Below are 144179 nucleotides of genomic sequence, written 5' to 3' on the forward strand. Positions count from 1 at the left end.
TATACAATTAAGTGTGACTATCACACTGGTATGTGCAGATAATTAGGACTTTGTGGGATGGGGTGTATGTAAATTCTTTGCTGTGGTCGATGACACTTTACCCATAGGATACTTCACACTTTCATGAACTCAGTACATAAAGCAGGGATATTCCTTGTAGCAAATTTTATTATGAAATAAGTGCACTGTTAATCAAGATGATTCCTTAGTAACACAGATATTATTCTGCAAATCTGCTATTCTCTTGACACATTTTAACACATTTCTCTAACTTCTAAGGCAACATGCAAATGGTACATGAAGCAATAAAATAAAGGGATTACAGAGCTTTTGGCACATTTTATTGTACATATAAATATATACCACTCATGTGTACATAAATTTTGTGTAACAACACATATCTGACTAGATCACAAGTGAATTAACATTCAAGAAAATCGATCACAAAATACAAGTCACCATCAAAAACAGACTTAATAACAGTTACATAGTACAAAAGGCAATTTCAATCAATAACCACATATCTCAAATACAGCAAGTCACAAAAATAATTTTTCTAGTGAAACTTTGTTCAGTCCCCTTCCCTGAAAGAGATTCAAACAGATTCCATACAACACCAACAATCATAAACTCTTTTCTAAAACTGTGTTATGAATAGATTTTTGTGAAACAATGACAAATATAATAACTGTACTTTATCTCAATTGTGCAAATGAAAGCACACACAAAAAATTTTAATCTGTTTTCTTGGCACTTGCATAGCTCCATTTTTGTTCCTTAAAATTGATTACAACAACTGTTATATTATCCAAGGAACCTCTGTAATATGATTGCAAAGTAATGCTCTTTGCACCATAATGGGGTTCATTTAGTCTCTCCTTAATGAAGGCAACTGCCTCCTCATTTGTGAAAGTGTCCCATAATCCATCTGAAGCTAATATTAAAAATTGTGGTTTATGGTCTGATAAATCAAATGTCAGAATGTCTGGATCAGCAATTACCAGCTTTTTATCTTTCAAAGGGTAATCACCAAGAGCTCGGGATGTAGCTAATATACCAGCCACACGCCACACTCCATTAAAAGTGACAAAACCACCAGCCTCTTTTATTCGTTTCTTTTCGCGCACCTGGGAAAATAAAGAGGAAAGCATATATGATTGAGGAATGTATGTCAATGGCAGTTGATGTGAACAGTCGAAAGAAAATGATACCAACGCTTACATTAATGATAATTTCTAACACCTTTTTAATAAATTCCCATTCATAGCAATTAAAGTTCAAGATAAATGTTTCAAAACAACATGTCAGGTCTGTGAAAAAACCCTAAGTATTAGACCTATTGCACAGAAAAGCTGCAACATGACTGCTTTCTAAATGGTTACAAAATTAACAGCTTTCTGCAGCTACCAGTGTGCAAAATGGATTCAGTTTAAATTCTGCTCTCAGTAAGAATTAAAATACAGCACATGGCATATAAATTATGTTTTGCATAGACTGGTAGTGGCTATCTTCTATGCCAAGCAACAACATTAATCAACTTTTCAAATTAAAAGTCAAATGTATATGAATTCCTAAGGGACCAAACTGCTGAGGTCATCAGTCCCTAGACTTACACACTACTTAAACTAACTTATGCTGAGAACACCACACACACACACACACACACACACACACACACACACACACACACACACACGAGGGAAATTAAAAGTCTCATCATGCAGAAAGATTACTCTTTTACAAAGTAACACTATCATTACCATTATTTTCTAGTTCGGAATGTTAGTGTCATAGCAAATTTTCCCTTCATTTTCTAATCATCTAGAAGTAGCCTGAGTGCTGAAGCAATTTATCTACAGCAAGCATATAAGGGTGATCTGCTACAACATTTTGGCTCATTTTCTGTCTGTCTTTGTCATTTTCTTTGTGCACTTGTATCCAAGCCACAATTATAATTAAGTGGTGCTCATTTTAAAGTCGTAGCAATTCAATGTTGTCAGCTCCACATGTTTGTCAGATACTTTGAACTAGAATAAAATTAGCATTTTTATGATTCCAATTTGAATGAAACCGGATTTCAAAGATATTAATCCTTTAAGAGAGTTTTAAATTGTAAAATATTGCTGAGGAAGTAATGAATTATTTGCTGAGTGAAGGACAGGTATAGCACCCATTTCAAGAAGAATCTCAACAGCCATATAAAAGCAAGAGTAAAGAAGTAACTAAAGACATAATACCCACTTTTGTAATTTTTAATTAGTTTAGCTCAAAGAGGTGGTGAGGAACTATAATCTTTTATAACACAATACATCCCAAATGTACCTGTTGCTTAAGACAAGACACCATTAAACATGTGGAATCATAACTGTATTAGTACTCCAGCGGACAGGTCATATGCATAAAGGATACTGGCAAAAATGTATTGGTGGTGAGAAGACTAGTGTTAGATGACAATTGGGTAGATATAGGTTTCAAACACATTGAGATTGTATCAAAGTGTATCTGAACGACAGATAACAACACAGCAAACATCTATCCCTCTCTCTCGCTCTTTTTAAGGATTCCGTGCCTCAGTTGTCCATCTGTCTGTCTGCTCACCATTAAGAACCCTTTTTCTCAGGAACAGCCCCATATATCAAGTTCAAATCTGTCACATATTAAGGTCTATGGGTCCTTTGGGGATGTAAAAATTTTAAGCTTTTAAGTCACTTCAATTGAAAAATAAGGCCATTTACGTCAAATATTTTGATACTTGAAAACTCACTGATCATAACCTATAGCGTGTTTCCAATTGACTGAGAATTATGAAATTTCGCAGCAAGCAAGGCTTCACAGCACAAGTAAAGGAAAAAGTCCGAAAATCGTTAATTTTTAATTATATCACACAATTTGTTTTCTTTTTCATCCTGTGTCTCTCTGTATGTCTTTTATGATCCCTTTTTCTCTCGAATATGTTGGCGTATCAAGTTCATATTTATGTTACATAATGAAGTCTATCATTCCTTGGCAGTGTAAAAAACTTAAGCTTCTACATCAATGGGAAAGGTTTGGTCATTTACGTCACACATTTTAAACAAACTCACTCTTTAAACACCTATAAGGTACTTCCTGTTTACATAGAATCCTGAAATTCAGCATGAAGCAAGATTACACAGCACAAGTAAAAAAAAAAGAAGAAGAAGAGAGAGAGAGAGAGAGAGAGAGAGAGAGAGAGAGAGAGAGAGAGAGAGAGAGAGATCTGAAGCTTTTTAAATTACATCACATAAAAAAATCTTTTGCCATGTGAACACACACTACATTCATCATCCGTCAAAAGAATAACAGACGAACATTACTGTATGTAAACACAAAATGAAAGTTGTAGTCCTGTTGCAGTAAGTAAATAAAAATGTTTTATTTAAGTCCTCTTTTTCTACAAATATAAACCCAATTACTCTACTCGCTTCTGTCTGTATATCCAGGTTAGCCTAAGGAACTGCTGTAGAGGTTTTGATATGCTCTTGGAATTCCCAGGACCAATATCTTGCCAGTATCGATACTGATAACAGACAAAGATCATTGATATTCTTGAGTCCCAGGATGGATGAACTATACATATACATATTAAGTTTGTATGGAACACTCAGTGTGCGAGTCCTACTCACACTTGGCCAATTTTTATACAACACAATGGGAATTGCAGGTTTGATTGTAAAACTGTTGTTTTAAATATGCTGATGTTTTCTTTACCTTAAGTCATTTAATAGCATTTTATTGTTAAACTTTTAAGATCTGTACAGTCACATCAATTCATTCACACTTTAAAGAAGTGTCCAAATGCTGCCTTTAAATTTTTACAAGTGATCATACTGAGGTGCAACATTAACCATTTATTTTTTAAATCTATCATTTGGCCAAGTAGTTTGTTTACTGTGACAATATAAAGAAATAGCATTGTAAAAAAAAAATTTCAAATTAAGTTTTTGATCAGATGATTTTTTTATGATTTTTATAAATATCTAACTCAATGTCAATGCCTCAAATTGCTTGGTCCAACCATATAGTGCAGACACTGAGTTGCAGATAGGCACAACAAAAAGACTGTTATGAATAAGACTGTAGTCCCTGGCAACTGAAGTCTGGGTGAAATTTAAACTTTTTCAGCATACGGGAGAACTACCTGATGTCTGCAACTTGCTGTCGCGATATTTCAGCACAGAGTCTTTAGGTCATCTTCAGGCGAATACTGATGAAAATTAACTGAAGGAAGGAAGATTGAGTTTAACGTCCTGTTGACATCGAGGTCTTTAGAGACAGAGTACCAGCTTGGATTGAGGCAAGGATGGGGAAGGAAATCTGCTGTGCCCTTCTGGTGTATGCCTGAAGCATCTCAAGAAAATCGTGGAAAACCTGAATCTGGATAGCTGGATGCAGGTTTGAACTGAGGTCCTCCCAAATGTAGGTCCAGTGTGCTAACAACTGCATCACCTTGCTCGGTGAAAATGCACCGAGCTCATATATTTAAGACCCTCACTGGCACATGGTGGCTGTATCAAGTTGGTATAGGTCATGTGTTGTTTGAGTGCATATGCTTCTGCTCCAAGTCTGTACAATGTGCTGCGCAGCTCACCCTCTGTGGTGAAAGCTTACCTCACCAATATCAAATCAATTGTCTTTGTACAGATAATCACACAATGACCTTGGCTAGGCACAGCATGAAGTTTTTCTGTCATGGGATTCCGTGCAAAATGTAACTGGAAACTGCCATCTCAATTTTAAATGCAGCAAGACCATCTTCATTGTCTTGGGAGTGGGTAGATGGTGTGACATGAACCAAAGCAAACTCGATTCACAACAATGCTATGAGGAGGCAGACTGCAAAGATTCTCAGACTGTCGACACAGATGTCACAGTAAGTTCCTACTCAACAATCCATTATCAACATGATGGAGAAATCTAGAGATGACGCAACTGTATCCATTTTGGCAAGAGGTCTTAATTTTGCTCCTACACTTGCTTCACCACCACTAGTGGACTTTGTCAGTACCAACAAAGAGGCTGTATGGCATCTTGCAACAGAGGCAGCTGAGGACACTCTTTATGAGTCATACCATATGTTGACAAGAGCCGCACCACCGAACAGCAATATCTCACCTGCAGCAAGGGCAGCCCTCCTTAACTTATGAGCAGAAGTGGATATGGTAATCTGCAGGTCTGATACAGGTAATGCTACTGTGGTCATGCCACAGGAGAATATATTAATAAGAGCAATGTTTTTATTGTGTGACTCCATGTATCGCAAGATCAATAACGATTCTACTGACTGACTGATGCGAAAAACAGCAGAACTTCTATAGAAAAGTTCTCTACCAAAGGTGGACATTAAGAGACTGAGGCCAATCAGTTCAGTTCAATCTAGGCTTTATAGACCGCCCAATGTCCAAAAAGAAGAGGTGCAGTTGCATCCTACAGTGAGCAATATGACTTGGAAGTATTTGGTGTCTTTATTCAAACCCATCGTACACAGATGCCCACATCATATAAGAAATTCCAGCTATTTTATCAGATGACTTCAGTGACTTAAGCTGGAAAGAAATGACTTGGTCAGTTTTGATGTTATTTCACTTTTTACATACGTGCCTCTGGTGGACACTCTACATCTCATCAGCAATAGATTTGGGGCTGAATTAAATGTTGTTCGAGCATACTCCTCCCTGACATACTTTTTATTTAACAATGAGTTTTCCTGAACAGTCTAATGAAATCGCCATGGGGTGTCCTTCATATTCCCTGGTGGCCAATCTTTTTATGGAAGATGTTGAGGAGCAAGCTGTCACCTCAGCTATTTTAGAACCAACACTATTTTGGCAACACATTGATGACACTTTTATAGTTTGGTCTCATGGTTTGGACAGTCTCTAAGAGTTCCTTCAATGTCTGAACTCCACGCATGGAAACATAAAATTTGCTATGGAGATGGAGAAAGATGGTTGCTTGTCATTTTTATACATCTTCGCATGACGTATGGGCAACTGCGCACTTGGGCATTCGATGTTTCAAAAGCCCACTCATATAGATCTGTATTTACAAGCTACTAATTGCCACCATCTGGCAGAAATGATGGGCATTCTAAAGACCATCTTGGATACCGATAAACTATAACTGGAACACCGGCAAACTATGTTCCTGAACAGTAGATAGTCACATATCAGCAGGTACAGTGAGCACTACAGACATATAAACAACAGAACAAAGAAGAGACTGGGGCCTCCAAAACAACTGCTTACCTACCACATATTGGAAATGTTTCAGTGAAAATACGCAGGATATTAAAAAGACAAAGCTGAAGTAATCTTTCATCCTCCTTCCAAAATCTTGGCACTATTGGGCCCTGTGAAGTGAAGGATGACTTAGAGCTGCACAAGGCAGATGCCCATTGTAAAGCATTAGCGGCTTATTCGCCTCCTCCAAGCCAATAAGTCAGCTATCGCCAAACACTGTATCTCCACTGGTTATTTGATGAAATACAATGAAACAAAAATTGTGGTCCACACATCAAACTTTTGGAGCTCCATCATCAATGAATCAGTGGGAAATACCACTGTTTGTATATCTTATTAATCAAGACAGTTGCTTGCAGTTAAATTCTGCAATGTGTCCTGTCACAAAAAAGCTTCATGCTCTGCATAGCTGGCATCGTTCTGCAATTTTACCAAATGAGGACAATTGATTTGATATTGCTGAGATGAGCTTTCACCATGGAGGGTGTGCAGCACAAGCGCATGTGCGACACCAACTGGACACACCACATGTGGCGGTGGCATCTTAAATACAGGAGCTCAGTGCATTTTCACCAGCATTCACTTGAAGATGGCCAAATGACTGCAGTGAAATATAATGGCAGCAAGGTGCAGACATCTTGCAACTCTCCTGAAGTTTTATGGAACAACTGTCTGGGTATTCTAACACTGACCGAAACCAACAAAAGTGGTTCATTACTGAAGAAAATAGTCCCTTGTTTCTTTGGTTACAATGGACATGTCAAAATCATTGTTTTGTAGGATATAAAAACACTTAATGCTGAATGGTGTACAACTACTTGTTTGCCCCAGGTTATTAACGAAATTGGAAAACACGACAAAAAATAATGGCATCTTTCTTCATCGTGTCAATGCCAGCTGTCACGCAGAACATCAAACAGTTCATTATTTGACAGAGAAAGCTAGCTAGCTCGCTCTCTCTCTCTCTCTCTCTCTCTCTCTCTCTCTCTCTCTCTCTCTCACACACACACACACACACACACACACACACAAACGCGCGCAGCACAGGCACGCACCTGTGCGTGAGCAAAGTAGTAATTGACATCGACGCAACCATTACTTGTCAACGAACTGTTGAGGTAATTAATTAACTCAGTACATAATGAAAACAGCATGATGGCGGATAAAACTGCCTGATACTTGCAGTTGTATAGTCAGATATCGGGCGCTACTTTTATTGCGAGTTTAATATATCTGCGAATACTATACCCTGCAGTCTCTCCAGAGTGCAATTCAGTTCCACGAATCTGCTTTTAACCTTTCTGCCAAACTGGATCACTCTATAAAGTTGTTGTTGTTGTGGTCTTCAGTCCTGAGACTGGTTTGATGCAGCTCTCCATGCTACTCTATCCTGTGCAAGCTTTTTCATCTCCCAGTACCTACTGCAACCTACATCCTTCTGAATCTGCGTAGTGTATTCATCTCTTGGTCTCCCTCTACGATTTTTACCCTCCACGCTGCCCTCCAATACTAGATTGGTGATCCCTTGATGCCTCAGAACATGTCCTACCAATGTCTATAAAGACATTATCAAAACTGATCATTTTAAGCTGGATTGTAATTAATATTCACTGTACGCACTCACCTGAATTATCACCTAACAACGTCTTTTTGTTCCCTCTTGTTAAATAAGGAATACACAGACAGCAATTTCCATCATTGTGAGAAGAGTTATCAAACCCTTCCAAAATAATATTTTTGAGGTAACATCAGAGTGGGAAAATATTTCCAGAATTAGTTAAAAATCCATATGAGAGTGTACAAATTTTAAATGTGAATATTTTGAGAAACAATAAAATAACCTGTGTCAAATGTTTTCCTCTAATTGTTCTTGGTAAAAGTTTAAAAAGTGGCCATCACAGACAAGAAAAATGTCAAAGTTTGTCGTGGTTCAGTGTGTGCCAAGCCTAATAGTATAACTGTTGTGCTCAAACCAACCTTCAAGTTGTGGACAACTTTACTATTGTTCAAATTTTCACAGCATCACTTTTTTACCAATCACTTCTTATTTTTATTGCAGTAAGTTTCCTTTGGTGGCAGGATAACTCAGGTGCTAATGTTCCTTGTGCTCGCAATTAAAAAAAGTAGACAACAGGTTTGAAAATGCTTTTATACTTCAATGTAATGTGCACATGACAGCGGTAGTACAATTTGCCTGAAAACAGGCAGTATAAAAATGGATTGCCATTGTTGGAACCCAAGCCCAAGATCCAACATCTGTGGTAATTATGGTTCATATATCATGGTAGTCATTGGAACACTGTAATGAAAGATCCGTTCTTTACATGTAGCGTTGTGGGTTCATCACTTACACCACCACAAGCACTGTATTTTTTGGTGATATATCCTCCATGTGGTACACTGAGACAGCTCGTACCAGTGGTAACAGTGTGCTTGGAATATAGTGACTGTACAACTGCCTCCGAGGCAATCTTCAGTTGCCAGGCCTATACAGTGTTATCATGATTTCAATTGCCAGAAAATTGTTGACTGCAATTGTATACATGATAAATGAAAGTCCTGGGTGGAATACAAATAATGGAAATAATTTATTGAACCTTACTCAGCTTTCAGACAATGTGCTTCCTCAGAGCACATACACAACTACCTTGTAACAGCAAATTAAATAGTCTTGATGCTACAGTTTGACTGGGCCAAAGAGCAGCCAAGTGGATTGGGAGAGGTAAACAAAGAGGCCAGGAGGTGAAAAGATAGTGATGGCTAGGAAGGAGATACAGTATGGGATGAGGTGGCAATGTGGCAGTGATGAGCCAAATCTGGCACAGGCAAGGCAAAGTTGCATGTGGTTCTCTATAAGGTGTAGGGATAGAACAGACCACAAAGGAGATTGCAGAGCCAAAGAAATGAAGTAAAGTAAATGACACAAGGACAGGGATACAGGTGGACAAAATCCACTTCCTTTCTCACCTCTCAATCATCCCCACCCCATTACAGCCTGGATCTACTGTTAATGTCAATGCCACGACCCTATATGCCATCATCCTATACCACAACATCCTAATGCCCTGCATTGGAAGTCTGCACAGAGTGAATATCTGCTATTAGAACTACTTGGCAGGTAGAAGACTGCAGAAAATGTGGATACATATACCAGTAAATCTGTGGATATATGCAACAATAATTACTTTTGGATAGAAGTTAAAGGACAGTATCAGTATTATAACTTTGGTCTATTTGCGCTGTAAGTAATCATAATACAAGGGTGTGCTGGAAAACGATTCCTCCGAATTTTTCATGTGAAAACTCTTAAAGCTTTATCTTCATTCTTCATATCTACATATTTGCAGCCCTCTAGTGCAGTGTGTAATGTAACTATGTTGGTGCATGAGAAACAGTGTGTTGTAGCCAAGTTTTGAATTCGAAGAATTCATCCACACATGGAGTACGCTCTTCTTCAGCATGACAATACCAGACCACTTATGAGAGCTTAGACATCTGCAAAGCACTCTGACACATTGTGTTCACTGTTATTGATCATCCTCCGTACAGTCCCTATCTGGCTCCATCCAATTTTCATCTGTTTCCAAAACTTAAAGAACATCTTTAGGACTTCACTTTGATAGTCATACAGTTGTGCAAGCAGAGGTGAGGTTGCGGCTCCAATAACAAAGTCAAACATAATACAGTGAGGACATCAACAAACTGGTTTCTCATTGGTACAAACATGTTCATCACGAGGCTTACTACGTAGAGAAATACAAGCAAATATGCAGACATAAAGAATAAGGATGTAGAAAGTTAACGTTCATTTTATTTAAAAACCTTTAAAAGTTCTCACATAAGAAAATCTGGATGTGTTACTTTTCAGCACCTCCTCATAATACTTGGAGTGACACTATATTTGTTTCAATGCACAGTGTCATAGAAAGGTTTGATGTGTTGTTGATGTATGCAAAGGCTAAGGAATGCAACATGGTCTTCTTCCCAGTATTATGTACAATTACACAAGCACCCTGTTCCCACTGAACCAATAATTGCCTTACGTCTGGTGAAAATTAGCTTTATGTGCCTAACCCTCCTACTTCCCTTCTCTCTCCTCAACACTCTCCAGCTACAGTTTGGTGCAATGCCTATTTGGGTGCCTTCCTGGCAGTGGTAGCTGGTGATATTTGAAACTGAGAGTTGCGCCAAAGTTTTCTGCATTACATTTTCTTAAGAGAAACTTAGAGGGAAACAACTGTTTAACCCGAAACCTCACTTCACGATACATCATCCCAATAAATTATACTTCAAAATACACCTTTCTGTGACCTTGTGCAGATTATCACACATAGAAACTCTAAAAATCTGACACCAAAATATAAGAAAGCAAAATGTGTGACTTCAGTTAATTCCAATATGTTGGACATGCAAAAGTCTGCCATCAGCTAGTAAGAATGCAGGAATGTTTTAACTCGTACCCTGGCCTCCATGCGAGTTCCCCACCAAGCAGGCACAGAACGCAGAATAGCACATTTTTAATGGCACAGTCACATAATCTCTATTTTTATAAATATTCATTATAAATGTTGTCTCAAACTGTTGATTTCCAGTATTAAAATTTTGCACAATATTTAAATCCAGTACTTGTGTTCCAAGAGTTTTTACTGTAAGTGTTACTCTCATAAGAAATCTGGGAAAGCTCTCTAACTTGTAACTTACACTATTCATTTTCACTCACACTCTATTACACTGAGAAAGTAAGGAATCTATCTGATATTGCAATACCTAGAACATTGTCTGTAACCAACACTTACAAATCATCTCCAAACACCACCAAATGCATAATTGACAAAAATATGAAAAGACGTTAAGCTGATGAGAAAACACTTCCTTTATCTGTGTATGAACCACATGTTTATGATTGTGATAAAATACATGTTGGTAATGTTGTGGGCGGACAGTAAAGCATATCCTAGCAGCATGGAAAGAAACTGCCATTATGAGAGTGGAGAAAGGAAGAATGAAATCATCTCTGCAGAGTTTTTCGATGCAATGATGACATTTGAAACTTGTTTTCTCAAAGGGGTTATGTGGTGTACTACTGTATACATGGACAAGTAAGTGCAAGCATTCTACCTGCTGCTAACTACAGGATCGGGTTAGGTGGTGTACTATTGTATACATGGACAAGTAAGTGCAAGCACTCTGCTTGCTGCTAACTACAGGATCAGACTCAGGATCATCCCCGATGAAACTACACTGCAGCATTCTGTCCATTGCTGAACAGCAGTAGGAAAGTTTGATCTGAAGCTGAAAGTTTTTATTGGTCCACTATGAACGACTGGGATACTGAGTGGTCAAAGATGATTGATTTTAACATAGGAGGGTGGTTTGAAAAGTTCTCGGAATCACCACGAGAGGTCAGCACTAGCACAAGTTGATCACGTGATATTCATTGGACTGTTGCCTGTAAACACATGCTACACCAGTGCTCTTGGAAGAGAGCTATGGCAGTGACAGGGCTCTGCTGTTGTTCCCACATAGTGATTTGTGAAGAGAGGGGGGCAAAAAAAAAAAAAGAAACGAGATTCGAGCAGTGATTAAGTACTTCGTAAAGAAAGGTATGAAAGCAAAGGACATTCATGCTGATTTCCAGAATATACTTGGGGACTCTACTCTTTCATACTCAACTGTTGCCAAGTGGACAAATGAAGTTAAATTTGGCTAGGAGAGCTTAGATGATGATCTGCGCAGTGGTCAGCCAAGATGTGTCACTACTCCAGGAATCATTGCAAAAATTCACAAAATGGTCATGGAGGATCGCCAACTGAAAGTGCATGACATTGCTCACGCTTGCCAGATATCATTTGAAAGGGAATATCAGATTTTAACTGAAGAATTAAAAATGAAAAAATTATCTGCGATATGGGTGCCGCGACTCTTGACACTGGATCAAAAACGCATGAGAATGGACATATCGGAACAATGTTTGACCCATTTTAGGGGAAACAAACAAGATTTTTTTGCACCGGTTTTTGACCACAGATGGAACTTCGGTGAACTAGTGTACCCCAGAGACAAAACAACAGTCAAAGCAGTGGAAATATGCTGATTCTCTGCCACCACTAAAAGCAACGACAATTTCTTCAGCGGGAAAGGTCATGGCATCACTGTTCTGGGATGAGAAGGGGATTCTGTTTGTAGATTATCTCCCCACTGGGCAAACAATTATCGGAGAATACTATTCCAACCTTCTGGACAAACTGCAACAAAAAATATGCAAAAAAAGGCCAGGTTTAGCAAGGAAGAAAGTTACCTTCCATCAAGACAATATGTCCATACACGTGCTGTCGCCATGGCCAAATTACGCAAACAAAGGTATGAAATGTCACCACACCCAACTTATTCATCTGATATGGCTCCGTCAGACTTCTACCTCTTCCCAAAACTGAAAATTTTTCTTGGTGGACGAAGATTCACTTCAAATGACAACTATTTCGCAAGCCTGGAGGAAACTCATTTTCAAGATGCGATCAAGGCACTGGAAAACCACTGGACCAAGTGCATTAATCTACAAGAAGACTACACTGAAAAATAAAAAAGTTTCAGTGATGCAAGTTTTTTTTTTTTTTTTTTTTTTTTTTTCCTATTCTGTTCCGAGAACTTTTCAAACCACCCTCATATTTTAGAGGATATGTTGAGTTTATTAAATTAAAACATTAGAAGAAAAGGCAGCAAGTGACTGGACAATTTTAAGAGTTGTGCAATGCTGCAATAACTCATCAGTCTCTCCATTTCCATTCTCCTTTCATCAAAATCTATTGGAAAATAAAAGCTATCTTTTCTTATTGCTCCACAACAATGTTGTTCCACTTCTTTCATGAGGGTTGAAAGTAAAATAGTCAATCTGAAAGCTGATTTCAACATCTCAGCTGCGCCCTTTGCTAAGTAAGATCCTATCAGAGGTACACAATTTCCTTTCCACCAACATGTTCCACCAACCACTAATACAAGGTCCTGTAGCTTAATATGGAATCTTAACAGTGGTGTAACTTTAATTTCATACACTCAAAACAATGCTTGAGGTAAGAGTCAAATTAGCTGTCTGAATAAATCCTAGGACCTACTAGGCAACGAATCCAGCACCAATAGTTTGAAACTTGACACCTACCAGTGGGTAATTATTATTTTAAAAAATGCCTAACTATAGCTCATCAGTGCTATTTTCTGCCCACTGTTTAATTTTCCCCATGTAAATTTCACACTGTTATAATCATTCAATTTTATTTGCCGTATAAACATTGCGTCCCTATTTTACTGATTTGTTTGGGGTATTTAGAAACACAATGTAGTGCTTTACTTGAAATGATGTGTCTGAATGCTACACTTGACCATTTAACTTAGTGTCATATACACTGACGAGTCAAAATATAACTAGTGGCCACTGTGAGATTGAATGCAACCTGATGGCACTACAGGCACATATGCAGTAGGAAAAGTATATAAGCAATGCAGAGATGAACAAGAAATCACTCTAGTGACAATATAGGTTGCAAATAATTTTAGTGATGTAAGCTACTCTGACAAAAGGAAGATCGTTATGGCTTGGCATCTCAGAATGAATGTCTTGAAAATGGTGAAGCTGGTCTACTGTTCAGGCACTACTGTCATGAGCATCCATAGAAAGTGACTGAAGTATCGTGAAACCACAGGTAGGGGACTGTGACTGGGACATTCATGCCTCACCACAGAACATTGAGGTCAAAAGCTTGCCTGCTCTGTAAAGCAGGGAAGGCAGTGATCTGTGGCAGATCTGAACACTAAAATACAATGCTGGTGCAGGCACAAGTGTTTCAGAGCTCACATTGCTGATGACCCCTGCGTGTTCCCATGCTGATCTGAGAACATCATTGATTAAAACTGCATTGCTGACAGGATTGTCGAGATTGTACAGTGCACCAATGGAAATGTGTTGTCTGATTAGATGATTAAAATTCCTAGTTACACCAGGTTGAGAGTCATGTTCGTCCAGATACACCACCATCCAGACCAAAAGTACTCGAGACATATAGCAGGCCATGGACACATGCCATTATAGACAGTACTTAGCTATGGAGGCCATGCATATGAACTTCTATGGGTAATTGAAGACACCATAACAGATGGAACACATTTGTATGCACAAACAGTTCGCCCATAATTTACGGGACTGAGTGACCTATGGTTAGACATATGGGGCTACATATCTCTTGAAACTACCAAGGAATGTCAAATCCATGCCATACAGATATGCAGCTCCACTGAATTCCAAAGGTCACTGAATACGGTATTGGTAAGTTTGTTGTAAAGTTTTGGCTCATCAGTGTGTATTCCATGGTCTACCACAATTCGATGTATATAAGTTACATATGTTACATACCATCTTTTGTGACTGTAATAAAAGTCTTATTATGGCCAAACATGTTTTGCTTTATTTTAAAACAACTTCAGTGGTCACTGTAACAATATGGTTTTTCCTCATAATTTTGTTTTCTAGGATCAGAACAGTTCTCGAGCTTTAACTTTCTACTATAAGCAGTACTAATTATTAACGTTACTAACTTGTTTGCTTCATACATCATTCTTCCTCTTCTTCTAAATATATGTGAAACAATGCCAGCTTGCCATTTAACATATATAAACAAAGATGATGTAACTTACCAAACGAAAGCACTGGCCTGGAAGGAGGGAAGGAGAGGGAAAGACGAAAGGATGTGGGTTTTAAGGGAGAGGGTAAGGAGTCATTTCAATCCCGGGAATGGAAAGAGTTACCTTATGGGGAAAAAGGACAGGTATACACTCGCACACACACCCATATCCAGCCGCACATACACAGACACAAGCAGACATTGAAAATGTCAAGGTAATCCCATTCCTGATGTCCAGGCGGAGCTACAAGGAATCCTCAGAACCTTAGGCCCCCTACAAAACCTTTCACCTGACTCCATCAACCTCCTGACCCCACCAACACCCTGCACCCCTACCTTCTACCTTCTTCCTAAAATTCACAAACCCAATCATCCCGGCCGTCCCATTGTAGCCCCCACAGAACGTATTTCTGCCTACGTAGATCAACACCTTCAACCCATTACACGCAGTCTCCCATCCTTCATCAAGGACACCAACCACTTTCTCGAACGCCTGGAATCCTTACCCAGTCTGTTACCCCCGGAAACCATCCTTGTAACCATTGATGCCACTTCTTTATACACAAATATTCCGCACGTCCAGGGCCTCGCTGCGATGGAGCACTTCCTTTCACGCCGATCACCTGCCACCCTACCTAAAACCTCTTTCCTCATCACCTTAGCCAGCTTCATCCTGACCCACAACTTCTTCACTTTTGAAGGCCGGACATAACAACAATTAAAGGGAACAGCCATGGGTACCAGGATGGCCCCCCTCGTACGCCAACCTATTCATGGGTCGCTTAGAGGAAGCCTTCTTGGTTACCCAGGCCTGCCAACCCAAAGTTTGGTACAGATTTATTGATGACATCTTCATGATCTGGACTCACAGTGAAGAAGAACTCCAGAATTTCCTCTCCAACCTCAACTCCTTTGGTTCCATCAGATTCACCTGGTCCTACTCCAAATCCCATGCCACTTTCCTTGACATTGACCTCCATCTGTCCAATGGCCAGCTTCACACGTCCGTCCACATCAAACGCACCAACAAGCAACAGTACCTCAATTATGACAGCTGCCACCCATTCCACATCAAACAGTCCCTTCCCTACAGCCTAGGTCTTCCTGGCAAACGAATCTGCTCCAGTCCGGAATCCCTGAACCATTACACCAACAACCTGAAAACAGCTTTCGCATCCCTCAACTACCCTCCCGACCTGGTACAGAAGCAAATAACCAGAGCCACTTCCTCATCCCTTCAAACCCAGAACCTCCCACAGAAGAACCACAAAAGTGCCCCACTTGTAACAGGATAATTTCCGAAGCTGGATCAGACTCTGACCGGGGCTCTCCAGCAGGGATACGACTTCCTCAAATCCTGCCCTGAAATTAGATCCAGCCTTCATGAAATCCTCCCCACTCCACCAAGAGTGTCTTTCCGTCGTCCACCTAACCTTCGTAACCTCTTAGTTCATCCCTATGAAATCCCCAAACCACCTTCCCTACCCTCTGGCTCCTACCCTTGTAACTGCCCCCGGTGTAAAACCTGTCCCATGCACCCTCCCACCACCACCTACTCCAGTCCTGTAACCCGGAAGGTGTACACGATCAAAGGCAGAGCCACGTGTGAAAGCACCCACGTGATTTACCAACTAACCTGCCTACACTGTGAAGCTTTCTATATGGGAATGACCAGCAACAAACTGTCCATTCGCATGAATGGACACAGGCAGACAGTGTATGTTGGTAATGAGGATCACCCTGTGGCTAAACATGCCTTGGTGCACGGCCAGCACATCTTGGCACAGTGTTACACCGTCCGGGTTATCTGGATACTTCCCACTAACACCAACCTGTCAGAACTCCGGAGATGGGAACTTGCCCTTCAGTATATCCTCTCTTCTCGTTATCCGCCAGGCCTCAACCTCCGCTAATTTCAAGTTGCCGCCGCTCATACCTCACCTGTCTTTCAACAACATCTTTGCCTCTTTACTTCCGCCTCGACTGACATCTCTGCCCAAACTCTTTGCCTTTACAAATGTCTGCTTGTGTCTGTGTGTGTGTGTGTGTGTGTGTGTGTGTGTGTGTATACCCGTCCTTTTTACCCCCTAAGGTAAGTATTTCCACTCCCGGGATTGGGATGACTCCTTACCCTCTCCCTTAAAACCCACATCCTTTCGTCTTTCCCTCTCCTTCCCTCTTTCCTGATGAAGCAACCGTTGGTTGCGAAAGCTAGAATTTTGTGTGTATGTTTGTGTGTCTATCGACCTGCCAGCACTTTTGTTTGGTAAGTCTTATCATCTTTGTTTTTAGATATATTTTTCCCACGTGGAATGTTTCCCTCTATTATATATATATAATGTCCGAACTTTTATTATACATGTAAATTATTGCTTTACAATGGTACAGTGGGGGTGCTCTACGGCTCGGTATTGCCTAATTTATGACATTTTGTGGTGCCATGGGTTTTGTTCTTTATCTACTGTATGTTTTATTATTTTAAATTTTTGTTTGGTCATTTATTATATGTTTCTTCTCTATTGTTGCCTTTTGGATTTGGGAATTCTCTTGTAGGGTTACGAGATGTTTCTCATTACTGAATATTACTGTTTTCATGACTTTTTCTATTGTGATAGGGTGTTCTGCAAATGTTGAATGGCTAGTACCATATTTCCATACTCTTTTATATTATTTAAATCTTGTTTCAAAAGTTTGGTGGTCTGTGCTAAGTATAGAGCATCACAACTGTTACACTGGAGTTGGTAAATACCAGATTTTCTTTTTATATTCCGAGTAATATAATACCTGTGTACACTAAGACACTTGCGGGCACACTCAAATAACTTCTGCAAACCATTCAAATAAAAGGTCTTTGATTTTGAGTCCAACCAAGCATTCACAGCAATCAATCACTGCATCATCATTGTCAAATCATCATCCTTTGAGGTCTCTTTTTAAGTTTGGGAAAAGAAAACTGTCGGAAAAGAAAACACTCTGATGGAACCAATTCTGAAGAACATGGCAGATGACAATTCGAACCCACAGTCACACAAGAGTTTCCAGTGTTGTGAGGGCTTTGTGCGCCGGTGTGTTGTCCTGACGCAAAAGAACTCTGCGCGCCAATTTTCCTCACCTTTTCCTCTTCATCTCTTCTCTCAAATGGCACAGGAGGGTGCAATAGTATGATGCATTGATAGTTATCCCCTTTTGCAAGTAATCCGCCAGAAGGGGCTTCTGCATCCCAGAAGACTGATGCCATCACCTTGCCAGCTGATTTTTGCACCCAGAATTGTTTTGGGTTAGGATATGAAAATGTTTCCATTGCTGCGACTGTTGTTTTGTTACAGGTTCAAAGTGGTGAATCTACATTTCATACAGTGTCACACACCTTGCAAGAAAGGTACCTTCATCTGCTTTAAATTGGCGGACTATTTCTTCACAACACCGCACATGCTCCCAAATCTGATCTGTATTCAAGTCTTTTGGGATTAACTTAAGTGAAACTTTAAGTTTTGAACATGGCTGTGTTATCAGCGACTGTTTACAAAGTAAAATTAAAGCAACAACAGCCCTCAGTCGCAAAAATGAAGTTTTTTGACCTAGGTTTCAGCAACTATAAAGAGTGCCTTCATCAAAAGTAAAAAGTTCAAACTGGCATGTCACGTATAAAATAAGTACCAAGCAATAAAGCTTTATTGATATGAAACTTTCCACATTCCCAAAATACCCACAATAATGTCATGAATATGCCCATGGGAGATTCCAAATGTAATTTCAATGTGCTGCAACATTATTCAACAATCCTGCAAAATCTTATCATGAATTGCAGTCACTGCTTCATCAGTGGCGATGGTGACATGCCTTCCGATCCTTGGTGCATCTTCCAAATTTTTTCTTCCACATTTGGAGTCGGACAACCAGTTTCTGTGTCTCTAGATATCTGTGGTATTTTGGTTTTTTTTTTATTTTATTTTTATTCTTATAGTTCTTCTGGATTTTCTTGTTCAGAAAGAGCAAGCAGGTCAAATACACTTCCTAGATATATCCATTACAAAGAAAAATAACTGATATTCATTCAGCATTTACAGGAAAAACACCACAACACACTACATCAATCATCTAATCACTCACAGGCCCTAAAAGCAGCAGCTCTCAGATATATGCTCCACATATTAAACACAGTACCACTTGACAAAAACAACTACAATAATGAGCTGGATATTACAATTCAGAATACAAAAAAAGATACCACGAATCTCAAGCTACAAAACTGAACAAAAAATCCACAGAAACATAAATATTAAAAAAATCAAGTAGAAATAAAAAATGACACCACTCAAATCCACAGATTCACAACACCCAACAACCCAACACTATACAACAAGGGCACAACACAGATACTCAGAAGACAAGCTGGTACACATACAGAAATAAACTGAAACACAGAATTGTGAATATTCTACATCTACATCTACATCCATACTCAGCAAGCCACCTGACGGTGTGTGGCGGAGGGTACCTTGAGTACCTCTATCGGTTCTCCCTTCTATTCCAGTCTCGTATTGTTCGTGGAAAGAAGGATTGTCGGTATGCCTCTGTGTGGGCTCTAATCTCTCTGATTTTATCCTCATGGTCTCTTCGCGAGATATACGTAGGAGGGAGCAATATACTGCTTGACTCTTCGGTGAAGGTATGTTCTCGAAACTTTGACAAAAGCCCGTACCGAGCTACTGAGCGTCTCTCCTGCAGAGTCTTCCACTGGTTTATCTATCATCTCCGTAACGCTTTCGCGATTACTAAATGATCCTGTAACGAAGCGCGCTGCTCTCCGTTGGATCTTCTCTATATCTTCTATCAACCCTTTCTGGTACGGATCCCACACTGCTGAGCAGTATTCAAGCAGTGGGCGAACAAGCGTACTGTAACCTACTTCCTTTGTTTTGGGATTGCATTTCCTTAGGATTCTTCCAATGAATCTCAGTCTGGCGTCTGCTTTACCGACGATGAACATTATATGATCATTCCATTTTAAATCACTCCTAATGCGTACTCCCAGATAATTTATGGTATTAACTGCTTTCAGTTGCTGACCTGCTATTTTGTAGCTAAATGATAAAGGATCTATCTTTCTGTGTATTCGCAGCACATTACACTTGTCTACATTGAGATTCAATTGCCACTTCCTGCACCATGCGTCAATTCGCTGCAGATCCTCCTGCATACCAGTACAATTTTCCATTGTTACAACCTCTCGATACACCACAGCATCATCTGCAAAAAGCCTCAGTGAACTTCCGATGTCATCCACAAGGTCATTTATGTATATTGTGAATAGCAACGGTCCTATGACACTCCCCTGCGGCACACCTGAAATCACTCTTACTTCAGAAGACTTCTCTCCATTGAGAATGACATGCTGCGTCCTGTTATTTAGGAACTCCTCAATCCAATCACACAATTGGTCTGATAGTCCATATGCTCTTACTTTGTTCATTAAACGACTGTGGGGAACTGTATCGAACGCCTTGCGGAAGTCAAGAAACACGGCATCTACGTGTGAACCCGTGTCTATGGCCCTTTGAGTCTCGTGGACGAATAGCGCGAGCTGGGTTTCACATGACCGTCTTTTTCGAAACCCATGCTGATTCCTACAGAGTAGATTTCTAGTCTCCAGAAAAGTCATTATACTCGAACACAATACGTGTTCCAAAATTCTACAACTGATCGACGTTAGAGATATAGGTCTATAGTTCTGCACATCTGCTCGATGTCCCTTCTTGAAAACGGGGATGACCTGTGCCCTTTTCCAATCCTTTGGAACGCTACGCTCTTCTAGAGACCTACGGTACACCGCTGCAAGAAGGGGGGCAAGACCCTTCGCGTACTCTGTATAAATTGAACTGGTATCCCATCAGGTCCAGAGGCCTTTCCTCTTTTGAGTGATTTTAATTGTTTCTCTATCCCTCTGTCGTCTATTTCGATATCTACCATTTTGTCATCTGTGCGACAATCTAGAGAAGGAATTACAGTGCAATCTTCCTCTGTGAAACAACTTTGGAAAAAGACATTTAGTATTTCGGCCTTTAGTCTGTCATCCTCTGTTTCAGTACCACTTTGGTCACAGAGTGTCTGGACCTTTTGTTTTGATCCACCTACCGCTTTGACATAAGACCAAAATTTCTTAGGATTTTCTGCCAAGTCAGTACATAGAACTTTACTTTCGAATTCATTGAACGCCTCTCGCATAGCCCTCCTCACACTACATTTCGTTTCGCCTAATTTTTGTTTGTCTGCAAGGCTTTGGCTATGTTTATGTTTGCTGTGAAGTTCCCTTTGCTTCCGCAGCGGTTTTCTAACTCGGTTGTTGTACCACGGTGGCTCTTTTCCATCTCTTACAATCTTCTCAAGGAAGAAGAAATAAAAATAGCATACTAAAGCACTGACACAATACAGAAATGTCTAAAGAAGGAAGATGATATAAATATGGCATTTATCAACCCCAGTGTAACATTGTGATGCTCTATACTTAGGGCATACCAGCAGAACTTTTGAAACATGATTTAAATAAGATAAAAGAGGATGGAAATATGGTACCAGCCATTTGCAGAACACCTCTGACAAGAAAACCACCACCCTACCACAATAGAAAAAGATGTGAAAATAGTCATATTCAGTAATAAAGAGAAACATCTCTTAACCCTACAAGAGAACTTCCAAATTCAAAATGCAATAATAGAGAAGAAACACTTAATAAATGACCAAACAAATGTCAGCAATCAAATGTTACTTAAACTGATAACATATATAGTAGATAAAGAACAACCCCCTAGACACCACAAAATATCAAGCTAGGCAATATCCCCATCCTAGATCACCCCCACTGTACCATTGTAAAGCAATAACTGACACACATAGAAGTTAGGCAAATGCTCCTGCTACCATCAAAACAAGCAAAAGAACATATCTCGTAATAGCAAAACAAAGTACACTAAATGGTGAGATGGCAATGTTTCTTCACACAAAAACATGAATATATTTAGTCAAACAATGAAAAATCCAGGGTGGGGTGTTATTTAGTGTTAGCAAAAGGGCTGTATGTTAAAATCTACCACATATGTTTATAAGAACAGGAAGGATTATGTATGAAACAACCAAACTATAACGATAATACAGGGTGTACATAAAGTCCGGGAACACTTTCAATTATTTATTGGATAAGAACCAAACATTGTACAGATATCATAAATATGTCATTTTGAAGAGAAACCCTGAAAGTTTTTTTTCCACGTATACCACCACAGCATAGTTTGGTAATTTGCCAATAGTCAGCGCTAGTCACAAACATGACCGTGATACAGAAGGGGACAGCTGTTTCATGAAATGGCCTCCCCAACCACCAGATCTCACTCCGTGTGACTTTTTTCTGTGAGGACACATTAAAGATCTGGTGCATGTACTGCCTCTACCAAGTGATGTAGCAGAGCCCCAGGAGAGAATACGGGAAGCGACTGCCACAGTCAACAATGCCATTCTGGGACAGGTATGGCAAGAATTCGATTACCGTATTGACATCTGCCAGGTCACTCATGGTTCACAAAACGAAGTTTGTAAAAAAAAAACTTTCAGAGTTTCTCTTCAAAATGCAATATGTATGACATCTGTACAATGTTTAGTTCTTGTGCAATAAATAATTGAAAGTGTTCCCAGACTTTATGTAGACTCTGTACATTTACATCTACATGGATAATCTGCAAATCACATTTAAGTGACTGACAGAGGGTTCTAACCACCTTCACAATTCTCTATTATTACAATCTCGTACAGTGCACGGAAAGAACGAACACCTATATCTTTTCGTACGAACTCTGATTTCCCTTATTTTATCGTGGTGATCTTTCTCCATATGTAGGTCGGTGTCAACAAAATATTTTCGAATTCGGAGGAGAAAGTTGGAGATCGGAATTTTGTGAGAAGATTCCGTCGCAACGAAAAACGATTTTCTTTTAATAATGTCCAGCCCAAATCCTGTATCATTTCAGTAACACTCTCTCCCGTATATCACGATAATACAAAATGTGCTGCCTTTCTTTGAACTTTTCAATGTACTCTGTCAGTCCTATCTGGTAAGGAACCCACACTGTGCAGCAATATTCTAAAAGAGGATGGACAAGCTTAGGGTAGCCAGTCTCCTTAGTAGTTCTGTTACATTTTCTAAGTGTCCTGCCAATAAAACACAGTCTTTGGATTGCCTACATTTTCTATGTGTTCCTTCCAATTTAAGTTGTTCGTAATTATAATACCTAGGCATTTAGTTGAATTTATGGCTTTTAAATTAGACTGATTTATCGTGTAACCAAAGTTTAACGAATTCCTTTCAGCATTCATGCACATGGCCTCACACTTTTCATCATTTAGGGTCAACTGCCAATTTTAGCACCATTCAGATGTTTTTTTCTAAATCATTTTGCAATTTGTATTGATCTTCTGATGACTTTATTAGTCGATAAACGACAGCATCATCTGTAAACAACCTAAGACAGCTGCTCAGATTGTCTCCCAAATTGTTTATATAGATAAGGAACAGCAAAGGGCCTGTAACACTGCCTTGGGGAATGCCAGAAATCATTTCTATTTTACTCGATGACTTTCCGTCAATTACTACAAACTGTGACCTCTCCGACAGGAAATCACAAATCCAGTCACATAACTGAGATGATATTCCATAAGCACACAATTTCACTGCAAACCGCTTATGTGGTACAGTGTCAAAAGCCATCCAGAAATACAGAATCTATCTGAAATCCCTTGTCAATAGCATCCAACATTTCATGTGAACGACGTTTTCTAAACTCATGTTGACTGTGTGTCAATAGACTTTTCTTCAAGGGAATTCATAATGTTTGAACACAATATATGCTCCATAATCCTGCTGCATATCGATGTTAACGATACGCTCCTGTAATTTAGTGGATTACTCCTGCTACCTTTCTTGAATATTGGTGTGACCTGTGCAACTTTCCAGTCTTTAGGTACGTATCTTTCATCAAGCACACAGTTGTATATGATTGTTAAGTCTGGAGCTAATGCAACAGCATACTCCGAAAGGAACCTAATTGGTATACAGTCTGGAATGAAGACTTCCTTTTATTACATGATTCAAGTTACTTCACTACTCCAAGGATATTTACTTCTATGTTACTCATGTTGGCAGCTGTTCTCAATTCGAATTCTGAAATATTTACTTCGTCTTCTTTTGTGAAGGCATTTCGGAAAGCTGTGTTTAGTAACTCTGCTTTGGCAGCACTGTCTTCGATAGTATTTCCATCGCTATTGTGCAGAGAAGGCATTGATCGTTTTTGCCACTGACATACGACCGGAATCTCTTTGGATTTTCTGTCAAGTTTCGAGACAAAGTTTCATTGCAGAAACTGTTGTAAGCATCTTGCATTGAAGTCTGCACTAAATTAATAATATATCAATATTGTTTAGAGTAGTAAGTTAAAGTTGAGAACTATTCACGATCCTAGAAAACAAAACTGTAAAAAAATAAAATAAAAGCCATATGTAAAACAAAGCAAAACTAATTTGTTATAAGACTTTCGTTAGTCGCACAAGATGGTACTTAAGGGGGCAAACCACATTAGGAGGTTAAAAAAAAATCTGATTTTTTAAAATTATATGTAACTTTAGTTTCACTATCCAAGAATACATTGTCAAAATTTCAAAGCAAAATTCGTGTTTGTTTACATTTTATGAGCACAGAACCGAGTGAACATTGGGTACAAGCTATAACTACATACTATTGTACGATTTACATGGATGAAAATCCTCGATACGAGTACTGCCCAGTGGTAGAAGACGCTGGTGCGAGTGGCAGAAATGAACAGCATCCTACTCCATTGCACCCCGACACACAGAAGGAAATTTTTCCAATATATGAAGATTTATCAAGGGATGAATTACTGGAGAGATGTTTAGGTGATCACACACAAAATTCGAATGAAAATTTTAATTCCACTATTTGGCAATTAGCTCCTAAACACTTGCACTACGGACTAAAAGTCGTTGAATTGGCATCATATTTAGCAGCGGGCTTATTCAATGAAGGAAATTCATCCCTTCTGATGGTCATGAATGAGGTAGGAATTGTAGTAGACACGCAAAGCTTTGATTATGCCGAACAAATGACTAACCAGCGTGTGAGCCAGCAGAATCAATGTAGTTCATTGGAATCAAAGGAAGGTCAGAAAGCTTGGAAAGCGCTGTTGCAAAAAGAAGGATTACTATATGGTGCTGGAATCGCAGATTAATCAGTAAGCATTTTACATTATTGTTAACTTTGTTGAATTTCTAGTTTCCGATAATTTATTTTTGAAACGCAATTATCTCCAAATGACTTTTTTCACGTTTGTGTGCAATCTAATTCAAAAACTATATAACTGATCATTACAAAAATTGATAGTGCGATTCTTTATAAAATTACGAATTATATGAACCAACTTCTGGGATGATATAATGATTTTAAGGGTATTTTTCTATGCATAATTAGAGAAAAAAATCGTGAAAATCAAAGTAAATTGTTCCAAAGCTTGCAAAATGTTTCATTTTCAATTATTTTCACCTGCATTGAGGTTCACATTCTTAGAAAGTAAGTTATTATTGTAAAATCAAAACCTTTTTGGTTTTAGATGAAAATTGGAATGGCTACATGGCACACAATTTGAGAACTATGCTCACAACCTTCAGTGGACGTCACAGTGTAAATTTGTAATTTTTGGCTGAAATTATTCCAAAAAATTCACAGAAACTGTTAGAAATATGAAAGAAATTATGTCAAAATTTGATTAAATTCTAATTAATTCTTCCCAGGAAAAAAAAATCACAAAAATCAGTGTCAAACAGCCTCATAATGTTGTTTCCCCCCTTAACCTATATAAGATGTACGACTGCAACTGTGGAAAAATAGGCCACAAAACAAAGAAGACAACATTAATATATATGTTTCAAATATTTAGTAAATTATTGTGTCACGGTTACACAATGTGGCTTGTAGGGCTCCAAATGGTTTATGGGATACTAGGGGTTCCTTTATATCCGCCAAAGGCAGCAGGTACTGCTTTTCAAGTGGCACTTTGTTGGCCTAGTGGCAGGTATTGAACTATTTTGAAAGTACATCAGATGATTTAAATACTTGATACTGTGTGTGTCAGCAACCAAGGACTTTGTGCCTCTTGATGATTGTTGCCTTTCAACATCTCATCTTAAGGGAGAGAAAATAATTTTTCTTGTTCCTCCCATACACATGGTGCAGAAGGAAGCCGAGTCTTGAGGTCGGCGATTTTCAAATAGAAAATTCAGTTGTGAACCTTCCGATTTACAAGAAACACCTGTGTAACAGAAGCTGTTCAGCCTTTTTTAACAAATTTATTAGTATTACTCATCACAGACAAGTGTAATAGGCTTGCAACAACACTATTCAGATTATTAATCTTTCCAGGCATTTAAATGACTTTGGTTTCCTAATAAAGATGTACACACAGCACCAATATATTGTTTTGCAATTGTAACTCTCTTTATGAGAAGAACTAATAAAGTGAGCTATTCTGAATACTGGTAAAAGGATTCTCTTCTTTGAAATGACATTATTTGTCAAACAATGTCCCATGATGATTACTTATTGTTGCTTTGGGTGCTACATTTTTACAATAACAATATTCCAGTTAAAGATTAAAACTTATACAAAATAAGGTCACTTGTTTGGTGTCCAAGAAGGATGTTCTGTATGGTTCTCATGCCATTCCAAAAAGTCTGTACTGGCCGAAGTTCCTTGTTGTTCAAATAACACTTGGTGTTCAAACAACACAAGCTATCTGAAAGAAGTGTTTATGCAAGATAGCCTGCACTGGTTTATACAAGATAGCCTACACTGGTGCAAACTGTGACACAGATACCAGTAATGACTATTTGGGAAAGACAGGAAATACTGTGACAAATTTTGGAAGCATATTTGTGAAGAGGACAGTCATATGCAAGCCCTAATCCCTCCAGTCCTTGCAGGAAAGAGTATCAAAAGCATTTGGTACAGTTCACATGATCAGGAAAGCCAAGTCAAAACTTGAAGGCAACCTACAAATGGGAGAAATGGAGTTTAGCTCAACAAACACTATGGTGAATATTGAATGGAATGACAAAAGAAATATAAATTTTGGACATGTGCGATACAGCCAAAATTATTTCAACTGGGGAATTGGACTAGCATATTTAATTCAATGGAATGTGCTCCCAAATTACAAAATGATACAAGAAAACTCTGTTATCCATACCTTGATACATGTGTTCTAAATTTTCAAGTCCTTTACAAGATACATAAGAGAAATATTACCAAGAAAGAATGGCATTAACACGTCTCAAATCAGATGAGAAAAATCGCATGTGACTTTCAGAAACGCACTTTCCAAGAGCTGCTGAATTTTCACTAAAACAAAATCACGCAGTAAAAAACATGCCAGATGCAACAAGAATAAAAAAAAAACAATAAGAATTGCCTTAGTTCTGTAAACAAAGTGACGTTGGACAGTATGACGATACTTTTTTTGAAATATGTCACTAAAGAATTGAAATGTGCTTTTTTAAAAGTTATCCAGTTCTTGGTCAGAATAACTACATAAGAACCAGGGAAAGTAACTACCTAGTGCAGAAGATGATGCAGTCTGTAGCACGTGAATGCACTCAGAACAGTAGGCAATTACACGCGGAGTGCCAAGTTACACACAACAGTGAAATTATCAAGCATCATAGTGAACAACAAATAACAACACCAAATATACAGAGTTTAAAAATGAATAATATTTTGTGTGTGCAATAGAGCTATAAATGAAAGTGATATTTTACTAAGTAAGTTCATAGTTCCACCAAGGCAACAGCCACAATAAGTTCAAATAATGCATCAAAATGCATGTGCCACAAAATGCCACACATTTAGAAATGAAATTAAAGGTGTACTACTATGCCTACTATGCCTACACAGTTGATTATTTGCACACTAGAGGGTGTAAAACCTGTAACTGATATTGTGACGCAACTCAGTTCTGAGAATACCATACAATAACAGTTTCACAACAACACTGTTGGGTCACAGAGTGTTAAAGAAAGTGTCCAAGAGAATACCCATAGGAGCAATGACATAACAATATTGTAAATAGAAGATTCCATTCATAAATGATAATTTTATAACTGATACTATAGTCCTAGAGCTTAACTATCCAAAGAACATCAGAATGTCACACTACTCCAATATGTGAGGGTAAGTCAAAAAAATCTGTACAACATTTTTCTTGTTTATTATGATGTCAGAACAACAGGGAAACATTCCACGTGGGAAAAATATATCTAAAAACAAAGATGATGTGACTTACCAAACGAAAGTGCTGGCAGGTCGTTGAACCCAACAATTACGTTTGTTATTGTCACTGTTGCATTTCGAAATCTTTCCTGTCATCTTATTTTCTCTTTCTGTTTTGCAAGTAGTTTCACTTTGTATTCACCTTCTCCTCTTTACCGAATCTACCATACAATTTTATCCCGCCTCTCCTTCCCTCTTTCCTGATGAAGCAGCCGTTTGTTGCGAAAGCTTGAATTTTGTGTGTATGTTTGTGTGTCTATCGACCTGCCAGCACTTTCGTTTGGTAAGTCACATCATCTTAGTTTTATATATAATAGAGGGAAACATTCCATGTGGGAAAAATATATCTAAAAACAAAGATGATGAGACTTACCAAACAAAAGTGCTGGCAGGTCGATAGACACACAAACATACACACAAAATTCTAGCTTTCGCAACCAATGGTTGCTTCATCAGGAAAAAGGGAAGGCGAGGGAAAGACGAAAGGATGTGGGTTTTAAGGGAGATGGTAAGGAGTCATCCCAATCCCGGGAGTGGAAAGACTTACCTTAGGGGGTAAAAAGGACGGGTATACACACACACACACATCCATCCACACATCCACAGACACAAGCAGACATGTGTAAAGGCAAAGAGTTTGGGCAGAGATGTCAGTCGAAGCGGAAGTAAAGAGGCAAAGATGTTGTTGAAAGACAGGTGAGGTATGAGCGGCGGCAACTTGAAATTAGCAGAGGTTGAGGCCTGGCAGATTACGAGAAGAGAGGATATACTGAAGGGCAAGTTCCCATCTCCGGAGTTCTGACAGGTTGGTGTTAGTGGAAAGTATCCAGATAACCCGGATGGTGTAACACTGTGCCAAGATGTGCTGGCCGTGCACCAAGGCATGTTTAGCCACAGGGTGATCCTCATTACTAACAAACACTGTCTGCCTGTGTCCATTCATGCGAATGGACAGTTTGTTGCTGGCCATTCCCACATAGAATGCATCACAGTGTAGGCAGGTCAGTTGGTAAATCACGTGGATGCTTTCACACGTGGCTCTGCCTTTGATCGTGTACACCTTCCGGGTTACAGGACTGGAGTAGGTGGTGGTGGGAGGGTGCATGGGACAGGTTTTACACCGGGGGCGGTTACAAGGGTAGGAGCCAGAGAGTAGGGAAGGTGGTTTGGGGATTTCATAGGGATGAACTAAGAGGTTACGAAGGTTAGGTGGACGGCAGAAAGACACTCTTGGTGGAGTGGGGAGGATTTCATGAAGGATGGATCTCATTTCAGGGCAGGATTTGAGGAAGTCGTATCCCTGCTTTGAATGTGGCTTTTCAATGCACTTGGTCCATTGTTTCCAACACGCTCAGAAAAAAAGATGTTCTGCTGAGCACCAAACGACACATGCACTGCTTCCTTCACTGTTCCCTCAGAGGTGAATCAATGGGCTCTTCAACCACCTTTAAGTGAACCGAACAAATGCAAAACATCTGATAACTGATCTCAGTTACCAAGCACATCACACTAACTCTCCAGAACTGCCCCCTGTGTATTCCAAAAAACAGTTAGCATCAATTTCCTGCAGATGGTTGATTCTTTAATTTCTTTTCAGCTGCAGATTTAAGTGTTTCCATTCCATTTTTTGGCATTTGCTCTCTGGTTCAAAGAGTTGAACCCATTTTTCATCTCCAGCAATGATTGATTCATAAAACATTTCAACTTCTTTAACATGGCTATTCAAGTAGCTGCCAACAGGTTCTCACAAGACTGTGCTTGTTCTCTTTATCGAGTTGTTCATTTTACCCATTTTGCACAGACATTATGACAGTTGAGCCTTTTATGAATGATGTTTGCACAACCATGACTAATGTGTATTTGGTCTACAGCTTCATCAGCAGACACTTGTTGGTTATTCAAAAGTAGGCTCCACACTTGCTCAATGTTGGCCATCCTGCTCTTTCCTTGTTCTTCACATTTGTTCAGTCACTTACCAATTGTTCAATCCACTGGGAAACACTACAACATAGTAAAATATTGTTCTTTTATTGTGTTGAGAGTCTTATATCAATTCCAGTTCCTGGTACACTTTCAGACCGCAAAACTGATCAGATAATGCTGTTCTTCATCGATGCAAAAGGAGAATAGCACAGCAATGTTTACTTCACAATAGCACAAAATGAACTGGAGTGACAATGTTGGAAACTGCCACAAGGAAACAGAATGGTGCCACCTAGCAGCTGGTGAGAGCACTAAGTCATGCTGCCAATTTGAAGACGATTAGAATGAAATTGCAGATATTTACTGACTTAACCTCATACTATTACGAAGACAATTTTTTTCTGTATATTACATTATCAAATTAGTAATGCTTTTCAGTATAAATACACATACGTACCTGCTGTGGTTTGTGATCAAAAGACAGTGGTATAGCATTGCCGCGGCTGTCACACATCACTCCCCTTGAATCTCCAACATTTGCTACTACCAACTGATTGCCTTCCAACAAAGCAATCAGAGCGGTAGTACCTGTACACAAAATTTCACTTCAGTAAGGAAAGAAAAGGAACAGGTATGGTCCAACATACATTTTATTTTACCAAAATGACTTCTTACCACTTTGAACGCAGACAAAAGCACAAGCAATAAAATGTTTTACACAAATACATAATCATTTTAGAGATATACATAGAACTTCAATAAACTCTTCTCAGTTTACAAGTTGCGTCACTTCGAACACAAGCTCAAGCTTTTGACAGCTGTCTCCCCCATCACCATCAGGGATTGAATCACTCATAGTCAGGGATGGTATGATGTTATGATTTTATAGATGAAAAAGCAGCATCTTGAAATTTCCCGAGAGCCAAAGTGATGCACATACAGAAGGCAAGTTTGGCAGCTGTCCCTTCGGCCCTCCCCGATAGGTTCCAGACACTGCTTTTGTATCTGTGTAACCAGAACAGCTTGCCAGCCCCAACAGCCAATGATTTTAACTCCTGATGATAATGGTGGAGACAGTTATTGAAAGCTTGTGTGTTTCATTCGATGTGACACAGCTTGTAAACTGAGAAGATTTTATTGAAACATGCCACCATGAAAGACTCGGAGGATACATACATAGAACAGTTTTGTCTAATCATTAGTTCATCCTCTTGCATGGAGAGCACTGCATCGCGTAGTACTGTACCACACTGCTTAGTACACAGAGTGCACTTCACCCAGGACAACAATACCTGAATACTAATCATTTAATTCTATTAATGCATTTTACTATTGACAGCAGCAGTTTCAGTGATGAAGATTGGTTACTTTAATTTCATTTGTACACAGCACAGTAAGAATGATACAGGCTGTTCTAAATAATTTTTTGTTATTGGATTATGACCATGTAATTGAATTTGGCATTGAATACTCATCAGTGGCACTTGGTGGTTCCTAAATATGCTTTCTTCAAATACATACTGGTAAGTGGAAACTATGATTTAAGTGTTGACATGAACTGTTTCCTTGTTCACAACAGATTGACATGCAAGACAGAAGTCTAAATCTTAAGATGACTGGCACAAAAAAAGCAATATGGCTCCGCCTCAAATGTTATATATGCTCTTTGATCTTCGGGCGTATATTTTTTTTTTAAAGAATTAGGATCTGTGCCAATTCCAAGTATATCAATGGATACCTCAGCACAGTATGGCAAGGAAATATATCTGTTAAATACTAACATGAGACTCAGTGACAACGAGTCCATGACAAGAGAAATTATTTTTGAAATACCTTAAGTATACTTTTCTCTATTACCTTCAGGAGTAGACAGGAGTGGGATCACATGTAGCAAGACAAGAGGAGGAGAAGAGTGACTGACAAACCTGTGCTACAAAGCGGTGCTTCAAAAATAAGGGAGACAAAGCCTAAATACCCATTAAGTACAAGATTTAAAAGGAATAAACAAAAGTTAGGAAAAGAAATCACTCACATGCATGTGACTCATACACAGATCTCAGAAACACTCAACAATACAGAAATGTTACTAAATTCCAGGTAAATCCTTCTGCATTCCACAAAATATTTCTTGCTCACACACTTTGGTTAATTTTTTTTACTGCACTGCGTCACCTCAGGGTTTATTACAGACCCATGGTGCCACATTTCACGACAACAAAGAAATAAAACCAGAAAGGAGTAACTGACTCTGTGGAGCTGTAATAGGAGAATATGTCAAATACAACTTTCTTAGGCATGTGTTCTGGCTGGTATAATGCAACCTGCTACAAATTCCTCTCTCACATCAATCTCTTCATTTTAGAGTGGCACTTGCACTATACATACTCAATTATTTGTTGGATGTAATCCAATCCATTTCGGCCTCTACAGTTTTTACTCTCTGCAGCTCCCTCTTGTAGCATGGACGTTATTCCCTCATGTCTTTAACATATGTCCTGTCATCCAGTCCCTTCTTGTTGTCAGCATTTTCCTAATGTTCTGTGGAGAACCTCCTCATTCCTTACCTTATCGCTCCACTTAATTTTAAACATCCATTTACAGCACCACATCTCAATCACTGCCACACGGCAGTGCTCCAAATGCAGTACAGTCTCAGAAATTTATTCATCAAATTAAAATCTATTCTTGATACTAGTACACTCCTTTTGGCCAATAATGCCCTGTTTGCCTGTGCTAGTCTGCTTTTTATGTTCTATTTGCTTCACCCATCTTGTATTATATCAAAATATGGCAAGATTTGTTCAATGAACATACTGGAGGCCAGCACTTTCTTTATCTTCTAATCATTAAATCATCTACATTTATTGAAATTTCAGACATTTCCTGTACAATTTAAGTGGTAATCAACTATTAAACAACTTCTACAATAATAAGCAACAGCTTATTTAAAGACATTCAAGGTCAACTGGTTACTTTAAATCATCTTGAGCTGTATCGGCTCATTTTCTGAGCTGTTACTTGCTTACTGGCATAGTCCGTTTTCCTATTACACCACTGGGTGGCGTTTCAGTCTTCTTGTAGTTGGCTCTCTGTTTACAAGGAGTCGGAGGCCGGTTGTTGATGGGTGGGGGCGGGGCAATGAGACAGAGAAGTCTGTTATGAACAGTGAGCATGCAATCATGGGACCTGATCAGCAGTTGCTTGTCCAAGTGAGTGGCTATTTGTACAGGGCCATGTTCGAGTGGATTGTTGAGCTCCATGCTGTTGTGCCCGACTGGATTTGGGAGTGACCATCTGTTGATGTGGGGCGTCTTGATGATGCTGATTTTCTCTGGTAGCCCTACCTTATTTTTGGGTAAGGCACTTCCATTTATGGATTTCGGCACATGTGCTCCGGTGTTGAACTTGCTCCCATTAGGCTAGTTTGCCCACTTTTCTTCGTCACTCCGTACCATTTGTTTAGTGATCCTTGTGAGTATTGCTTGGGTGTGAAATCTTGTTGTAATATGTTCTAGGGCATCACATATACTACTGACCACTGACATTGTATATTGACCCTGACCCTTAAGCTGGCAATGCCCGACTTATGTATGAATTGTAACATTGGGCATGGTCATGGTGAGCAAAAGCCAGTGGCCCGATGAATGTTGGCTTGTTTTCTGTACTCATGTTGGAAGGTCTTGTTGAGAGCCAGCACTTTTCTTAAAAGAAGGAATTTATTGTTTATTGTTGTATATTTTATTACTACTGTGATCTCGTGCTTAGGTATTAGTGCTCAAGCATTTCTTGCTACTTCTTAAGTTCACAGGTCTTGTGAACAGTTGGCTACTAAATCAAATTGTTATGTTTGGTCATTACTGTTAAATGATTAACTGGTTAATCACCTTTGTTCTAGTTGTGCAGTCACTGTAACACTTAGATTTTGGTTAGTGTCCGGGATAGGGTTTGCATTTGGTATTTTTGTGTTCGGTCTTGAGAATTTTCATACTTTTTATGCTCAGTCCTGGATGAATTATATGCCTGTTTGTTTGCCCTCTGCTTCCCAGGCTGTTTGTAGTGTTGCAACCGTTGGCCCCAGCTTGTTATCCACTACCCGCCGATTCATCAGGTGTGGCTAGTCCACGTCAGCCGTGTGCTTTTGTGCAGTGTGTGTTCTGCCTCCTATTTTGCAGTAGGTACTTGCTACGTCACCTTTCTATAAGTTAAGTGCTTAATCTTTATGGCATTTGGACTTAAGTTTAAATCAAACTGTCTGCTGCCCTAAGTCATCCCAGCCAAGCCTTGGCTCCACCAGCCTTGATTTAAAGATCTTTCAATCCTTTAATTGTAAATTGCTGAATCTGTAAATTTTCAAATCTTTGTTACCTTTCTGTTCCAAAATTGCTCATGACCAAAGGGCACTCCAGATCTTTTTATTGTAGCCCTGAACCTGTAAATTTTAAAATATTGTTGCCTTTCCTGTTTGCAAAACTGCTTATGGCAAAGAGACTCTCCAGATTCATAAAACGCTGAAATTTTGTATCTTAAAAATTTTGTAACTGTTCCTGTTTGAGAAAGCGGTAATGTCCAAATGACTTCAATTGTCAAACGCTGAACTTGTAAAATTTTGAATATTGTTACCTTCCTGTTTGAAAGGTTCCTAATGTCAAAGAGTTCCTCCACTTCTGTTTCTAAATTGCTAGCGTCTTCAAGTTATTTTTAATTGTAATCCTCAACTTGTAATTTTTTTTTAAATAAGGGTCACCTTTCTTGTTTGAAGTTCACTACCTACTGAGTGGTTCTGAAATTGTTATGGTAGTGCTCCTTCCATAATCTGCCTGGTCGAAATTTTATGAGTGCACAAAGAGCTCTTGAGTTGTATTTTTATGAATGTTGGACTTGTTATTATAAAGAGGCATTACTTGTTCTATTAAAAAAAAAAAAAAACTACAACTCCTAAAAGAGGTATATAAACCACCTTGTGTAACTTTTGATAACTTGCCTTAAACTTCCTATTCTTTGAAGTTTTCAGTATATCTTGTCAAATAAAGGTCACCCACTATTGTAAAGCAACAAATGGCATTCCATAAACTCAACCTGCACCTTCCTCCCACCGATTAAGTTATTGTCGTATCCTGGGGCATCTGCCGAGATCTCCCATCTCTTCACAAATTAATCAAGTCAAACACACAGACCTGTACAGCAGACAAATGTTCAATAACTCACAAAGAAGTAAAATATTTCAAATTAAATTTTTTAAGCAGAATTATGTGGAAACTTAGCTACAGATCAACAAGAAAAACAATGACCATCTACATCTACATCACTGTTTTGCAATTCACACTTAAGTGTCTGGTAGAGTGTTCTTCAAACCACCTTCAAACTATTTTTCTACCGTACCACGCATCTTAACAGCATGTGGGAAAAATGAACACTTAAATCTTTCTGCACAAGCTCTGATTTTTCTTATTTTATTATGATAATCATTTCTCTCTATGTAGGGTGGTGACAGTTAAACATTTTCACATTCAGTCACATTCACAGAAGAAATCTGGTAACTGAAATTTCATGAAAAGATCTCTCTACAACGAAGAATGCCATTTATTTATTTATTTATTTATTTATTTTTAATAAATCCCACTCCAACTCGCTCATCATATCCGTGACACTCTCTCCCCTATTTCACAATAGCACAAAACGAACTAGTGTCCTCTGGACTTTTTTGATGTTCTCCATCAATCCTATCTGATAAGGACCTCATACCACAAAGCAGTACTCTAGCAGAGGAGGGACAGGTGTAGTGTAGGCAGTCTCTTTAGAAAACTTGTTGCATCTTCTAAGTATTCTGCCTATAAATGGAGTATTGGGTTTGCCTTCGCCACAACATTATCTATGACACTGATCCAATATAAGCTGTACATAATTGTAATTCCTACGTGTTTAGTCGTATGGTTTAGCGTGTAACTGAAATTTAACAGCTCTCTTTTCGTACTCATGTGGATGACTCCACACTTTTCCTTATTAGGGAGCAATGTGCTCAGCAGTTTGGTCCCATAAGAACTTACCACAAATTTCCAAAGAAATTTTCCTTATTCAGAGAGAGACAACTGCCACTTTTTGTACATAGAGGTATCACGTCCAAGTCATTTTGCAACTGATTTTGATGTTCTGACAACTTTACAAGAGGCTAAATGACAGTATCATCTGAATCGTTAACACTCCCTTGGGAACGCTCGATAACACTTCTGTTCTAATCAGTGACTTTTCATCAATTACTATGTACTGTGACCTTTCTGACAGGAAATCATGAATCCAGTCACACAACTGAAGCAATACTCCATAGGCACCAAATTTGGTTAGGTGTATCCTGCGAGGAACAATGTCAAAAACGTTCTGGAAATCTAAAAATATGGGATCAATTTTAGATCCCCTGTTGATAGCACCCATTACTTCATCCAAATAAAGAGCTAGTTATGATTCGCACGAAATATATTTTCTGAAACCATGCTGACTATGTATCAATACACCATTACCTTCAAGGTATTTCATAGTGTTCGAACACAGTGTATGTTCCAAAATCCTAATGAAAATTGATGTCACTTATACAGGTCCAAATTCACAAGATTACTCCTATCTCCTTTCTTGAATACTGGTGTGACATGTGCAGCTTTCCAGTCTTTTGCTATGGATCTTTTGTCGAGTGAGTGGTCGTATATGATTGCTAAGTCTGGGGCTGTTGTGTCAGTATACTCAGAAAGAAAGCTAACTGGTATGCAATCTGGACCAGAAGACTTACTCTTATTAAGTGCTTTAAGCTGATTCGCTACACCAAAGATATCAATGTCTAAGATAGTCATGTAAGCTCTTGTTCTTGATTCTAATTCTGGAATATTCACTTTATATTCTTTGGTGAAGGAATTTCAGAAAAATATATATATATATATGTGTGTGTGTGTGTGTGTGTGTGTGTGTGTGTGTGTGTGTGTGTGTGTGTGTGTGTGTGTGTGTGGAGGGGGGGGGGCAGGGGTGGTTAAAGTTATCAGTGCCCTTATGAACTTAGTAAAAACAGATGTGGTTAAAGCACTGGAAATGTGAGAAAAGATTTAAGAGCCTATCTGAGATAAAATCGCATTCACTCTCACCCATGATCACATGCACAATCATACTAGCTCACAGAAAGGAAGATGGCGTTTAAAGTGTTCAGAAGTTCTAAAATCATCAAGTAAAACCAAGGACGACAATAGGAAACTAAAATACACATATATTCACAGGAAACTTACAAAGAACATGGATGAACCAGCCATCCTGATAACACATTTAAAACATTGCCCTAAAATTTTAGGGGACAAGTTGAACAATTCACAAAATTTTACATCATAGCACATTCTTTTGACTGTCAGCTAAAATAGAGGGCAATCTAAATGATTAATGGAAAATCTCATACAAATATGTGAAACAAATTCTAACAAACTATGCCTCCATCTTTGCTACCCTCCCTGGTTACCTTTCCCCTGTTGCTTCATAACCTGGGTTGTGAGTAATTGAATCCACTTTCCCTTCTTCCCCCTTTTTCCCCTCTATCCTCCCTGACGAAGAAACAAAGTTCCAAAAGCTAGGAACATAAATTTTCTGCTCTGTTTTGTGTATCTATTGGCTATACTGAGCTGAGGTGAGTACTGGACAGCCCGTTTGTTAAAACAGACGGCAAGTTTGTCAGCAAATGAGCTGCCACCCTTTAGTCTCAAAATAAAACGCAGTGTAGTAAAATGTGGTACACTGTGATATGTACATCACAAGCATCTCACACTGGAGGGTCATCTTGCTGGACAAAGAAGCCTTGCATCATAGGGCAGTGGCCTATGAAAAGATGAGTAAGGAGGGCCTCATTCCACCTGTGTGGCTGGAAGGAGGTATGCCATGGTCGCATTGTAGACTTTACAAGACTCCGCTTATTGTCTGTCACTTCCAGTCAATCTTCTTCACATCAATGCATGACTCTGTGCTTCAGCAGTTAGGTGAGAGTGTGCAAGAGGTTAGTACACTGAACTAACTGAGGATTATGACTTGTCTTCTTGGCTGCTACATCTGCCCTTTCATTTCCTGCAGTACCCATGTGCCATGTCACCCAGCAGAAGACACTTCCTTTCCCAGGTTTTGTAGTTCAAGGAAGTTGTCCTGGATATTCTTGACTACTTTATCTGCTTCGTACACATGTTGTAGAAAGTGAAGAGCACTCAGAGAATCAGGACAGACAAGGAATTTAGAAACTGAAACATTTCTCCTCAGCTCCAGAGCCTGCAAGATTGCATATCATTGCATGTCAAAGATAATACGGTCTTGAGGCAGTGGGATCTTGAAGACACAATCAGGAGAAAACAACAGAGCAACTAACAGATCCATCCATAAATACTACTACTGGGTAGTGATGCTCAGATAAAATGTCACAAAACTATCTATTAAAAACATATGCAGGAGTGCAATCTGTCCTGCACTGCACTATATCTAAAATCACTCTGGGCCTCTCCAGTAACCAGGGTGGCAGGTGGTTAAAAATGTAGGTTTTGGACTGTATTTGCTCCACATCAACTGACTCCAGCACGTGCTGCATGCAGAGCCCTGATGCACCACGAGGAGCTGCCACCAGACAGTGAAAGGCGATTCCCCAGCTTAAGTACAGAGACTGGATAAAGGGCTGGTCCTGTAAGCACCTGTGACTAGTCTAACCCTCTCATGGCGAATAGCTCCAGTAATCTTCAGATAAGAGGGCCTCACATACCTAAATACCGTGCTCCAGTCCAGCCATGATCACACAAAAGTGCCATAAAACTGGAGCAGATGCATCCTGTCCACTCCCCAAGACCTGTGGCTACAACACTTCAAGATGTTCCGTGACTTCTGTCTTCTGGCTTTCAGTTCTTTCAGGTATGATAATCACAACAATTTGGAGTCAAAAATAAGGCCTAGAAACCTCACTGAGTCTATAAACTGAGAATGGTGTCCCTCATATGCAAATCAGGTAAATTAACAATATGACAAAAATGATTACAATGAACACATACAAGTTTTTCTTCAGAAAACTGAAAACCCATCTTAGAAGCTCAGTCCTCTAACCTCTGCACTGTAAGTTGCAACTGATGAAGTGCAGTGACAACACTGGAGGTGGAACAAAAAACTGCACAATCGTTCACAAATAGAGAGAACTGAATGGGGCTCTTCACCGTAGATGTGGTACTGTTTATGGCTATGGCAAGGAGAGTGACACTTAACACACTGCCCTGTGGAACACCATTCTCCTGCTCAAAACGATCCGACACCATGTCAACAACTCAGGACTAAAAAAAGGAAGGACCATAAGAAGATGGAACTATGGCCATAAAATCCCCATTGGTGGAGCTGCTCTAGAATTGTGTGTCTCCAAGTACTGTCATACGCTTTCCTGATGCCAAAGATCATACTGATGGTTATGTAGCCTGATACATAGCTCACTCTAGCGGGGTCAGGTGTTGGCAGTGGCCTGAAACCTCCTGAACACACACTGAGAGCTATGAAGGAGTTGCCTGGTCTCTAACATCCAGATGAGATGATGGTTAACCATTCACTGTAGGGTCTTTCCTACACAGCTCGTTAAGGTGATGTTCCAGTAACTACTGCGATAAATTCAGTCCTCTCTTGGCTTGTGGAAAGGTATCAAAATGGCCTCTCTCCACTAGCTGGGAATGTGAGCTTTCTGCCAACAAATTAAAACATTCAAGGAGTATTTCCTTTGAAAATGCCTGCAATTGTTGAAGTGTGCTGGATTTGGTTGTGACCGGTTGCAGTATCGCGAGCCTGAGGCAGTGCCGTATGCAATTCCACGTGAATAAAGGGCAGTTGTAAGACTCAGAATTGTTGGATCTGAAGTCCAACTGGATCCTCTCTACAGTCGCATGGTAGCAATGGAATGCCAGTTCTTGGTTGGTATTTGCTGTAGTCGTTGAAAATGCTCTGCTGTTATCTGAGTGATGTATCTGGGCATCATTTGGAGACAACCTTCTCTCAGCACTGCTGCTACTGGTAAGAGGGGCGTTTGAAAAGTCCGTGAAAAATCCGAGAGATAGCACCACTGGTGCGAATCAAGGAAATAATGCACACCAAGTTTCAGCCATATTGGTCTATTTCTTTGTGTTTGGCATGTGTGTGAATCAAGGAAGTCGAGTGATTGTCAAAAAATGGACGAAAACGAATTTCGTGTGGTGATGAAACATTACTTTGTGAAAGGCAAAACGACTCAGGAGATTAAACACAAGCTGACTCTGCACCTTTGATTAGAACAGTTTATAAGTGGTTTCAAAATTTTCGGAGTGGCCATATGGGCACAAGTGATGCTGAACGTTCTGAACTCCCTGTGGGAGGTTACGACTCGAGAAATCATTGATAAATCCATGATATGGTGATGGATGACAGAAGAGTTAAGGTGCGTGAGACTGCTAATGCTGTGGGCATCTCAAATGAACGAGTACTTTACATTTTGCATTACTGGAAAGCTATCTGCAAGATGGGTTCTGCGATTGCTCACGCTTGATCAAAAACAGAATCGTGTGAAGTGTTGCAAGGATGGTTTGCAGCTGTTCAGGACCTTAAGCATCGTTTCATCACTATGGATGAAACATGGATACATTACTATACTGTTGAAACCAAAGAACAATCTAAACAATGGGTTAGCAAGAGAGAATCTACACCAAAAAAGGCGAAGACCATTCCTTCGGCCGGAGAGGTTATGGCGATTGTCTCTTGGGATTCGCAAGAGATAATCCTCATTGATTATCTGGAAAAGGGTAAAACTATTACAGGTGCATATTATTCATTGTTACTGGACTGTTCGAAAACCGAGCTACAAGAAAAACACAGGCGTTTGGACTGCAAAAAGTCCTTTTCCATCACGACAGTGCACCAGCACACCCCTCAGCAGTTGTTGTCACGAAATTAATGGAAATAGGATTCCTACTCATATCACATCCCCCCTATTCTCCAGACTTGGCTCCCTCAGACTACTATTTGTTTCCAAATTTGAAGAAAAGGCCGGCAGGACAAAGATTTTATTCAAACGAGGAGGTGATTGCAGCAACTAATAGCTATTTTTCAGACTTGGACAATTCCTATTATTCGGAAGGGATCAATAAATTAGAACAGCTTTGGGTGATGTGTATAAGTCTAAAAGGAGACTATGTCGAAGAATAAAAAAGGTTTACCCTAAACACGTAAGTAGTTTTTGTTTTTGCACGGACTTTTCAAATGCCCCTGATGACCTCCCATACTATTGTAGAAAAAGTGGAATGGTTGAGAGAGTCCAGGAACGCTTTCCATGACTTTTATTGCTTTCCTTAATAACACGTTGAGCTTGGCTCTTGTGACTCTAAAGGATGCAAGATGGTCTGCTATTGGGCAGCATTTTAGACCTTCTGGTGACAGACAGACCCGAACTATTTGAAACAGTTAACGCAGAACAGGGAATCAGCGAGCATAAAGCGGTTACTGCATCAATGATTTCAGCCATAAATAGAAATAATAAAAAAGGTAGGAAGATTTTTCTGTTTAGCAAAAGTGACAAAAAGTGACAGAGTACCTGATAGCTCAACACAAAAGTTTTGTCTCAAGTACAGATAGTGTTGAGGATCAATGGACAAAGTTCAAAACCATTGTACAATATGCGTTAGATGAGTATGTGCCAAGCAAGATCGTAAGAGATGGAAAAGCAAGATCGTAAGAGATGGAAAAGAGCCACCGTGGTACAACAACCGAGTTAGGAAACTGCTGCGGAAGCAAAGGGAACTTCACAGCACACATAAACATAGCCAAAGCCTTGCAGACAAACAAAAATTACGCGAAGCGAAATGTAGTGTGAGGAGGGCTACGCAAGAGACGTTCAATGAATTCGAAAGTAAAGTTCTATGTACTGACTTGGCAGAAAATCCTAAGAAATTTTGGTCTTATGTCAAAGCGGTAGGTGGATCAAAACAAAATGTGCAGACACTTTGTAACCAAAATGGTACTGAAACAGAAGATGACAGACTAAAGGCCGAAATACTAAATGCCTTTTTCCAAAGCTGTTTCACAGAGGAAGACTGCACTGTAGTCCCTTCTCTAGATTGTCGCACAGATGACAAAATGGTAGATATCGAAATAGACGACAGAGGTATAGAGAAACAATTAACATCGCTCAAAAGAGGAAAGGCCGCTGGACCTGATGGGATACCAGTTCGATTTTACACAGAGTACGCAAAGGAACTTGCCCCCCTTCTTGCAGCGGTGTACCGTAGGTCTCTAGAAGAGCATAGTGTTCCAAAGGATTGGAAAAGGGCACAGGTCATACCCGTTTTCAAGAAGGGACGTCGAACAGATGTGCAGAAGTATAGACCTATATCTCTAACGTCGATCAGTTGTAGAATTTTGGAACACATATTATGTTCGAGTATAATGACTTTTCTGGAGACTAGAAATCTACTCTGTAGGAATCAGCATGGGTTTCGAAAAAGACGGTTGTGTGAAACCCAGCTCGCGCTATTCGTCCACAAGACTCAAAGGGCCATAGACACGGGTTCACAGGTAGATGCCGTGTTTCTTGACTTCCGCAAGGCATTCGATACAGTTCCCCACAGTCGTTTAATGAACAAAGTAAGAGCATATGGACTATCAGACCAATTGTGTGATTGGATGGAAGAGTTCCTATATAACAGAACGCAGCATGTCATTCTCAATGGAGAGAAGTCTTCCAAAGTAAGAGTGATTTCAGGTGAGCCGCAGGGGAGTGTCATAGGATCGTTGCTATTCACAATATACATAAATGACCTTGCGGATGACATCGGAAGTTCACTGAGGCTTTTTGCAGATGATGCTGTGGTGTATCAAGAGGTTGTAACAATGGAAAATTGTACTGAAATGCAGGAGGATCTGCAGCGAATTGACGCATGGTGCAGGGAATGGCAATTGAATCTCAATGTAGACAAGTGTAATGTGCTGCAAATACATACAGGGTTACTACAAGTGATTGAAGCGATTTCACAGCTCTACAATAACTTTATTATTTGAGATATTTTCACAATGCTTTGGACACACATACAAAAACTCAAAAAGTTTTTTTAGGCATTCACAAATGTTCGATATGTGCTCCTTTAGTGATTCGGCAGACATCAAGCCGATAATCAAGTTCCTCCCACACTCGGCGCAGCATGTCCCCATCAATGAGTTCGAAAGCATCGTTGATGCGAGCTCGCAGTCCTGGCACGTTTCTTGGTAGAGGAGGTTTAAACACTGAATCTTTCACATAATCCCACAGAAAGAAATCGCATGGGGTTAAGTCGGGAGAGCGTGGAGGCCATGACATGAATTGCTGATCATGATCTCCACCACGACCAATCCATCGGTTTTCCAATCTCCTGTTTAAGAAATGCCGAACATCATGATGGAAGTGCGGTGGAGCAGCATCCTGTTGAAAGATGAAGTCGGCGCTGTCGGTCTCCAGTTGTGGCATGAGCCAATTTTCCAGCATGTCCAGATACACGTGTCCTGTAACGTTTTTTTCGCAGAAGAAAAAGGGGCCGTAAACTTTAAACCGTAAGATTGCACAAAACACATTAACTTTTGGTGAATTGCGAATTTGCTGGACGAATGCGTGAGGATTCTCTACCGCCCAGATTCGCACATTGTGTCTGTTCACTTCGCCATTAAGAAAAAATGTTGCTTCATCACTAAAAACAAGTTTCACACTGAACACATCCTCTTCCATGAGCTGTTGCAACCGCGCCGAAAATTCAAAGCATTTGACTTTGTCATCGGGTGTCAGGGCTTGTAGCAATTGTAAACGGTAAGGCTTCTGCTTTAGCCTTTTCCGTAAGATTTTCCAAACTGTCGGCTGTGGTACGTTTAGCTCCCTGCTTGCTTTATTCGTCGACTTCCGCGGGCTACGCGTGAAATTTGCCCGCACGCGTTCAACCGTTTCTTCGCTCACTGCAGGCCGACCCGTTGATTTCTCCTTACAGAGGCATCCAGAAGCTTTAAACTGCGCATACTATCGCCGAATGGAGTTAGCAGTTGGTGGATCTTTGTTGAACTTCGTCCTGAAGTGTCGTTGCACTGTTATGACTGGCTGATGTGAGTGCATTTCAAGCACGACATACGCTTTCTCGGCTCCTGTTGCCATTTTGTCTCACTGCACTCTCGAGCGCTCTGGCGGCAGAAACCTGAAGTGCGGCTTCAGCCGAACAAAACTTTATGAGTTTTTCTACGTATTTGTAATGTGTCATGACCATATGTCAATGAATGGAGCTACAGTGAATTTATGAAATCGCTTCAATCATTTGTAATAGCCCTGTAGAAAGATAGTTCCCTTATTTAGCTACAAAATAGCAGGTCAGCAACTGGAAGCAGTTAATTCCATAAATTATCTGGGAGTACGCATTAGGAGTGATTTAAAATGGAATGATCATATAAAGTTGATCGTCGGTAAAGCAGATGCCAGACTGAGATTCATTGGAAGAATCCTAAGGAAATGCAATCCGAAAACAGAGGAAGTAGGTTACAGTACGCTTGTTCGCCCACTGCTTGAATACTGCTCAGCAGTGTGGGATCCGTACCAGATAGAAGAGATAGAGAAGATCCAACGGAGAGCAGCGCGCTTCGTTACAGGATCATTTAGTAATCGCGAAAGCGTTACGGAGATGATAGATAAACTCCAGTGGAAGACTCTACAGAAGAGACGCTCAGTAGCTCGGTACGGGCTTTTGTTAAAGTTTAGAGAACATACCTTTACCGAAGAGTCAAGCAGTATATTGCTCCATCCTACGTATATCTCGCGAAGAGACCATGAGGATAAAATCAGAGATTAGAGCCCACACAGAAGCATACAGACAATCCTTCTTTCCACAAACAATACGAGACTGGAATAGAAGGGAGAACCGATAGAGGTACTCAGGGTACCCTCCGCCACACACTGTCAGGTGGCTTGCGGAGTGTAGATGTAGATTTAAACTGTCATTGTGCCGCACACCTGACCCAGATTGCTGAGAAGCATTCATTGGTCCACCAAGATACAGATTGCCTCCTCAGATGATCTGAGGACTTTGGGATGGATAAATCTGCAGCATGACAGGTCACTCATATGATGTGGTCCACCCACTGGACACTGCCTTAGTGTTCGCAGCCAGCTGGCTGAACAGCGTCCAGTTAGTTCCACTGACCACCCATTTTGGTGACTTCCTGTGTAGTAATACTCCATATGGTTGGGGAATTGACAGTGGGAAGTGGTCACTGGAATGAAAGTCATCAGTTGCTTCACACTCAGCAGAATCTGCAAGTGCTGGAAAGCAGCAAGAGGGGTCGATAGGTGAGGATGATCTTGTAGCCGCTAAGAAATGAGTAGGATTGCACATTTTGAGAATGCACAGCTCCTAAAACAGCTCTCCAAAACCTCCCCCAGGGCGAGTTGAGTCTGAGCTCCATAACACACTACAGACACTAAAAACTCATCAAGCAGGAGAAATAGGTTGAGAGAGGGGGGGGAAGCAGTTTTTCTATAAGACCTGTGACAGCTTCGGAGTTTATTGCATCTTGTGAAGGTAAATACAGTGAGCAAACAGTGATCCTCTGACACATACGAATTTCAACTGCAACTGCTTGCAGGTCAGTAGCCAGGGGGAGGCAGAAGAGAGGTGGGAATTACTGACAAACACAGCAACCCCTCCCTTGGCTCTTCCCTGAGCAAGATCATCCTTGTGATGGAGGGTATAGCCCCATAGTAATGAGTGCATCAGACACTTTAAAATTCATTTCCTGCAAACTCAAGTACAGGGGGTGTTCCTGTGCTACGAGTTTCAGTTCCTCCACATGTCTCCTGAACCGATTAATGTTACACTGTAGTATGAGAGCTATTATCATGGTGGTTGAACTTTCACCATTTCTTTTTGCTGGCAAGTAGAGCCCACAATAGGTGGAGGCTCGGTCTTGGTGAGATAAATGCTCTCCGCCAACAACAAGGTCCATCAGCTTGAAAGACAAACAATAAGAGACGTCAGGTAGAAAGAAGTTAATATTGTTGGACTGTTACTTTCCATCTTAGTCAGTGACTGATGCTTTGCCTTTTATTTTTTGGCCGGGGAGGTTTAGGAGCCACAACTGAGGCAGTAGTAGTGGCACCACTGGATGGTGGATCAGACTGAACCTTTGGAGGGGCAGGGAGCTCAGTGACGTTTGCAACCACACCCTTTCTGATATTTTATATTCTTCGAAGTAACTGCAGCAGCACAAGTGCACTGACATAGGCAGGTACCAGTGCTGACACTAGCAACCTCTGTTTGTGCAACAGAATTTCTTTTCTAAACAGGTTTTTAAAGAGCTGAAGTAAATGAGATAGCGATCACAGGGGGAGGGGGGGGGGGGGGGGGCGGCATGACCTTATACATCTCTTTGGCCTCAACATACAGGATGCACTTTGTAGTTTTAAGCTCTTGTATCTTCTGTTCTTCAAAATATACGCTGCAGTCCCTACTCCACACAGGGTCACCTCCAGAGAAATTCACACATTTCAAAGCAGATGAATGAACATCTCCTTCGTGGGCGGCCTTATTACATTTGCCACAAGTGGCTTTTCGCTTACAGCCTAAAGTGGTGGGTTTGGGACATAGGGCCTCATGTGTAAGTGAAGCAAACCTGCCTTGGCATTATCTAGGAGTTTTGTGCTACTGAACATAAAGATGGAGAAGTTGGATATTACCAGATCCCCATCCATCCTCTTCATGATATCTTGAGCACCATGCGTCTTCCAATTCTGCTTTGGGAATGTTCACTAGATCTCTGCAAGTAACAACTCATTTGCTGCAATTCAAGGTAGTGTGTAGCCCAGTTTCAATGGCATACTCTTCAAGGCTTTTCACTTTCTGCAGGTTTGTCACTTGTTGGGAACTAGAGGTTTTGACCAACCGTGTCCCACTGTGTGACCACTTAACAGATTTTAATTTACCTGCTATACCCTCTAAACCCTTCTGAATACAGAAAGGGGAGACTTTCTTAAAACTTGCCTCTTTTTGTTTTAACTCTAAAAAACACATTCTGACCCACAGCACGCATTCTGTTACTAAAACCTGAAGTATTCAGAATCTGGAGGACTCATTACACAAGGCCTCTTGAGAGATTGTGTGCCGACACCTACCAGTGACCCATCCATTTCGCTGGAAGGTAGAGAGAAAATTTCGAAGGTTCCATCTTGGTCCTACAAACAACTAGGAAAATTAGTCCAATCGGACTGAACCCCGTTTGCTTGAGCAACCCCTATACAATGAAGGTGCAGCAGATTCCCCAACAGTTGCCCGCTAACAAACGTTTCACCTAAACAACCATGCATCTCATTAAAACACAGATACCTTAGGACTGGTTTATTTTTATTTTTAAAGAGGTTTTTACCATCCTTGCGATCAAGCCCCAATCCTTGTGGCACACAACATTCCACCACTGCGCCATATAGTTGTTGCTGAAGCATGCCCAGAGCTTACTTTGACAGAGGACTGGCAATGCTTACCAGTCTCAGCTCAGTAATCCTAGGTTTGCCAAGCCTGAACCCAGAAAATGAATTCTGAGCCCCTGAGGGTCTGTGTTTAACAACTCTGCTTCAGTGGCGCTGTCATTACACCTAGTAGTCATTGGTATCATGCGGTGAAAGTATTGATGTGACTTGTAGTTTACAAATGACCAGAATCTCTATGGATTTTCTGTCAGATTTCAAGACAGATTTTCCTTGTGGAAGCTTTTAAAAGCATCTCCCACTGAAGTCCACACTAAGGTTCAAGCATTAGTGAAATTTGCCCATCTTGGTGATTTTGTGTTTTTTTAGCATGTTTTTTCGTTACTTCTGCAACAGTGTTCTGTCCTTTTTTGTGAAGCATAGGCGATCAGTACCATCATTTATTAATGTATTCAGTTTAATTCTCTCAACTGCCTAATATATTATTTCTTTAAAGTCAAGCCACATATGGTCTACACCTACATACTTAGCTGAGAGAAGTGGAGACTGTCTCTTAGGAAGGAGTCAAGCAAATTTTATCTGATTTTTTTAAATAGCTATATCTTACATTTACTTTTGGTGGATTTAAATGTTGTGGTTATAAGTCTCATTACAACGAACTTGTGGTCACTAACCCCTGTACCTGTCATGATGCTCACTATTTGTTCAGGATTATTTGTCACTAAGAGGTCAGTATGTCTTCATAACTATTCACACTTCAAGCAGGCTCCTTAACTAAATGCTCACAATAATTTTCAAAGAAAGCATTTAGTAGAATTTCTGATGATGTTTACTTAACACCAGCTTGGAACATGTATTTTGGCCACCACCAACTGTAATTATACGAGAGCCGTTCAGAAAGTAACCTCCAGTTGATTTAAAAAAATACACCAAGTTAAATAAAAATATTTTAATATATACATCTTACAACTACATCTTTGCACTATTTTTCTACATAGTCTCCATAGCGATTGAGGCACTTATCGTATCTCTTCACAAGCTTTGAAATTTCTTCTGCATAAAAATCACCCGCTTGTGCCTGGAGCCAGCTTGTGACCGCATCTTTGAGCTCTTCGTCGTCATCAAACCGCTGTGACCCGAGCCATTTCTTCAAATGCATGAAGAGGTGATAATCACTTGGCGCCAGGTCTGGGCTGTAAGGTGGATGGTTGATAACGTCCCACTTGAAGGACTCAAGAAGGGCCGTTGTTCTGCGAGCAGAGTGAGGACGGGCGTTATCGTGCAAAAAAACGATACCGGAAGTCAGCATACCACGGCGTTTGTTCTGTATAGCCCGTCGTAACTTTTTTATTGTTTCACAGTACACGTCTTGATTAATGGTCGTACCACGTTCCATGAATTCAACCAACAACACCCCTTTGGCATCCCAAAACACCGTTGCCATCAGTTTTCTGGCAGAAAAATCTAGGCTTTTCTTGGTTTGGTAGGCGAATTTGAATGTGCCCACATCTTTGATTGTTCTTTTGTCTCAGGGTTCACGTACTTAATCCCGGTTTCGTCACCGGTCACGATTCTGTTTAACAATGGTTCTCCTTCGTCCTCATAACGTGGCAGAAAGTCTAATGCAGAGGTCATTCTTTGAGTTTTGTGGTGGTCGGTAAGAATTTTGGGCACCCATCGTGCACAGAACTTACGGTAACCCAATCTTGCTGTCACTATCTCGGACAAGAGAGTCTTAGAAATCTGTGGAAAACCAGTAGACAACTCCGACATTGAGAAACGTCGATTTTCACGAACTTTTGCATCAACTGTCTGAACGAGTTCGTCAGTCACCAATGATGGTCTACCACTCCTCTCTTCATCATGAACGTTTTCTCGTCCACTTTTAAATAAACGTACCCATTCATGGACAACTCTTTCACTCATAACTCTTGGTCCGTACACGGCACAAAGCTCACAATGAATAGCTGCTGCAGAATATCCTTTGGCTGTAAAAAACCTTATGACAGCACGCACTTCACATTTGGCGGGGTTTTCTATTGCAGCACATATTTCAAACTGCCACAAAAACTAAACTAGCGCAGGTACGACGTTCACTCGACCACGGCTTGATGCCGACTGACCTGTTGAGTGCGTGAACGCACAGATGGCGTCGCTACTCCCCCCACAACCCGCACTGTGACCAATCGGAGGTTACTTTCTGAACCGCCCTCGTACAAGTGGGGGTACCTATTTGAGATGACACTCAAGTTTTCTTTGAACTGTTCAGAAAACTGAATCATATGAGTTGTTATTAATTTATTCCAGTTGTCAATATAACCATTACCCATACTAACCCACAGGAATTAGCGACTTTAATTTCACAAGGTAAATGACCTCTAACAGCAACAAATACACTGCCTCCAATTGTATATAATCTATTCTTTCTGAACACCATTAGGTCATTTGTGAAAATTTCAACTGAACTTATTTTTGGCTTTAGCAAGCTTTTGGTACCTATAAGAATATTAGCTTCAGTGCTTTCTGTTAGCACCTAGACTTCTGGTATTTATAAGCACTACTTTGCATCAAACACAACACATCATCTCATTGTGGCATTATTAATTATGTCATCCAATAATGTAGTTTTAATCTGATTGATTGGTGCAGATAACATATATACGATGTCTGCCTTTCAGACAGACTGTATACCATTTGTCATACTTCTCTTCATTATTGGTCTCCATAATTCTGAACTGGAGGTAGTTGGCTTTGGCCAATCGTGTTTTTTGTCCAGCCATTGTCAACCTTCCAGAACTAGCAATACCAATTTTGTATGTAGTGCTTACAGATACTTTGTTTCAAAACAAGTGATGAAACAATTCCAGGCGCAACATGGGCTTTTCTTGAAACTCCTCAGGGAAGAGATTTACAACACAAAGCACACCAGGGGTGCAGGGGTGTCCTTGTGATCCTTATAATAGTCTAGGGGGGGGGGGGCTGAGGGGGGGGGGAGGGGGGGGGAAGGTACAGAATATTTTGGAAGACGAATGGTGACTTGGTAAGTAGCCATAAAAAATTAGATTCTGTCCCTATTAACAACCTGCATAATACTAACTTTTAAATCTTTTCATGAAATAAAAACACAGACTAAACTATATAAACTATAGTTTTTCCTTTCCTTCAGACTGCAGGGAGGGGGATGTGCAGCCCCCTCTCCCCTTTCTTGCTCCTGGGTATGGACACCCTCGCAAAGCACAGTGTGTGTAACTTCTACATTCATATGTGCTCAGTACAAAGGTCAATGCAGATGTGTAGACCCAACCCATTATGAGAAGGGCAGCACTTAATCCCTTCCAATGCTCACCTCTCTGCAGCATCTATTTGCTTGGCTGAGCTTCTCGAAGTTCGAGAAATAGTAATTCAAGTTTATGACAGACTTTGAACCTCCTTACAACTATATTTTCATAATTTAAATCACTGCAACAGGAGACAAAAAATGCAGTAGAAAATAGTCTGTTTGAAATGACATTATTCACAGATTATGCCACCTATATCAAAAGCATGATAAGAACAGTATCTTACAGTGCTAAGTAGATCAGTACTACTTATCAACCTAGGAAATTTGTAAAAGTTACCTGCAACATCCAGACTCTTTTTTGCAGCTTCAACTAACAGATGATCAGCAGCAAGTACTTCATCTGTAAGCAGTCGTCCATAATCAATTGTACCTGAGGCATCCAGGTATCGAATTGGAGGGTTCGTAGGAGGTGGAGGAACAGTTGAGGGTCGTGCCTCCCGTGTTATCGTTCTTGTACTGAGAGAACCGAGCCGCTGTAGCAGCTCGGGATCCGTTACCCCAGGAATGCCTCCAGCACGTTTTTTCACACAATCATCTGTTTGTGAAGCTGCTTTCCTGAAACTTTTCTTTCTGTCTACTGCTGGTGACCCCCCTGTTTTATTTGATTCTTGTGGCTTCTCTGCTTGTGTTGTGACATTTTCACATTCTCTGTATTTACCCTCTGCCTTCAATCTTTTGAGTTCAATGACTTTGTTGTACAAATTTTGAATCAGTTTGTCACGAGCATAGTTGGCAGCAAACTGAAAGAAAATAAAAGTAACTTTATTGAAAACTGTCATAGAGAATTTCACAAATCTGTACAAAATGATTTTAAAGTATATTACATTTTTTAAAAAAATATCATGTCTCGAAATTACAGAACACTTCTTTCAAATTATCGCCGATTTAATAAATGGAATGAATCTGTAAGGAGTAAGGGCTTTATTCAAGTGGGTTGAGGCGTAGACATCATTACGCAAAAGAAACATTATGCCTATAGGTGCACTGTTTACACTAGCATTGTGTTACAATGACTGCTCCAAATATTTGCAAAGGCGCTTCTCAGATATTATTACACGATTCTCCATCAGTACTTGGCAGCATGTGATATGATAATTATAATTATAATAAAATAAACAAAACTGAAGTTCCACGGCAATTTTATTTATCCAGAATGATATATTCACACTGCAGTGGAGCGTGCGCTGATATGAAACTTCCTGGCAGATTAAAACTGCGTGCCGGACCAAGACTCAAACTGGGGACCTTTGCCTTTCATAGACAAGTGCTCTACCGACTGAGCTACCCAAGCAGTACCTTGTCTCCTACCTTCCAAACTTCACAGACGATCTTCTGCAGTTTGAAAGGTAGAAGACTAGGTACTGGTAGAATTGAACCTGTGAGGACGGGTTGTGAGTCGTGCTTGGGTAGCTCAGTCCGTAGAGCACTTGCCTGCGAAAGGCAAAGGTCCCCAGTTTGAGTCTCAGCTGCACACAGTTTTAATCTGCCAGGAAGTTACAATTCTATTTATTTACAAACTGGTATTCAGATTTGTACCAAGGATACACGATAGTTTTACTACCAAAAAGCTTAACAGGAAACAAAACAAAAGTATCACAAATGAACTTACATCTTTTATCTACTTTTCTACATAGTCACCAAAGTTCTCAATACACTTCTCCCATTGTGGTACCAGTTTCAATGTGCCCGGTTCATAGTAGTCCATTTTGTAGGAGTAAAGTTATCTGTGGATTGTTGACTTCATTTCTGCATCTGGTGCAAAGCATTGGCAAGCAAGGATTTTTTTCATGGGACCAAATAGATGAAAGTCTGATGGTGCAAGGTCCGTACCGTTTGGTGAATGCTGAAGCACTTTCCACCCAAATTTGATGATTTTCTCATAGACAGAAGCAGCAACACAGAGGTAAGTATTGTCTTGAATAACTTTGACACCATCAGCATTAATGTTGTGGTATTTGTCATGAAAGGTGCAATGCAGCTTAACCAAAGTTTTAATGTAGGCTGCAGCATTCACTGTGGTCCCTGTTCAGCAAAGTATGCCAATAACACACCTTGTACATCCAATAACACAGCCACAGGCACATTCCTCACAGACTGAGTCACTTTGACTTTTTTTGTACTTGGGAACAAGCATGTTCCCATTTCTTGGTTTCAGGTGTGTAGTGGTAAGCCCACACTTCATCACCAGTGATGAGCCCTTTCAGAAAGCCATGCCTTTCTGTGACGTAAGATGTCATCATTCACTGGCCTTGTGGTTGCCTGTCAAGTTCTTAGTCACAAAGTGAGTATTAACTTTAAAAAATTTCTCAACATCTCATGAATAATATCATACACCCCTACCACAGCAAATGTTTAACTGCTCTGGTAAGGTTCGCAGCTGCACAGACTGGTCATTCAAAATAACTGCCTCAGTGGCTCTGACATTCTGTGGGTTGCAGCTGTTACCAGACACCCAGAGCATGGCAAATCACTCTGGTTCACGTACCCTCTTGGAAGAATGTACACCCCCGGAGACATTGCTACTGTCCATACAGTCGTCCTCATATATGCATGTTCCTGTGAATATCATTCAGTTTATGACCTTTGGCCCACAAATGTCAAACTACACCTCACGCCCACCACAAGTTGATGATAGTAACATGCCTAGAAGTTGGTTGAGGGGGAGGGGGGTAATTTGGGGGGGGGGGGGGGGGGTTGGTGGAGTGGAATATCACTTAAGAAAAGGAGAGTTGGGGCCTGCCACCGACAAATTAGTAAAATTTGGTGTTGCTTAAAGCAGTTTTGGAGTTCAGGGTAAAAAAATGTGTATTAATAAACAATAAGATACCCATTTTAAGTTAAACGATATTTATTGGTTCACATAGTACAGAGTGTGGTAGATAAGTAATGAGACTGGCCGCCGCGCGGTGCCCCAGTCGCTCGCAGGGCAGTCTCCACCTGTACATCACGTGGTGGGGGATCTGAGCTAATAATAGAACCGGTTCGCAGTCGCGTCGGAGCTCTGGTGCAGTGAGGGTCGAGCTTCGCGTATTACGTTGTTTGTGTGCCCGCGACACTTGTGAAAACGCTGAAAATGGATCGCTCGATAGAACAGCGGTATGCAATCAAATTTTGCTTTCGCTTGGGCAAAACTGCTTCGGAAACTTTTGCTATGATTACGGAGGCCTACAAAGAAGACTCCCTATCAAGAGCTCAAGTGTTCTGGTGGTTTAATGAATTTAAAAACGGGAGGGAATCCGTTGAAGACATGGAACGATCTGGACGCCCTTCAACGAGTCGTGTGGATGAAACGGTGGCCAAAGTGAAAGAACTCCTGGACTCCGACTGTCGTTTAAGTCTCAAAATGATCGCCGATGAGGTCTCCGTGAATAAATTTACGGTTCACCAAATTGTTACGCAAGATTTGATGATGGGGAAAGTTTGCACAAAATTGGTTCCCCGAGTGCTCACCGCCGAACAAAAGCAACAACGAGTGGACGTTTGACATGAGATGTTGAATGATTTGGAAAATAATCCACACTTTTTAGACAACGTAGTAACAGGCGACGAATCGTGGACATTCCAGTACGACCCGGAGATGAAAGCCCAGAGCTCGTAGTGGCACACACCGGCATCCCCGCGGCCGAAGAAAGCAAGAATGTCAATGTCCCGCATCAAGACAATGCTGATTGTGTTTTTCGACAAGTGGGGGTTAATTCACAAAGAGTTTGTCCCTCAGGGGAAGACTGTCAATGCCGAATTCTACAAAGAAGTCCTTCAGTGATTGCACAGAGCCGTCAAACGGAAGCGACAGGACCTTGCTCAACGCTGGCGTCTCCACCACGACAACGCTCCGGCGCACACAGCGTTCCTCGTGACCTCCTACTTGATGCGAATTGAAGTTGAAGTTTTGCCACAGCCACCATACAGCCCTGACTTGAGTCCTCCTGATTTCTTCCTATTTCCGAAGGTCAAAAGGTGCCTGAAGGGTCATCATTTCGACGATATTCCGAACATCCAACGTGCTGTCACGAAGGCACTAACTGGGATAACTCAAACGGACTACAGTGGGGCCTATGAAGCTTGGAAAACGCGCTGGCAACGTTGTGTCGACGCCCAAGGCGAGTACTTTGAAGAATATTAACGTTTTGTACAAATTGGATCAATAAATTTGTTTTTCTAGACTGAGTCTCATTACTTATCTACCACACCCTGTAAGCTATTTGCCGCTCTTATTCTTTTGTTAAAACGTGTTTTAAATACACTGCAACCTATATTGCTACATAATTATTATAAAAATTATTTACTCTTTTGGACTAATATATTTGCTGATTTCTGAAGTCATTTTATCCAGTGTAATACGATACCCCATTGGGGGGGGGGAGGGGGAGGAGGGGGGGCTATAGCCCCCATACCCCCTCCCCTTGCCACCACCTGTGTGTGTGTGTGTGTGTGTGTGTGTGTGTGTGTGTGTGTGTGTGTGTAAAAATCAAGGAGGTGGTCTAAGACAACCCCCACCCCTCTGAGGTGTCAGAATCAGTATCTAGATGACTTGTGACTGTTGAAAGTCTCCAGCCCTGATACACTCTCCACTTTAGCAACACGTACTAGAGCCACACTAACCCAACCATTACACTGTGCACTAACATTCGCATTAGTGAGTGTAAAATTCAGTATGGATCCACAAAACACTGAAGGTCCGTGCAGAATAAGTTGTGCACCTACTCCATTCTTCGTACTGATAGAAATATTATCAATGTTTATATACTGTAAGGCGCAAATGCCTTCTCCTCCTAAAATAATGCGGAGTAACAAATATATATATTTTTGTGTCATAATTATGACCTATCTTGCTAGAGCTCTCCGTAGCACAAACTTCACATTACATCGGCATGAAATTTCAACATTCTAGCTGCAATACCAGGGGAGAAAAAAATTATTGTGCATTACTTTCCAATCCTCCTTTGTATGTTATCTTTCAGTGACAACTACCTGCTGCAATAGCAAATAAAATAACCATGTAACAGAGGTACAAAGTAATACATGTTGTTGTTGTTGTTGTTGTTGTGGTCTTCAGTCCTGAGACTGGTTTGATGCAGCTCTCCATGCTACTCTATCCTGTGCAAGCCTCTTCATCTCCCAGTACCTACTGCAGCCTACATCCTTCTGAATCTGCTTAGTGTATTCATCTCTTGGTCTCCCTCTACGATTTTTACCCTCACGCTGCCCTCCAATACTAAATGGTGATCCCTCGATGTCTCAGAACATGTCCTACCAACCGATCTCTTCTTCTAGTCAAGTTGTGCCACAAGCTCCTCTTCTCCCCAATTCTATTCAAACCTCCTCATTAGTTATGTGATCTACCCATCTAATCTTCAGCATTCTTCTGTAGCACCACATTTCGAAAGCTTCTATTCTCTTCTTGTCTAAACTATTTATCGTCCACGTTTCACTTCCAAACATGGCTACACTCCATACAAATACTTTCAGAAAGGACTTCCTGACATTTAAATATATACTCAATGTTAACAAATTTTTCTTCTTCAGAAACGCTTTCCTTGCCATTGCCAGTCTACATTTTATATCCTCTCTACTTCGACCATCATCAGTTATTTTGCCCCCCAAATAGCAAAACTCCTTTACTACTTTAAGTGTCTCATTTCCTAATCTAATTCCCTCAGCATCACCCGACTTAATTTGGCTACATTCCATTATCCTCGTTTTGCTTTTGTTGATGTTCATCTTATATCACCCTTTCAAGACACAGTCCATTCCGTTCAACTGCTCTTCCAAGTCCTTTGCTGTCTCTGACAGAATTACAATGTCATCGGCGAACCTCAAAGTTTTTATTTCTTCTCCATCGATTTTAATACCTACTCCGAATTTTTCTTTTGTTTCCTTTACTGCTTGCTCAATATACAGATTGAATAACATTGGGGAGAGGCTACAACCCTGTCTTACTCCCTTCCCAACCACTGCTTCCCTTTCATGTCCCTCAACTCATATAACTGCCATCTGGTTTCTGTACAAATTGTAAATAGCCTTTCGCTCCCTGTATTTTACCCCTGCCACCTTTAGAATTTGAAAGAGAGTATTCCAGTCAACACTGTCAAAAGCTTTCTCTAAGTCTACAAATGCTAGAAACGTAGGTTTGCCTTTCCTTAATCTTTCTTCTAAGACAAGTCGTAAGGTCAGTATTGCCTCACGTGTTCCAGTGTTTCTACGGAATCCAAACTGATCTTCACCGAGGTCGGCTTCTACTAGTTTTTCCATTTGTCTGTAAAGAATTCGCGTTAGTATTTTGCAGCTGTGGCTTATTAAACTGATAGTTCGGTAATTTTCACATCTGTCAACACCTCCTTTCTTTGGGATTGGAATTATTATATTCTTCTTGAAGTCTGAGGGTATTTCGCCTGTTTCATACATCTTGCTCACCAGATGATAGAGTTTTGTCAGGACTGGCTCTCCCAAGGCTGTCAGTAGTTCCAATGGAATGTTGTCTACTCCCGGGGCCTTGTTTCGACTCAGGTCTTTCAGTGCTCTGTCAAACTCTTCACGCAGTATCGTATCTCCCATTTCATCTTCATCTACATCCTCTTCCATTTCCATAATATTGTCCTCAAGTACATCACCCTTGTATAGACCCTCTATATACTCCTTCCACCTTTCTGCCTTCCCTTCTTTGCTTAGAACTGGTTTCCATCTGAGCTCTTTATATTCATACAAGTGGTTCTCTTATCTCCAAAGGTCTCTTTAATTTTCCTGTAGGCAGTATCTATCTTACCCCTACTGAGATAAGCCTCTACATCCTTACATTTGTCCTCTAGCCATCCCTGCTTAGCTATTTTGCACTTCCTGTCGATATCATTTTTGAGACGTTTGTATTCCTTTTTGCCTGCTTCATTTACTGCATTTTTATATTTTCTCCTTTCATCAATTAAATTCAATATTTCTTCTGTTACCCAAGGATTTCTACTAGCCCTCGTCTTTTTACCTACTTGATCCTCTGCTGCCTTCACTACTTCATCCCTCAAAGCTACCCATTCTTCTTCTACTATATTTCTTTCCCCCATTCCTGTCAATTGTTCCCTTATGCTCTCCCTGAAACTCTGTACAACCTCTGGTTCTTTCAGTTTATCCAAGTCCCATCTCCTTAAATTCCCACCTTTTTGCACTTTCTTCAGTTTTAATCTACAGGTCATAATCAATAGATTGTGGTGAGAGTCCACATCTGCCCCTGGAAATGTCTTACAATTTAAAACCTGGTTCCTAAATCTCTGTCTTACCACTATATAATCTATCTGATACCTTTTAGTATCTCCAGGGTTCTTCCATGTATACAACCTTCTATCATGATTCTTAAACCAAGTGTTAGCTATGATTATGTTGTGCTCTGTGCAAAATTCTACCAGGCGGCTTCCTCTTTCATTTCTTAGCCCCAATCCACATTCACCTACTACATTTCCTTCTCTCCCTTTTCCTACACTTGAATTCCAGTCACCCATGACTATTAAATTTTCGTCTCCCTTCACTATCTGAATAATTTCTTTTATTTCATCATACATTTCTTCAATTTCTTCGTCATCTGCAGAGCTAGTTGGCATATAAACTTGTACTGCTGTAGTAGGTGTGGGCTTCGTATCTATCTTGGCCACAATAATGCGTTCACTATGCTGTTTGTAGTAGCTTACCCGCATTCCTATTTTCCTATTCATTATTAAACCTACTCCTGCATTACCCCTATTTGATTTGGTGTTTATAACCCTGTAGTCACCTGACCAGAAGTCTTGTTCCTCCTGCCACCGAACTTCACTAATTCCCACTATATCTAACTTTAACCTCTCCATTTTCCTTTTTAAATTTTCTAACCTACCTGCCCGATTAAGGGATCTGACATTCCACGCTCCGATACATAATTTATGACATTTACAAATGTAAAGTTGATCTCAAATAGGTCTAAAGCAAGTGGCTATATTTTAACACATAAATCTGATCTTATCATTTAATTACATAGTTTTTTCATAAATGCATAAACGAAATTACTGATAAAACTTTCCCTAAAGGAGGAGACTCGAAAACTGATGGTTCTTTTAAAACTATGCTAGTCTTCTATTTTGTCTATTTATTGATTTTTAATATTTACATCTTTCTTTCTTAGTTATATGAAGCATACGATTCATATATTACATGGATGGTTTCCATTACGTCACATTCAGCAAATAGTGAATCAGGTTTCTGCAGTCCCCAGTCTCCCTCTGGTTTGACACCCGAATAGCTATGATTAGCCATTATTGACCTAAACAGAATTTCTCATGGTGTTACTTGATTTGCCACTAAACTACGTGTTTATTAATATAAAACAAGGGTCTGCACTTGTAGTGTTTCAACATGTTTGCAAGAATCAAAGGGTGCAACACTTTTTTATGCTTCTGTGTGGTTCGCAGTGGCCAGCACACACAAATACAATTTTTCATTTTCTTCTTTTAGTGCAGAGTGTTATTAGAAATGTACGAACTGTACCCACTACTGAAAACGATGCGACTGATTTTCTGTAACTCCTTTTGAAAGTCTAATTTGGAGTATGCAACAAGGATGAGATGATGCATCAAAGTCACTGAAGAAATGTAAAAGCAAAGGCACATGAAGATGACTATGTTACATCAAAACTGATTACAGATGGAAGAAAAAGTGATATAAATGGGACTTCACAGAATTCCGTTTCAGTAGAGACAAGCTTCAAAACTGGAATAATACATTCCTTTTCTATTTTACCAGAAAGGAGACAGAACATATAAAAACAACCATACACCTACCAGCTTCCTTTCTGTGAAGAACAAAACTTTCACGCAAAAACCACTGAATTTTAAGCAAGCTCAGGAAACATTTTATGTCTTAATTCCATACATGTATGGAGTGTGGGAAGGCTGACGTCCATATTTCGGCAAACAATGCGAGAACAATACTGCATACCATCCCAACATTCCATTTAAGTTCACTAATAATCTCAGTTAACCTTTTGTATGGGCTATAATATTATTATTTACCGAATTTTTTTCTGGTCGCTGCTAGAGGAAGGAAGTGTAGTTGGGAGGTGGGGGGGGGGGGGGGGGGGGGGGGAAGGACTGGAAGAGGTGACAATAGGTCCCATCCACAGACACAAATTATACAGGTAGAGAAGTGCTGCTAGGAGAGGCAGTGCCCTGCACTTTCAGTGCTGAGCAACATGTACTGAGCATCACAATAAAAATAGAGAATAATTAAACAATGGAAAAGCCAGAATAGAATTTAACAATATTATGAAAAGGAAAGTTGCCACTCACCATACAGTGAAGGTGCTGAGTCGCAGATAGGCACAACAAACAGATTGTCACAAATAAAGCTTTCAGCCATTAAGGCCTTCTGTGTGTGTGTGTGTGTGTGTGTGTGTGTGTGTGTGTGTGTGTTCTATTGTTGACGAAGACCTTAATGGTCAAAAGCTTTATTTGTGACAGTCATTTTGTTGTGCCTATCTGCGACTCAGCACCTCCACTACAAGATGCGTAGCAACTTCCCTTTTCATAATAAAGAATAATTAAATCTTTCATGAAATTTCTTTACTGGCATGTTCATTTTTAATCTTTGTATGTATTACATAAAATTCTGTATCAATTGTCCCCAGCAGCATTCAATTAACTGTTACAATGAGCCAGATTTGTTTCGTCATATAGTTTGAAGCAAACGTATCCAACAGCGCAACGTAACATTACATGCTCTACATACTGTAATGGCTGCTACAAGCAATACTGCTACACACAGTACTGTCTGTTATTGTTAGATATGTGTAAGACTGGCAATAGCTGGGTGGCCCAGTTTTCCGATTACCTCCAACATTGATCTATTATGATGCTACAAACATGTGTCTGAATTTTCCGAGTGTCAGTTGTATTTGATGTAACACAATGCACCACTTGAAAGTCTAGTACAAAATTATAAACTGAGTAAAATCATCAAATTTCATGGAATTCACAGATTTTGAGAACATCTCATATTCAATAAAACCTGTTTTGATAACCCTTGAAGTACAAGGCATGGATTTGATACATGTCAGCAAACAAAAAGCATAAACATCAATCCAACAAGACAGTGAGAAATTTAGAATTTTAAGGAATTCTGTTCTGAGATTCTGGAGTTGGCGGTCATGTGTGCGTGAGGTGTACTTGTTTGTGTGAATGAATGGTGTGTGTTTCTCTTTCTTTTGGTGATGAGGGCCATGGCTGAAAGCTTATGTGTAAGAATCTTTTAATTGTACCTTTCTGAAACTTAATGTGTCATCTTTGTGGTAAGTAGCAATCTATCTTACATTACTGATATTCCAACCCGGAGTTTCCATTGTTTGAACTGTAAGAAATATCAGGTAAGGGGATTCTGTCTCACCAAAATTATTCTTAACAAACCTAGGGGAAGTTTAGGGATCTAAAACTGAGAAGAAGAAAGAATACATGCTGATGAAACATCACAGATGAACCGTCTTATTTTCACTGATAACGCTATACTGTATGCCTGTGGATAAAATAAACTTTGACAACTAATTGAAGAACTTAATACAATGAGTTTGAAAGTTGGCCTGAAAATCTTTTGTATTTACACTAAAATAAGGGACACTTAACACATTAATACAAAGAATATTACACATTAATAATCAAGTCACTGAATCAGTGGGTGAGATTTTATATTTAGGGCAGTTTATGACAACTAAAGGGACAGCTGAAGAAATAAAGAGTAGTAAGAACAGTCTGGAGTGCTTTTGGTAAACTAAATAAGGTTTTCACAACAAAGGTTTCAATATCTCAGAAACAAAGTTTATAGCACAATTTATCAAGTATAGCAGGATTGGAGACTGTGGCTGCTATGTGATACAAATTGTTAAATGTGTCATTGTGGGTATTAATAACTGCTTCAGCTGTATTGTTGGATCACTACCAGTTCTGTGGCACTAAAAGCCACATCTTCAGGCGAACATCTGTATAACAATAAATCCAGAAGGAATAGCAACCCTGAAACATATGCTGGTATGGTTAATTATTTAAAAAATTTTAAAATTTGTTAAAAATATTATAAACTTTTACAAGAGAATATCAAAATGTTAGTAATCGCATGACTAAACATTCGAGTGGAAAAGATCGGAATCTTTTTACCCAACATTCACTGTCCGTCAGAACAAAACACCACTAAAAGGCAGTATGTCACAGAATAAAACAGCTGGATTCCAATACAGAGGATGGGTCCTAAGCAAATCATACCACAGTGATTCACTGGTATGGAGAAAATAAATGAAAACTATTAAGACCTAATTTTGGGCCAGAATGAATTTTTAAAACTTTAAAATGATTTATCATACTAGTGTATATCTCAGGGTTGTTATTCCTTTTGGATTTATTGTTACACAAGTGTTCACATGAAGCTGTGGCTTTTAGTGCCACGAAACCAGTAGTGATCCAATAATAAAGGACTGAATACAGCTGAAGTGGTTATTAATACCCAATATGTACTCATAGCTGTGGTTGCCCTACCAACAGATTTTTCTGTTAAATGTGTACAGCAGGAGGCAGTCACAAATTGGTCCTGGTTCACTTTATTGAAAAGTACTCTTACGGGTTTTGAACGGACACAATTCATCATCAGATGACTCGCAAGCTTTCATCAAAACACTAAATTAACTAGTGGTTTGATGACAGCATGGAAGCCATGTGATGATGGACTGCATCAGTGCAAAAACAGCAACAGTCCTTTTTCAATAAAGTAAACCAAAACCAATTTGTGGCTGGTTGCTGCAGTACAGCATCATCAAGAAATTTTATAATCAAATTGCGTTACCAGTTTTGAGTGGTATGTAGGGAATTTTAATGTAAAAATGACTCAAAAACTGAGGGTTGTTCAGTGAACAAAAGAGAGATGCAACTTTGAAATTATTAGGAATTATACGAATGGATCACAGAACAGATTGGAGTCAAAGATGAAATTATATCTTTAATGAAAGTGAAATGGAGGAGAAGATATGTAGTCAGTTGAACAGATGATAACTGATTGAGGATGCTTGGGATATGAGAAATACTGATTTATAATTATATTCTCTCACATTCCCTTGTTTCAGGAAAAGAACTGTTTTATTCATGTAGAAAACTTTAGGAATTGCCACTTTTCATAACAGCTACAAAACTCTCCAACAAGAGATCGTTCAATTTTCACCAACTCTGTTTCATGACTTACGTGCATATGTCAGTGATGTCTACTGCTTTTTTATCCTCAGAATCTGCAGAATTTCATCAATTTCTTACTCTTGTGTGACCTTTCATCTCACTTTTTTTTAGTCAATGTTCTTTCTGTCTCTAAAAGATTACATATGTCTTCCATTCTCCAAGATTTCTCTTACTGTAGTTCTGTCTTCAAAACCTTGATAATTCCACATGTCTTCTGTCATTCTATTTTGAGATTTTATTTGTTTTTCCTTGCAGCTTTGTTTCTCATTTCTTCTCTCTGTGCCCATCTATGTTTCATTTCCTCCTTGATTTTTTTCTGATTTTCCTGCAATGATTCTACAGGGTGTTAAACAAAAAGTATTTAAAACTTTGAGAGGTGGTATTACTCATCAAAATAAGAAAAATAAGTCCAATAAACATGGGTACAAAAATGCATACTTTCTCAGGTAAGTCCAATAAACATGGGTCCGGAAATGCATACTTTCTGCAGTAAACGTGTTTACAGGAGGGGTTCATTCATTCATTCATTCATTCATTCATATGCACCCCTCTGTCTTTCGGCATAAGGAATGATGCACCATTTGAAGTAAAACCGGTTGTTGTTGTACCTCCTGGTACACACTGAAGAGGTGAACTTATAGTGCCTGCACACCACTGACTGGTTCAAAATTCTATTGTAAACCCTGCCTCGGCAGTAAACAAAATTTTGGATGAGAACAGTGGATTTTCAGCACACTTCCACAACAGACATTGACAGAACCGACGTCTGCAATGATGGTCTTTTGGTCTTAGAGCATGAACATACTGTAGATGATATTGGTACAGCAAACGATGAACTACCCTCTAGATAAGAGGGCGAGACATGCCTTCTGCTACCGCTAATCGTCACACACCAGCCCCAGGGGTTTCTCCCATTAAACATAGCACACACACCACTATGTCAGGTGTGCAGGCCCACTGTCAGTCTTCTGAGGTGCATGGGCACCTGTGTCTCTCAAACGCTGGAATGGATATTTTTCAGCGCAGAGAGCATGGGCTCACCGGCTACGTCCATTTGTCAAACCATACCAGAATATCATATCTGCCATTTCATTTGCCCAGTAGTAGACTTCGATTGCTAACAAGCAATGGAAGGGAGAAAATGTAAGTGTACTACATGCAATAGCAGTAAACACTTAGTGAATCTGCGTTTGGAAGAAGGTAAAATGCCATGACACATACCCAAGGTTGACAATACTGTCCAATAAGACACACAAACATGAGGAAAGCTAAAACAGCCTGCGGCACAACTTGAACCACACAACTGACTGCAGAGCACCTAATGATAGGTAGAGTATTGTGAGTTAGACAACATAACACCTTGCTGACACAGCTGATGGAGTGCCAATGCGACGACTGTGCTAATATCTGCAACCAAGCATTGTACAGCCCTCCCTATAAACAAGTGCTTATCTCGGAATATATGCATTTCCAGACCCGTGCTTATTGGACTTATTTTTCTTGTTTCAGTGAGTACTACCACCTCTCAAGGTATTCAACACTTTTTTTTTTTTTTAGCACCTGTATATTTATAAAATTACAGAGAGAGAGAGAGAGAGAGAGAGAGAGGGGGGGGGGGGGGGGGGTGACTGGTCAGTACTCACGTTCAATTAGCTGACAGACGCAGGTTTGGGGTCTATTAATTTACTTCTCCAAGGGGAAAAAAGGGATAGGGTGGGAAAAATTAGAAAGGGCAGCAGGTCGCTCGGACCCTAGGATGAGAGGGACCCACCTCTTGCAACAACAATGGGAAACAAAGATTCTATATTTTGGTAGAATTCGTTTGTGATCACCATCAACTTCCAGATACAGGTAATTATGTCTGGGCTTGAATCCCACTTCCACAACGCTGCCTCAATTATATTAGTTGACCTGGAATATTCTTGATATGGCACAACAGACCATTTAAAAGTCAACGATACATTATAAATTGAGGAAAATCACCAATTTTCCTGGGATTAATAGATTCTGAGAATCTTTGGGTTTACTTTCAGCACAATTCAATTTCTTATTCCCATGTGACCTTTCATCTTACTTCTTTTTGTTAAGGTTCTTTCTGTCTGTATTTTCAGTTGTACAAGATAAAATACGTTATGTTTTCTGTGTGTTTTAGATTTTGGGTTACTGATTTGCATTGTATTATCCTCACAACTCCCACATCATTGTGAGGTGACCTTTGGGTAAATGACAACTAAATGAAAACATATATTGTCTTCTTTCAGAGCATTCATGGATTATTTTAATAATTATCATCTCATATTGATCACAGAAACCTACCAGTCTTGTACCCCTCTTACTCTGTTCCTGTAATCCAAAGTTCCCTTTTCTTTGCCAAAATAAACCACTCCACTAATGGCATGTATAAGTTTGCACATACATTTCATTTTTCTTCTGGTATCCTGGCTCTTCGTGATCATTATTTGACATTTTAGGGATGGAGCCTGAGTCTGAAGGCATGAATTTTAATTTATTACTTCCTTAATATTAACTCCATTTGCATCACATTTTGCAGGTAGTATCAGCAAATAATACTGCAAGTACATGCAAAATTATATCATCACACAACACACAGTTCAGCAGATATGATGTCTCTGGCCATGGACCACTGTCCAGGTGTGATCTGGGCCCATTTCTAAAGTGTTCATTCATTTGTAAAGTACGACTGAATGATAACCAGGTTTGTTAAGTTTCCGATGATATTCATGATATTCATCGTCACCACAAACATGGTAACATTTGTAAATTCACTAATTTAGCATTTGTTATTACTGCAACTTCACTGTATGCAATGTGCAGTGCCTCCTATTACAGTACACTCTTGATAGTTCAAAATGAAAGGAACCATGACCACCTTGAATTATTGAATACTTGAACTATCAAAATTTATGTGGGGAAAGGAAAGGAAACGATGTTGAAAAGAATAAGTCACATGAACAAGGCCTCAATTGCTTTGTCAAACTCCAATTTCTTTCAAGTTTTTTGGTTAAGAGATTATTTCTTTCAAAGAAACTGTTTTAATTCAGTCAGTTTCTTAGCCAGTCACAACGTTAGCTTCAATGACACTGTACTCGAGAAAAACTATCTTTACTGTTTATCCTTTCTCAAGTAACTTCTGTGCTTCCACTTAACATTCAAAGTCACAAATTAAATTTCCTTTCGTTTGTTACAGCACTCATCTGTAGGTGTACAATCAAATACAGTCAACTAAGGAAACAAAACACAACAGTGTACTGTACCAACACTTTTCACAAAAGGTTTGCTTGTTTAAACAATTAAAAATCAGGAGAAGCATATGCATGGGGTGATTGACACCAACACAACTAAGAGTAGCGAGTTGTTAGACAGGCGTTTAGCTATGAGTGGGTCGGGGAAATGGATCAAGGATCGCTGCGCTGTATAGTAGCTCTTTTCTTATTTTTTTGGAGGCTCGTATTCATGGGAAACTCATAATTCCAGGATTCAGAATATTGAGACTCTATTGTACAGGCTTATATATTTAAATTAGGCTTTTGTAGGACCACTGGGGTATATATGTTGTTACAGGATTTTGGTTAGAATATTATTTTTATACAGCAGCTACAGAGAAAGGAGGGGCTGGACCATTCATGAGAAAATCACATACTTTTAAGAACACTGAGAATTGTTATGTAATATAGATTTTGGTCAACATACGTTTTTGGATGTATCTAATGCTGATGGTGTTAAAACATCAACATTCACATCATTTTTCATGTTAGGAGAAATTATAAAAAAGAAAAAAAAATCAGAAAATGTGTCTACCTAACCAAATTTATATGGTAATGCAACATTGCCTTAGGGTCAATCCAAATGAAGTGGTGCAATAAAAATTAAGTTGGTTGCTTGACCATTTTTAAATATTTTAATTTGTTTATATGTGATTACCCTATAATTGAGAAGGTCGAAACAGTTTTTAGAAATATTATACATTTCACCTCTACTGAATCGTGGCCATTTTCGTTTGTGAGCGCACGACAATGTTTCAGTTAAAGACGTTAGCAAAAATATGAATATCTCTGCACTGGGTTAAGTCACAACATTGCAATTGACATGATTGTTTTTAGAAAAGTGTCCTCTACAACATTGTCTATTATACAAAATACCTAAATTCAAAAATAACCGGTCAAAATGATCTCCAAAATTTGGTATCCAAATTTTCAAAAATCCCCTTTTTAGGCCCAAAAATAACAAACAAGGAGTGATTTATGAGAGTCTATTTTTTTCCTATAGTCAGGTATCATACACTACTAGCCTCATATAGAGCAAGAACACTTACAAATGTTTCCTTAATTTTTTATGAATTTTTGAGATTTGAAAATTTTCATTTTTTGTAAAGTTTGGGGTTAGTTATCTCAGGTGGGACTGAATATGTTGTTGTTGTGGTCTTCAGTCCTGAGACTGGTCTGATGCAGCTCTCCATGCTAATCTATCCTGTGCAAGCTCCTTCATTTCCCAGTACCTACTGCAACCTACATCCTTCTGAATCTGCTTAGTGTATTCATCTCTTGGTCTCCCTCTACGGTTTTTACCCTCCACGCAGCTCTCCAATGCTAAATTTGTGATCCCTTGATGCCTCAGGACATGTCCTACCAACCAATCCCTTCTTCTAGTCAAGTTGTACCACAAACTTCTCTGAATATAAAAATTGATTTTTGCACAGTTTGTACACCTATATGATAGCAACGTACTGTAAAAATTTCAACATTGATATCTGACTGTAAACAAAGATATGAATTTTTGAAAATGAGGAGATAATTCACAATACTCTACAACTGATCTTATGGCTGTTGCCTATTCATGTGTGATATTGGTGGGATATAAACCATTATTATTATTGAGGTAAGGTATGGAATTATATACAAAATGTGGAAACATCACTGAAATTAACATTTATATTATTTTGACATACTTAAAATAAATATTTTCAATTAACATCCTTCGAGATGTGACTGTTCCTAAACCTGGTGGTGAATGTTAAGAATACTTATTTCTTCAGACAGTTTCTGTGATATAGAATAGACCTCCTAGTTGCTGTAGAAAGTTCAAGCACTGAAAGTTTCTTTTAAACATTTTTCATTGGTATCCATTTCTTGAATGATGTTCTTGGGCCAGCAGGGTGGAAAAATGCACAAAAACATTACTCTTTTCAGTCATTCAATGTTAAAGAAAGAGATGTAATTTTACTGACACAATGATCCTCATAAATTTTGGTTTCTGATGTTACACAGCACTGAACTAAGTTTTCTGTAATGCCAAGGAATTTGTGGAAATGTCTTGTTTTCAAATCTGGTTTGAAGTGGTGTTTTCATATGCAGAACCACTTCTTATTTCTTGATCAGAAAATAGGTAATGCCTTTAATATTATCCTTGCAAAAGACATACATGTCCTGTACTGTGAGAATTTGGTCTGTGGTTGGTTTTTGTAGGCTGGTATTACTTACTTCACGTTTTGTTGTACCTCCTACTCCATCACATGCATTTTTACCATGGCAAGATGCAAAAAAGTGCCATTCAGCCTCCAACCCAAAGTCTACTTTGTGGTTGCACAGATTTGAAAAATTCTTTTTGTGCTTATACTGACTACCACTTCCATCTGAAAAGTATATCAGCTTCTCAACCTTGGGAAAATTTTCTTTTATGTAATTTATTACATACTTTTGAAACACATGTACAGCCAAAGTGTTGTGCTCCAAATAGTCGCTTAGAATGCAAACTGAAGAACTGCAAATTTCATCTTTCTCATTTTTAAAGTAGAGAATAAATGGATGCACTGTTGCCTGGTCATTGACCCAGTGGTACCCTTGTATTGCATCCTGAATCACAAATGTAATTTTTTTGCAAAATCAGCTATCACTATGAATTCAGTTTCACGAAGTTGTGCTTTTTCGTCCTTCAAAAACTTACTTTGGATTTTAGAAACATAGTGGTGACTTTTGAGTTTTTGTAAGTTATCAATTACAGATTCCAAGTAGGCTATTCTTCCTGAGATTTAACCACTATTATCATTTCTGCCCTGTCAGTTGAGACCCACTGTTTGAAAGTAATACTGTCTGGCATATTCATGAAACATATCATATTCATGAAACATATCATATTCATGAAACAATTCAATAATGGTTTCCTTACCAGGGCATTTATTACAAAAACTCATCATGCACTCATAACTGTTAGTGTCACAGACCATTAAATCTAGTAACTCTTTGTAGTTAAGATCACTGAGTTTTGCACCCGCAATCATCAGTTTGACAAACACATATGGAGTGTGTCCCTGAGGATCCGGCCAAAATACACCACTTAGGGTGGAGGTCACAAAATTTTGACATTCCAATTTCGCATTCAGGATGAGAATTTTTGAAAGCTACATAAACTTTATTTAAACTTGATAGCACTAGTCATTTCTGCTTTGTTACTTTAACTCCATTTATAACAACTCTTTTGCTATCTTTGCAACCTGGGCACATTCTACTGTTTTCATCATCTTCAAAAAACTGCTTTTTCAAGTTTTTTGAAACTGACACGTGAACTGTTTTGTTTCTTCACTTATACCTACTCCTTTCTTCTTTCCTAAAACTGGAAGAATGCCTTGCTCTTTCACTAATTTTCAAGTTAGTTTAATCAAATGAAGAGAAACACTGAATTCATGAACTAGGCCTATTTGTTCTCTTGACCACTAGCCAGGGAGCAATCTTAAAATTTTAACTTTTTCCTCTTTAGATGTCACTGAATATTTAATTTTTAATTTCTCTATTAAGCTCAAATATTCAGTGTTGGATGTATCGGTATTATTAAAACATGATTCCCAGTCTTTTCTAATTTTGTCTGAAATTTGTTGTACCTTATTTTCAATAGCTACCATTATTTTTCTTTATTTTCGAAGCACGAGATACGTCTGACTTACAACAAGCAAAATCCAATATGCTAACAGCTTCCTCATTAGGAATATAAGTGTCATTAACAAGGTTACATGATTCTGGTTCTGGATTGACAACAAATATTTTTGAGTAACAATTTGGATAGAGGGAATTTCCTGGAATCACTTTATATTTCGCTTTAGAAGCTGTTTCACTCCAACATAACAAGGGCAAATGTTCAAGTTTTATTCCCTCAAACCTTTAGTAATAGGCTTCTTACGAATTTTAAGTGGATTACAGCACTTTCTTCCAAAAATGTGGTTGTACTTCTGAATATATTTCTTTTCATGACACTAACACACTGATGTTACAGAACAACTTACTCGGGATTTGAACAAAGTTTGTCTAACTTCATTAAAGTCATTGACATTTTTCAAGTTTTTTGAAACTGACACGTAAACTGTTTTGTGACACACTTCACTTGCTATCTGTCCAACAGAGCACTGTTCATTCATGTTATTGCATTCCAGTTAATCTTTCAAAATTAATTACAGATTACACCCACAACAACGCACGTAACACATTCTACACTCTCGATGAAGTACGTACATCCACTCTAACAGAGGTTTCAGAACAGACTGAATACAACAATGCCACACCCAGTAATAATATAGTTCTACAATGCCACACCCAGCAATAATGTACTTCTTTATTGTCAATAAACCTAAATGTAAATGGGCATTTTTATTACCATCGAACAAAAGTGAAAACTCCTATTGTTTAATATTGCATTATTAAAAATAAATAAACTAAATGAACATTGGGTGGTGGTGTTAACTAAATATATGTCACAATCAAATTTTATCACAATGAAACAATAAACCATTTAAATAGGCAACAGCCATAAGATTAGTTGTAGAGTAATGTGAATTATCTCCTCATTTTCAAAAATTCATATCTTTGTTCACAGTCAGATATCAATACAGTACATTGCTATCATATAGGCTTACAAACTGTGCAAAAAACATATTTTTATATTCAGTCCAACCTGAGATAACTAACCTCAAACTTAACAAAAAACGAAAATTTTCAAATTTCTAAAATTCATAAAAAAATTAAGGAAATGTTTGTAAGTGTTCTTGCTCTATATGAAGCTAGTATTTTATGATATCTAACAATAGGAAAAAATATACACTAATAAAGCACTCCTTGTTTGTCATTTTTGGGCCTAAAAAGTGGATTTTTGAAAATTTGGATACCAAACTTTGGAGGTCATATTGACTGGTTATTTTTTAATTTAGGGTATTTTGTGTAATAGACCATGTTACAGAGGACACTTTTCTAAAAACAATCATGTCAACTGCAACGTTGTAACTTAACCGAGCGCAGATACATTCAAATTTTCACTAATGTCTCCAGACTGAAAAATTGTCGCACACCTACAAATAAAAATGGCCACAGTACAGAAAAGGTGCAAGACAAATTATTTTAAAAAACTGTTTTGAACTTCTCAAATATAGGGTAATCACATACTAAAAAAGTTTAAAATATTTAAAAATGGTCAAGCAAGCATCACTGGCCCACTTCATATGGATTGACCTTGTAACGTACTTTTTTGGATACAAGTAATGAATTAGATACAGTCACTTAGAAGTTGCTCTACTTTGAAAGTAATGAAAAATCACCCTTTATCATGAAAATGTCATGAAGAAAATCAATACTCAGTCTCAAGAAGGTGGTTCTTCGACTCATGCTCACATACATTAGGTTACTGCTAATCTGTCACGATTATCCGTTTCTTGCACTCCGTTTGACACCAACTACTACTCTTTTAATGCCTTGCTGTCATTCTGAGTAAACATCCAAGTTTGACTCTAACACATTTCAATATAAGTGGGGAACCTGAGTTCTTTGACATGTATTAACTTCCTCATTTGGAGCCAATGGAAATTACACCTTACTAGGTTTTGTTCCTGGTAATACTGGGGAGAGAGTTTTCATATTCTTGAGATGATTAGAAGTAGGCTCCAATGCTTTGGTGAATAGCTAAGTCTCGGTTTTATATGCAGAGGTGGGAAGAGAATCATTTCCTGAAACACAAATGGTCGACATGTCAAATTTTCATGAACAACTACCAGCTCATCTCTTGTCGGTTACTTAACACGTCTGTAGAACCTCCCAGCATCCTTGTTGTCCCATAACTAACTAAGCAAATAAAACATCGGTGATTTGTGTAGCCAGCTTGCAAACCCAACAAGAATGTGATATTTTCAAAATTATCTACTCCGCTCCAGTGTTCCACATAACAGCTTAGGATTTCTGTAATCTCCTTTCAATTTTATCAAATGACCTATCAGAACACTGTGGTGTTTGTTTCCATTAAGTAATAAGCAAGCTTTCAAGCTCTATAGGAGCTGTTAGTGGAAAGACATCAGTTTTGTGGATTGTAGGGATACTACTTTTTTAAAATAGACCCTCAACATATTGGCAGCAGCACAATTCATCTTAGAGCAGGAAGTGCTAAGAGAGTGTATGGTGGAAATTTCCTCTGAGTAGATATCGTGTAATTACTTAGAAGTAACACTTCACTTCAACATCATATACAGTCTGTTTCATTGTACTGGCAGGGTGAGAGGAAAAAAGATGCAAAGATGACAAAGAGGAGTGGAGTGAAGGATGGCTGAAATTTGGGAGTGAGAGGCAACAGGCAGCAATGGGGCAGGATAGGAAAGGTGGTGCCATTGAGCTTGCACTGGGACAGGCAGAAGGCGTGTGTAACATGCAATGAAGAAGAGGATTTAATTGGGAGAGTGAGATCAATATACAGGAAGAGAGAGATTGGAGAAACAAGCCCCACTGTGGTTGCAGACAAGAGAGGGTAGAGAGGGAGGGAGAGATTGAGGGAGGGTAGAATGAAGAAGTGTGGCAGCCGGGAGATGCACAAAGATAGGTGGAAATGGATGTAAACACGGCTACTGGAGTTTGAGGTTACAAGCGTTGCAAGATCAAAGGATAAGTTGCATGGGTACCATCCATCCATGTAAGTCAAAAAAGCTGGTACAGGGGCAGGAGGGGCAGGGAGAGGAGGATCCACATGACAGGGGTTCTGACGCAGCCAAAGAGGTCAAGGATGTTATGCTTCTATGTGGTGAACTCCACTTTTGGCACATCAACAGGGTAGGCTGCTGGTCATTGTCTTGTCCACATGAAGGGCTATTTAAAAGTTACACCAGAACTGGAATACGACATGACTGCTTTCACAGGTGTTCCTGTCTGTGACAGGGCAGAATGTTGCTGTAATCAGACTGTAGTAAGATGTACTGAGTGAGTGCAAAAGACAGGTCTTGCAACTGGGTCTTTCACAGGAATATGACCGATCTGGTACATAGTTTGAAGCAAGTGTCGCATAAGCGTGGACCTGAATATTTCTTGACTGTGTGAATGACAAAATACAGCCTTGGGAGAGATGAGAAGGGTGATCCTTATTTCAGGGAATAAGGAAAGCTTATCTATGCCCTGAGGAAGACACCAGCTGGTTATGGTCCAGAGTGATATTGGGTTGTTCCTCTGCAGCTCATTCATGGGATTGGTTGAAGGAGTAAGGGCATGTGAGGATATGTGCAGATCTGTTTGGAGACAAGGTCTGGAGGGTATTGCCTGTCACTGCAGACTTTAGAATGATCTTCAGCATACAGGGCAAGGAATTGGTCCTCCCTGTAGATGCACAATCCACAACATGTGACAGAGACATTCTAGTATGGAAGGGATTGCGGCTATTAAAATTGAGGTCTGTTTCTGATTATGTGTCTTGACAGGGACAGAGTTTTTATGGAACCATCGAAGACATCATCCAAGAAAACGGCACACTGGGCTAGGGAGGACCAAGTGAAGTAGATAGGAGAGAAGGCATTGAGACTTTGACGGGAGGACCGAGCAAGGTGGCGCAGTGGTTAGCACACTGGACTCGCATTCGGGAGGACGACGGTTCAATCCCGTCTCCGGCCATCCTGATTTAGGTTTTCCGTGATTTCCCTAAATCGCTTCAGGCAAATGCCGGGATGGTTCCTTTGAAAGGGCACGGCCGACTTCCTTCCCCATCCTTCCCTCATCCGAGCTTGCGCTCTGTCTCTAATGACCTCGTTGTCGACGGGACGTTAAACACTAATCTCATCCTCCTCCACTTTGACGGGAGGAGGATAATGTCTCTTAGCCCTGCATCCATATTGTGAAGCTTGCATCAATAAACCTGAATCAGAAATGGGGTTTAGAATCTTGGTGTGGTCAGGAAGGTTTCCTTTATACATCCCATAAAAAGGATGGAAAAGAAAATCATGGATTTGTCAGATGACACTCAGTTTGGCCTTAGGAATAAACAGTTGTTGCTGACACTGCTATCCTCATTGAAAGTGAAGAAAAATTATAGACGTGTTGAATGGACGAAGCAAGGAGGACAAAAGTAAACTAGCACAAAGAAAGAAGGCATTCCTGGCCAAAAGAAGTCTACTATCATCGAACATAGACCTTTATTTGAGGAAGAAATTTCTGAGAATGTACATTTGGAGCACAACATTGTGTGGTCGTAAATCAAGTACTGTGAGAAAACCAGAAAAGAAAAGAATCTAACCATTTGAGAAGTGGTGCTACATAACAATATTTGAAATTAAGTTGACTTTAAACACACAAGAAGAAGGGATAGGACAATTGGACATGTGTTAAGATACCAGAGAATAATGTCCATGTTATTATGGGGAGCTGTAGAAAGAAGAAACTGCAGCAGAATACAGAGATTGGAATACATCCGACAAACAACTGAAAGTGTAGAAGGCAAATGCTACTCTGTCTGAAGAGATTGGCACAGGAGAGGAGTTCATGGCAGGCTATATCAAACCAGCCACAAGATTGATGAATCAAAAAAATGTTAGCACATTGGGACGCCATACAGGTTCCCACAGCTGTGTCACTGATTTGCCTGCCTCCCCCTTGCAAGAGCATAGTTATAGTTGAAGGATATACTTTGTCAGGTGCATAATGAATGAGCTGGTGGGTTTGGAATCTGTAAGACATTATGAGGTATGATTCAAAAGTGGCAAGAGCAAAGACACAGGGGAGGATGATGTAAAAGGAGAGGGTTCAACAGTGATGAGTAGGGATCTGGGAGGTAATATGGTAGGAACAGTTAAGAGGTGATGAAGGAAGTGGTTTGTGTACTTGATATGGGAATCTTAGCCAGGGGCAATTGATTGGAGGTGTTGGTAAAAAAAAAGTGGAGAGCCCTTCGAAGATCACACAGTAACCATCTACAAAAGAGCTCTTTTCGCAGTCTCCCTCTTCCCATAATTCATATTGTTAACTTACGCACTAGGATAAGCAATTGCTCAAAAACTGATGTTGATATTATCTTTACAGACAGGTCTAATTAATTATAAACCAAGAAATAGGCAGGTCTAATTAGTTACAAAACCAATATTCAAAAGGCTCTAGCCTTATGTCTATATTAGTATTGACAGTGATAGAAAATCAAATCCCACTGAGGTGAAGACAACAGTTAATAAGGCAAATGATTAATATTTTAGGATACTGTTCAAAAATAAGAAATGGACATATGTTTACAGTGCTCTTGATATGAATGAAAAATATTATGTTTATTAATAATGTCTTCATTTTATAAGAAAACTGTTCATGGAATCAATACTACGAATAACAACAACATACGTAATAACTTAAAATCATTTACTCATCCAGAAATATATATATTTTATCCAAGATTCCACCTTTTTAACCACTTGCCAGCATTCATAAAATGTTTAACTTCTAATAAAGTATCCTAAATGATTTATTGGTGGCAAGATGATCCTACTACGTTGGCAGTTTTTTAGCAAACAAACTAATGTACAGAAGATTTGTCACGTAATGTGAATATTTTGTAATATGCGATTTCTCCATCTTTAGGGCCCTTGTGTGGTTAACTAAGTAACGAACCAAAATTTCTGATAAAATTGAGAAATATTAACTACTTTACAGTATTTTTTTCCATTTAGAATATGCCTTTAAGCTGTAAAAATGGCTAAACAAGTATATTGTAACACAAAATGTTTGGGTAATTCAGAAAGAGAAGTTTCTCTCTCCTTATTTACACAAATCACTTTCTTGAGCACTGTAATTTCTGGTCTTAAAGGGAACTTGCAATAGTTATAATGTAGCAGGTACTGAAATTAAAACAATGTCAGTGAGGCTAATTTGCAGTTAATTGGTTAGTGTTCAAGCAAAAATGACCATGAACTGCCTAAAACGGGTGTGTTACGCAAAATGCTGTGAGTCATGCACCAGTGATAACGAAGGCACCTCAACTACTATCCTCGTCAATGATTTTGTCTGCTTTGCAAACAGTACGAACTATCACTGCTTGGCCTTTCAGTGGTATGTCTATGTGGCCCTTTTCTATCCCACTCTGCATAGGCAGATCAAAATTTATGACAATTCAGAATGGTGGAAACATAGAGATCAGTAGAACGAAATAAGTGTTCTGGAGCTAAATGGCAGCAGACCTCATGAAGTGAATGAATAACCAAAATAAGTTCAGAGCATAGCAGTCATCTTAATTGTAGACAACAAGTAAGGGAGCAATCCAGATCACAAACATAACTCAGGCAAGGTCAAAATTTTACTGTTCAATGGATGTAACTTAAAGCTTCAGATACTAGTGAGACACTAGCTAACAACAGCCAGGCTGTGGAATTAAGAGGGCAGCATCATCTCATGTGACTGCCACAGCCACTGCGCCTCATGTGGGGGCGAGCTGCGGCGTTCATATGGAGCCCAACTATCTTTGGCATGTTCTCCGTAATGATACTTGGACTAGGCAGAAATCCAAATAACTGTCAATACTACAGCCCCTGTGTAGTAGAGGTGAGAACCAAAGAAAACTCTGGGTATTACACAAATCTCCCTAACATTTCCTTAATTTGCCTCCCGTTGATATGAGACACAGGATGGTTCTCGGTTGGTGAAGTGTGTCTAACTGCATCATTAGAAGTCGCTGATTTATGGAACCATTAAAAAAACTATGCAGGAGTGGCTGGGTGTTAACTTTAAGTCCATTTATCCCAGAATATAGGACCAGTATTTTTGCCACTGCCTGCAATATAATGAATGGGTTACAATGCTTACAGAAATTCACTGAGGTATGTGGAATACAGTATTGATGCACTATTTTAGTTACTGCACAAAATTTGTAATAGTTCTGTGGTTCCGCAAAACAAGTGCCCTGTACATCCACACCTGGTAAATAAGACATTTCATATTTATGGGTGTATACTCGACACCCAATCTCGTTGGCAAGTCATTCCCAAATGAGAAAGTAAACTACAGAGTTTCTAGTAGTTCAGATGACAAAGAAGCATCAGAAGAATAGAATTTCATGTATTGAAATGCTTCAAGCAATATCAGCATGTGAGATGCTACAAAAAGCAAGAGCTGAATGATTTATACTTAAGGCAATCTATGAAGACTCCATCTCCTCACATAAAAAGAGGAAACAATAATCAAACAGAGAAACTGAAGAAGTACAAGATGAAATTGGACAGAATGCCTGGTTCAGCAATTGTGAGCAACACCTACGTAAGTCAATACATAGTGCAGAAGTATACAAAAAGCAGTTTATTATTTTCTTGTACTACATATGGTATTATCACTGAATTTAGTAACACTTGTCAAACACCTTAGAAAAACTTTTCAAAGTAACATGAAATTAGTTTTCCAGTCTTAACATAACTGTGAACATTAAAACTGTCCTGCTTACAGAAGGAAAACCAATTCACATTACATGAACCATTACTTTAAAGTGGAACAAAATACTGCGAGTCCACTACAATTATACTACAATTGCTCTACACAGCATGCACTTTCAAAACATCTTTCTCATTTGATTCACTTATATAACAAATGCCTCCATTTGAATTTGGTCCTTAAACTAATTAGACTAGAAGACTAAGAAGTCTGTGACCAGACTATCTGTCTGTCTGCAGCCCTGCCATCCACTGCAGCATTAGGGAGGTAGGGATGGCAGATATCCCCCCCCCCCCCCCCCCTCCCAGGAAAGATCTCTGATACGCATTTGTGTATCTGGAACCATCCTTGAGGGATCACAACAAAGAAAAAAGCTAGTTACAATAACTGAACATGTTGTCTTAGTTTCTTCATGATAATTTGTAATTACTTGACATGTAACATCCAACTGAGAAAGTGCTGTCAGTAGCAGTATAAGAGGTACCAGATTTCTATCACTGGCAGACCTCATATTTACTCGTTGAATATAACGCCCATTACTTCAATGCATTTCATTCAAACAGTCAGTAAAAGCTATTATATGTAAGACCCTCCACAGCTAACACTGACATCTCAGTGTCATAATGAATTCAGGCTACTGATACATCCATTACAACTTTGTTCTTTTCTGTTGTACTAATATCACACATACACATATTGCAAATACAGGGACTTGTAGGCTAAATGAGAAAGTGACAACATGGACTACTTCAAGAGACTTTATTTAGTCACACGCAGGAAAGGCCACTGACTGATATGATAAATTCAACTGCAGAAAAAAGTGATAATTCCTCAATTTTTCCAAGTTCAAATTAAAACAGTCTTGATCACATAAAAACATTTATTACAATGGTGACCCATTTGAGTGTATTTTTAGACCATCTTCTGACCTTTCTCCAATGGCAGTGGGAGGTGGTGGTGGTGGTGAACAGACCAGGTATCACCTCTTGAGAGATGAATGTCAACTGCTCTCAACAAGCAATACCTGCTCCGTGCACCACTTCTGTTCACTACCAATGGAGATTGGCCTGAAGGTAGTCTAAGATTGGACTGAAACTGTTCATCCCTGTAATAAATGTTTTTAAGCACTCAAGACTTTTAATTTTCAACTTTCAAAACATTTTTTGCATTGAGATAGCTGTTCTTATAATGTTTACAAAAAATTTTATTTCCTAATTGTACTCACAAAGTAAAGTAGTTCCTCTACATAAAGGTGAAACAAAAACTAACATGGAAACTACAGGCCAATTACCATCACATCTGTTTTATCTAAAACATCTGACAGAGTCAGTAAGTAGGTCCTACATTATTAGAAAGTGCATAATCTACCATGGAAGTATGAGTAAATCCAGAACAGTGACTGAAACCTAATCTATGCCTCCTGATTTTCTATGATTTAATGTCTGTATTGTCTTCCTGACTTCAAGCTCTTTTGTGGGAAACATCATTGTAGTTCTTGTGTAAGTCACCATGATTGCTAAATGTATATAATGAAGATTTTGCTGCAACTTCTCTGCAATACCAGAGAAATACCCAATTAATAAATTCACAAATTCCCCGGGATTTGTACCGATGAAGAGTAGAACATAAGTTACCTTGAGCAAAATGTGCGTGTATAAAAGAAGCCAACAGACTGAGGTATAGCAGTTGTTAAGAGACTGACCTCATATCCAGGAGGATGGAGTTACTCTTTCTGGCCCATCTGATATAGATTTTCCTACTTGGCAAATGGCGGGATGGCTCTTTCATCAAGGCCATGGCCAGCCATGTATCCTACCTACATAATTTTACACTTATATATTCTGTGCATATATAAATATCTGTGCTAGTTATTTTTGTTGTTTTATGATGACAAATTTCTTATTTTAAGATGATCCCTAGATGAATGAATAAATAAATCAAATATATAAATAACTGACTAGGTAAGTCTGCTCAATAGATGATGCCAAGTAAAGCATAGTGGTGTTCAAACCTAACTTCTGATTGCAGCTATATCTTTTCTACAGGTACGCACAAAAAATACACCAAAATACTTGGAGACTCGTCTATCACCTGATACAGCTTTTCTGAATATAAATTACAAATTTAGCTATCATAATGAAAATGTGTTAAGTATGGTGCGAAAGTAGACATCATTTATACAGGTCGAGAGGAATATTTTTTTAGGACTCGCCGACTTCAGCCACTGAGGTAATGTTAATGGTTGCTGTAACATCACCTTTTGATGTGTATGTTCACAGTCTTGTTGTTAGTTGGCAAGGCCAACAAACATGAAAGCAGAACAACCTGGTTATGGTGACAAATTGATCTGTAGATTAGGCCGAGTTCTACATTAGGAAAGTGTCAGTTTCTACAGCTACATACATACTCCGCAATCCACCATACAGTGCGTGGCGGAGGGTACCTTGTACCACAACTAGCATCTTCTCTCCCTGTTCCACTCCCAAACAGAACGAGGGAAAAATGACTGCCTATATGCCTCTGTGTGAGCCCTAATCTCTCTTATCTTATCTTTTTGGTCTTTCCGCGAAATATAAGTTGGCGGCAGTAAAATTGTACTGCAGTCAGCCTCAAATGCTGGTTCTCTAAATTTCCTCAGTAGTGATTCACGAAAAGAATGCCTCCTTTCCTCCAGAGACTCCCACCCGAGTTCCTGAAGCATTTCCGTAACACGTGATGATCAAACCTACCAGTAACAAATCTAGCAGCCCACCTCTGAATTGCTTCTATGTCCTCCCTCAATCCAACCTGATAGGGATCCCAAACACTCGAGCAGTACTCAAGAATAGGTCATATTAGTGTTTTGTAAGTGGAACCATGGACCTTGCCGTTGGTGGGGAGGCATGCGTGCCTCAGGATACAGATGGCAGTACCGTAGGTGCAACCACAACGGAGGGGTATCTGTTGAGAGGCCAGACAAACGTATGGTTCCTGAAGAGGGGCAGCAGCCTTTTCAGTAGTTGCAGGGGCAACAGTCTGGATGATTGACTGATCAGGCCTTGCAACACTAACCAAAACGGCCTTGCTGTGCTGGTACTGCGAACAGCTGAAAGCAAGGGGAAACTACAGCCGTAATTTTTCCCGAGGGCATGCAGTTATACTGTATGGATAAATGATGATGGTGTCCTCTTGGGTAAAATATTCCGGAGGTATAATAGTCCCCCCATTTGGATCTCCGGGCGGGGACTACTCAAGAGGACGTCGTTATCAGGAGAAAGAAAACTGGCGTTCTACGGATCGGAGCGTAGGTTAAAGTTAGATATAGTGGGAATTAGTGAAGTTCGGTGCCAGGAGGAACAAGACTTTTGGTCAGGTGAATACATGGTTATAAATACAAAATCAAATAGGGGTAATGCACGAGTAGGTTTAATAATGAATAAAAAAATAGGACTGCGGGTAAGCTACTTCCAACAGCATAGTGAACACATTATTGTGGCCTAGATAGACACGAAGCCCATGCCTACTACAGTAGTACAAGTTTATATGCCAACTAGCTCTGCAGATGATGAAGAAATTGATGAAATGTATGATGGGATAAAAGAAATTATTCAGGTAGTGAAGGGAGACGAAAATTTAGTAGTCATGGGTGACTGGAATTCGTCAGTAGGAAAAGGGAGAGAAAGAAACACAGTGGGTGAATATGGATTGGGGGAGAGAAATGAAAGAGGAAGCCATCTGGTAGAATTTTGCACAGAGGGTAACTTAATCATCGCCAACACTTGGTTCAAGAATCATAAGAGAAGGTTGTATACATGGAAGAATCCTGGAGATACTAGAAGGTATCAGATAGATTATATAATGGTAAGACAGAGATTTAGGAACCAGGTTTTAAATTGTCAGACATTTCCAGGGGCAGATGTGGACTCTGACCACAATCTATTGGTTATGAACTGTAAATTAAAACTGAAGAAACTGCAAAAAGGTGGGAATTTAAGGAGATGGGACCTGGATAAACTGAAAGAACCAGAGGTTGTAGAGTTTCAGGGACAGCATAAGGGAACAATTGACAGGAATGGGGGAAAGAAACACAGTAGAAGAAGAATGTGTAGCTTTGAGGAATGAAATAGTGAAGGCAGCAGAGGATCAAGTAGGTAAAAAGACGAGGGCTAGTAGAAATCCTTGGGTACCAGAAGAAATATTGAATTTAATTGATGAAAGGAGAAAATATAAAAACGCAGTAAATGAAGCAGGCAAAAAGGAATACAAACGTCTCAAAAATGAGATCGACAGGAAGTGTAAAATGGCTAAGCAGGGATGGCTAGGGGACCAATGTAAGGATGTAGAGGCTTATCTCACTAGGGGTAAGATAGATACTGCCTACAGGAAAATTAAAGAGACCTTTGGAGAAAAGAGAGGCACTTGTATCAATATCAAGAGCTCAGATGGAAACCCAGTTCTAAGCAAATAAGGGAAAGCAGAAAGGTGGAAGCAGTATATAGAGGGTCTATACAAGGGTGATGTAATTGAGGACAATATTATGGAAATGGAAGAGGATGTAGATGAAGATGAAATGGGAGATACGATACTGTGTGAAGAGTTTGACAGAGCACTGAAAGACCTGAGCCGAAACAAGGCCCCGGGAGCAGACAACATTCCATTAGAACTACTGACAGCCTTGGGAAAGCCAGTCCTGACAAAACTCTACCATCTGGTAAGCAAGATGAATGAGACAGTTGAAATACCCTCAGACTTCAAGAAGAATATAATAATTCCAATCCCAAAGAAAGGAGGTGTTGACAGATGTGAAAATTACCGAACTATCAGTTTAATAAGCCACAGCTGCAAAATACTAACTCGAATTCTTTACAGACGAATGGAAAAACTAGTAGATGTCGACCACGGGGAAGATCAGTTTGGATTCCATAGAAATGATGGAACACGTGAGGCAAAACTGACCTTATGACTTATCTTAGAAGAAAGATTAAGGAAAGGCAAACCTACATTTCTAGCATTTGTAGACTTAGAGAAAGCTTTTGACAATGTTGACTGGAATACTCTCCTTCAAATTCTGAAGGTGGCAGGGGTCAAATACAGGGAGCAAAAGGCTATTTACAATTTGTACAGAAACCAGATGGCAGTTATAAGAGTCGAGGGGCATGAAAGGGAAGCAGTGGTTGGGAAGGGAGTGAGACAGGTTGTAGCCTCTCCCCGATGTTATTCAATCTGTATATTGAGCAAGCAGTAAAGGAAACAAAAGAAAAATTCGGAGTAGGTATTAAAATCCCTGGAGACGAAATAAAAACTTTGAGGTTCGCCGATGACATTGTAATTCTGTCGGAGACAGCAAAGGACTTGGTAGAGCAGTTGAACGAAATGGACAGTGTCTTGAAACAAGGATACAAGATGAACATCAACAAAAGCAAAACTAAGATAATGGAATGTAGTCGAATTAAGTCGGGTGATGCTGAGGGAATTAGATTAGGAAATGAGACACTGAAAGTAGTAAATGGGTTTTGCTATTTGAGGAGCAAAATAATTGATGATGGTCGAAGTAGAGAGGATATAAAATGTAGAATGGCAATGGCAAGGAAAGTGTTTATGAAGAAGAAAAATTTGTTAACATCGAGTATAGATTTAAGTGTCAAGAAGTCGTTTCTGAAAGTATTTGTATGGAGTGTAGCCATGTATGGAAGTGAAACTTGGATGATAAATAGTTTGGACAAGAAGAGAATAGAAGCTTTGGAAATGTGGTGCTACAGAAGAATGCTAAAGATTAGATGGGTAGATCTCATAACTAATGAGGAGGTATTGAATAGAATTGGGGAGAAGAGGAGTTGGTGGCACAACTTGACAAGAAGAAGGGACCGGTTGGTAGGACATGTTCTGAGGCATCAAGGGATCACAAATTTAGCATTGGAGGGCAGCGTGGAGGGTAAAAATCGTAGAGGGAGAACAAGAGATGAATACACTAAGCAAATTCAGAAGGATGTAGGTTGCAGTAAGTACTGGGAGATGAAGAAGCTAGCACAGGATAGAGTAGCATGGAGAGCTGCATCAAACCAGTTTCAGGATTGAAGACGACAACAACAACAAGTGGTCTACTTTACAGATGAACCACATCTTCCCAAAATTCTACCAATTAACCGAAGATGACTATCCGCCTTCCCCACAACTGCCATTACATGCTTGTCCCACTTCATATCGCTCTGCAATGCTACGCCCAAGCGCTACACTACTAATGGAGTATTCAAACATTACGGGATTCTTTTTCCTATACATCTGCACTAATTTACATTTATCTATATTCAGAGTTAGCTGCCATTCTTTACACCAATCACAAATCCTGTCCAAGTCATCTTGTATCCTCCTACAGTCACTCAACGACGACACCTTCCCGTACACCACAGCATCATCAGCAAACAGCCGCACATTGCTATCCACCCTATTCAAAAGATCATTTATGTAGACAGAAAACAACAGGGGACCTACCACACTTCACTGGGGCACTCCAGATGATACCATCACCTCCGATGAACACTCACCATCGAGGACAACGTACTGGGTTCTATTACTTAAGAAGTCTTCGAGCCACTCACATATTTGTGAACCAATCCCATACGCTCGTACCTTAGTTAGGAGTCTGCAGTGGGGCACCGAGTCAAACGGTTTCCGGAAGTCAAGGAATAAGGCATCCATCTGATACCCTTCATCCATGGTTCACAAGATATCATGTGAAAAAAAGGACGAGTTGCATTTCGCAGAAGCGGTGCTTTCTAAAGCTGTGCTGATACATGGACGGCAACTTCGCTGTCTCCAGGAAATTCATTATATTCGAACTGAGAATATGTTTGAGAATCATGCAACAAAGGATATTGGTCTGTAATTTTGAGGATCCATCCTTCTACCCTTCTTATATACAGGTGTCACCTGCGCTTTTTTCCAGTCGCTCGGGACTTTACGTTGGGCAAGAGATTCGCGATAAATGCAAGCTAAGTAAGGAGCCAATGCAGTAGAGTACTCTCTGTAAAATCGAATTGGAATCCCATCAGGACCTGGCAATTTATTTTCAACCCATTCAGCTGCTTCACAACCCCAGAGATGTCTATCACTATGTCCTCCATACGGGAATCTGTACGAGACTCAAACGGCGGTATGTTTGTATGATCGTCCTGTGTGAAAGATTTCTCAAATGCTGAATTTAAAATTTCAGCTTTCGTTTTGCTGTCTTCCACTGCCAGGCCAGACTGATCAGTGAGTGACTGGATGGAAGCCTTCAACCCGCTTACCGATTTTATGTAAGACCAGAATTTCCTTGGGTTTTCAGCATGATCTTTTGCTAAGGTATGACGGTGCTAGGGGTTGTATGCTTCGTGCATCGCTCTTTTTACAGCAACACGAATCTCTACTAACTTTTGCCTGTCCTCATTCTCCTGATCTTTCTTGTACAGCGAGTGCAACTGTCTTTGCTTCCTGAGCATTCTTCGAACTGCGCTGTTAAACCACGGTGGGTCTTTTCCGACCATAACCCACTTATTTGGAACATACTTGTCCAATGTGTGATTTACAATGTGTTTAAAATTTGCCCATAATCCTTCCACATCCATCATACCTGAAGTAAATGAAGTCGATTCATTTACTAAGTGGGATGCTAACAACTGCTTATCTGCTCTTTCTAGTAAGAATACTCTCCTAGCCTTCTTGACAGACTTTTTAACTTTCGTAACCATAGTCGTAATGACAACATCATGATCACTAATCCCTGTCTCAACACTGACCCCCTCAATGATGTCTGGTCTGTTCGTGGCTACCAGATCTAAAATATTTCCATTACACATTGGCTGTCGATTTAGCTGCTAGACAGTTTTTGGATAATGTGTTCAAAAGTAATTCACATGACGGCTTGTCTGTACCACCTGTAATGAATCCGTAGACATCCCAGTCTATACTAGGTAGGTTGAAGTCGCCTCCAACTAATATAGCATGATCCGGGTACTTCTGCGACACAGAATGTAGACTCCCTTTGAATGATTCTAGAACTGTCACAGTGGAACCTGGCGGCTGGTAATAACACCCAACAATTAACTTTATTTCTCCTAGCCCTGTTAAACATGTCCAGATAACTTCACAATCACACCCTACTTCGACCTCAGTGGACACAATATTTTTGTCAACTGCAATGAAGACACCATCTCCCACGGTGTCCAATCCGTCTTTCCGATACATGTTCCAACCCTCACTAAATATTTCAGAACTTCCTATCTCAGTTCAGCCAGGTCTCAGTCCCGAGAATAATTTGCATGCCACACGCTTCCTGGAGGGCAGTAAATTCAGGAACTTTATTCCGAACACACTGAAAAATTACTGCTAATATCTTGATAGCTGAAGTGTCTTTACACTCAGCACGTTCTGATTTCCTTGCATGCATGTCGAATGGTGAGTGTTCATCAGGACACCTCGCACTAATGCCTAGCCTAAAAAAAAACCATGTGGTTGTGAGTTGATGAAGCAAAACCAAGTTCATATTAGTTTGAAACATGGTTGTGGTGACAGACTGATATGTATCTATGGCCAAAGTCTAGTTTATGTTGGAAAGTAACAGATAGCTTGTTAGTTTGCAAAGCTGACAAATGTGAAACTTAGAAAAAAATATCTGGTTGCAGTGACAAACTGATCTGTAGCAGTTTGAAAAAAATCACCACTGATATCACTTTATAGTCGCCATATTATTTGTTGTGTTTACCGGTATCACATGTTACCTATATCACAGGTCAAAGCCGACAATTCATGCTGAATATTCCTCTTTATATGGCTATTCCTGGAAAAAACTGTTACCACAATCTTTCTGTTATATTCACATTCATTGAATTTGCAAACACCCAGCCAAATTTTCATGTGCAAAACTAACCCAGACCTTGGCTTAAACTACAGATCAGTCTATCACAACAAAAAAGACTTAAGGAGGGGCAGGGGCACACAATCACACACTGACCTAGCTTTATTGACAAAGACATACACATATACAAGATTGGATCACAAGTTCATGAAACAAGGACAATCCTGAATTACCTTTAAAGGATCCCATAACAGCTGGTTGAATCATAAACAACAAATTACCACACATAATAAACAGAGTGAAGAGGAAAAATAATGCTCAGAAATAAACATAAAAATACATAGTCTACCTAACACCAGAATCTTTAGAAACTAATTACTGGAGAAGGGAATTAAAAAAAAATTAAACACTTGCATACCGTACTTCATTTATATGTTTTCCTCCTGGAATGTTTCTGATACTGAACATTCTGTTTGTTTCAAATGCTTTCACGCAAACAGCAGACAGCTGAAGAAAAGATTACTAAGGAAGGTTTGTTGTAATGTCAGTAGTGATATGCTCTACAAACGCGTTTTTCCTGGTAAATATTATTAGTAGTAACCGTATTATGTCTGTTGGAGGCTTGCTTGTTTACATACTATGACACGTACAGTACTTACTACTTTGTAAAACTGTCAGTAACAAATAACTATTACTACTGATGTCTCAACCAGGGCAGCAAACTGTGATATGTAACTCTCTTTCAGTTAACTGTATCAAGTCTCTGCCGGTAAACAAAACTCAAGTTTGGGACAGGAAATCCACAATTTTAATATTACAGATTGATTAGATCGAGCATCTTCAAAATGCAAACAAAGGTGCTGTGCTCTGCTCACTTGTACAAAGTACCCTTACAAAATCCCTAAGTAGAATTTGTGCAATCAGCAAATGGTACTGGTGCAACTACAATTACTGACAGCACAAGTTATAATGAAAACTGTAGGAATAGTAACCTCGCCTCCGTGGCCATCGAATACTGCGTACAGCGACACTCCAGTCTTATTAATATCTTCATTCACAACAAAACGGTCTTCCATTCGTGGCCTCCGACCTTGAACTGCATATGCCGCTATATTTCCTTCGCGCAGTTCCCAGCTCAATTTTTCTCCTCCAGTTACTGGTCCACTGACCAAATACTGTAACTTCTGCACTTGTGCAGCTGAGCGACCTAAAGCAGTATACTGTAATCTACCGAGCAGAGAACGACTCCATACATCAAGAGCTTGTACATAAATTAAGATTAAAAATAGAATTGCACTAAACAACAACACTTCTGGTTTCAAGACATATATTCGTAAGAAACGCCACATGCAGCTTATAGAATTTGTGTTCAAGGGAACGCCAACAGCAAACCGCGATATCAGTTTCATATGCGATATGTATGTTTGGTACAGCACACGATCCTCCAACTCGTCCTCCATATCTCACAACACAGATGTGCAAACAAAAACACTGTGATGCTTGAGAAGTGCGATATCGCACACAGCACATCAGAGACCTCTGCTCAAAGCAAAGTACCTGCGAAGTCGAATACAGTGTTCGTTCATAACCATCGTATGTATCAATGCATCAGAAAAAGTATGATACATGAGCTCTAAAAACAGATCTGACGAAAGAACATCTGCTGTAAATTTCTGCATCGAAGTAGCAGAATGGAACCTGATAAATCATAACCATTCAGGAATTGCAGACAAAATAAATCTTCATAAGCTGTTGTGATCGAAACGATCATCGCCAAGCAACACAAAATTGTTTAAGCAACTTCTACAGTAAAATATCTCACTACAGTTTACTAAGATTGCTCACTTGGATACATGCATTTTATAACTGACTACAGTGACGCATTATGAACGTGTATAATTTTATTTTCTGTTGTGGTCACAGTAAAAATGGTGCAATATAAGCTGCCATAACGAATTTACATTGCTCGATGATGATCATTTCGATCGAAATTAATAGAAAATAAAGATTTGTTTTATCAGTACCTCGTAGTGGGGCATAAATGATAGGTAATCTAAGGAAAAGTAACCTCTGGTATATATCACATCACGATTTGCAGGTACAGATGTAATAAACCTCTTTAACGTCAGAGTAACATTGAAGGCTAATGAGAGCTACTGAAAATTAAGAGAAATGATTTGTCAGAATATGTATTTGCTTGTATTTAATTATTCACACTTTTATAGGGTAAACTTATAAACTTCAGACTATCAACATAAAAAAACTATACCTGTAAATTTGGAGTCTATAATACGTGAAGATAAAAAGCAATGTGAACTTCACACACCAAAATATCAGAGGATTAAAAAATAAAATCAATAAGTGTCTTATTTGTTTAGACGAATTGCAGCCCATAAAACATGTACATCCAATATGTATTTCTGAACACCATTTGTCTAATGAAATAACAATGCTAAACCTGTATGGATATGCCTTAGCATCCAGCAATTGCTGGCTAGCTACACTGAAAGGAGAAAAAAAAGAAAGAATAAGGTTTAACGTCCCATTGACAGTGATGTCATTGGAGATGGAGGTTGTTTCAGGTATGGGGAAGGAAATCGATTGGGCCCTTTCAAAAGAACTATCCCGGCATTTGCCTGGAACGATTTAAGGAAATCATGCAGGGTGACTGAACATGTATTTGCATGACGACTTCCCGAATATGGTAAGAAGGAGGAGGTATCACTTACATGTGGAAGAGGTACTTAGCACTAACCATTCAGGTTTTGGGTCAAGTGTGGGGTAAATACTCATAACTTGTACAAAGTCAACTATCGCAAACAATTTAACAAGGCGTGACTGACTGTCCTTAAAAAGATGAACTGCGGCAAGGAAAAAGAATATGGATATGCCGGTGCTGAAATTTGGAACAAGGAACGCATACACTCCAGCAGATAGAAGCTATGAATAGCATTGAGGAAGGGACACTAAGGTATGGAATGAGAGTTGATGCACTTCAAGAAATCAGGTAGAAGGGAAGTGGTGATTTTCCTAAGCAGAAATTCTTCCTTATTTAAGAAAAGATTAAAGTAAGGGGGAGCATGAAGTTGAGTTTATAGTCTCCAAGGGTACACATAGATCTGCTATTGCTTTCACTTCGGATAATGAGTGAATATGTACTGTGCTTAGCTAAGGCAAATTTCACACTGTGACCTCTGTGAATGTATAAGCACCAACAGAAGAATCAGATAAAAATATGGTAGATTCTTTCCCTGATCAGCTATGGAAGTTTGGTATAGTATACTTAGCTATAACTCCAAAATAGACCTCGGTGACTATAATGCCGAACTGGGCAAGGATGAGATTTTCAGAAGTGTGTTTGGTAAGTAAAGTCTCCATGATACAACTAGTAAAAATACTATGATGATTCACTAAATTTGACTCCACATGTAACTGCTGTGTACAATGACTGCATATTATTATAAGGAAGTATAGAAATACTGCAATCAGTCGCAATCCCATTTTTTTTTAAATTATCCTTCCATATCCAGATTTCAGCTATAAATGGCCGTCTTCCATGCATTTAAGTGAATTACAGTTCAAAAATCTCCCAGCAGTGCATGTCATCATACAACTTCATTGGTCTATAGGCAGGAGGAAACACCTGCCTGTACACCAATAAAGTTGTGTGATGATTTGTGCTGCTGGGAGGTGGTTGGTTTACAACTCACTCGAATGCACTAAATAAGGCTATTTATAACAGAAATCTGGGTATGAAGATCGCTCAGTTCGCTTCTGTGGCCGTGTTAAGAGCTTCAAGTACATATTCTCCAAGAAAAAATATTTACAAAGGAAATGGAAAATACCAATAACAAATGCACCAAGCCAAATAGACTATATTTTTAGTGTCAAAGAGGTGGAAATCTGAGGGGCTAATTTCGATACTGACCATTAACTAGTAGGAGCTAAAATGAGACAGAAACTTGCTACAGCTTCCAAAGTAAATAGTACCAGAGTAAAGAAATGGAATACAGAACAACTGGAAGATATGTCTACTCTTCAAGAGTATCAGAACAGATTGAGACAGAAAAAATAAACGAAAGAGTCTGGAGACCACACAGAATTGCCAGGGAGAGCGAGCATCTGGAGCGTGAATAGTAGGTGGTGGCAGCAACTTCTTTTGGGAGCAACCAGGCTGCAGCGAGGGCGCTCCTTGATACTCCTGCATACTGGAGCCTTCGCCATCGCCAGCCTAGGGGGTGAGAGATCGTTGCTTTGACTGAACCACCCAAGGACGCGAGATGGTATGCTTTGGTTCGGGAGCAGGCACTGCAGTAGCCGCCGCCACCTCCCATGTGGCAAAAAGTAGCGCTTTGCACGGCAGTGCACGCTACTCGGGTGTGTGTTTGACACCTGCCCCACAACCACTGCTCTAGGTGCACATGCCACAGCAAGCTCTTGTCACAGTGGTGTTATGGTCACCTCTGTAACATACGAATAAAGGGAAAAAATTAAACACAATGCTCAAGATTTTTTAAAAATATATAATGTAAACAATGACATTTAAGTAAATCACCATTCCTGAATAATAATTACGTGCTTAAACGGTGACGGTCTCAACCTTTATCAGTGAGTATATACAAGGTATCATTCCTACGATCAGCAGATGCATTTTCTCTGGTGTTTCAGCGGGTATTTGCAGCTTCGTTTTTGTACTGCGTAGCTGCAATTAGCCCCAAAAAATAGCGGTTTTAAGTCTTTGTTGCGTCTCCCAGAGTAGATGGTAGACATCTGTTTGTTTCTTGCCCATTCAATAGAGGAGTCCCACATTAGTGCATTTGTTTTAGCGCCAAGCATGCTGTGTTACTGAGTCGCTGCTGGATTGCTATTTTTCATGGAGGTATACCTCCATGCTATTTTTCCTAGTGTTTTACTGTCCTTGTTGGTACTGATCGATAAAACAAATATCGAACTAGACTAATTTGTAAGCGCTCTATCCAATGGGCAATCGAATGGGCATACAATTCCGATATAAGAGTAATTTTGATTGTAATCAGAAACAAACCAACACTTTCTGTTGATAAATGAAAGACATGATGAGCAGTATTTCTTTGGGCTGACTTATTTACATAAAAAACTAAATTCTAAATATATGCTGTAAAAACCAGAGAAAATGCGCCTGACGATTCTATGGAGAGAAATCCAGTGTATTGACTTATAATAGTAAATATACAGAGAGACTCTAAGAAGCCCCTGCAGGCAGCTCTGTTGGAAACAGCACGTATTAATATCCTTTCTCGGTTTTTAAGTTCAGCTATTTTTTTAAGTTTAACAATCTTTTGAACTTCTGCAGATTTTCCCTGGAAGATTGTAACACAGTATACCATAGAATGGAAATATTCAAAATATGACAACAGAATTGTTTCTTTGTCTCTGCGTTGAGCTTGTTTGCAAATTAGTCCATTTTCTCTGTCCATCTCAACTGACTGTCCATCTGGATAGGTAGGAATTTTGCATATGTGATCTCATTAATTTTCTGATTGTTGATATCATTCCAGGAACATAAATTTGTTTGTTTGTAATATAACACTGGATAATATTATTTATAGATTCTTCCATTACTTCTTGGTAGGACAGTTCAATATTTAGTTTTGAGTAATAAGTAAACTTTTTTTGTTCTACCGATTTTTATTTATTTCTGGTTTTGGCTTGTTGTCTTATTGGGCCATTATCGTAGGCTGGATACAGGAAGAACAACTAAAAAGGTTTTTGTATGGTCGCCAACTGAAAGAAAACAGAGAAGAGCACTAAAGCCATGAGTAGACAGTTTGGAAGAAGATATAAAACCTCCTAGAGTCAGATGGTGGTGGAAGATCGAGCTGGAGAGTGCAGAATGGAGGAAACTTGTTGAAGAGGATAAGAGCTATGCATTGTTGTAAGACCATGAAAAGAAGAAGACTAAGTTTAGTTAATTTTTGCCTATAAATAATATTTTACACTGATATTAGAAGTGTCTTGTAGCAAGTTTTATACAGACTAAACAAAATGCCTTATAAATTTACCACTAACACCGAAAAACAGTTTTTCAGTAATAATAATGATAACAGATGGTAAGTAACAACCAAATATTGTAAATATCGCAAAAACACAGAAAATCATTTTTTTAGTAGCACATAATAAAGATGACGACTACCAGCCCACATTTCTTTACATGAAAACTTACTGGCATAAAGAAAATTGATGAAGTTATTCATGTACACTACTCTCCAGAAAAATCATAGTCATTTAAACAAACTGAAAAATGTTTTTCAAGACACTGTTTTCCACTTAGTCAATACATTATCTTCTTTTGTATTTTCAGCGGTATATTTGGTCTTCCTTTTTTTCCTGCTTCAGAAAATTGGTTTCTGCAAACAGAGTTCCACGGAGCTCGATCCTTGGGCCACTGATTTTCTCGATCTACAATAAAGATCTACGAATTACAGTTAATAACAGAGCAAAAATATTGATGTTTGTTGATGATACTAGTAATCTGCTTAAAGGGCCCAACCCCATAACACAATATGCACGCCGATAGTCACTAATCAAGTGTACAAATTGTCCTCAGCAAATAGCCTAACACTAAATTTTTCAAAAACTGATATTTTACAAGCAAAGTGAGCCAAAGTTTTGTAGATGTTGAAAACTGAAACTTGATGCTGATAGATTATCAAAGTTATTATTTTCCTTCCCAGAGAAACTCATGTACATAGTCTTTGTTTCGCTGATAGAAAGGCCTCTATGTTGTGTGGCGTCATTGAGCTCATTAATTTTTCTCATCAGTGAAACTCTTCTTCTACTAATAATTCCTACATCATCAGCATATGCACATACCTAGGTTGACTCTGTGCCTATGTAACCAGATATTTGAAGCTTTCGAATGGCTGCTTCAAGAGTCAGATTGAAAAGCATTGAAGAGAGGAAGGGGCATCCCCTTGTCTGACTCCTTTACTAATGATAAACCTTTTACTCAATTCTCCGTCCACCTGCACCGCAGCCTTGGAACCAGCCAATGTTGCTTGAGTGAGAGAAACATATTTAGATGGTACACCAAGGATAGCAAATCATTTAGCATTTCTGACCTATGAAGACTGTTGAAGTGCTTCTTGAAGCCTATGTAGTGGTTATCAAGCTCAATATTTTACTCAATGTACCTTGTCATTTATTTGTCTTGGCACAAATATCTGATCTATTATTGACCTACTTAAGCTGAAACCCACACTAACTTCCTCCCACAATCTCTTCTGCATGTGGAGCTAGCCTATGGTAGGTAATACTAGAGAGAATCTTATAAGTTACATTCAGTAACGTAATTACTTGGTAATTCAAAGAACGTTTCTGTCTCTTTCTTATAGATTGGTTAAATTTCATGTAAGACTCGTTCTTCCAACATTCTTTTCTGATTTTGTAGCAACTTTCTTTTGAAGACATGTATATCATTTTTCAACAGTTCTGCATTTATTCTATCAGTTTCTTGTGCTTTGTAACTTTTCAGACGTTGCACTACCTACCATACTTTCGCTATTGTGGGTTCTTCTCTCTCTTGATCTACTGTATAATAGTGTGGCTGCTCACTCCTGGTTGGATAGTCCTCCAGAATTATCTATCTTGGTCTTGTTTGTCTGTCAGCAGATTTCCCTCTTTATACTTACATGCTGTTATTTTTTGTTTATATTCTTGGGTTCCTTTTTTAATTTTCTTATAAATTATACTGCTCTTATTGTTTTGGTATTCTTCTATCTTTCTCCTTAAGACTTCCCTTTTGTTCCTCCATGCCACTGCTGTCTCTGCTCTCTTTTCATTATGTAATGCATGGTTTTATCTCGTATTTCACTGTAAGCTCTTCAGTGTTGCTTCCTTTTTCTGTTCCAGTGCTTGTCTACATCCATCATCCTATCAGTCTTCGCTTCTAAGTCTCCCTGTTTCGCCTATTATTTCATATGTTGTTATCAAAATGACATTTCAATAGAGTTCCATTTTAAAAGACGTCTGATGGACTGTGAATCCAAGGAACCGGTACGTGTTGTTTGTTGTTATGCCTACACAAGAAAACAAGTTCATTAAAGTCAAGAATGCTCACTACCAGGAACGATGTTCATTTGTTGTATATGCAGATGTCGAATGTCTCCTTGCCCCTATCACTTGCTGTGAATGGAACCCCTTAGCCTCACACACCACCTTCACGCAAAAACACGTACAATATGCAGTGGTGTACCAAATTGCATATTCATATGATTCAAGTTTTAACCACTATGGATCTTATGCCAGGGATAATTCTGGCCCGGTCGGAGTGGCCGAGCGGTTCTAGACGCTACAGTCTGGAACTGCGCGACTGCTATGGTCGCAGGTTCGAATCCTGCCTCGGCATGGATGGGCATGATGTCCCTAGGTTAGTTAGGTTTAAGTGGTTCTAAGTTCTAGGGGACTGATGACCTCAGGAGTTAAGACCCATGTGCTCAGAGCCATTTGAACCATTTTTTGGATAATCTTGTGGTTTGGTTGCTCACTGAGATTGAAAAACTCTAATGGATGTTGACAGGCTTTACAGCAGCAACATCCCCATGACCAAATCAGGGGCGGATAAAAAATTATACAATCATGCGGTTAACTGTCATAGCTGTGGGCTGCTGTTAGACAGAAAAAGCTAAAACTTCACGTAGCGATCATTGTCAACTTACGGGGAAGTTCTACGGTGCAGCTCACAAGGCATGCAATTGGAAGTATCACTTACCACAACATATACCCATTTTCTTCCTAATTTAAGTGGGTATGATGCTCACTTTCTAGATGAGCAATTGGTTAATTTCGGTTTGGAGAAAAATCAGGTCAGTGTCCTGCCTGAGAGCGTTGAGAAGTATATTTCATTCTCCAAATGAATGACACTAAAAATTATGCTCCACTTCCTTGACACACTACGTTTTATGCAGTCGCCACTCCAGAAACTCGTTGAAGCTCGATCTTGGGAGGATATGCATATAATCCAGTCTGCTCAACTATACAAGAAAAGTTTTAGCTTGTGACTAGGAAAGAAGTTTTCCCTTATGAATATCTGGATAGTAAGGCAATACTAGACTAAACCAGACTGGCCAACATATCTGCATTTACCAGTACTCTCACAGGCGAAGCCATAACTAGTGCAGATTATGAGCATGCCGTAAATGTCTGGCGGGAATTCAACATTCCAAATTTGGGTGAATATGCAATACTATACACGGACAGCGACATGCGCTTGCTTGCGGATGTTTTTTAGAAGTTCCAGAATGTATGTGTGACCACGTACTCTTTGGATCCTGACACCTGGATTGTCCTGGGATGCAATGCTCAAAAAAACAAGGTGCAGCATCGAACTTTTAACTGATACGAGTATGCTTCTTTTCTTTGAGTGTGGGATCCGTGAAGCACTTTGGCATGGTCGCCATAGACATACCAAGGCCAATAATCCACATATGGATGCAGGGTTCAACGCATCCCTCAAGTTATATTCTATATTTGGATGTGAATAACTTATACTGCCAGACCATGGTGCAGCCAGTGCCGGTTGGTGGGTTTCAGTGGGTGCCCAAAAACGAATTAGAGGGATCATGTGGAAAAATATTGGGTCTGGCGGCTGATTCTGATGTAGGGTATGTGGTGGAGGTAAATCTCATATATTCTGTTAGTTTGCATGAAACGACAAGCGACCTGCCGCTATGTCCAGAGCAACAAGTTCTATGAAGAAACAGTATCTCTAAACTGATGACCACTGTTGGACACAAGCAGAGGTTTGTAATTCATTATCATGGGCTATCTCCTTCAATCTGTCCTCCTAGTTGAAGGAGTATATTGAATTAAATACCGCAAAGAGGGAGGTCGCATCTAGTGATTTAGAAAAAGAATTTTACAAATTAATGAATAATTCCATTTTCGGTAAAACCATGCAGAATGTAAGAAATGAACGTGATATTTTGATCAGGACCGAATGGGATGAGCTGTGGGACGTAAAAAAGTGCATCACCAAGTCAAATTTTAAGTGGGTCACAATTTTCAATGAGAACTTTAGTTGCTGTAGAGATGTGGAAGGTTTCAGTAGAGTTTATGAAACCAATCTGTTTGGGTATGTGTATACCGGACATCTCCAAACTCCATATGTACCGCTTCCACTATGAGTTTGCTAAAACTTATTTCATGGAACCAAAGTTACTTCGTATGGATACAGATAGCTTCATCTATTGGATGAAGAACTACAATCCATATGAAGTAATTAAGAGTCATGTTCCTCAGAACAGGAAGGTTATTGACTTAATGAAAGATGAGGCGGATGGATTGCCAATTGTGGAGTTTGTGCGTCTAAGATCCAAAATGTATGCATATTGTGCAGTAGATGGAGCCACCCAGAGGCAAACTAAGGGTGTGTGACATGTAGCATTACATGTCCTCACGGTCGAAGGCTACTTACAGTGCCTGTTTGGTGGCGTCCGCAGTGCTCTGCATTTAGTAAAGCAAACTAGTATTCGATCACAAGGTCACAAGGTGTATTCTGTGCTGCAATCTAAAGTCGGATTGTTACCTCATGACGATAAAACAGCCATTTGTGATGATGGGATCGAAACCCTCCTGTACTCACACTATTTGCCTTGAAGCTCGAGAAGGGGGGGGGGGAATCCGACGGTGTGAAAGTGAGTGAGAGCTTGTACCTAATAGTATGGCTCTTTTATCATAGTTTAAATATTGTATGTGTGATGTATGGTGCACCTGCATGTGTGAGTGCTTAAGTGTGTCCATGAGTATGCTTGTGAGTGCGTTTGGTGGGGATGTCTGTGTAAAATGCCAGTGTGTAAATATATTCTTTTTTTCTAAATAGATACCATAATATCTAGGCATATATAAGTAGTATGTGCTGGGAAAAAATTATAAAAAAGTTATTAAAAAATTAAAAACGTGCAATGTATTTATGAAAAAGATTTAAAAATTGAACCAAAATCATCATAAAAAAAATTAAGGAAAAAATAGTTTACCATATTTCTCGCTTTGGCTCTTCATGTGTGTGTGTGATGGTGTGGTGGTGGTGGGGGTTAGTGTTTAACGAGGTCATTAGAGACAGAGCTCATGCTCGGGTTAGGGAAGGATTGCGAAGGAAATCGGCTGTGCCCTTTCAAAGGAACCATCCCGGCATTTGCCTGAAGCGATTTAGGGAAATCACGGAAGGATGGCTGGAGACGGGATTGAACCGTCGTCCTCCTGAATGCGAGTCCAGTGTGCTAACCACTGCGCCACCTCGCTCGGTGTGATGGTGTGAGAGCATGTGTAAATAGATTAGATTTTAAATTTCACCTACTGCCAGCTATCCAAGTCATATTAGTTTTAAGTGTGAGATCCACCCAGTTCATTTTAGTGCAGCTGTTTGGGCTGAAGATTTTAGGGCCATCCCCTTCATTGTATTATTAAGTTATTTCAGCTGCTTGAGGTGGAAAATGTTTAGCGCCATCCAGTTCAAAGTATAAATTAAGTCTTCTGTTTGCGTGGAATTTCATTAGTAATAGTATTAGTGTAAGGGAAACTATACCTCTGCAATAGCTGTAAACAATAGTGCAATATAAAGTGCAATTTTTTTCGATCAGTACTAGTATTTTTAAAAAGCAAGAACTGTACATAAAAAAATTCAAACAGTAACAAGAACTGTGAATTTAAAAGCAATATTACTTCGTGTATTGTAAAAACAACAAGATTTGTGGATGTAAAGCTGTATTACTACTGTGAGTATTTATGTCTGGATAAAATATCGTTATTCGTTACCATACGTCTTTGTTGTTATTTCACAAATCCCTACCCTTACAAATGAACATAAAGGCACATGACTTTAGTTTAAAGCATGAAGGGGCCGGCCGCAGTGGCCAAGCGGTTCTAGGCGCAACAGTCTCGAGCCGCGCGACCGCTACGGTCGCAGGTTCGAATCCTGCATCGGGCATGGATGTGTGTGATGTCCTTAGGTTAGTTACGTTTAAGTAGTTCTAAGTTCTAGGGGACTGATGACATCAGAAGTTAAGTCCCATAGTGCTCAGAGCCATTTGAACCATTTAAAAGCATGAGGGAGGTGAAGTTTGAGATGGACGATAACAAAATACATGTAATGATTGCTTGGGATTTCGCCTGTTGTACTGCACATATAGGTTTTTGGGAACAGTCGGGAAGTGATCGTGTCCGCTTCCAAAGACATATAGTAAACATGGCTGAAATTAAATCTCCTCTCCTTGAATAAAGCCACAAACATAGGCTCTGGGCAAAGCTACTCACTATCTAAGTAGGAGCTAGGTAGAAAGAATAAAAAACACAGAATGTGAGGTAAAAAATTCATTTATCTTCATTAATCCAACTTAAAAGTAATTTTACATTTACATAAGCAGACACAAAACTATTTTCCAACAGCTTCTTCTTGTTGAGGTTATGGATAGCAGGACACCCATAGAATTCCCGTCTTGAATATATGCAAACTTGAAGATTCGCTGCATCCATGAGATCTTCTCCTTGTCTTTGACATAAATGATCGTCCAGTGGAAACCATGTGTTGGCCACTTCACACTCCTCCATGTTTTAGCACAGTTCACATCCTTGAAGGGCCTCAGTGGTGCAATTCTTGCTAAGAATGTTTCTATTACACCATCATCTTCTATGTATGGTAGGCGTGCAACATATTTAAATACGAATTGTCTGCACTGATCGTCATAGAAACCTTGAATGTCAGCGACTATGTTCACACTGCAAGTTGTCATTGTGAAATGCTCTGGGCATGTCACAGCACTTGGTCATTTATACAGCACACTGGGCAATAGTTAATCACATGGTCATGTACAACTAGAGCATATGCTGCAGTGTGTTCTGGGAAATATGATGAAGATTGAAATTCGATTCATACATCTGGCGGCCGTGATTTATGTATCTCATTCTGCTTAGAACAGTCTATCACGACGATGGGTTCCAGCTCCTTGAATTTCCGTGGACTGAGTAAGTATCCTTCCTCTTCAACACCTTCATAGTAAGAAGCACAGAACCTCGTATATATGTCAAATGCTAGACTATATACATTCTGACCCCACTGTAGCAGTAAATTGCCATAGTGATAGAATTCGGAATTCAAGTAGACTTTGGCTTTAGTTAAATTACAGTGGTTAAATATGGTGGAATCATTTGCTAAATTCCCCCTTCTATTGGTCTGGAATACAAGTATGATGAATCTTGGTGTTTCCAGCTGCACCGAGGTTTTAGTAGCCTGCGTTTGTCTGCTCGCTGTTGGTAGCACTGGGATCTCAAACCCCCCCCCCCCCATGAGCGGAAAGTTAATGGCAGATATGTATCGGTATTCAGAGCTTTTAAAATCTTCAAGCGCTCCTCGTCTGCCACAGTGATGTGCGGCATTTTCCATATAATTTTATTGATGATGAACTGATTCTCCTCTTGAGCTCCTTGAATGTATGTGTTGCTATCAGTTGCACTCCGTACCAAAATAAGCTCTTGTTTAGCATTCATAATAATTCGCTGCAGGTCCTCAAAGTACCCCATAAGCAATTCAGTAAATCGTCGGTACTCTTCTGCTATTCTGCCCACAGGCTCGTCTATGAACCATCCTGCATTTTCTAAGCCATTCAAACCCGAGGATGATGATGAAACTTATGTTTTAAAGGTTGGTGCTACACCAACAGTACGTGTATGATCAATCTCTACCCTATTAAGTTCATAACGTATTTTCTGGTCTAGGAATGCCAAAGCGTTACACGTAAGCCTTGTATGGCTGCAATATTTTTTCTTATAGGATCCATCGAAATATATGAAACTTTTGCATGGAAAAATTAAAGCGTCTTGATGCTGGATGACAAGCCTAATTTCATCGTTCTTGTTAAATGTCATTGAAGCATAAGGTTTATGCGAGAAGTATTTCTGGGGTACGATTGGCTCATCATATTCCACTGGGTGAGATATATTGAGCGACGACATCATTGCGAGGTTTCAAGCCTACTGATTTTAGAAACGTGTTATTACCTTGCGGTTCTGCTGCGAAGTGCTGTACTGTGCATGGAATGCACTGGTTTTATACTGCCCATCTTGCCATAGATGTAGTCGTACAACGATTTCCTCAACACGAAAGCCAGCAAGTTGGTTATTCTGATCCACAATAAGCAGCTCCAGGTAGTCCAGTGTCTAAACTGTCAATGGAATGTATGCAGCGGTGGCAGGAGTCTCAACAATCTTATATCCTGTTCCGACTGATGCGAAGAATCTCTAAACTGAATGAACCAATCTATCACTGAGATATGAGTTCGTTACAATCTTACATTCAACACAGATTGTGCTGACAGGGAGAACATCCACTGTTTGTAAAATTTATTGGGATCTGTCTTCAAAACCTGTCCCTTTGTGAAACCCAATAGTGGGCCTATTGAACCTTTCTGCTTAAAGTCAATAGAAGCGTTCACCATCCTTATTTCTGATTTAACCGTACTGATGTACGCACGGAGCTCAGTCCCTTTTCCAGACTGTTTTAAAACTTCGTTTAAATCACTAATATTGTATGCACCAGGTTCAATTTCTACAATTTATTCTTTACCATTAATTTCCAGATGTAGTTTATTGTTAGTCTCTGTGAGTTTGGAATTGTGTTCTATGTCTTCAGTCCAATCAGCGCTTTGCTCCACTCTCCAACACTTAAATCAATTGGTGGGAAGTAATTCACACATAGTACAGACGATTGTTCATTTAATGTCAGAGTGTATGGCATTGTATCTAAACATCGACTGGTGAATGGGTGCTTAATAACCGGTCTTATATATCATTTGTAAAAGTCAGAAGGAACATGGTGCATAGATGACCACACAGGAATGTATTTAAGTCTTGGTAGCGTCGAAAATTGTAGAATACATGACTTTGGCCTCTGAAGTGTCATAGTAACTCTTCTTGGGCTTGCATGTCACTGAATGTGTCGAAATAGTAGACGGTATTTGTATTTATTTTTTTAACATATGCTACCCAGTGAGTTCCAGGTTATCCTGCTACATCCCAATTAACAATTCCGCATTCTCCTGATTTCCACATAGCCTTTGGTAATGTATTCTGCATTAACACACCTCGGAATGTTGAATTTCTTCATAACAAACTTAAGCAGATCTGTATTTGTAAGACTGATGACCTCAGAAGTTAAGTCCCATAGAGCTCAGCGCCATTTGTATTTGTAAGCGCCCTGTGTGGTAGGACTGTTATGGGGCTTTTTTTTTTTTTTTGTTTATGAAGAAACCTAGTCCTTTCTTGTATGGTTTCAAGTATAGCTTTTTCCGATGGCTGCTACCTCCATCATGCGGTTATGTCTTCATTCCTCCTGCAGTTGCCCCTGAGAGCTTTGTGCATTCTTGACTGTCCTGGAAATGGCTGCAGCACTCCCAGTCATCATACCCACCGCTGAGAGACCAGCTAAGGGAGGAATGAGGAAGGGAATAATTCCAACTGACGTCTTGGGTATTGGTAGAACTCTGGGTGCTTTAATCGATCTTTTTTTTCTCACTCCTTTCTACTTCAGGGCTCTTTTAGCTGCAGACAACGCTGTCAGAATACAGTCTTTCATGAACCCTTTGGTTTTCATCTTCTTCCTTAGCGCCCTACGTGCAATGTTCGTAACTTGGCTGAACATCTTCACACCCAAACCCAAGCTAACTTTACCACACATAGCTTTTTCAACTGCAAATGCTGCAATGCATTGACCAATACCAATATCCTTTTCGCACGTATTGCCTTAGCTTTATCAGCTTAAATTCGATCGGCGGTTTGACGATCTTTATTTGCTGCGTAAGTGATGTCAGTTCCATACTAAATTCGTTGAGTAGGTTTATTCCCTTATCAACGCGCGCCAATCGTGTTTGAAGTTTTGTTCCAGATCCACAGTAATTATATCCAAGAACGTGTAATGCGTTAGGTAGTTTGCCGAGAATACCTCCTCCTCCTCTAAATAGGTAGGTTCTAGTATTCGTTCTCTGCACTTTGGAAACTGTGAATATTTCGGTTGACCAGTTTGGCGTGTATGACTTCTCAAATGTTGTCTTGTGTTTTTGAAATACGTGCTAAATCACCTACATTAAATTGCTGTTTGCTCGGATCTACCATTTTAATGCGATTGTATACTTTATCTATAAATCTATTACCGTGAACATCGATTGGTCTCATTTTTATTGTTCGATGTTTGGTTTGATTATACTGAGCAATTATTTGTGGGAGAATATCAATCCATCTGTGTGAGCCATGAAGATTGAACTGCACTCACATATGAATTTTGACTGTTCTGTTCAAACATTCCATGACACTCGTCTTCAGGTGGGTAAACGTCGAGTAGTGATGTATTTCATACCGCTCCTTCACGGCCTTGAAATATTTATTGTAAAACCTACCGCTGTGACCTGTTTGAAGGTTTTCTGGGCTTCAATTCGTCCCTATCTGCAGGAATCCATCAAACACATGCGCGACTTCCTTCGCTGTTTTTTGCATTCACGGGTAATGCCCCGGCATGTTTAGGAGTATCAATAACCATTAAAATATATCTGAATCCGTTATTCACACGTGAATATTCCCTCATGTCGACAAGATCCGCTTGCCACACACTGTTCAAACTTATAACCTCTTAATGTACCTATTTCTGACACAAAACTTTGAGAATCTTACCTTTTTTTCTACATAATTTTACACTCTCTTGAAAATGCATTCATTTTTACGTTTATCTTGAGAAATCAAAGGAGATATTGCAGTTGGGAGTAGCTAAACAGTATTATCCTGAGATAATCCACTCCTCCCATTGTACAGTTGTAGTCAAGCATAAGCTTTGGCTTTATTACTTTATGCAATCTTTTCTGAGTCTCCACCATATCCATAGTGTGGGTAGTTGAAAGAAGTACCACATCCTTCTTTTCCTTCCAGTGCAAAACTAGTGCTTTTCTTTGTCTTTCAGCTGCAATTATCCTTTCGTAATTTCAGATTTTGGAGAGGTTGTGGCATTTCTTTCTGGGTCTCTCTTACTGTTCCTAACTATCAGTGGACTTCAAAATTAGGAAATCTGCTAACTGTGGAGATGTGTATACGTTATCTGTCGTTAGACAGTAACCTTGCTTTAGGAGTGGTTTTGCAAGTGTCAAGACAACTTGTGACAACATTGGCAAGTCAGTGAAGTCTGCATCCAGCTTTGTCCCTTTCCCCGTGTAAATAATCAGGGACTGCACATATCTAGGAGCCGATTCACTCAACATGTAGAATTTTATTCCAAATCTCGCCATTTTCAGCGGGATATACTGTACCCAACTCAATCTGCCCTTTCATCCATTGTAATGTTCCGTTCAGGAATATAAGCACTTTTAAATTTATTTTCAAGGTGCTGGTAAACTGGCCAAATTTTGTTCAAATTAGGATTTGGGTGATTTGTGGCATCATATACTTCGTTGTCAGAAAAATGAAGATACTTTTTTCATTTGGCAAAACATCTTGCAGGACGTTATGTCATTGAAAAATGGAGTTGATATGCTTGCCGCCGTGACCAGTACACCTGCAGTTCAGGTTTCTGTCCAACACTTAGTAAAATAATTAGAGCAAAGAAAACCCGAAGTTCTTCACATGACGCGAACAAAACGTTACAGCCTGTGGTCGAAACACATTGGCGATATATTTAGCAGTTTCCGCCTGTAATATTTCCAGTAAATCCCTATCAAGAAAGTGTTAAAATATTTGAAGTTCATCATCAGCAAAAGGAATCGTACAACCAGGATTAGCAGAAAACAGAAATCTTGGAGGGGCACAATCAGTATTTGGATTGACAACATGCCACACTATCACCTGAGTTCCAGTCTGTATCGGCGTCTTCCTCTCATTATTCTTCACTTGACAAAAATTCAAAAGAATCATCACCATATTCCGAAACAGAGATGTCTTCCCAATGGTTTTCTTCACTGGAATGATCACTATTCGTTTTACACGATTCCGAACAGGTGTAATACTGCGACAACTGGACCAAAACGCTAATAAAGGTTGCGGAATTGTTGCAACGATAATAGAAACGCTACTGACGCGAGTATAATCTAGCTGGAAAATATCCCTCAACCCCCAAGCCACAGAACAAGAAAAAACCCCAAGCCTCCCAAAGGCATCAAGAGCAACACTCAGCAGCAATACACCGAAGAAAAACACGAAAAACACCAACTAGCGGCAGCAGGAGGAACAGCAACGACTATAACTAGTCGCTGGTGCTAACTAGCGGTAGCGGAAGGAACTATAACGAGTATAATTCGAATGAGTTGTATTACCAGCGGCAGCTAATGCAATGAGCATTGGCTAGTTGGGGTCGTCGTAATGTCTTTACTGCGGGAGTCGATTGCTCACTATTTTACGGTGGATGTCAATACCATCACCGCTACTATCTCTTTCATCATCCAAAATAGGTCTTATAATGCATTTGTATTTCACATTGCTTCGACTTTTTGCATTCTTATACAGATCAATTAAAAGCAATATTTCATGATACATTTCCAGATCTTTAGGCGAATAATTTATAGTTTTTGTGGATCTTAGGAAAATAAGGTTCAGTAGATCGGGCGTTCTTTGAAATTTGTTTATCGCCGATCTGTATCGTTTTTTTATAGGCCCAACATGTATGGTTTCTCACCACTAATACCGAATGTTTTGTCTATACTAGCGTCGCTGTGACGGTTAATGAAATCGGCAATAGCGTCATCGTCGTCGTTCCGGAATTTCGCTGAGATTCAGTAACTGGTGTAAAGGTTTCTCGCACTGTCTGCTCCCGCTAACCTCAGCAACCGTAACTTCTCGCGAACGGCCTTCCGTGCCTCTATTACTTTATGCTTAATTGACATCTCGGTGTATACTAATCAGACTTCAGTGCAGCGTGAGGTTTTATATATCCGCTCTTCTTCATCTTATGCTGCCCCCCTTCTCAGTAACAGCTATTTTCTCTTCAGTTAAGTTGCCTATTTGCGTTTCAATTGCGTTAACCCATTCGCACAATATACCGTTCTCAATGACAGCTATTCCCCATTCAGTTAAACCGTTTACTTTCTTCTCTATTGCGTTAACCCAGTCATTCAGTGTATTTTTCAATCTCATAATTTTTGACAATATGTCTCTAGTTCCTTGCGCACACCTACAACTTTATATTCGAGAGTTTGAATTTTCGCGTCCACGTACAAGCGAATGTTTTGTCTATGTACACCCATCTTATCAAACCGAGCTCCCGTCATGCGTGCAAATTTATCCAGGGTGATGCATATACTGATGTACTCACCTCTTTGCATGGCTATAGGAGCTCCTGGAAGTTCTGTCAGTACATGCTATCATTCAGTTTTCTTGTTTTATCAATAACGAGAAACCCATTCTGTGATTGATTCCAGTAGTCTGCACGTATCTTTACAAAATCATTGAACGACATGTCGGGTCCTACATGAGCCTGATAAACGTGTTTTAATTTCAGATTGTCCTGTCTGAATGCTATAATTAGATTTGCATTAGCCCTCACTAGCTGTTTTGGGATTCTGGAATATGTCTGACTCAGATAAAATACATCAATAGCCATATGGCAACCCAAACAGAAATATCGACTAATGTGATCTTGGTTTTCCACAGCAACATCATCAAATATGAACACTGTGTTTGGCTTTACTTTTTCCGGTGGAGGGACATCGCTGCTCTCACTGAATGTTGTGCATGTCACACCTTCTACAACCTGCAGAATCTCTTGTAATAGTTGTTATTTGGGTTGAAACAGTGTTTTTGAAAATACATATACACGCTCAAAGCAGACTCTATCCAGATGTGTTAGCAGCGACGTGAGAACATTTGCCTTGCCACAGTTGGATGGTCCTACAATTGTTGCACGTATGTTGTCAGGAAGGAGTGCGCCATTCTTCTTCTTCCGGTCTTCTTGCACACTGTCACAGCTCCAGCCGCTTACAACGAAGTCTTGATGCTTCATCTACCTTGCCATGGTACCTACTACGTCAGATACTGGCGTGCAATGGGTTTTTATAGAAAACAATGAACACTATACCCTTTCCATGATACCGACCATTTCAGGCACTGGCGTGCAATGGGCTTTTATGGAGGATGTTTCCGCTGTTGCGTGTTTCCAGTGAAAATACTGGGACAATAGCTTTAGTAATGGGAATATACTACGAGGTAAGAAATAAAAAACATTTACATTGTTATAAACATTTTTTTATTCAGTAATCACACACGGAATGCACTACATCAGCTGGTTCTTTCTTTATCTTAAAGGCAGTACAGAATATAGAAAATAAAGCCTTCTTGTAAGCACAGAATTCAGCAAGTATTCCTCTCAAACTTATTGGTATACATTAGTTATCGCCGGCACCATGCTGACCCACTGTTCGAAGTCGTCTACAAGCACACTGCTCATACTTAGATAATCTGCAACGTCTCTATACACAGCTTTAACATAAGGCAGCCGTCTGTTCAGTCTTTCCAACATAATGGATAGCACCATCTGTAGATCGAAAAAGTTTTGAACGGTGGAGTTACCTGATTCCACACGGTGTACAGAGTCATTGAACATTGTTGTAATGGATAGAGTTAGAGCAGCACGGTAAATGTCCAGAGAAGGACGGTTCGTAAGATACTCGGCGGTCAACTGCTGCTTGATATACGCTTTTGCACGATACAGTTCATCCCATGCCACCTCCATAAATCGCACTTTAATTCTTTTAGCTGCATTCTTTATCTCTGTCACTATACGCCACTCTATGTCTATGGTTGCTTCTACACCAATATGTAAACGTTTGGAACCACTAGCGGTTAAATTATTCATTGAAGAGAAGAGTAGTGGTGCACAGGGCTCAATTGGTATCTTCTCATCCACTGCATCCACACTTTATCCATGCAGTATCACCGGAATATTCTGCAATGGCGCATATGATGGAGGCCAGAACCAACCTGCATCATGCTGATTTGGACCCCAGGTGTACTTCAGCGAGTCAGGGGCTGGCTAGGTGTCTTCAACCGACAATAACAGCTGATTGTCCTGCGCCATCAAGGTGACCAGATGCACGACAGGATCCCAGGATGCTGCTGCTGCTGTTGCTGCGGGTTCCGACAGGCTGGTACATGTCGCTGTTGCAGACCCTAACAGGCTGGATGACGTCATATCCGCTGAAGAGCAAAGAAGAAAAACCGTTACAAGGGATGACAGAAGCACAAATACCCTCACACGGAAGTAAACACAGACATTAGGCAGGGGTACTTACTCTTCCGCGGCTTATTGGTATTCTATTGATGCTGTGGCTGGATGGCGCTGAACGATCTCGACTGGCGCTTCATTCTGCGTGACTGACTGCAACTGAGACTGCAGAACTGCAGGGCCCGCCTTATATCCCAGATGTGATCGGATGCTGCGTTCCTATTGGCTATTACCAATTTCAGGCGTCTCTGGTGGTATAATTCTGTTATGAGGGGTTCACTTGGGCTTTCCATCCAGTATAATCAAGGTTCGAGTCCCGGAAAGGGTACCACCGATTTTAATTTCACTCCAGTTCTGGGTTGGGTGGTGGGGTGGGATGACAGCACACCCCTAGGACAAATAAATTCCCACAAAAATTCGAAATTCTCGCCAAAATTCGAAATTCCCTCCAATAGGGTAGGGTGGGGGAGGGGGATGGGGAAGTGGGAGGGGTGGGTGAGGGGGTGGGGAAGTGGGAGGGGTGGGGGAGGGGGCTGTGGCCCACATGCAGGTCGAGAAAAACACATGACGTCATCTGGGGGTGGGGGATGGACATGCTCAGGGGTGGGGTATTAATTGATCAATGTAATTAGTTTGCATGTCAATTTGATATCAAAATTGCGCTGATGCCGCCAACTTCCTACTATTATCATTAAAGTGACTTATTCAATTGAACTGCCCATTTCCTCCAACAATAAGCAATACGCGAGGCCTTGACGAGACCGGGAACTTACCAAATAACATTTTCCTATATGCCTTGACGAGACCGGGAACTTACCAAATAACATTTTCCTATATGCTATTTTCCTATATTTTCCTATTTTCAAACAGCCTATTAACTTCATAAAGGTAATCTATCATTTTATATGATCTCTGGTGACAGATTCGGCATCAGTCTAATCTGCATACCCATAGAGCACCTGACGAGCAAGAGGTTGTGTTCACAGCACACCTGGCTTCTGGCATGCTATTACATTACACTAGACGTCTAGGGACTATGTAAGATATTTTCTCCTTCCTTACACAGAGACTATTAAGAAAAATAAACACATATGTGTATAGGAGATTGGCTCTTTCCAACCATTATTGAAAATATATTCTTGATACAAAAAGAAATATATCACAACCCCTTGAGCACTAAAGGTTATTCTATTAGATGAGTAGACTTCAAGGCTTCAACAAAAAATCTGAGGACTTCATCAGTTTGAATCCTGTTAGAACGTTATTTAACAACTACAATTCTCAGTATTAAACGCATAAGTTATGCTCATTATACAGGTACATAATTATTTAAAAAAAGAGCAAGCAGAAAAAAGGAAAAAAATCATCTTCACAAAAATACACATATTGAGGTAAAACATCATGCTTTATAACCATTATAATTTTCTGTATATAATTTTTATTGTGTTTCATAAAGAAACCTTATATTGTTAAACTGTAGCATGTACTGACTGAGGATAAAGAGGTTCCTTTACACAACTTTAACACAAGTATTCACCAAAATTAAGTTGCATACGAAAGTGAGTAATAATTACGGCTAAGGCATTTTTCATTGGCGTTACTTCATGATTTTCCAAGTATTACGCAAGTAATTTAGCTTACAGCTGTTTTTGTTAGAATTAAGTATCCTTAAGAAGTTTCTTTAGTTAGTTAATGACGACTTTATATTTTGATTTAACATAAGACTAACAACGGAACCCCCCCCAACGTACTCCCCTCAGATTTGGTGGCAAGAGGGCTCAGTGGATAGCTCGTCAAAAACTGAACACAGATCAAGCATCAAAACAGGAAGAAGGTGTACCTAACTAAAAAAAACGGCGGTTTGCAACGCGAGGTGCAAGGAAGGGACCTATACTGAAAGCTGATTCTGCACAACTGCTCTATTAGCAGCCGAAAGGAAGTAGCTTTCGAATGGGAACTGCAAACGTTTGATGACAAGTCGCTCAGTCAACCGAATCTTCCACTGGAAAACACGTCTGGTGTGTCACACACGTCAACTGGGGCAGTATGTGTGTCATTTTATAGAATTTTCTTATCGGCACACCTATGTTGTACGCCGGGTGAGCGAATTAGATATGCCACCTTGCCCGATGTAGACGTTCGTATAAATGTGATCACTCCCAAGGAAGTGATGAAAACATAATTGTTTGTCACATAAGCTGCAACAAATAAACACAACAGAGTCACAATCACACAGTTTGTCTGTGCTCTGTCAAAACATATGTTTTAATGTTTTTATTAAGTTGCGTTCCAAAATGGAACGCAACTTCGAAATCGTTAAAAGCTTTACGTTTTGACAGGGCACATACAGTTTGTGTTGTTGTAACATAGCTCACACCTCGTTTATTTGTTGTTTTCATTTCTGTGGCAAATCTGTGTGGTATCTGACCTGCTCTCGCTATTCATCACATTTACGTGTGACGATAATGTACATCTATTCTTACGGCATCACTCATATTCTACAACCAATGTATAGTATGACAACTGCCAAGACTGCAGAAAGAGAACAAACATTTCAATTACCAGACGGACAGTTCTTACTGCTATAGGGAAAAAAATTAATAGCACGAGATAGTTTTGATTCCAGCGCGTCCACTTTGCAGTCTAACACCAGGACCACTTACCCACAACATCACAGCTCGTCGAGGCTCCTCAATGTGGCACTGTTAAGCTAGGACCGTTCGCTGTTTCTAATTTGCTTTTTTTTTCACAATTCAGTAATCCTTCTTCCTGTTTTCGTGCTTGATCTATGTTCACTTTTTGACAGGCTACCCAATGGGCCAACTTACCACTAAAACTGAGGGAGTTTCCCTTGTAAGTGGACGCAATGCCTTCAGATGTACGGGTGACAGCAAATGAACTGAGAAAAATTTTACTGAATACAACTCAAGGTAGACTTCTTGTCTTTAGATATTCGAGCGACGGTAGATCAACTGAGAAAAATTTTACTCAATACAGAGCAAAGTAAACTAGACGACTAGTGATGTACAGGTGACTGTGACGATTTTAACCATCGAGGTGTGAATTCAGAAAAATGTTCACTTAATATAATGTCAAATAGACTCATTGTCCTCATATGCATGTGCGACAGCAGATGAACCGAGAAAAATTCCACTGAATATAATGTAAAGAAGACTCGTTGTCCACGGATGTACTGACGTTTGTAAATAAATTAACTCATTACTGGCCAAAACTCTTATCAGATCATTTTTTGCAAACTTTTATACATAAATACGTTACATTGAGTAATTAATTGAAAAAAAAGTTGTTTTGAAAATTTTCAGTTTATTTCAAAAACTATAGACCATCCCATTTTTAGGACATTGGCCAAATGCGCTATCCAAATTCACAACCTTATTCTCCATGCATAATATTATAAGAAACAACACAAACAATAAATAAAGAATGTTTTAAGAGTATTGAATGTCTATTCAGTATGAAATGAAGCAACACACGTGTACACCAACATTGCACCTATCACAAATTTTTGTTGTTTTTTTTCTTGCAGTAAGCACATCTCTTCTGTGTTTTACTTGGCACAATGAAATGATTTCCAAGATCTAGTCGTACATCTGTGCTCACCCGTCCTCCCATCAATTTGCTTCGTTGTGGTCCTCTGCGCTTTGGTACTGATCCTGTTTTCTTTGATAGGTAAAACATCACTATTCTCCGCCGGACATCCAAAAGTGAGTTAGCAATTTGGTATGCGTGCCATGTGATTACTATGCAGATATTTATCATCTGTGTGGATAATGGCCACCACCATTTTTTTGACCTTATCCTCGTCCTAGAAAGTGATATTGCTTGTCCAGTAGCTCTACGCCACCCATATGGGCAAATCAACAATAAATGATAGTGTAACATGCCATTGTCCCATTATTAGGATGCATAAAATATATCAATATTGCACTTACTTGAAAAAATCTGAAGTTTACGTAATCTTACACAGACATCCATATGTTCATAACAAACACGCCCAGACAACTAAATCACAGCTCATTGTCGTCCAGGAACTATCAGCAGACACACAGTGCTGCCAAGTGCGAGAACAAAAAATCGGTAAGTTTATAATTTTCCTGACATGAAGTACTTAGAAAATAGTTATTTATTTTACATTTACAGGCATTATAGCAGTTAGTTGAACCTACAGGTGCAACAATAAAGGTTAAAAGCTCCATTGCTTACGTAGAAATAAGTAAAATATACGCGTCCCAAAAAAGGGACAATGGCCAGTAATCGGTTAAGAAACTTTTCACTGCGTAGATTGCAAAGTAGACTCATCTTCGTCTACTGCGTGGCATTGGGATCAGAATGGGGAAGGGGGCCATGCTTCCCCACCTCCCTACAGGTGTTGATTTCAGCCAAGCGCCATCACGTGATCATTGTAGTTGCAGCGGACCGTGTAGACAACTGATAATCACGTGCACAAAGCCAGAGTGGAGGTAGTACTGCCATCTCTCCCCGTCACCAAGTGGCAGTCATTAGGGATCCGTTGAGCTAGACAGTATGAGTGCAACATAGAGGCTGAAGAGCGGAAAGCTGCCAATATCTAGATGTCTGATTAAAAAGCATATGATTGTTAAATAAAATTTGCAGTTAGTTAACGCGGTCACGATTCGTAACTGTAGGAACTTGTGTCATTCACTGATTTATCGTCGGTACGAATATTTATGTTTGCTGGCTTTGCAAACTACTTATACAAGAAGTAAACTGCTTTTTTTTGCTCCTACTGGAGTCCATAGTACAGTGCTTCCGCTTTCTTATTAATACAAATAACCGCGCTGCACATACTAGTAGTGTCTCTTTATAGCACATCGTTATCACTCGAGCACAGCGAGCATCTTTAAAAACAAGCACTCGATACAGCACGGCAACAATTAAGTTGGTAACAGTGCCCATTATTGTCTATGGCCGTTTCCATAGGCAACTCGTCGTGGGAATAATACTTAACCCTTACAGTAACAACGTATTTTTCATAACGTGTAGCACTCTCTACAAAAACGCATTTAGTATTTTTCACTTTTTTTCGTCCTTTATTTGGTCTTATTTTCTTGGGCGGTAACTCTGTACGTTGGTAGTGAAAGTCATTATAGAGCATTGAAGAACACTTCATTACAATTCAAAAATTTTACAGATATTTTAGGTTACATACAACAGTTTACATTACACAGTTACAACGTTTCGCACTTGGAACAAATAATAGCTTTCTTTCTGTGTTTACTGCTTGTACATCACTTACAGTTGTTACATATTTTTGTTGTTTTGTTCACTTTATTGCACCTCATTGCTTTTGACTGGCTTTCACGACAACAGAAATGAGATCTTGCTTTGCAGCGAATTTGTGCTTGATATTCCGTCCGAGAATACCTCCCTTGGCTGAAACAACACACTTCTGGAGTCCTCTAATATTCGTAGCCCTTTACTCAATGTGTGGTTTCGTGAGTTATTGTCCCAATTCTTGAAGAAAAAGCCGTCGCTTATTAGATTTCGTCTTATTTCACTCTGGGAAGTTGAGCAGAAACGATGTATAACCATTTAACCCTGCCATGTCCACAAGAATATAGGAAAAGGATAGCGGCTACTTCTTGTGGCCGTCCTAGTTGAAAATTTCTTCACCATTTGATCGATTGTGTCAACGCTGCCTTTCGTTTATGACTGTTTTCTTCCTAATGTCAGTAGGTGAACCAAACGCAGTGCCATAATGTTGAGACGATAGCAACAGAGCGTTTCTTTTGGGTTTTACACGGGAGATGCAAAAAAGAATTATGACTGGGATACTTACAGGACTAGAATCACTGAGTACTGGAGTATAACTTTCTTCTTGAGATGTCTTTCAGTCTTCACGGTATACGTCTCCTATTAGCTTCTAATGCTCCCACCAGGGAATATTCGGCCAAACTAACTGAAGTGTAATAGCTCTCCATGTTGACACTACACACTGAATTATGTATAGGAACAACTAAGCGTTTCGCTACAGTTACAGCTGAATTTGATTGTTGTGGACTATAATTTTTCTTCCCTGCATACGGCTTCATGCTGAGAACATACCTGGTTTTAGAGTCTGTGAGCGTTCCTATGAGTGTACCATACTTACTAGGTTTTTCCTTCATGAGGACCTTGAAGGGACACATGTCAAGCAACAATGACAACATTTCATCAATAACAGTGGGCACCCAGTACAATAATATCTTGGCAGTAATTCATTCACCGAGATGGGTGACCCAGTGGTTAGCACACTGGACTCGCATTTGGGAGGACAACGGTTCAAACCCGCGTCCAGCCATGCAGATTTTTATTTTCAGCGATTTCCCTAAATCACATCAGGTAAATGCCGGTATAGTTTTTTTGAAAGAGCATGGCTGATTTCCTTCCTCATCCTAGACACAAACCGAGTTTGTGCTCCACCTGTGATGACCTTAGTGTTGATGGGACGTTAATCCCAGTCTTCCTTCCCTTTTTTAGTAATTCATACATTTTATCAAATGCTCTCATATTGCAGAAGACTCCTGGAAATGGAAAAAAGAACACATTGACACCGGTGTGTCAGACCCACCATACTTGCTCCGGACACTGCGAGAGGGCTGTACAAGCAATGATCACACGCACGGCACAGCGGACACACCAGGAACCGCGGTGTTGGCCGTCGAATGGCGCTAGCTGCGCAGCATTTGTGCACCGCCGCCGTCAGTGTCAGCCAGTTTGCCGTGGCATACGGAGCTCCATCGCAGTCTTTAACACTGGTAGCATGCCGCGACAGCGTGGACGTGAACCGTATGTGCAGTTGACGGACTTTGAGCGAGGGCGTATAGTGGGCATGCGGGAGGCCGGGTGGACGTACCGCCGAATTGCTCAACACGTGGGGCGTGAGGTCTCCACAGTACATCGATGTTGTCGCCAGTGGTCGGCGGAAGGTGCACGTGCCCGTCGACCTGGGACCGGACCGCAGCGACGCACGGATGCACGCCAAGACCGTAGGATCCTACGCAGTGCCGTAGGGGACCGCACCGCCACTTCCCAGCAAATTAGGGACACTGTTGCTCCTGGGGTATCGGCGAGGACCATTCGCAACCGTCTCCATGAAGCTGGGCTACGGTCCCGCACACCGTTAGGCCGTCTTCCGCTCACGCCCCAACATCGTGCAGCCCGCCTCCAGTGGTGTCGCGACAGGCGTGAATGGAGGGACGAATGGAGACGTGTCGTCTTCAGCGATGAGAGTCGCTTCTGCCTTGGTGCCAATGATGGTCGTATGCGTGTTTGGCGCCGTGCAGGTGAGCGCCACAATCAGGACTGCATACGACCGAGGCACACAGGGCCAACACCCGGCATCATGGTGTGGGGAGCGATCTCCTACACTGGCCGTACACCACTGGTGATCGTCGAGGGGACACTGAATAGTGCACGGTACATCCAAACCGTCATCGAACCCATCGTTCTACCATTCCTAGACCGGCAAGGGAACTTGCTGTTCCAACAGGACAATGCACGTCCGCATGTATCCCGTGCCACCCAACGTGCTCTAGAAGGTGTAAGTCAACTACCCTGGCCAGCAAGATCTCCGGATCTGTCCCCCATTGAGCATGTTTGGGACTGGATGAAGCGTCGTCTCACGCGGTCTGCACGTTCAGCACGAACGCTGGTCCAACTGAGGCGCCAGGTGGAAACGGCATGGTAAGCCGTTCCACAGGACTACATCCAGCATCTCTACGATCGTCTCCATGGGAGAATAGCAGCCTGCATTGCTGCGAAAGGTGGATATACACTGTACTAGTGCCGACATTGTGCATGCTCTGTTGCCTGTGTCTATGTGCCTGTGGTTCTGTCAGTGTGATCATGTGATGTATCTGACCCCAGGAATGTGTCAATAAAGTTTCCCCTTCCTGGGACAATGAATTCACGGTGTTCTTATTTCAATTTCCAGGAGTGTATTTTGTTCTCTGCGCTCATTTCGAGTCTCTCTGTCATGAAATCTTACTGTTTTAGTAAACTGATGGAATCTAGTTCTATTCATAGTAACGGTATAAACAAAGCTTCCTGAAATTTTGGATCATAAATCATCCCCAAAATAACATTTAACCATACATATGCCATGAATTCAAGTCTGTCCGTTTTGGGTGAATTCTGTCTGAATGCTTCTTTGCGAGGTGCCAGGGTGGAGAAGAGTTTGTACCTCTTTAATTCAGACGAATTTTGCATGAGAACTGGACATGCACTCGACCCCCTCCTTACATACCACCTAATTGATTATGTGCGCAACGGTAACGGAAGAAAATGATGGTGGACCCTGCTGGTTGGTAAAATAAGGAGTGCACACTCACAATGATTTAATAAAAATAGGAATCTACTCAGAAAAAAGAGAACTTTATCATAATAAACAACAGGAAATGGGGTTCTGCATATATCTACAAAATGATACGCGGATTAAAATTACAATGAAATTTATTATACATCAGAACATAAATGTACGTGATTATCAACACAAACAGTGGGTTTGAGGGTAGGGTATACTGAAATATTATGAGAATAAGAGTTGGCTCGAGAACAAAGGGCTCCTACTCTCTGTGATGCAATAGATTGACGATAATGACTGGAGGTCCTAATGAATCAAATAGTAATCTACCAACTATATAGCAGAATCGCAATTAGTAGTGAGAGCTCAAATGCGAGCACATGGAGAAACAACCAAGGTGGACTAATAGCAAAGCGAGCGCGCGTGCTGTTGAGGGATTCAGTATAAAACAGATAAGGTCCTACAATGCCGGAGCCGCAAAATACTGTACCAGTACTGAAATCTGCAGCACGTCGTCTGTAGGCAACGTCCTGATGTTGTCGTTGTTGTTGTTGTTGTGGTCTTCAGTCCTGAGACTGGTTGATGCAGCTCTCCATGCTACTCTATCCTGTGCAAGCTTCTTCATCTCCCAGTACTTACTGCAACCTACATACTTCTGAATCTGCTTAGGGCATTCATCTCTTGGTCTCCCTCTACGATTTTTACCCCCCACGCTGCCATCCAATGCTAAATTTGTGATCCCTTGATGCCTCAGAACATGTCCTACCAAACGGTCCCTTCTTCTTGTCAAGTTGTGCCACAAACTCCTCCCCAATTCTATTCAATACCTCCTCATTAGTTATGTGATCTACCCATCTAATCTTCAGCATTCTTCTGTAGCACCACATTTGGAAAGCTTCTATTCTCTTCTTGTCCAAACTATTTCACTTCCATACATGGCTACACTCCATACAAATACTTTCAGAAACGACTTCCTGACACTTAAATCTATACTCGATGTTAACAAATTTCTCTTCTTCAGAAACGCTTTTCTTGCCATTGCCAGTCTACATTTTATATCCTCTCTACTTCGACCATCATCAATTAATTTGCTCCCCAAATAGCAAAACTGCTTTACTACTTTAAGTGTCTCATTTCCTAATATAATTCCCTCAGCATCACCCGACTTAATTCGACTACATTCCATTATCCTCGTTTTGCTTTTGTTGATGTTCATCTTATATCCTTGTTTCAAGACACTGTCCATTCCGTTCAACTGCTCTTCCAAGTCCTTTGCTGTCTCTGACAGAATTACAATGTCATCGGCGAACCTCAAAGTTTTTATTTCGTCTCCATCGATTTTAATACCTACTCCGAATTTTTCTTTTGTTTCCTTTACTGCTTGCTCAATATACAGATTGAATAACTTCGGGGAGAGGCTACAACCCTGTCTCACTCCCTTCCCAACCACTGCTTCCCTTTCATGTCCCTCGACTCTTATAACTGCCATCTGGTTTCTGTACAAATTGTAAATAGCCTTTCGCTCCCTGTATTTGACCCCTGCCACCTTCAGAATTTGAAGGAGAGTATTCCAGTCAACATTGTCAAAAGCTTTCTCTAAGTCTACAAATGCTAGAAATGTAGGTTTGCCTTTCCTTAATCTTTCTTCTAAGATAAGTCATAAGGTCAGTATTGCCTCACGTGTCCCATCATTTCTATGGAATCCAAACTGATGTTCCACGTGGTCGGCATCTACTAGTTTTTCCATTCGTCTGTAAAGAATTCGAGTTAGTATTTTGCAGCTGTGGCTTATTAAAATAAGTGTCCAAGGAATAGAAAAGCAACTGGAATCACTCAATAGAGGAAAGTCCACTGGACCTGACGGGATACCAATTCGATTCTACACAGAGTACGCGAAAGAACTTGCCCCCCTTCTAACAGCCGTGTACCGCAAGTCTCTAGAGGAACGGAGGGTTCCAAATGATTGGAAAAGAGCACAGATAGTCCCAGTGTTCAAGAAGGGTCGTCGAGCAGATGCGCAAAACTATAGACCTATATCTCTTACGTCGATCTCTTGTAGAATTTTAGAACATGTTTTTTTCTCGCGTATCATGTCATTTCTGGAACCCAGAATCTACTATGTAGGAATCAACATGGATTCCGGAAACAGCGATCGTGTGAGACCCAACTCGCCTTATTTGTTCATGAGACCCAGAAAATATTAGATACAGGCTCCCAGGTAGATGCTATTTTTCTTGACTTCCGGAAGGCGTTCGATACAGTTCCACACTGTCGCCTGATAAACAAAGTAAGAGCCTACGGAATATCAGACCAGCTGTGTGGCTGGATTGAAGAGTTTTTAGCAAACAGAACACAGCATGTTGTTATCAATGGAGAGACGTCTACAGACGTTAAAGTAACCTCTGGCGTGCCACAGGGGAGTGTTATGGGACCATTGCTTTTCACAATATATATAAATGACCTAGTAGATAGTGTCGGAAGTTCCATGCGGCTTTTCGCGGATGATGCTGTAGTATACAGAGAAGTTGCTGCATTAGAAAATTGTAGCGAAATACAGGAAGATCTGCAGCGGATAGGCACTTGGTGCAGGGAGTGGCAACTGACCCTTAACAGAGACAAATGTAATGTACTGCGAATACATAGAAAGAAGGATCCTTTATTGTGTGATTATATGATAGCAGGACAAACACTGGTAGCAGTTACTTCTGTAAAATATCTGGGAGTGTGCGTACGGAACGATTTGAAGTGGAATGATCATATAAAATTAATTGTTGGTAAGGCGGGTACCAGGTTGAGATTCATTGGGAGAGTGCTTAGAAAATGTAGTCCATCAACAAAGGAGGTGGCTTACAAAACACTCGTTCGACCTATACTTGAGTATTGCTCATCAGTGTGGGATCCGTACCAGATCGGGTTGACGGAGGAGATAGAGAAGATCCAAAGAAGAGCGGCGCGTTTCGTCACCGGGTTATTTGGTAACCGTGATAGCGTTTAATAAACTCAAGTGGCAGACTCTGCAAGAGAGGCGCTCTGCATCGCGGTGTAGCTTGCTCGACAGGTTTCGAGAGGGTGCGTTTCTGGATGAGGTATCGAATATATTGCTTCCCCCTACTTATACCTCCCGAGGAGATCACGAATGTAAAATTAGAGAGATTAGAGCGCGCACGGAGGCTTTCAGACAGTCGTTCTTCCCGCGAACCATACGCGACTGGAACAGGAAAGGGAGGTAATGACAGTGGCACGTAAAGTGCCCTCCGCCACACACCGTTGGGTGGCTTGCGGAGTATCAATGTAGATGTAGATGTATTAAACTGATAGTTCGGTAATTTTCACACCTGTCAACACCTGCTTTCTTTGGGATTGGAATTATTATATTCTTCTTGAAGTCTGAGGGTATTTCAACTGTCTCATTCATCTTGCTTACCAGATGGTAGAGTTTTGTCAGGACTGGCTTTCCCAAGGCTGTCAGTAGTTCTAATGGAATGTTGTCTGCTCCCGGGGCCTTGTTTCGGCTCAGGTCTTTCAGTGCTCTGTCAAACTCTTCACGCAGTATCGTATCTCCCATTTCATCTTCATCTACATCCTCTTCCATTTCCATAATATTGTCCTCAATTACATCACCCTTGTATAGACCCTCTATATACTGCTTCCACCTTTCTGCTTGCCCTTATTTGCTTAGAACTGGGTTTCCATCTGAGCTCTTGATATTGATACAAGTGCCTCTCTTTTCTCCAAAGGTCTCTTTAATTTTCCTGTAGGCAGTATCTATCTTACCCCTAGTGAGATAAGCCTCTACATCCTTACATTTGTCCCCTAGCCATCCCTGCCTAGCCATTTTGCACTTCCTGCCGATCTCATTTTTGAGACGTTTGTATTCCTTTTTGCCTGCTTCATTTACTGCGTTTTTATATTTTCTCCTTTCATCAATTAAATTCAATATTTCTTCTGGTACACAAGGATTTCTACTAGCCCTCGTCTTTTTACCTACTTGGTCCTCTGCTGCCTTCAATACTTCATCCCTCAGAGCTACCCGTTCTTCTACTGTATTTCTTTCCCCCATTCCTGTCAATTATTCCCTTATGCTCTCCCTGAAACTCTGTACAACCTTTGGTTCTTTCAGTTTATCCAGGTCCCATCTCCTTAAATTCCCACCTTTTTGCAGTTTCTTCAGTTTTAATCTACACTTCATAACCAAGAGATCGTGGTCAGAGTCCACATCTGCCCCTGGAAATGTCTTACAATTTAAAACCTGGTTCCTAAATCTCTGTCTTACCATCATATAATCTATCTGTTACCTTCTAGTATCTCCAGGATTCTTCCATGTACACAACCATCTTTTATGATTCTTGAACCAAGTGTTAGCTATGATTAAGTTATGCTCTATGAAAAATTCTACCAGACGGCTTCCTCTTTCATTTCTTAACCCCAATCTGTATTCATCTACTATGTTTCCTTCTCTCCCTTTTCCTACTCCCGAATCCCAGTCACCCATGACTATTAAATTTTCATCTTCCTTCACTACCTGAATAATTTCTTTTATCTCATCATACATTTCCTCAATTTCTTCATCATCTGAAGAGCTAGTTGGCATATAAACTTGTACTACTGTGATAGGCATGGGCTTCGTGTCTATCTTGGTCACAATAATGCGTTCACTATGCTGTTTGTAGTAGCTTACCCGCACTCCTATTTTTTTATTCGTTATTAAACCTCCTCCTGCATTACCCCTATTTGATTTTGTATTTATAACCATGTATTCACCTGACCAAAAGTCTTGTTCCTCTTGCCACCGAACTTCACTAATTCCCACTATATCTAACTTTTACCTATCCATTTCCCTTTTTAAATTTTCTAACCTACCTGCCCGATTAAGGGATCTGACATTCCATGCTCGGATCCGTAGAACGCCAGTTTTCTTTCTCCAAATAACGACGTCCTCCTGAGTAGTCCCCGCCCGGAGATCCGAATGGGGGACTATTTTACCTCCGGAATATTTTACCCAAGAGGACGCCATCATCATTTAACCATACAGTAAAGCTGCATGCCCTCGGGAAAAATTACGGCTGTAGTTTCCCCTTGCTTTCAGCCGTTCGTAGTACCAGCACAGCAAGGCCGTTTTGATTAGTGTTACAAGGCCAGATCAGTCAATCATCCAGACAGTTGCCCCTGCAACTACTGAAAAGGCTGCTGCCCCTCTTCAGGAACCACAGGTTTGTCTGGCCTCCAAACAGATACCCCTCCGTTGTGGTTGCACCCACGGTATGGCCATCTGTATCGCTGAGGCACACAAGCCTCCCCACAAACGGCAAGGTCCATGGTTCATGGAAGAGGCTTGATGATGTAGGCGCCGACTTCTGCCGTGCAGCAACTCTGTGCCAAGCCCTGTCCACGAAGGCTGTCCGAGAATTCGAAGTTCTTCTGAAACAGAGCGACCAAGTCGCAAGACCGTCCGACTCCGACGAAGATCCGATCCTGAATCCCCTCTGTGATGCGATGCAAGCAGCAAAGCCAGCATTGCTCAGTTCCCTACTCTCCTCAAAAACTGCGAATGAGCATTCAGTTCTGATTCCAAAATCTCCAACACTGTCTCAGAACATCATTCGCGCCAATAGCGAATCTCGCTCCAATTTCGAGCAGGGCTTTATGACGTCAGCTAGCCTCAGTTTAAGTTGATCAATCACGCCTCTGCTATTCAGCTGAGGGCACTGAACGTGCCGTTTGTCCGGCTACGAAAACAACCTGCCTAGACCACCGATCATCTGGCGCCAGATAGTCGCAACCAGCAGGGCACAGTCCTCAGGTGTTCTCAGAATCAAGAGGACAATGCACTCAGTCGGTGCCAGGAATCTTCGTTCCGCACGCGCCAGAACGGTAAACACATAAACTGCGGCAACACTCAGATGTCTCGCAAGGCGTTTCGCCCTGCATACAACAGTCGAAACTCGACCGACGTGTCGTTCCGCCATGTGCTTAAGCCTATTGTACGAACAGGACAGAATTCAGGGAAGTGCAGCCTCAAACCGGAAACGCAGTGTGCCGCGTCCTCCGATGCTTACCTCGCACAGGCCACCCAAGGAAGTAAAACAACATGTTCAGGAATCAAGTGAAAAGTAGTTTTTGAGCTCTCAGTACAAATACTCTCATTACAACAACCTTATTCAGTCTGTTACTACCATGCAATGACATAGAACATTAATAAAATTGATGAAAATGAGAGGAGACGTGCAAAAGAGGGCATGGAACCTCTCATCTTCATTGGTATGCTTTATTAAGGCGTTACCAATTTCTGGAGAAAAAATCTTTTCAAATGATTATCTTATTGTTCCTACTTTATCTTCATTTCTCATGCCTTCTCGCTATTTCACTACGTTTTGTGCTACATGCCTTGTGACATGAGGAGTTTTGGACTTAGAAACTGTTCCAGTGGTTGCAAAATGCTTCTCATTGACCTCACTAGCTCCGTCATCATCCGCTGTAGGTACTCAAGAGTTCGTCTTCAGAGTCTGTTTGTGCACCATCACTATCACCAAATTCAATTTCAGAATCTGCAGTCATCTAAAACGTGTAATACCGATCTTTTAGTAAGAGAGCGACAGTACATTTTCAATCACAGTTGTCTCTAACATTGGACAAAAAGCACTGAATAAGAAGGCACAAGAAACAATCAGAAACCAAGCAGAAATGATTCATTGTTATCATTGTTGCTACCCATACAGAGAAGTTCAGTGCACGGACGGTCTACACTGTCAAAATGTTATAATTTATGGAATAAGACATTCGTTGTCAAGTCACATCTACTAATAAGAAAGTAGACTTTATACCTACCACTGTTTGACTCAAATTGACGTATTTTGTTTAGCTGAAAAAATTTACGTATTTATAAGACCTGGAGATCTGGTAGAGGAAATAATAAAAAACAATAAATATTTTTATCAGAAGTTTTGAATTTGTAATACCAATCTAAATTACAATATTTAGAAAATGTGGGCATATTGTATCCCCCCACCCTCAATCCTTGGTACTAAAAGGGTTAAGGCATCTACAGGTGCGTCTTTCAAAAGTGTCTGTGTTGTAAGTGTCCTGCAGATTCACATGGTTTTTTGCATTCGTCGAATTCATCAGTCTTTTCCACCCTACTTGCAGCTGGGCGGAGGCGAGTGCCTTCCCACGTTGCAACTTCATATTTTTCATCTGCACTTTGTTGTTACTTCGATGAGACAGCTTCTCGTATACAAACGTCGCACGTCTGTTTGATTCACCAAGAGTGTTGCTTTCAAATACGTTATTCGTGGGTTTGTACTAGATGTTTGTCCTTGACAAGAACTAGTATCTTTTTCGCTATAGAGTCCAGATCGTGATAATTTTTCTTTTTATAGTATTTTTATGTTACACGTTTTATTTACAAAGTATAATGATAGCTTATACATAAATCCTTTATTTTTATATCATTCTTTAAAGGTTTTATTCCTAATTACGGAATGAATCAGTCAGACACATTCTGTCCCAGTAACCTAGTCACTAGGAATTGGATTATCGAAAAGGTTAGGACAGCAAATTCTCTACACACATCCATAACGTGATTTTAGATACCTAACGTTTCGTTATGCATCAGAAAATTAGCAAAACACAGGGACGCTAGTGAAATGTGCATTAATGCATGAAAGAATGACTTCCAAGTACTTCGCGTTCTCCAACATTTATCAAAAGAACTCATGGCTCAGTTTACCTTACGATACCACGGCAAGACAAGTACACTGAGAACTGATTCATACAAAATAACCCATTAAGGGCCGATTGCACAAAGTATGTAATCTTAGGTTAAGGCAGAAAATGACCTTAGATTAAGCTTAACCTGGCAACCTGCGTTGTATAAACGTTAATCCTAGATCATATCACCATGAAGTCGGATCGTATTTGACTGGCGAAATTTCACTGTTCAAAGTCAAGTTCAGCTCCAATTGTCATTTTATAGTGTAGTGGCGCTTCTGTTTTTAGCAGATAACAACTGAAATAATAAAACGTTGTTATTAACACAAAAAATTGGAAAGTAAATGTGTGACTACGTCATTCCCACGCTGCTGATGCTCAAAATACTTTTTTTTCGATGTGAGAGGTTAGGTTAAGGAAATTACCGGCTATCGTGTGTACTTAATGATCAGACTCATAACAACTCTTGCGAGTCGACTTGTAATTTATGTGATTAGTTCAAAGGCATTTTATAGACTATTAGCAGCAGATTAAGAAAGGAAAATTCGGAATATTTGCAGTGAACAGTTAAGTATGGGGATTTTGACAGCAGCCAATAACGATTCAACATCACTTACATATGTTAGCTTTAGCAATAACTATGCAATTCGTATTAAATTTTTAACTACCGAACACGTCCTTAAACTGCTGTGACATTCCCACGTGAATTGATAAATAGGACATAAGTGCGTTGAGTCCGCAGCTCGTGGTCTACTGGCTAGCTTTGCTGCCTCGGGATCATGGGGTCCCAGGTTCGATTCCCGGCCGGGTTGGGGATTTTCCTTGCCCGGGAGCTGGGTGTTTGTGTTGTCCTCATCATTTCACAATCATCATTCGTGACAGTGGCTAGACTGGATTGTGTAACAAATTGGACTGTGGAACAATTGGGACTTGGTACGGGCGCCGATGACCACGCAGTTGAGCGCCCCACAAATCAGATATCATCATTACACATAAGTGCGTTGAAATAATCAAAACACATACCTTTGTTTCATTAATTTCGGCAGCTCAGAGGTAGCCGACACGATACTACAAAAAAAAGAATGGATCAACGACGCACTTCGTAGGAAGTCATGGGACGTCCACTCCGGACAAACGCAACGAACACTACCGCACAAAATGAGATTAAAAAAGAAATGTTCGAATCCACGCCAATTGCTGAACTTTTTCATTTGTTATTACTTTCTCCGCATTATTAATCGTAAGTGTCTGCTTTAAACGGGTCAGCAGCGACTATTTAAAAGATTCCTGTGGTGTAAAATATTAAGGTTAACAGCAACTTGCGCATCGCAGTCAGTTCCACACTTAACTGTTCACTGCTAATATTTCGAATTTTCCTGACCTAAGATAATGCCATTCCACACCATTGAAACCATACCATACTTCCGATTTACGAGCATTCTGGACCCTTGTTGGGCAAAATTCTATGTACAATAACACTACGCGGTGTGAATTTCCTTGTTTCCTTTCGTTTACTTAACAAATATCTGAGCATTCAATTAAGTCCATACTCCCCGTACGTTCCGTAAAAGGGTGAACCCACTCTTGAAGCTAAATAACAAGCTGAGATCTCCTTTGGAGAATAGTACTGCTGAGCACTTGGAACTAAGGCTCAGAGACGATCTGACTAAACCAACCAAAAGAAACATGGGTTTTCGTGTAGTTCTCGAAAATATTGAAAAATATAGCCCATTTCGTGTTAGTTCATCCCTAAATTGTATTGGCGTTTGGTTGCGGTGTCAAAACATACCTGAGTAGCGCTCCGGCAAGCGAGTGCGACAGCGTAATCAGCAGCAGCGGGGCTGCTTGCAGACAGCCGTTCGCTCTTTCAACGTCTCCGTGGTTGTTTCTCGCGAGGCAAACGTGTTTACTTTTCTGTTCAGTTTGTAGCTGTGTACTGTAAGTGTATTTAGTTTGTTTTCTTGTTTAGTGCTGTTTTGGAGTCTGAAGATTGATCTTTCTATGTGTAAAATTTTGAAGATGGATACGATTTCTCGTAGAGATACGATCAAGTTGTCGTTCACTGGTGAAAGTCCTAACACGAGTTCACTTGAAATTCATAAGTTTGTCACTGGAGCGGCAGGAATCACCTTATCTCACATAACCGGAAGTGTAGTATCGCAGATTGATGCTGTGGTTTACCTCAAATTATCGGATAACTAATTGTGTAATCGAGCTGTAGAAAAATGTGGCGGTACTTTAAAGCTCACTCACACGGATGGGAATATTAGTGAGGTGAAGGTGTCGCATGCAGGAATGGGCTTCCGTACTGCCCACATGTTTGAGTGGTGATTGCACCTGATCATATTAGCCTGGCGCTTAGTCAATATGGGCGTGTACAAGCATATTCAGTTACTGAGGAGAGGTGGGGTAGCGGTTTTCCACTGCCTGAACGGCGTTCGCCAGATGAAAATTGATTTGGTGTAACACACCCCATCATTCATCACTGTGCCAAGCTATAGAGTACTGGTCATGTGTGATGGACAGCCGAGAACGCGCGCCATTTGCGACTCTCCGGATCACGTACGCGCCGAGTGTCCGCGCGTTCTCGTGGCCGAGCTGCCGCCCGGCGGCGACGCGGCCCACACAGCCGCTGCCGTGGCCGCAACTCCAACGGCCTCCGCGCGTGATAGCCCACCCGTGGAACAGACATAGCAGGTAGACCGGACGGCACCTGTCACCTCCCAACAGAAGATTGCGGATACTTCTTCGTCCGCTCCACTAGCTGACCAGTCGATGACAGTAGAGACGCCTGTCACATATGCGACACCCGTCCCATCCGTAGTGCAAACCGTAACTCAGCTCCCTCTGCCGGAAGTCAGTCAGATGTTCCCCTCCAGGAAGCACGTACATCTACGAGTACGGAAGGTGTCGTTACTGCACTCATTGTCAAACCTAGTGACCCAAAATTTGCAAAAACCTCTCAAGGACACAGCACTAAGCGCAGAAACCGAAAATGCGTTGTCTGACGATTCCGAATCGCCTTTGAAACACAAGAAGAAAAGACGCAAGGCAGAAACGTTAGGTCCTAAAACTAAAGAGAAAGTATCACAGACGTAAAAAAACGAGACAGAACAAAATTCGAGCGCAAGTGACTGTGGCAAGAACAAAAACACCTAAGACTGCCGCCCGGTGTGGATGTGCGGTTCTAGGCGCTACAATCTAGAACCGAGCGACCGCTGCGGTCGCAGGTTCGAATCCTGCCTCGGGCATGGGTGTGTGTGATGTTCTTAGGTTAGTTAGGTTTAATTAGTTCTAAGTTCTAGGCGACTGATGACCTCAGAAGTGAAGTCGCATAGTGCTCAGAGCCATTTGAACAAACGGCGGGGCAATCGCCGAAACTGTGATCCCAAAAAAAAAAAAAAAAAAAAAAAAAAAAAAAAAAACCGCGTGACGAAGTGGATCATAACATTGGCTGGGCCAATGGCGCTATGAAGAGTACAACGGTGCCGCCTCAGACGTCCTAGGTGTAGAAGGCGCAGCATTTGAAGTTACTTCAGGAAAGAATCGCCCTCTGTCTGAGTGACTCCGTTGGGCGAATGTCAGTTCAGCGTCCACTCTTCTGTCACCATGAAGTATCCCATGTAATCTGAATCGTGGAGGTTTGAGTGATTACTGACGTAATTTATTCCCTTCATCCTCTACAACCACGAATCATAAGTATAGTATAACAATCTTAAACATCAATAGAGTGCAATCTCCGGTGAAAGTGCTTTGAAGGAGTTTCTATATGACTCAAGACACGTCATGTGGAACAGCCTATTTAGTTAGAGTAGTTGTTGCAGATGTAAACTATTTAGAATCATGGACAGGGATTAGTTGTCTGATCCTTGATGAGACACTTAAAACTATTTATGCTCCATCTGGTAATAATTCGAAACAGGAGTGTGTCGTGTTCTTTAAACAAGAGATTTTGTACCTCCTGAATAATGACGCCGAACACATAATAATTGGTGGCTATTGGAACTGTGACTTAGAGACGAGGACAAGACAACAAATTTCAAATCTTCTCGTGAACTCTCTGATTTAGTTAAAAATTTGCAAATGAAGGATGTTTTGAGCTCGTATATCCACCTACTGTCAAGTTTACGTTTCTCACCAACGTGGCAGCAAGCCGTCTGGATAGAATATATATAACACGTAATCTTGGCCGGCCACTGTGGCTGACCCGTTCTAGGCGCTTCAGTCCGGAACCGCGCTGCTGCTACGGTCGCAGGTTCGAATCCTGCCTCGGGCATGGATGTGTGTGATGTCCTTAATTTAGTTAGGTTTAAGTAGTTCTAAGTCTAGGGGACTGATGACCTTAGATGTTAAGTTCCATAGTGCTTAGAGCCATTTGAACCATTTTGAATGTAATCTGGAATGTAGTGTTTCTTCTGCTGAAGTAATCCCGGCTAGTTTCACAGATCACTGTGCAGTGAAATGTTGTATCAAAATGAGCAAACAGAAAACACACTGGCGGCGTAGTCATTGGAAGCTGAATGAGAGTATACTCGACGACAGCGAGTTAGAAGAATACATACGAAGCATTTGGGGTGCATGTCACAGAGCCCGTCCTGGGCACAACTCTGACATTGCTTGGTGGGCATCGTGTAGAAAGAAGAAGTTAAGATCTGCAGTGATTACGTATGGGAAAGAGAGGCTCAATTGACAAAAAAACACGATGGAATTTTACTATACGTGCCTCAGGGAGCTCTGTGATCGATCATCGGATTCCATTGCGGATTGCATGAAAATTAAAAAGATTAAAGCGAAACTGATAGCTTTAAAACGAAAACAGCTCGAAGGTCTAACAATACGATCTAAGCCCAGAACGACCCTCAAGATGAGAGAGTCTCGTTATACCACTTGTTGAGACTCGCGCGGAAGTTCATCGACAAAATGATCTTTGGAGACAATGCGTTGCTGGAAGAGCGAAATGACACAGTCAGTGGGGTGCACCGTTTCTTCTGCGATTTATACAGTGAAACTGCTTGCAATGAGCACTCTGTAGACGAATTGCTTGAAGGCATCAATGAGAGCGTCTCATCAAGAGGAAACAAGAATCTTGTGACATGCTTCTCAAATGAAGATCTAGTGGAAAGAGTAATTGCTGCGGTTTCGAAGAAAACACCTGGTCCCGACGGTTTGCCTGTTGAATTTTACAGAAAATTCTGGAACGTTATCGGTGGCAAATATACAGATATTGTAATGGTTCAAATGGCTCTGAGCACTATAGGACTTAACTTCTGAGGTCATCAGTCCCCTAGAACTTATAACTACTTAAACCTAACTAACCTAAGGACATCACACACATCCATGCCCGAGGCAGGATTCGAACCTGCGACAGTAGCGGTCGCGCGGCTCCAGACTGTAGCGCCTAGAACCGCTCGGCCACTCTGGCCGGCTACAGATATTGTAAACGAAGTATTATATGGAGAACCAATTCCCAGCGATTTTAAACAAAGTCTTACAATTCTTAATCATAAAGGGAAGGGTACCAAAGACATCAATAAAACACGCCCAATATGCCTGCTGAATACCGACTTCAAGCTGATAGTCCGTGCCATCAAATCACGTGTAACGAGCGTTCTGAAGCGCATAATAGGTACAGACCCAGCCTGCCCAGCCGGCCGCAGTATCATTGCAACCATAAGCGAGTATAGAGACATTAACTCCATTTCCTCTACGAACATCTTAAAAGGAGCCCTAGTATTTATCAATTTCACAAAAGCGTTTGACAGTGTGAGACATAAATACCTGTTCAAGACATTGTTTAAAATGAGTTTTTCAAACAGATTCCTGCAAGCGAAGGGGAATATGGTGAGAGGGATTTCGACAAAAATAATTAATGGCCAGTGCACAATACAAATCGACATTAAAAAGAGGAATCCCGCCATCGATGTTCTTTGTGATAGCGTTGAAATGGTTGAAATGGCTCTGAGCACTATGCGACTTAACTTCTGAGGTCATCAGTCGCCTAGAACTTAGAACTAATTAAACCTAACTAACCTAAGGACATCACACACATCCATGCCCGAGGCAGGATTCGAACCTGCGACCGTAGCGGTCGTTCGACTCCAGACTGCAGCGCCTAGAACCGCACGGCCACTCCGGCCGGTGTGATAGCGTTAGAGCCATTGGTAAGGAAGTTACACAGTAACTTGGAAGGCACCACCGTTATGGACACTAAAAAAGGTACAAACGCCACGCCTATGCTGACGACTTAGGTGTGTTAATCAGGAGCAGAGAAGATCTGAGTGTTTGGAAAACTACACTGGACCAGTACAGTCAGGCTTCAGGAGTAATCATCAGGGAGACCAAAAGTCCCTCGCTAAACTTGAGGGGTTTTTGCACAGATGAAATTAGACTGCGCAAAATACGCGGAGCAACTCACATCCCTAGACATCATCTTCCATAAGTGCCCTCTTAAAATGAATGCCATAAATTGGAAGGCAATATTACGAAATATTAGATCCGCCACAAGAGAAACAGATTCAGAAATCTGAGTGTCTTGCAGAAGATTCAATTTGTTAATATAGTTAATATAACAATTCAGATAAAAGTGCTCTATTTAGGACAATGTTTGCCAATCCCCGAAGGGATAGCTAGGTCGATAATGACGGAAGTGTGTGGTTATATATGGCAAATGCACCTATTCCGCGTCGTATCTAGTGCTTTAACACTAAAGATGGGCGGAGGAAGCCTAGGTCTCGTAGGTATTCATAAAAAAGTAACAGCCTTGTATTTAAAGATAAATTTAGAGTACACTGAAAACCATCCGGACACAGTCACTGTTGCACTGCTAAAAGCGAAAGAGCCCAAGAGACTCGATCCATCGACGAATGTCACATCGATCAATCCTAAATTAAAACTTGCACGACAATTTTACATCGAACTCAGTCGCATCAGAATCAAGCGAAGAAACCAGTCAGACGCAAACAACCGTTCGATCGTAGAAGTGATAATGAAATGGAACAAAACTGAACAGAAATATTCAGAAAAGAATTGGAAGATAGTCTGGAAATCTGGCCATGAATGTTCCATCAAGTGAAGTGAAGGACTCCTGGTATAGAGTCGTCAATAATGTTATAACCACAAATGAGGGCCTTAATGATATTGGTTTATGCGACACAAATCTATATCAGAAATGCCTTCTTGTTGACAAGCTCTCACACAGATTTACATGCAGTCTCTATTTAGATATAAGGATGATCATCAAAAGAAAAATAACTTTGCTGAAACGACCTCATAGTAAAAATGTAGAAATCTCCGACTTGTTGCTTCCAGATCAGGTACCGCTATAATGTGTCTATTCAGGATTTATGACAATTATGTTATTAAGAAAAAAGAAGACGACAGCTTACTGGAGTTCAAAATGTATATCGAAAAAAAGTATTTTCGCACTCTCTCATTAAAAGACCACAAAGTACAATTTGGAAATATGGTAAACATTCATCTCCAAAAGTCGGGTGCAGGATAACTAAAATGTAGCTGCTCAATTTGTTGTTGTGGATCGTGTAGGGGTGATGGCATCAACTACGGGACAGCTGCTAAGGGTGAAGTACGGTGGGATTTTCGTGGGCTCCGAAGCCTCTACCGTAGCCGTGAAGGCTCGTCAAGCGACAGTGCAAGTAATTACGAACGAAAATGATAAAGTACTCAGAAAGAAATTAAAACTCGAACTAAAGACTGGAAGAAATTAGGTGGACTGTAGAGATTCTGTAAGCAGAAATCCATAGGTCACCGGTTCGAATCTGGCCCGGAAGTAACATTCTTACAGCTGTAGCTTGGAAGGACAATTGACACACTAGGTGACAGTTGTTCTTCGCGCGGCACGGGAATTTTCTTTCACCGGATTGAATCTTCACATGGGCGACGATCATTTATTCTGGCCACGATACAGTTTATGTGTATGTTTGGCGCTACTGAAAGCTACGTGTATAATATTTGTATCTCATACTTCAGTTGACCTATGTATACAGGGTGGTCCCGAATTCATGGTACAAACTTTAATGGTAGGTACAGGACATTGTAACAAGGATTTATTGTATAGGAATGTATAGTCGCAGGTGACGCGGTGAGGCGTAAACAGGGGAAAGAGAAATGGAGTGATCGGTTGGTGTCACTGCCGGTAGAGGGCAGTAGATGAACATGATGTATCGCAGTAGGGACAAGCGCCATTCACAATTGTGCTGCCGTAGACGATGGGTGACTTTACGTATGCAGAAAAAGCAGACATGCATTACATGTACGGCCGTGCAAATGGTAACGCCAGAGCTGCGTTACGAATGTATCGCGCGGAGTATCCTAATCGACGAATGCCGGATCATAGAATTTTTCAACGGTTACATCGTCAACTTTGTGAAACAGGTACGTTCGACGTCAACAGACATGACGCTGGTCGATTAAGAGCTGTACGCACTCCAAGACTGGAAGAACGCATCTTGAACATAGTGGCTGATAGACCCGAGTCAAGCACAAGAACTGTTGCGCGTGACGTACATGTGAGTCATCAGACTGTATGCAGAGTGTTAAATGAAAATCGCTTACACCCCTTCCATTTTCAAAAAGTACAAGCATTGAATCCGGCAGATTATCCTCTTCGCGTGAACTTCTGCCAGTGGTTGTTGCAGCAATGTGCGTTGCAGCCGGATTTCGTAGGTCATGTGCTATTTACAGATGAAGCGACATTTTCACGCGAGGGTGTCTTTAACGCGCACAATTCCCATGTGTGGGCAACAGATAATCCACATGCAACGCGTCCACATGCGTATCAACAACGTTTCGGTATTAATGTGTGGGCTGGTATTGTGAACGACTTTTTGATTGGGCCATACTTACTACCCACGCGACTCTGTGGCGACAGCTATCTTATTTTTCTGCAAGAAGTGTTACCAGAACTGCTGCAAGATGTTCCGCTCGCCATTCGTAACCGCATGTGGTTTCAGCACGATGGAGCGCCAGCACACTTCAGCACTGCTGTACGGAATTACCTGAATGCCACGTTTGGTGCTAGATGGATTGGGCGTGGTGGACCAGTCCCTTGGCCACCCCGATCTCCTGATTTCTCTTGCCTCGATTACTTTTTATGGGGACATCTTAAGAGTCTTGTTTATGAGACTCCAGTTGACTCAGATGAGGATCTCGTTGCTCGCATATCTGTAGCTGCTGCAGGTGTGCGTGAAATACCAGGCATCTTTGAACGTGTACGCCAATCGCTGCACCGACGCTGTCAAGCATGTATCGCTCATGGTGGACGCAATTTTGAACACTTACTGTAAACATGACACTTGTCAACAACGATTTCAATAAAATCTTTCGTTTTCCTTTCGGCCGTTATTTCCCCTGTTTACGCCTCACCGCGTCACCTGGGACTATACATTCCTATACAATATATCCTTGTTACAATGTCCTGCACCTACCATTAAAGTTTGTACCATGAATTCGGGACCACCCTGTATGTACACTGTTAACGAAAACGTGGAAATAGACGTACATTACATTTGCAACCTGTACCTCAGTTGAACTACGCGAAGAGGCAATAAGACGACACATTTGCAATTTGTATCCCGCACTCCAGTATGAGGTACAGTTTTTTTTTTTTTTTTTTTTTGCCTTCGAAGCTAATAGTATCGACTGAAAGTTATAGTTTTCATCACAGCAGTGACAATAGTATCCCATTCTTTAGTTGAGCTATAAGGATATCTCAAACACCAACAGTACGTGATTTTCATAATGTCTCTCAAGGCGAGCTTAGACTTTTCGAACCACGTCCCTCGTCTAATGGATTTCCACAACCGATCTTTGATGCAGCGCCATACGAATAAGTCCTGAGTATGGCGCATGTACACTCGTGAGGCGCATATATTCGCCGCACTCACGACATAGAACATACTCGGCAACGAGACCACACATTTGTAAAAAACAAATTGTGTTCAACATGTCTACGCCCATAGCCTCTCTCAAATCATCCAGGTTCATCAGAACAGATAAAACCATACCTACAAACCGAAATGAGATACTAAAAATTGTCCTAAAATAAGAAATTAATAGTCCAAATCACCTCAATATCACTAAGAATGAAATTAAGTACTGAATGGATGGCATATAACCAATTATTTAAATAAACGCACACGAGGAATATTTTGAGCAATATGTAGCGATCTCTTTTAAAATCACATTCAATCATTTTAATGTACAATGATAGCACTTGTCCAGAACACAGAAGTGTTTTATTAACTATGGCTGAATGTGAAGACATTATTATCTGTGAGTAATGTATGACGTCATTGGTCAAAGCCGACGGGTTGTATCCCTTGCTTCACTAGACCTGGTGATTTGGACTATTAGTTTCTTATTTTAGGATAATTATTAGTATCTCATTTTCGTTTGTAGGTATGGCTTTATCTGTTCCGATGAACCTGGATGATTTGAGAGAGGCTAAGGTCTCCTTTTCTGTTTACTTGTTCCCATGGTTAAAGCACGACACCTCCGATAATAAATACAACGTATCTACGGTGTGCGATAGATATCTGCGATCGAAACTCAATAATCATGTCGACAGCCGATTTCAGCCGTGTTGCCAAGCATTTTATGTGCTACCTAAGATCAAATCTCAACCTGGTTCGGTGGATCCGGCTTCGATTTATACAATAGAGCTGAGGCCTGAACATAGTTCACTTTCAGATCTAATGTCAAATTTGATCTCCAGACAGCGATTTTTATACAATCTACCCTAAGAAGCAAGTATCAAACGGTGTATCAAAGAAAACATAGCATAGTGATTTGATGACTAACTAACCATTTCTTATGGTATGTCACTTAATCTAAGGTATGTCATCGTGCGTATTTTCTGTACTGTCATTTCATTTCACAGTCCTTTGCTGAAGAGATGTTTCTTCATCTAGTAATAAGACAAATTCTTCGAGATTTTTCGACAATTTATGCCACCTCCCTAGAGGTTTGACAACCTTCGACTATCTAAATCTAAACATGTACTTACCGCATATGAAATCTACAAAAATCAATACTCTGTAGCCTACTAGCTACGTATTCCTTATATAACTAACAGATCTTCGCGTGGAACATAATCACCGCATATTTACAGTGAGATATCTCAAAATCATAGGACGAAAATATAGTTACATGGTATAATTATGTTACATGACACATTTGTTGACTATTCATTTGCATTTAGCTCAAGGGTTTCCTCGCTGGAAATTAACCTTTCATTCTTCCTTAAACATTAAAAATATAACAGGCGCTACGATACAGCATTGACATACATACATACTACAGAATCACAAAAATGTGATCTTGAACATACACTTCACAAATAAAAATCCTCTTACTGAATGCTTTGGAAACCTCGTTGGTGGTATAAACCGCTTATGTTGTCAAAGCACCCTTTATGAGGAAACAGCCTTCTGAATTTCTTTACTCTATTCATCTCTCACTCTCCCTCTACAGTTTCTACCCCATCATTTCCCTCCAATACTAAGGGCCGATTGCACCAACGTTGATTAAAAGTTAACCACGGTCAAGTCACCATTTAATCCTGACTAACTCGAGATTCGGCTGCACCAACCTTGATCAAAGTTAATCGATGTATATGATCACGATTAAAGTTAACCGAGCTCGAAGGTTCGATTGTCTTGAATTGATCGCGGCTAACTTAATGTAAACACGTAACATGGCACCTCGTTTTGACGTTTTAGATGGCATAGAAGACGAAGAAATGCTATATCTTCAACATATAAATCGTCGCAACCGTGTTGGTGTACTTGTGGAAAGGGGAAATCCTTTCGATGATTAGGTAACCGGAAATTTGAAGAGAGGTTTCCACTTTCAAAAGAAACAGTGTGGTGGTTATTGGATCAAATCCACGATAGGTTAGAATTTCCAACTTGCCGAAATAATCCGGTCTCGCCCACGAACAGACTTCTGATGACATTAGGGGCATACACAACTGGAGCATTTAATATAGCATTTGGTGACAGTGCTAATGTACATTCTATAACGGCATAAAGAATTATAAGTAAAGTGTCAGGAATCGTAGCAACAATGTCTCGTCAATACATAAAGTTCCCTTCTCGAGCGGAAGTACGCTTTGTGATGGATGGTTTCAACACACTGGCTGGATTTCCTGGAGTCATTGGTACGCTGGATTGCACTCACATAAGGGTTCAGTCATCTGGGGGGCAGAATACAGAACTTTTCTGCAATAGGAAATCATATTTCTCCTTTAATTGTCAAACAATCAGTGACCACAATTTAATAATACGGGAAATTGTGTCTCAGTGGCCTGGCTCTGTGCACGATAGTACAATATTTCATAATTGCGCTCGAAGAGCACAGTTTGAAAATGGTGAAATACCAGTCGGTCACTTACTAGTAGATAGTGGCTATGCATGCAGACCTTACTTATTGACACCACTTTCAAATCCACAGAGTGCGGCAGAACACCGATATAATAAGTCTCACATTACAACAAGAAACCCTGTGGAGAGACAGCCTGCGCGGCGGCCGAGCGGTTCTAGGTGCTTCAGCCTGGAACCGTGCGACTGCTACGGTCGCAGGTTCGAATCCTGCCTCGGGCATGGATGTGCGTGGTGTCCTTAGGTTAGGTAGGTTTCAGTAGTTCTAAGTTCTAGGGGACTGATGACCTCAGATGTTAAGTCCCATAGTGCTCAGAGCCATTTGAACCATTTTTGTGGAGAGACAATATGGTTTGTGGAAGAGGAGATTCCCCATTTTATCTATGGAATGAGGTGTAATCCACAAAAGACAACGGCAATTATAGTAAGTACGGCTGTCTTGCATAATATTGCAAGGAGCACAAGCAAGGACGAGCCGCTAGAAGATACGGAAATTACGTGGGTGCTGAGGCTATTACGTAGCGACAGGGGCCCCGATATCGACGATAATGAGCCAATGCCTTCCGGTCAATAAATGTATCGTGATGACACATTACCAGGACGAGCAGTTCGTCACACTATAATTGATGAACATTTTCACTGAGGTAAACTGCTACTTAATACATGTAAAATATGTAATTATTTTTATTTGATATTATTATAGTTCACAAATAACAAAATGTTTTTTAAACATTTACATTACATTCGGTAGAATTCTTCCCCTTCAAATACTTGTATTTTTCTTTTAGTGCCAAAATTATGAGATTTTTTATTCTCATTTCTTTCATATATTCTCTCTTCATCATTTCCTGCTGCTGCTAGAGTACTTCCACCCTCTTCTGCATCACACTGTCCAGTGCAGAGGAGGAAGCTGGTTTAGGTCTCGGTGGAATCCTTCTCCGATTACATGTTTCTTGCGTTCCTGCACTTGAAGGTTTGGAGAAGGGTTGTTGAACATTCTCCATAACAACTTGTGATGGGATCAGGCTTCCGCCAGCTTCAGCAGCAATTACAATTCCATTACTGTTTGTGGTACTGCTGGCATCACCAACTGCTGCATCATCAACAACATCTACATTTGGATCCATTATTACACTGTATTGTGCATCCGAATAAAAGGTATTTTTCCAGTGGCTTCAATGATGAGCCAACTATTGCCTGTAGTTTTTCCTCGTGTGGACTCTTTTTAGGTGCTGAGACTTGAACCTTCTCTTCAACCAAATCCTTCCACAACCTCCTCTTCAAATTCTCGTAACATGTTTTAAGCCTTTCAGGCCTTCTTTCTGTTACACCTGAAATGGATATATTTTATAGTAGCTGATATCATTTTTGTTGTGTGTATCTTGAATTGTTATTCAATATTAATCTAAGCACCATGAAAAATAGTGTTTTAATTTACATAAGTAACAGATATTTATTGATTTATGATTCAAATAAAATTTAATCTTACCTGGAGTTGAACTAAATAGTGTTGCTATATATTCCCATGCATCCAGTTTTTCCCTAACTGTACAAACATCCGTTTTTTTACACTCTAATATACTTGAATTGGAGGCAACCAACTCCAAAAGTATGTCTACTTCGAATTTGGAAAAATTCGGCGTCCTTTTCTTGTTCTACACAGTGCAGTAACAACGCTCACTTTACGCAAACAATATGAAAAGCTCGCGTAAGTACCACAGACCAAGGCGGTTACAACACCCTTGCCACAGGCAGACAGCGAATATCATTAACTTTGCATGTAAATGGGCGCTTTCCTTTGTAACATGAGGAGTTAACCGCGGTCAAACTCCCCATTACCTAACCTCGTTTTGGTAGTCGGTGTTTAAATTTGATGCAGCACAGAGGCAACTCAATCGCGATTAAGTTTTAACCGTGATCTCGGGCCCCTCTGTTATCTCGCTTTTTAATCACCATTGATGCAGTTAGACATAAATTCGTGATCCGTTGATGTCTCAGAAAGTGCTCAATTAATCGATCCCTTCTTCTAATCAGGTTGTGCACAAATTTCTTTTCTCATCAATTCTCTTCGGTACCTCCTCATTAGTTAACGTAGTCTACCCACCTAACCTTCAGCATTTTTTTGTCTAAACTGTTTATCGTCTGTACTTCACTTCCAAACATGGCTACACTCCAGACGAATACTTTCAAAAATGACTTCCTAACACTTAAATCTATATTAACTGTTAACAAATTTCTCTTCTTCAGAAACGCTTTTCTTGCGATTGCCAGTCTACAGTTTACATCCTCTCTACTTCTGTCACCATCAGTTATTTTACAGCCACTACTGTAAGTGTCTCATTTCCTAATCTAATTCCATCAACATCATCTGATGTGATTCGACTACATTCAATTCACCTTGTCTTGCTCTTATTGATGTTTATCTTACATTCTCCTTTCAAGGCACTGTCCATTCCATTTAGCTGCTCTTCCAAGTCCTTTGTTGTCTCTGACAGAATTGCAATGCCAATGGGAAACCTCAGAGTATTTGTTTCTTCTCCCTGAACATTAATTCTTACTCAAAATTTTTCTTTGGTTTTCTTTACTCTTTGCTCAGTGTACAGATTGAATAACATCAGGGCAGGCTACAACCCTGTCTCACTCTCTTCTCGACCACTGCTTCCCTTCCATGCCCCTTGATTTTTGTAACTGCCACATGGTTTCTGTTCAAGTCGTAAATAGCGTTTCGCTCCCTCTATTTTACCCTCCTACCTTCAGAATTTCAAAGACAGTGCTCCAGTCAACATTGTCAAAATATTTCTCTAATCTACAAATGCTTTAAACGCAGCTTTGCCTTAGGGTCAGTTGTTGTTGTTGTGGTCTTCAGTCCTGGGACTGGTTTGATGCAGCTCTCCATGCTACTCTATCCTGTGCAAGCTTTTTCATCTCCCAGTACCTACTACAACCTACATCCTTCTGAATCTGCTTAGTGTATTCATCTCTTGGTCTCCCTCAACGATTTTTACCCTCCACACTGCCCTCCAATACTAAATTGGTGATCCCTTGATGCCTCAGAACATGTCCTACCAACCGATCCCTTCTTCTGGTCAAGTTGTGCCACAAACTTCTCTTCTTCTCAATCCTATTCAATACTTCCTCATTAGTTATGTGATCTACCCATCTAATCTTCAGCATTCTTCTGTAGCAACACATTTCGAAAGATTCTATTCTCTTCTTGTCCAAAATATTTATCATCCATGTTTCACTTCCATACATGGCTACACTCCATACGAATACTTTCAGAAATGACTTCCTGACACTTAAATCTATACTCGATGTTAACAAATTTCTCTTCTTCAGAAACGCTTTTCTTGCCATTGCCAGTCTACATTTTATATCCTCTCTACTTCGACCATCATCAATTATTTTGCTCCCCAAATAGCAAAACTCCTTTACTACTTTAAGTGCCTCATTTCCTAATCTAATTCCCTCAGCATCACCCGACTTAATTACACTACATTCCATTATCCTTGTTTTGCTTTTGTTGATGTTCATCTTATATCCTCGTTTCAAGACACTGTCCATTCCATTCAACTGCTCTTCCAAGTCGTTTGCTGTCTCTGACAGAATTACAATGTCATCGGCGAACCTCAAAGTTTTTATTTCTTCTCCATGAATTTTAATACCTACTCCGAATTTTTCTTTTGTTTCCTTTACTGCTTGCTCAATATACAGATTGAACAACATCGGGGAGAGGCTACAACCCTGTCTTACTCCCTTCCCAACCACTGCTTCCCTTTCATGTCCCTCGACTCTTATAACTGCCATCTGGTTTCTGTACAAATTGTAAATAGCCTTTCGCTCCCTGTATTTTACCCCTGCCACCTTTAGAATTTGAAAGAGAGTATTCCAGTCAACATTGTCAAAAGCTTTCTCTAAGTCTACAAATGCTAGAAACGTAGGTTTGCCTTTCCTTAATCTTTCTTCTAAGATAAGTCAGTATCGCTTCGAATGCTCCTACATTTCTCGGAAATCCAAACTGACCTTCCCTGAGATCGGCTTTACTAGTTTATCCATTCTTCTGTAAAGAATTCGTGTTAGTATTCTGGTACCACGACTTATTAAACTTATAGCTCTGTAATTTTCACACCTATTAGTGGCTGCTATCTTTGGAAGTGCAATTATTACATTCTTCTTGAAGTCGAAGGGTGTTTAATCTTGTCACACATGTTGCACACCAGTTTCAGAGGTTTTCACAGGGAGACAGCAAACGCCAAACGCCGATGCTAAAGATTTCCGGATTGGTCGCCTTAAACGAAACGTTATTCTTACCTTTTAGAAGAGAAATGCTGATTGGCAGACGATATTCCTGACGCCTTGAGCTGAAGGAGTAATGGTAGAGACGGACAGATAAACCCCTTCACGTCTGGCATGGAGAGGGGCCGTTCCGTTGTCACTCTTGGAGCGAGAACACGTAATGAGAGCGTGTGCGCTCATACGTGTACTCAAAGAGCGAGGAACAAGTCTCTCCTCGGTACTTCACTGGGAGAGCACCTCTGTCGAGAGTGACTCGGAGTGAGACTCTATATTGAGTCCTTGCGATTAAGTGTTGTTCACTGTGTTGGATGCCACACTTATTGTAAGGTGTGAACAGACAGAGTTATAGTTAAACGCCTGCGAGCGAATTTTTGAGTGGCATCGCGGTGGACTGGTTATCTGACCGGTGTACCACGCCAATAGTTAGACTAGGGGCGAATAGGAGTCCTTGACTTCATCAAGGTCGGAGGGAGAGGTTGATTGGCGAAGGTCAATCCAGATAGAACAAGAGTTATCTTACTTGTCAGCAGCGAGCGGCGCAGACAGCAGTCATCGCAGCTTACGGTATTGTGCGCTACAGCTCTTGCGAACCCATATTTCCTCCACAACAGTACACTTCACTGCATTTCACACGCGACAGCCTCGACCGTACCTAGCAACATTCTAACGGATAATTATTCAAGTTGAGCAGGCGCTGCTCTCAGCTATTCTGCCAAGTCAATAACAATCTTAAACTTTGTATAGAAATTTCATAAGCGAATCCTATCCTTAAGAGGTAACTTCACATTCCGAAAAGAACCTGGAAATAACTTGTTCAGTTCATAACTAAAAGTGCCATTGTGATTTCTCAGAATTTTTGCAAAATAAATAATAATTTTCGTTATTTTCATATTTTTCTTACACTAACTAGCACTACTCCAGTACCCAAGTATCCCACTAGTTACGTAAGAAATTTTGTGAATTTTTGTGTCATTTCCTTACAGCGGACGACTCCAGAAGATATTTATTGCTGAAAGTTTTTCAGGCATTTCTCTTTAGAACGTTAGGAGCATCTGTCTGACTTCTGTAGTAGTGTTGTAAGTAAGCTGTTTAGGTTTTTTTATTGGTAACGCCACCTCTGTATGAAAATCACTGGCTGTGCTGTGTGCAGCCTGTGGCTGCTTTGCATTGTTGTAATACTCGCCATTGTAGTGTTAGGCAGCTGGCTGTGAACAGCGCGTAGCGTTGCGCAGTTGGAGGTGAGCCGCCAGCAGTGGTGGATGTGGGGAGAGAGATGGCGGAGTTTTGTAATTTGTGATGAACTGCTATATATATTATGACTTTTGATGATATTAAGTTTGAATCTTTTATTTAGCTGGCAGTAGTGGCGCTCGCTGTATTGCAGTAGCTTGAGCAGCGAAGATTTTTGTGAGGTAAGTGATTTGTGAAAGGTATAGTTAAATGTTAGTCAGGGCCATTCTTTTGTAGGGAATTTTGAAAGTCAGATTGCGTTGCGCTAACAAAATATTGTGTGTCAGTTTAAGCACAGTCGTGTATAATTCTTCAAAGGGGACGTTTCAGTGTGGGGGTGGAAATTGCATCTTGCAGGAGCCACAGGGTAAAGGGTACATCTCAGATTAATCTGTTGCGCAGAATGACAGAATAGCACCCTCACGCTCACAGCCGCAACTTCTCTACTTTGCGAGTATCATTGCGAATGTAGATAGATGATTGTGCAGTACATCCATTCATTACTAATTCTAAAATATATACATCATCAAAGTATACCAGACAGCGCTCTACATATGTCGGGCACCTCGAGCATAGTGCTTAATTTACGATCTGTCTCGATGCGAATGGGAGTCACAGAGCATTCTCGCAGTCGTAGGATAAAATTAAGAGACTGAAAGACCCCCTTGCACTGTTATTGACCAACACTCCCTGCAGCACGTTACCGATTGTCTGCAGCCGACCAGAAGTACACCGCTACAATCCACGCCTCGTGAATGAATGGAGCTTGCCGAATCCTCGCCCATCCAAGTGCACAAGATTTTTCCAGATGCGCCCATGTCGAGGAGGTTAAAAATCATTATTGATGTATAGTAACAGATTTGAAAGTGCTGTGATGTAATAGCAGAGGGTTAAAAAATCGATAGATTTGTGGAAAATACGTATAAATTGAGGGATTATACACCGAAATGTGGGGAAATTGAGGATGTACTTGCGTATCTTCTGGTTGGCGCAGAACAATTCTAGTACATGGGAACAAGAACACGACAGCAAGAGGAAACCGAGAAAACGTCGACATGGAAGCGAAGGGATCCAGGGAAACACTCGCTTTTTTTTCTGTTGAGACAGCATTCTACCGTATGTCTATCGAGGTATCAGTGATACACGCGAGTTGACTACTGTACTTGACACTTCTCAGGAAGACAGAGAACCATCTGCCTCTAAACTTACATGCATCAGCGTTAAAGAATGACACAGAGTGGGTGGAGTGGTTGGTTGAGATGGAGTCATAATGGGGTACAATTTAATGGTAGACTGATGATGCATTCTAGAGAGGGGGGGGGGGGGGGACGGAAGTTGCTGCAGATCATTTGACCATTTTTTTTCCTGATGTTCTGTCAGGATGCATCAGTTGTGTGACATAGTCTGCATTCGACTCGTAAACAACCGTGTGTTCTGTGTGGGTCTTAGAGCAGTGTCTACTTCCGATCGTTGACAGTACATCCCCCGGTTATCAGAGGACTTCCATCGCATCTGTGATGAAACGTCACACATTCCTTTAAACGAACGAAGATTTATGTGATGTACTCCATTTTCCTGTCGTATCTTGGGTGTAAAATCGATACTTCAGTTTCATAACTTAGTTAGCGATAGGTATCTGTGAGATGCTGCAATCCGTGTGTACACATCTGCTTGACAGATATGCTGTTTACAGATTTAGTGGCGGCATGAGTAGTAATTTCACATGTCGGACGCTGCTGCTATGCGTTTATCTGATTCCTTGTAAGAGGTATCCATTACCAACGATCATTTTATATAGGACTGATGTGGGCATAGTATAATTTCTGAACCGTGATCGGACGTGAACAGTGGACTCTATACATCTCTGGAAAGCTATATTGTGCATTTATCACACAGAGCCACTGTTTTAAGGAAGAATTGTTTTTTGTTTTATAGTTTGTTACCATAGTTTATCGTAGAGAAACCTTCAAGAAAGATTTATGTCATGTGCTGGAAATATATTTCTTTCATTGGAATATTAACAGCACTGCATTCCACACGACTGAAAGGTGGGAAACTCAATCGATCTAACATTATAGCCTGTTTTAAGTGCAGAACTGTGCAGCCTTATGAGTGCATTTTTTTATGTTCTCTCTTACCAATACGCTCCTGGTACTGATTCCAGACACTAGAACAATACTTTAAAATTGATAACGTAGTTGATTTACGTAAAATGCTTCGAACTCCATCAGTCTTTAGCTTCATC

The 144179-nt window shown here is 40.2% G+C and overlaps 1 protein-coding gene across 1 annotated transcript; it reads right to left on the minus strand.

Moving 5' to 3' along the window:
* Window positions 1-319: 319 nt before the first annotated feature.
* Window positions 320-88287, minus strand: LOC126479091 (protein phosphatase 1L). The gene is made up of 4 exons (XM_050103754.1): window positions 87753-88287; window positions 51318-51780; window positions 30691-30821; window positions 320-1127 (listed from the first exon to the last, which is right to left on the minus strand). The coding sequence occupies exons 1-4, from the start codon at window positions 88218-88220 to the stop codon at window positions 735-737; spliced, it is 1455 nt and encodes a 484-aa protein (XP_049959711.1). The 5' UTR covers window positions 88221-88287; the 3' UTR covers window positions 320-734.
* Window positions 88288-144179: the final 55892 nt, after the last annotated feature.

Source organism: Schistocerca serialis, chromosome 1 (genome assembly GCF_023864345.2).
Source record: "Schistocerca serialis cubense isolate TAMUIC-IGC-003099 chromosome 1, iqSchSeri2.2, whole genome shotgun sequence".
NCBI lineage: Eukaryota > Metazoa > Arthropoda > Insecta > Orthoptera > Acrididae > Schistocerca > Schistocerca serialis.

What these genes read in the sequence shown, in the direction of transcription:
- LOC126479091 (XM_050103754.1), bottom strand. Translation starts at nt 88,220, where the DNA reads ATGGAGGACGAGTTGGAGGATCGTGTGCTGTACCAAACATACATATCG. An exon ending in AAAGAGTCTGGATGTTGCAG is followed by an intron (nt 30,822 to 51,317) that starts GTAACTTTTACA and finishes TTTTGTGTACAG; the next exon opens with GTACTACCGCTCTGATTGCT. An exon ending in TTGATCACAAACCACAGCAG is followed by an intron (nt 1,128 to 30,690) that starts GTACGTATGTGT and finishes TTATTTTCCCAG; the next exon opens with GTGCGCGAAAAGAAACGAAT.